This window comes from Glycine max, chromosome 12 (assembly GCF_000004515.6).
Source record: "Glycine max cultivar Williams 82 chromosome 12, Glycine_max_v4.0, whole genome shotgun sequence".
Classification (NCBI taxonomy): Eukaryota; Viridiplantae; Streptophyta; class Magnoliopsida; order Fabales; family Fabaceae; genus Glycine; species Glycine max.
The window spans coordinates 40,825,587-40,967,705 of record NC_038248.2 but is presented as its reverse complement, the minus strand read 5'-3'; the positions used below and the strand labels follow the sequence as shown (position 1 = coordinate 40,967,705).

General features: G+C 31.4%; 17 protein-coding genes and 1 pseudogene across 27 annotated transcripts; 3 read left to right on the top strand and 15 right to left on the bottom strand.

Moving 5' to 3' along the window:
• Positions 1–1,982: 1,982 nt before the first annotated feature.
• LOC100792346 (WD repeat-containing protein 13) lies at positions 1,983–8,939 on the top strand. Of its 2 annotated transcripts, XM_006592896.4 has the most exons (12): positions 1,994–2,371; positions 3,067–3,182; positions 3,973–4,045; positions 4,762–4,909; positions 5,010–5,147; positions 5,453–5,592; positions 6,527–6,574; positions 7,427–7,537; positions 7,627–7,808; positions 7,899–8,020; positions 8,365–8,441; positions 8,514–8,939. In XM_006592896.4, the coding sequence occupies exons 1-12, from the start codon at positions 2,132–2,134 to the stop codon at positions 8,637–8,639; spliced, it is 1,521 nt and encodes a 506-aa protein (XP_006592959.1). In that variant the 5' UTR covers positions 1,994–2,131; the 3' UTR covers positions 8,640–8,939. The 2 variants fall into 2 exon arrangements, with proteins under 2 accessions (XP_040863587.1, XP_006592959.1); XM_041007653.1 differs by having other exon boundaries at positions 1,983–2,371; positions 7,627–8,020.
• Positions 8,940–11,568: 2,629 nt separating this feature from the next.
• On the bottom strand, positions 11,569–20,970 carry LOC100791823 (RNA-binding protein 28). Its single transcript, XM_003539587.5, has 19 exons — positions 20,790–20,970; positions 19,977–20,169; positions 19,811–19,871; positions 19,110–19,146; positions 18,293–18,423; positions 18,056–18,151; positions 17,861–17,966; positions 17,494–17,627; positions 16,831–16,970; positions 15,995–16,045; positions 15,825–15,907; positions 15,667–15,721; positions 15,468–15,582; positions 13,927–14,425; positions 13,636–13,849; positions 13,471–13,541; positions 12,657–12,825; positions 12,427–12,556; positions 11,569–12,339 (listed from the first exon to the last, which is right to left on the bottom strand). Exons 2-19 carry the CDS (start codon positions 20,073–20,075, stop codon positions 11,654–11,656), a joined length of 2,877 nt encoding a protein of 958 aa, XP_003539635.1. The 5' UTR covers positions 20,076–20,169; positions 20,790–20,970; the 3' UTR covers positions 11,569–11,653.
• Positions 20,971–27,762: 6,792 nt separating this feature from the next.
• On the bottom strand, positions 27,763–34,932 carry LOC100780454 (protein CHROMATIN REMODELING 35). Of its 3 annotated transcripts, none has more exons than XM_003540474.5 (7): positions 34,780–34,932; positions 34,621–34,699; positions 33,018–33,535; positions 31,594–31,788; positions 30,709–30,861; positions 28,513–30,245; positions 27,763–28,077 (listed from the first exon to the last, which is right to left on the bottom strand). In XM_003540474.5, exons 2-7 carry the CDS (start codon positions 34,667–34,669, stop codon positions 28,074–28,076), a joined length of 2,652 nt encoding a protein of 883 aa, XP_003540522.1. In that variant the 5' UTR covers positions 34,670–34,699; positions 34,780–34,932; the 3' UTR covers positions 27,763–28,073. The 3 variants fall into 3 exon arrangements, with proteins under 3 accessions (XP_003540522.1, XP_006592956.1, XP_040863586.1); XM_006592893.4 differs by having other exon boundaries at positions 34,621–34,675; XM_041007652.1 differs by having other exon boundaries at positions 33,024–33,535; positions 34,621–34,675.
• Positions 34,933–37,856: 2,924 nt separating this feature from the next.
• LOC100779926 (SUMO-activating enzyme subunit 2) lies at positions 37,857–44,083 on the top strand. 2 transcript variants are annotated; one of them, XM_003540473.5, is made up of 11 exons: positions 37,857–38,176; positions 38,267–38,356; positions 39,594–39,677; positions 39,758–39,976; positions 40,655–40,756; positions 41,033–41,488; positions 41,623–41,852; positions 42,689–42,782; positions 42,874–43,053; positions 43,124–43,221; positions 43,428–44,083. In XM_003540473.5, the coding sequence occupies exons 1-11, from the start codon at positions 38,147–38,149 to the stop codon at positions 43,753–43,755; spliced, it is 1,911 nt and encodes a 636-aa protein (XP_003540521.1). In that variant the 5' UTR covers positions 37,857–38,146; the 3' UTR covers positions 43,756–44,083. The 2 variants fall into 2 exon arrangements, with proteins under 2 accessions (XP_003540521.1, XP_014620594.1); XM_014765108.3 differs by lacking the exons at positions 37,857–38,176; positions 38,267–38,356 and adding an exon at positions 38,916–39,345.
• Positions 44,084–46,665: 2,582 nt separating this feature from the next.
• LOC100790759 (probable receptor-like protein kinase At4g39110) lies at positions 46,666–50,646 on the bottom strand. The gene has a single exon (XM_003539586.5). The coding sequence runs from the start codon at positions 49,620–49,622 to the stop codon at positions 46,986–46,988; it is 2,637 nt and encodes an 878-aa protein (XP_003539634.1). The 5' UTR covers positions 49,623–50,646; the 3' UTR covers positions 46,666–46,985.
• A 939-nt stretch (positions 50,647–51,585) lies between these two features.
• Positions 51,586–53,106, bottom strand: LOC100779390 (late embryogenesis abundant protein). Its single transcript, XM_003540472.5, has 2 exons — positions 52,842–53,106; positions 51,586–51,940 (listed from the first exon to the last, which is right to left on the bottom strand). Exons 1-2 carry the CDS (start codon positions 53,031–53,033, stop codon positions 51,725–51,727), a joined length of 408 nt encoding a protein of 135 aa, XP_003540520.1. The 5' UTR covers positions 53,034–53,106; the 3' UTR covers positions 51,586–51,724.
• Positions 53,107–56,490: 3,384 nt separating this feature from the next.
• On the bottom strand, positions 56,491–61,885 carry LOC100790241 (uncharacterized). 5 transcript variants are annotated; one of them, XM_041007651.1, is made up of 6 exons: positions 61,681–61,885; positions 61,088–61,137; positions 60,098–60,512; positions 58,675–58,706; positions 57,605–58,556; positions 56,491–56,932 (listed from the first exon to the last, which is right to left on the bottom strand). In XM_041007651.1, exons 3-5 carry the CDS (start codon positions 60,417–60,419, stop codon positions 57,627–57,629), a joined length of 1,284 nt encoding a protein of 427 aa, XP_040863585.1. In that variant the 5' UTR covers positions 60,420–60,512; positions 61,088–61,137; positions 61,681–61,885; the 3' UTR covers positions 56,491–56,932; positions 57,605–57,626. The 5 variants fall into 5 exon arrangements, with proteins under 5 accessions (XP_040863585.1, XP_006592953.1, XP_006592954.1 ...); XM_006592890.4 differs by having other exon boundaries at positions 58,660–58,706; positions 61,681–61,884; XM_006592891.4 differs by lacking the exon at positions 61,088–61,137 and having other exon boundaries at positions 56,491–56,935; positions 58,660–58,706.
• A 2,640-nt stretch (positions 61,886–64,525) lies between these two features.
• LOC100778862 (protein CASPARIAN STRIP INTEGRITY FACTOR 1-like) lies at positions 64,526–66,502 on the bottom strand (annotated as a pseudogene).
• A 4,499-nt stretch (positions 66,503–71,001) lies between these two features.
• LOC100778323 (chaperone protein dnaJ 10) lies at positions 71,002–77,881 on the top strand. The gene is made up of 10 exons (XM_003540471.5): positions 71,002–71,172; positions 71,308–71,426; positions 71,994–72,053; positions 72,282–72,364; positions 73,825–73,990; positions 74,096–74,225; positions 75,791–75,949; positions 76,053–76,225; positions 77,360–77,440; positions 77,595–77,881. The coding sequence occupies exons 2-10, from the start codon at positions 71,340–71,342 to the stop codon at positions 77,673–77,675; spliced, it is 1,020 nt and encodes a 339-aa protein (XP_003540519.1). The 5' UTR covers positions 71,002–71,172; positions 71,308–71,339; the 3' UTR covers positions 77,676–77,881.
• Positions 77,882–80,678: 2,797 nt separating this feature from the next.
• LOC100789696 (aspartic proteinase CDR1) lies at positions 80,679–82,149 on the bottom strand. The gene has a single exon (XM_003539584.4). The coding sequence runs from the start codon at positions 82,119–82,121 to the stop codon at positions 80,787–80,789; it is 1,335 nt and encodes a 444-aa protein (XP_003539632.1). The 5' UTR covers positions 82,122–82,149; the 3' UTR covers positions 80,679–80,786.
• Positions 82,150–85,270: 3,121 nt separating this feature from the next.
• On the bottom strand, positions 85,271–89,216 carry LOC100777788 (protein SRG1). Its single transcript, XM_003540470.5, has 4 exons — positions 88,849–89,216; positions 88,089–88,336; positions 87,660–87,984; positions 85,271–85,898 (listed from the first exon to the last, which is right to left on the bottom strand). Exons 1-4 carry the CDS (start codon positions 89,110–89,112, stop codon positions 85,656–85,658), a joined length of 1,080 nt encoding a protein of 359 aa, XP_003540518.1. The 5' UTR covers positions 89,113–89,216; the 3' UTR covers positions 85,271–85,655.
• Positions 89,217–93,684: 4,468 nt separating this feature from the next.
• On the bottom strand, positions 93,685–97,478 carry LOC100777264 (protein SRG1-like). Of its 2 annotated transcripts, XM_041007071.1 has the most exons (5): positions 97,369–97,478; positions 96,953–97,301; positions 96,293–96,540; positions 95,623–95,947; positions 93,685–94,115 (listed from the first exon to the last, which is right to left on the bottom strand). In XM_041007071.1, the coding sequence occupies exons 2-5, from the start codon at positions 97,211–97,213 to the stop codon at positions 93,873–93,875; spliced, it is 1,077 nt and encodes a 358-aa protein (XP_040863005.1). In that variant the 5' UTR covers positions 97,214–97,301; positions 97,369–97,478; the 3' UTR covers positions 93,685–93,872.
• Positions 97,479–100,197: 2,719 nt separating this feature from the next.
• Positions 100,198–107,886, bottom strand: LOC100789177 (nuclear pore complex protein NUP98A). Its single transcript, XM_003539583.5, has 11 exons — positions 107,494–107,886; positions 107,006–107,287; positions 106,106–106,744; positions 105,767–105,991; positions 105,059–105,657; positions 103,962–104,049; positions 103,796–103,856; positions 102,505–102,646; positions 102,262–102,378; positions 101,982–102,156; positions 100,198–101,116 (listed from the first exon to the last, which is right to left on the bottom strand). Exons 1-11 carry the CDS (start codon positions 107,507–107,509, stop codon positions 100,437–100,439), a joined length of 3,024 nt encoding a protein of 1,007 aa, XP_003539631.1. The 5' UTR covers positions 107,510–107,886; the 3' UTR covers positions 100,198–100,436.
• Positions 107,887–109,364: 1,478 nt separating this feature from the next.
• Positions 109,365–110,291, bottom strand: LOC102661908 (uncharacterized). Its single transcript, XM_006593242.3, has 3 exons — positions 110,047–110,291; positions 109,777–109,846; positions 109,365–109,681 (listed from the first exon to the last, which is right to left on the bottom strand). The coding sequence occupies exons 1-3, from the start codon at positions 110,276–110,278 to the stop codon at positions 109,594–109,596; spliced, it is 390 nt and encodes a 129-aa protein (XP_006593305.2). The 5' UTR covers positions 110,279–110,291; the 3' UTR covers positions 109,365–109,593.
• Positions 110,292–112,319: 2,028 nt separating this feature from the next.
• On the bottom strand, positions 112,320–113,209 carry LOC100305754 (kunitz family trypsin and protease inhibitor protein). Its single transcript, NM_001249312.2, has one exon. It carries the CDS (start codon positions 113,132–113,134, stop codon positions 112,538–112,540), a length of 597 nt encoding a protein of 198 aa, NP_001236241.2. The 5' UTR covers positions 113,135–113,209; the 3' UTR covers positions 112,320–112,537.
• Positions 113,210–117,269: 4,060 nt separating this feature from the next.
• On the bottom strand, positions 117,270–118,220 carry LOC100776726 (kunitz type trypsin inhibitor 104). The gene has a single exon (XM_003540468.5). It carries the CDS (start codon positions 118,039–118,041, stop codon positions 117,451–117,453), a length of 591 nt encoding a protein of 196 aa, XP_003540516.1. The 5' UTR covers positions 118,042–118,220; the 3' UTR covers positions 117,270–117,450.
• A 3,617-nt stretch (positions 118,221–121,837) lies between these two features.
• On the bottom strand, positions 121,838–127,296 carry LOC100788639 (probable sodium/metabolite cotransporter BASS1, chloroplastic). Its single transcript, XM_003539582.4, has 7 exons — positions 126,718–127,296; positions 125,114–125,207; positions 124,996–125,029; positions 124,845–124,899; positions 123,257–123,340; positions 122,880–123,167; positions 121,838–122,308 (listed from the first exon to the last, which is right to left on the bottom strand). The coding sequence occupies exons 1-7, from the start codon at positions 127,228–127,230 to the stop codon at positions 122,162–122,164; spliced, it is 1,215 nt and encodes a 404-aa protein (XP_003539630.2). The 5' UTR covers positions 127,231–127,296; the 3' UTR covers positions 121,838–122,161.
• Positions 127,297–130,387: 3,091 nt separating this feature from the next.
• Positions 130,388–133,859, bottom strand: SWEET29 (sugar efflux transporter SWEET29). 2 transcript variants are annotated; one of them, XR_417300.4, is made up of 8 exons: positions 133,517–133,859; positions 133,376–133,412; positions 133,078–133,294; positions 132,811–132,969; positions 132,596–132,715; positions 132,317–132,454; positions 131,832–132,046; positions 130,554–131,042 (listed from the first exon to the last, which is right to left on the bottom strand). XR_417300.4 is itself a non-coding variant. In NM_001357951.1 (7 exons), the coding sequence occupies exons 1-6, from the start codon at positions 133,575–133,577 to the stop codon at positions 132,341–132,343; spliced, it is 708 nt and encodes a 235-aa protein (NP_001344880.1). In that variant the 5' UTR covers positions 133,578–133,815; the 3' UTR covers positions 130,388–131,042; positions 132,317–132,340. The 2 variants fall into 2 exon arrangements, 1 of the variants encoding a protein (NP_001344880.1); NM_001357951.1 differs by lacking the exon at positions 131,832–132,046 and having other exon boundaries at positions 130,388–131,042; positions 133,517–133,815.
• Positions 133,860–142,119: the final 8,260 nt, after the last annotated feature.

Genomic DNA, 142,119 nt, shown 5'->3' with positions numbered 1-142,119 from the left:
AAAATTTGGATAGATCAAGATTGAAAGCAAATTAAATTGGCAGCAAATTAAATTTGGATAGATCAAGATTGTGAATCTTCTACGATATGTATGATCAGTTCAGAGTCTATATGTAAATCAATTGTATATCAAGATTTTATAGCAAAATCAGTTGTTGTTTACACCAAGTAGTTATCAAGAGTCTTAATTAGTAGGAAATTTCTCGGTTAGTACGTGTATATCATGAGTCTATATGTAAACGTAAACTCTTTGGGCAAGTGATTCTAAAGACATATATATAGTCTGAATCAATTCAAAGATTAAAAGAATTAGAAGACCAGTTTCACAAAATTAGTTATCAAGAAAATGATTCACTGAGTGAGGCAGTGTATCTGTGTATCTGAGTTAAACACAATCTAATAGGGAGAGACCCACTTATCCTACACAAGCTTTCACTAACATCCTTCACTGAAACTCCCTTACACATATCAGTTTTACTTGACCACCTTGATTTCACAAAAACTCTTCTCAGACACAAACCTCAACTAGCCCTTGAGTTGACCGCTCCAAACACACTCTTCATCATCTAGCTTCAGCACAATGCCATGTAGAGATTGTTCATGTGTTGTTGCAAACATATGAAGATTTGTGCTTGATGAGTGATCAAGATAGGAGAATCCCTCTCCACTATGCAGCTATGAGAGGATGAACAGAAGTAGCAGCAAAGCTTATTAGAGCAAAGCCTGAGTCATTGATGGTGGATGTTGGTGTGATGGTTAAAACACATTTCAGGATTTTCAAATCTATTCTGAAATATTAATATATTTATAAATCTAAAAATATATTATGGAACACCTAATTCATATAACAATTTTTTTTTTCTGAAATAGGCATAGTGAAACACATATTTACATTTATATTACGAAATATTTTATAACAAACTTGTAAATCCTAAAATATGTTTTAGAATATATATACCAAATTAATGTTTTTGAATTTTTTTTTCCATACATTTTTGGATTAAACACCCTTTCCACAACAACAGTTCTGATTTTTCCCCTTTTTTTTATTCGACTTTAATAACTTATATATTTATTCAAACCTCAGCCTCTTCGTGGACCCAACTTCTACTTGCAGGACTTCAAATGTGCAAAGAGGATAGGGAGGGAATGATGAAAAAGTTGCAATGGGAAAGGAATGTGAGGTGTCAGGAGGTCCTGTAGGAGAGATAGGGAGAACATGAAACTTATAATATGAAAATGGTAGTTTAGGGTTATTCAAAAAATTAGGAATTGTAGGAAGTAGGCAGAGAAGTGAAGAAAATAAATGTCCAAAGTCACAAGCACCTTGGGCTAAATTGAACTCAATATTAATATCAATAGGTTTGGCTTAAAGTTAAAAAAATTATTTTAATTTTGTCGGAACAAAAAATAGATAATTTTTTTTCCAAAGAGCTAAAACCGAATATTAGATATTTTACATAAAAAAATATATTTTAACTTATTTAGAAACATCTTGAGGAAAAGTCAACCATACAAAAACACCAATGTTCATTGACTTCACAAATTTATACGGACAAAATCTTTCTTTCTCCTATTTTATTAAATAATAAATAAATAAAACTAGATTATGAATTCATTTAATTTACTTTCTTCGTGATCGACCAAAATTTCTTAAAATTACTCATTTTGATGGATCTAATATCTAATCAAGAGAGAATTATTAAATGATAAGTATGATCACCAAAATGAGGATAATTATTTAAGCTGAGTGTATTTTAAACTTAAATATAAAATATTATGTTAAGTTGAAATAATTTCACACCTATTTAGTGATTCTATTTTATGTTTTTACTCACATAAAAAAATATATCATTTCAAAAAATAAAATACGCACAGTACCTTATTTTTTTCTTCCTATTATTACTGTTTATTTTTACTAGTATAGAAAGATAGGTGGCATTTTCAGTATTTTTTCCCCCCAAATATTTAATTATTGTTTATGTTTATTTTTCCCGATTTTTCCATTTAATTTTAATTTCTCTCTCTGTATTTGTTTCATTCGAATCGAACCTTCACGCATTAACCGTTGCGAAGTTCGCTGGAGAATCGGGTATGGCCACCGCTCTACGATGAACACTTCATAGGACACCATGGCGGAGCAAACCAGCGCCGCCTTCAACGACGGCGAACCAGAACCGCGACAAAACGAACACCACCAAAACCACAACAACAACAAGAGCAACGACACCGACAACGAGAGGAGTACATCAGATCCAGAACTATTCTGCTGTTTGCTTCAGCCAGCCACCGCCGAGGGCGATCCCGAGTACATCGGCATTCGCCGCCTCCTCCTTTCTCGGAAGGCCGAGGCCGGCGTTCTCCGCCGCAGAGTACGCTCCGTGTAGAATTTCTAATTTAATCATCAGAATCTGAAATTTGAGATTGTTATAAGTGCTTCTAGCTTAGTTCTCTTTCTAATTATCGTGTCGATCTCGTTACTTTTTCGTGCATTTTTGTCCTCTTAGTTTCGTTTCTTTTCCAGATCAATCGTGATAGATTTGCATTGTTCCCGGTGATAAAAGTCTTTTTTATTTTCAATTTTTCTTCCAATGTTATGACCTTTGGCAGTGTATTGTTACATTTTGACTTTTGGAATATAGGCTTGTTGACTCTCGCGTTCTTAGTTCTTACAATGCTCATAGCTAAATACCGTTCTTAACTGTGCTCATAGTTTTGATTATTTAGCTCTTTTTCATCAATCGTTACAAAATTATTTAATTATGTTGAGTGCTGGATTTATTATTATTATTATTTGAACAGTGTTCAGATACAGTCCATAGTGTTGTTAATCAGAATTCGAGTTTTACTTGGGTAGTCTATGTTGACCTTTAATGCCAACCACATTTGATACACGGATTATCAAGGTGAAACTTCAATTCTGATTGGAGAACAGTACCAAGCACATAAGGAATTGTATCTAAGTTTTGTCCTTGTTATTACTATTATTTGTGATTTGTGATAGTGCTGTCTCCTTTGGCTGTGTTGTTGATACTTTTTGACTTATGGACCTGTGATTGTGTTGAAGGACTGGAGATGCAATGGCAAAACTTACGTGGCGTACCGGAATTACATAAGTAGGCCTAGGAACTGGGAAAGGGATAGTTTACGCACCCCAAGTCTCCAGAGTACTCCAGGAAACAGGTTGCTGAATTTTTTAATTGAAGTGATGAGCCCAAATATGCTTAAATTTGCATCACATGATTTCTTAAAGGTCCACCAAACAGGATAAAACAAAGAATCAAAGATGCCCATGATTGGATATGGGGCTTCAAAGTGATCTGGAGGCGTAGTTGGACAATAAATTAAACTTTGATCTGTAGGAAAGTTGGAAAATTTTGAACGACCAATGCTATCAATGGCGGAAGGCCAAAATTCTGCCATATAGACATGCCATTGTGGCCTATGGCGCTGCCATAGCAGGCCTCCCTTCACAAATTGCCTATGGTGGTTGGCAAAAAATCTGCCACACCATTCCGCCATAGTGGACATGGCGCTGCCATTTAACAACACTGAAGGACAGATGTTGATATTCATTCAAATTGCACTATTTTTCTTCACATATGTAGGAAAGTCATGACCATCTGTCTTAAACATATTTACATGATTATGATTTATCACTAGCTTGTGTAATTTTTTTTCACTATTCTTTTTTCTGTTATTTTTTTAGGTTAATTTAGGAAGATATCGCATTTTCCAACATTTGCAACAAAATGATCTTAATTTCTATACATTTTTTCCCTATCAATTGCCTTCATTTCTTATTTTAATGTGAATTTCATGTACTTCTTTGTATGTAATTCTTCAATTTCAGTTTCTGTTTGAAATTATAACCACATTTATGTCAATGCAGCTTTCTCATTTATGGTACTAGTTTAAATTTATGTTTCCATACAATTCTGACATCAGGATAATTTACTGGTTGATGCATCAGTGGCCGATGGTTTCCATCTCCAACTCCACACGGGACCCGTTGGTCTGAGGTGGACAGCTTGAGTTCTGGGCGGGTAAGTTGTGCATTGTAGGTTTTGTTGTAATATACTTGTTTTACACATACCTCTTGCAGTATTTGAATCGAAACAATTGGGATAGAGAAATGCCATATCAATTAAAATTATTAACAGATAGACATATTCTGTTAATGCAATTTATACTTTTTAATCTAAGGGAAAAATGTAGAAGAGCTAAACAAAGCATTCAGAAACTAAATTAGACACATTGGAAAAAATGCTAGATAATTTTGGGTTAAACTTAAAGCTGTTAGAATTGCCCATAAGTGATACAATATATTCTTCACTAATAATTGGCTCTGAACTAACCCCATATTTGCTGGGTAGATTTGGCTGTCACTTTCTTGATATTAGTAAGTTTTGCTCAATGCTTATTTTGCTATTGTATAATTGTACAAGTTGCTGTCAGTCAGAATAAATATACCTAACTTTCCTGGATAGGGGGAAATTTACATGTAACTCCCTTATTTGATTAGATGTTGCATAAGACTACACTGATGAAATAGAATGACCATATCTTTAACAAGATAGTTACAAGTATACTTAGCATGTTTATACAGTGAAGGGATGTGGGTTATGCCATGATAGTTTGGAGCTATACTTAATTGTTTTGAAATTGGAGGAGGTTTGTACAATTTAGATGCTTTGGATCATTTATCTTCTTTTCTTTTTTTGTGTCATTTGTCGAAATTGTGTGTTCATTTACATTGTAGGATCTGCAAAATGCAAATCCAGTATATAATCATAGAACAAGTTTTGGCTCAAGTGTAAGTGATTCTGATCGTCCTAGACATCGTGGGGTTGAGGCTGCCTATTCTTTTGTTGGAATGCATTGCATCTTTGATCAGTGCAAAGCCTCTGGTAGAGTCCAATCCAGATTTTTCTTTCCATTACCCTAGTACTAGTCTCTGTTTTTACTTGGTTTTCGTGGTGGAATAAACCTGAAATTTTTTATGTGTAGTTACGGTGTTGAAGTTTGGGCACATGAGTTCTGATCTACTTGCTTATGGGGCATCAGATGGAACCTTGACTGTGTGCAGTGTATCTGAGAATCCTTCAGTCATCAAACAATTAAACGGGCATTCCAAAGATGTAACAGGTTGGATAGATTGTCTTTGTTTCTTTGTTCTATATTTAATCCTGTATGACATGTATGGTCATTGGTTAAGTGCACTAAGGCAATATCATCTAATGTATTATTTTTTTGACGGGAGATTATGGATCAATAAATCTTGCTCTTCATATTTCCAATTGGAAATCAAATTAGCCAGATATAAAAAAAAATGGTCGGTCATTGACCAAATATTCTTTCTGAATTTGTTACTTATTCATGCTTATCAAGATTTCCTAAATTCTAATGCTCCCTAATTTATTAAATGACTTCGTATGCTGGTTTATTTTCAGATTTTGATTTTACATCAAACAATCAATACATTGCATCGTCTTCATTGGATAAAACCGTGAGAGTATGGGAGATAGCAAAAGGTATTTGCATACGGGTGATATATGGAGTCTCTTCACAATTGTGTATCCGTTTTCACCCTGTAAGTATAAATGGGGTGTGTGTGTGTGTGTTTTTATGTATAAGGGTTTGTGTTTTATGTATAAAGTATGCTAGCCGTCCCACCTCTTCAGAGGATAGCATTGCTTGCTTTCATAGTTGGACAAGATACCCTTGTCTTAGATTTGCAAACTTAAGATATTCTGGTAATGTTTTTGATAATTTCATCTTATAATTTTTAATTAGAATGAAAACTGACATTCTCTGCCCTTTATCTCTTGCTTTGTGTGCATTTCAATTTACTAGATTCTCACTCTTCTGTATATCTTTTTCCGAAAGTTCTAATTATCTAATAGTCATTCTTTATACTAAGAGAAGTGATAAAATTGACTTTCCTAGATTGAAGATAGCTAGATTTTTTAAGGGTAGAATCGAATCTCTCTCATAGTTTGCAGAAGGACAGAGACATTCATTGTGGTCTTGAACTTGGATTTACTTGTAATTTTTTTATTACCTCTCTCTCTCTTGTCTTTTTTTTTACTCTACATGCATTGGGTTTATTTTTGGTTGCTTGGTTTTGACGCTGCAACAAATACTAATATGCTTGAGTCAAACATAAGATAATGAGGGGAGAAGGGGGCTGCGAATTTAGTATGTAGAATTTTTTTGTATTTGCCACATCTAGTGAAAGTGAAATATTCTTCTCTAAGAGATAGGATGAGCATGAGTGGAGGGGAGTTTGTCTGTCAGGAAAGATTGAGGAAAATGACAACAATTTGCATCATATATCTTTCTTCATCTCATCTCATTCAGTGAAACTTAAATATTCTTTTGCAATTTGTTTGATTTTTCCAAAGGTATGGTTTCCTATATCATTATGCGTGTGGATTTCAATATTTTATTTGGGTAAATGAATTTATTCTTTTGCTTGCATCCTTCGTTGTTACTGAAGACTATTTTTTCTATATTTGGTGCAGGTAAATAACAACTTCCTTTCAGTAGGCAATGCAAACAAAGAAATCAATGTAAATATGTTAATTTTTTTCATTTATTTTTTATAAAGAAGGAAGTAACATGTTTGACAGCTTAGCTGAAGCCTCTCTATTAGAATGTGTTGATCTTAGTCATTTCCATTTTTGCTTGGTAAACCTGAAATGTCTTTAATGTGGCATCACTCAGACCTTAAATGTTACTAAAGCAGCATTGTGTTCAGTTTGTAAAGTATTGAGAACAGTTTATTTTTTGTGTAGTTTGGTGCCTATGGTTATGCTCAGAAGTTTCAGAGAGAATGGAGTAAAATGAATAGGGAATGGAAGAGACTTACCTTCCTGTGTTTGAATTTTAATGAGGGAAGAAATGGGAAGATTTTCTGGGCTATAAGTGGTGCACTTTAAAATTTAAGTTTAACATTTTATTTTAAGTTACTCAATTTATGAAGATAAAGTAGTAAATGGAAAGTTTTTAAAATAAGAGTAATCCCTCATTATCCCTCAGTTAGGAGGGAATAAGTAAGATTGTTTGGATGGGAATGGGGGGAATGGCTCTACACACATTCCCTTCCATAAAATTTCAAACTCCTAAATAAGGATAATTATTCCCTTCCCATAATTTCCTTTCCACTCCCCATAATCAAACAGACTCATGGATCATATGATTGGGCCAATTGATAGGAAGAATGTTTCTTTGTTCAGACACTGAAACATGTATTTCAATTAATGATTTGATAAATATTCCCACTATTAACTATTTGTAGCTTATTTACTATCTCTACTCCTTTTCCCTATAAAATCCTATGCTATTATGTTTTGCCATTTTTTACTTACATTACCTGTTATGGTAATTTATTATTTTTCTCAAAAATTATTTGATGTTTCCAGGTGTTCAATTTTAGCACTGGAAGGGTAATTAATAGATCAATATTTGACAGTGAAGTTACCTCTATGGACCATGATCATACAGGACATCTTTTATTTTGTGGAGATGCACAGGTGAGCTGCTCTATATATGCACTTGTATATCCTAATTGTTATTTGTTAGGTTTATCTCATTTTCTTTAGGTACTGGATTGTATGTGCAGGGATGTATATACTCAGTAAATATGAACTCCCACACAGGTGTACTATCTCGCTCTCATCGTTACCGAAGTAGCAGCAGACACAAATCCGCTGTCACAACAGTGCAATATCGGAGTTTCTCTCTACTGGCTCGGGGACCTGTGTTGTTGACTTGTACCCAGGATGGAAACCTGTCTTTCTTCAGGTTCAAAAATAATTTGCCATTAATCCCAAGTGCATTCAGTTGTCTTTTTGAACTCATTTTTCTTTTGAGAACTAATGTTGGTTATTATAGTGTGGCTTTGGAGATAAAAGGTTATTTAACTCTTAGATGCTCGCTCAAATTAGCTCCACGTATACACAAAATTCAAGCTTCTTTCTGTCCTCTTCTTTCCCTTGAAAAAGGAGAATTCATAGGTATGTTGGCATCGTTCTTGCATTCTTTTTTTCCCTCTCTCTTCCATCTCTTAAAGGACTTTTATTAAAGAATAATGCTTCTTTTATTAAATCAAATCAAACCCAAACTCCAACTGTGTCAAACTGGAAAATAATTCACATGCAGTCATAACTCAAAGATTATGTACTTCCTGTATTTGTCAATGAAATGTATTTATCACTAAATAATGCTTATGCTAAAACTTGAAAGCCCATGAAGGCACTGACATGCTTCAAAGTGCAAACCAAGTTTTCTGAAATATGTATGACTGAAGCTACATTACAGTTGCTGTCTCTCTAACTCTATCATCTTTTATCATGTGAAGTTGCTGGAAGTGAGGACTCAAATGTCTATTTCTATGATTTAACGAAGCCAAAGAATACATGTGTGAACAAGCTACAGGTTAGTCTTACTTCCATCGAAGGTATTAATGTTATGATGAAGCTCTAAATGAATGAATTTTTTCTAATGCAGGGTCATCGGTTTCCTGTAATGGGTATTGCCTGGAACCATGGAGAAAACTTGTTGGCTTCATCTGATTTTTATGGCATAGTAATTGTGTGGAAGAGAGAAAGATCACATCAAAAGCGAAATACGTAACAACAGAGGTTTAAAGCGTTTATAGTTGAGGACTTGTGAAGATAGCTTTCTTTGCTTTGTTTTCCTTTTTCTTTCACTTTTACCATTCTCCTTTTGTATTTTTTTTGTGCTATTATTTTTTTTTAATTTTTGCTGCAATGTACTTTGTACCAATGAAGTGAGAATCAATTAATCACCCACAGCCTCACAGTAAACGGAGGAAATTATATTCAAAAAGTGTTCTGTTTTGCGAGGAAGAAAATGTATTCTCAGACATGATAGGGATTTTGTATACGAATTATGAGGAATATATTTTGGTTTGACATTGTCCTCTATGTAATTTTGTACAATCAAAGAATAAGGAATTTTTGTCTGAATTAGCATTTATTGGTTGAATTTACGAAGTAATCGTGCTAATTGTTCACGAACTATTTTGTTTTAACATTGTCCACATACAATACGGCTTTTTTTCTTCTTCTGAATTAGCATTTATCAGTTGAATTTTCGAAGTAATAATGCTAATTGTCATGAACTAGGCTCCCATCTAGCAACGGAATTTCCAATTTGTTTCTTAGAAGTAGCACACGAAGTAATGGTTCGATCAATGTGAGTCCACGTAAACTTGCATGGTTCTACAGGGATCCCCAATTTATGTCCCCAATTGATGTTACCCATCTATAAAATTAGAAAAGATATTTCAACATCAGTAAAGAAAAAGTTTGATTATAATGGATTTCTCGGTCAATAAAGAAAGAATTTACTAGGTTCATAAACAAGTCAAGACACTTCTCGAAATTCTACCAAGGGCACAAATCCAAAAGGAAAGTATTGGAGAACCTATATTATCAGGTTATTTTTATTTTTGATAAGAAAGAAATGGAATGGAATTGAACTTGATTGAAACGGTATTCCATTCCATCGAACATCTCTCTTTTACCTTTTCCTTCTAATTTGGAGGACATGGTACTCAAACAACATACTAATCTTTTCTTCTTCCATCAAAAGAGTACTTAAACAATAAGACAATAACTTTACTCCATTTCTTTTTATTCTCCATCCCATATCCAAATAGTATGTCCAGTTTTAAAGAAACCAGGATAAATGTTCAAATTAACTGCACAAATATTTCCTAAGTTGTTGTTTCCTAACTAAACATCACCTTTGACGTCATTTTATCCACCTCCAACAATATAAACTGGTAACTCTGTCATTTGTTTACTTTCTTGCTTTGCTTATACAATGGAAAAACATGACTAACAGGATTACTGAAATACTAACAAGTTCAGAAAATTCAATATACCCATTTGTTTCTGTCTGCGTGTGCAGTTTTTTCTTTCGACAGTAATTTCAAAAAGCCTCAAGGAAGACAAAGGAATGGGATAACACAAGTCTTACAAATCAGAAGTACACTAAAATTAGATTAAGAAAATTAAAAAACCATTCAACCTATGACAAAATATACACTTCAATTTCCGTATCTGCACAGTTCAAATTGTGGAGCATGTGTGATATTCCAATGAACCACTCGAACCAATCAGCACCAATTACATAACATGTCTTTTGCCATATATATATATATATATATATATATATATATATATATATATATATATATATATATATATATATATATATATATATATACGTACACAGTTCATTGTGCTAATTCATAGACTTAGTAAAGCAGAAGTATCTGAAGGGGAACTTTCATATGTAAGAGCAGTACAGTATATAGTGTAACTGCAAAAATAATGCCCATGAAGTATAGCACTAAAGCTGGTATATATGGAATTTAGGTATAAGACATGGAGAAAAAGGAGAGGATTCCAAGCTTGTAGAAGTCAACTTTGATTTAGATTTATTTGAATATAGTATTAAGTTCAATTTAATCTGATTAAAAATGGGTTAAATTAGATTAAATGATTCAATTTTTATTTTTAAACAACTTTGAATAAATAAAATTATTTTATTCATTCTTCTATATTCTTTTTTGAAACTTTATTTTTTACCCGAAAATATAAAAATACATGTAAAAAAAGAAAATATGAAACATAAAAATTATAACACCCTTTCAATGAGTAGTTTGTAATTAAAAAAAATAGAAATTTATTTAATCAATATTTTATTTAAAAAGAAAAATTCAAAAGTAAAACCTTTAATCTTATGCATATTACACAAACCTAGGCCAACTTTAGTGATTTTTTTCTAATATATAAAAATTAGCACATTAAAAATATTAACTAATACAATGCTTCCTAATACCTAAACATTAGCACATTAAAAATAGAAACTAATACATTATAATGTTTCATAATACATATAAATTACTACACGTTAGAAATAATAACTAATAAGTTGTTAAACACTTATTAGTATTGAATTTAATGAAGATATTAGATTCAAAATATTTCTTTCAATTGATTTTGATTATTTACTTTTTTATTTGACTACAAAAAGAGCAAATAACATAAATACTATTATAAAATAGTTTTACATAATTTTCTAATCACAAATTATGTATTATAACTTTATTGACTTCTATAATACTTTGAAAGTCATTCTAATGATAATTTCTAGTTGATTAATGGTGTACAAGAGACAAATGAAATAAATGTAGTCATAATGTTCTAGTTGATTAATGGTGTACAAGAGACAAATGAAATAAATGTAGTCATAATGGCATTAATAAGTGAAAGAGATAAATCAAATAAAAAGGTTGAGTAATATATACATCACAAAATAATTTTTCTATGCAATGATTGGTTGGTTGAACCAATCAAACACTTAATCAACTAAATTTTCATGAATTTTGACCAATGTTAACTATTTCGAAATAATCTAGCCACAAAATGATTTAGATATTTTGCACACACATTCCTCAAACATAACAAAAAATGCCAGAAAAATGTTAAACACTTAAATTTTAAATTATTGTCGGAGAGAAAAAAAAGGAGCAATAAAGTCACATGGCTTAAATTATCGGAAGCAGTCAAAAAATAATATAAGTAACAAAATTCATATCAAGAAATAGTAAACTATGATTGGAACCATTTCCTAAGCTGTTTTGAATGTCTTTTCTCTCCATCATTCTCTAGGGAACCCTTGTGTGAGAACTTGGATTTATATTGTTCTACAAGCATGTCAAGCTTGTCTACTACGTCCTTCCCTACTGAACCTTTATTCTTCTTAAGCCGTTTCTTTAAAACCTTTTGGCCAGCTTCTTGCTCTTGGTTTTGCATCTTTCTTTTTCTAAACCCCACATCATCTTTATTCCCTGATTTTCTTCTATTAGAGTCAGTGGCAGTGTTTTGACCTTCAAGTGATGCACCACCATTGTTATGGCCATTTTCGTTATTCTTTGGCTTCATGGACAAGGCTGCTTCTCGATTTTCTTTCAGTGCCTTTTTACTCTTATTGTTGCCCTTTTGTCTTTTGGATTTGTGTCCTTGTGGGGATTTTCCATTTGCCACTGCAACACCCGATTCACCATTTGTATTCAGTACTGATTCCTTTGCTGGTTCGTCATGCTCTCGAGATTTTCGTTTTCTGTCCTTTACAGGCTTGCAACCTTCTACCGTGCCAGGGTTGTCATTATCCATGGCATTGTTGTCAACTTGAGGAGTCTGATGCTGAGATTGTAGCTTTGCCTTCCGAAGTTTAAGTGTTTGAACATTATCAAGAGCAAACTCCACAATCGGCCGATGTTCGGGACCAAAAGTTTCTGTATTCAATGAAAGACAATATTAGATTAAACAGAAATGAGGGTACAAAAAGTCTCACTCCCAGAGAGATAAGAAATGGTTTTCACCAGGATTATTGTTAAGAACTCTCAGAGCCACAAGGGCATGCTGATGCTCCGAAAATTCAACAAAGGCAACTCCCCGTGAATAGCGCTCCTGAGCAACATTTCCTTTCTTTTCATTTTTCAAAAACTTTATCTGCAGAGTATACAAATAATGTTGAAAATATAAAATGGCGTTCCTAAGCCTTTAGAGAAACAATAATTGACAACTTCAAGTCATGATCTACTTAACCAACCTGCCGAATTACAGGTTTTTGCTTGGTAGCTCTAGAGACAACTGCATCAATGCAAAATTTCTTGAGTTCTTTCTCATTCATTGACTTAGGTAAGTTGTAGATAATGAGTCTAGTTCTCGAAACATGAAAATTGGGAGATTGAAGCTTTGTCTTCTTTTTCCTTTCCAACCTATGAAATTTCCATAAATAATGTTAGAACACTAACACCAGCTGAAGAAATTACACTTGAGCAGGAAGATAATATTTATACCACCAGATTTATAAGATCAAATGCAACATACAATAGGGCAATCAGAATATTATGCTTTGAACAGTAATGATATTTGAAATTGGATTGTGGATCTATGGCTCATATTTTATTTGTTTGTGGATCTTTGCACAAAATTGTGCAAGAATTATCTTTGGTGTATTAGAAATTATATCTTCCTAGCTTTTCAAGAGAGGGCCTTTTCTTGTTATCTTGTGATTTTTCTCAACAAAATTATTAAGCATGAAAAGAAAACAAGGAGAATAATACAATACAATTGCTTTTTTCTCTCCTAAAGTTCAAATGACGTAAAGGTAGCACAGATAAAAAAAGGATTACCACAATATAGGGAGAATTAAAAAAAAAAACCATAATTGTCCACAACAACTTGACATGAACCATACATGACTTGTCCCTCAAATGCAGCATACAGTAGTCTATAACCATATAACAGTTGTGAATTAAAAAAACAATTACTCAAGTGCTGCCCATAGCAATTATAACCAATTAGATGTGAGTTAAAATTATAATAAATGCCACTAGCACTCCAAACCACAAAATACTCACTCTAGGCGTTTTAACATATCGCTGGCTGAAACCCCTTCAGCAGCTGTAGTTCCCTCAAGAATAAGTCCCTCCTATTACAATATAGCAGTACATGCAAATGTTAGCCCTATTAAATATCAAGCATCAACAGCCTGCTCCACATGAGTTACAAAGGAAAAAACAAACCTTTGCCAAGTAAAGATTGCGGTGGTCATGAACCTCATTTTTTGCTTTCTCCAGTTCCTTGTCATGTGCTGATTTCTTATCCAAAGCCTTCAAAACTTTTAATGGTCTACCCTTCAATAAAATACCCATCCCAGAAGCAGCCCTGGCAGTTGAAATTACAGTATTAGCTGCTTCTACAGTTTTAAATTTTAGAAAACCAGTCCCTCTGGGTCGCCTGCATAGAAAGTAAAAGGAGACTATGAATAATGCCCTGTGAAATACAGACACAGAAAATAACACTCAAGCACATACTTGGTAACTTGGTGGAGAACAGGAACAAAATATTCTATTTCCCCAAATCCAGAAAATCGTTGTTTCACTTCTTCATTATCACATTCAAAGGGAAGATTACTTATAAAAACTGTTCTCTGCAAATCATCTTCTGTTCCCTTAGGATTTAATAAGTTGTTTCTGCTGGAAATTTCAGGCTTAGAAACACCTGAAACCTTTTCAGACTCATTAGATGCTTTTTCATCTGCATCCTTAACAATTTCATCAGATCTTGATCCCTTGTTTTCTTTGATCAACATAGAATCATTGTTTACAGATGTTCCTTTACTCGAGGATGTAAGCAAGTTGTTAAGAACCTTTTTTGCAATGTCTGCTTCCTTATCAAAATTATCTTCAGGAGGGGTGCCTTCTTCCTCCATGGCACTAGAGTAGTCTGTATCACTATCTCCTTGACCAGATCTTTTATCAACAAGCTCAAAATCTTCATCGGTACTATCCTCATCACTCATGTTTTGTTGTCCTAAGGAAATCGTAAAGAATGTCTTATTTACATAGTTCAGATTTAAAATGAAGGTTTCTAGCATACTAAAATAAATAGAACAAAGATAAAGTGTGACACTTATGTAAAGCACCGACGGTGTATTTGAAGACTAGAACAATAATGAAAAAAATTCTCAACAAATAACATGAATAGCATAACTCAAAATGACCCAATACTTCAAATGTTATATATTTGTTGGCCATGAAAAGGGACATAGAAAGGGACATACACAATTTACCAGGGAAATTTCAAAGGCTAAAAAAGAAGCAATGAGCTTTGATTTCAACATAGAAATAGTTACCAAATCCCAACCTATTGGTCAATTTCGAAATTTCAGAAAATGCCACCATCCAATGTTCTCCAACAAATTCTATACCATAAGTTTGTAACAACTCAACAGCCTGGCTCCAATTATAGTCACTTAATAATTCAATAAAGAATTCTATAACATATACTCAGTTACTCTCCAAGTATAGTAAAGAGTGAGCTACATTACATAAAAAGGCACTAACTTTCTATTCCACAAATCTACCCAACAGCTGACTAGCATAATGGTAAATGAGGTTAAACACCAAATCTACCCAAACAGGTGAACAGTGGTGAGACTAATCCCAATTTTTATTTTAATGGTAGAGCACTTACAATCACCATGTTTTAGCATACTTTACTTGATTAAGATATAGATAAGTAACCTTGCAAAAAGTTTTAAAAATAATATTTATATCTCTTAAAAATAGTACTATGAAATAATTGGTAATAAAGGAGAGCACTAAAAGTAAGTATACATTTACGCATTTAAAAGCCAAAAGCACTTCATTCCTTTCAACTGATTATGCAATCCATCCTCAAGTATTAAGCAATGCATGGCAAGCAACAATATCAAAAATACTGAATTTTTAAATTAAGATGAATAAGATCTACAATGAAAATAGCAAACCTACATAACTTTGCTCAAGTCAAATATGGATATGAGTGGCTGATGGCAGTGCCATTTTCAAATTTCACTGAATACAAAAATTACCTTTCTCTGAGGCAAGAGCATTATTTGTATCACTGCTAAATATCTTTTTTGAAACAGCCCAATCAACAGCTATGAGTCGTTTTGCAAACTTTGATCCATTGAGCTTTTGAATGGCCTGAAACAGAAACAGGCAGCTTATATGCAGGTTATTTCAGAACACAAACAGTAGGTGAAGTAAGACCTTGGTAACAGTTCATACTTTTTCCGCATCTTGCTTGCAGGTGAACTTTACAAATGCAAAACCCTTAGACAGACTGCAAACAGGAGAAGAGGGGAAAAGAAAAACAGTGTAAGAAAGCATTATATATAATAGTATATTGAAACTCTTGAAGTCAAGGAAAAGAAAAATGAACTTACTCTGTGTTTGTCTTTTGTGGAATAAATACATCCCACACACATCCTGCAGATGAAAACATATCTCTTATTTCATTTTCTTTTGCCTGCATCCATGTTTAGTCAACTAGTCAGAAGAAGTTAAGTCCTCCAAACAATACTTATTTCATGTTTTTTAACTCTATGCATCAAACCTTGAAAGGAAGGTTTCTGACAATAAGCTTCCATTTCTGAGTCTTGGAGCCCTGACCCACATACAGCAAAAAATTGTTAAGAAACTAATATCTCATTCATGATCATACTCAGAAAACAGGGAAGTAAACTTCACCTACAAACAATTGAAAATCAATAGAAGAAAAGCACACAATAGAGCATAAACACAATGAAGTCTATCTTCCACCACCTAATAGATTATTAGATGATTCTGACAAAGTACAGTCTACAGTTACTAAATGCATTCCAACCAGGCTGAAAATTGTCTTCTAAGTCTATATATAGACTTCCAAATGGTGGGCAGGGTACATACATTTTACCCACAACTACTACTTCATAGAACAGATTTTCATGTATCAGAGTTAGACACTCAAAAATGGAGACAACAATTACGAAAATACTTTTCTACACAAACATGGAAAACAGACTAAAACTGAATCCAAATGAAAATCCTATCAAGCCTCAAGAAGCAGCACATATCACAAATTCTCGTTATGTAACTTCCTTTATATTAAGACAATGCATGCCATATTGTCATGATTGATGGCAGAAAGAACTTACAGCTACTAATGACTTTTTCATTAAAAAAAATAAAGAAAAAGGGTTTTTATCATATTCGGATTCTAGAAAGTGAATAACGCATTCAATAGATACAACATAATACAAATTTTATGACAAAAAGCAAGAAGTTAGAGTATATGAATACAAAATGGTAAAGCTTCTCACAGCTGACAGTTATTCATATACAAACGATTCTTTTCTGGAGCATGATGATATTATACTCTGACTCTGGTGAGTTCTATGACAAGCACTTTACCTCTCCACCCAGTTGGCGCACCCAAATGTTTCCCCCTCCTATCTCTTTTCTATGTAACGTTGCAACAGAAGCTCGGGCTGATTTTACACTTGTATAAAGCACAGCTGAAGCATCTAAAGTGCATCCATCTTGCAGGAGACCTGGAAAAATTCCATAATGACCCCTATCATCCCAAGCAGGATAAAGACTCTTTAAACAAGTAATACAATGGATTTAATCTTGTTGAAGAACATGGAAAGCCATATCTTTGACAATTTCAGCGGATGAACAAACTTCAAATGTCCTTATCAGTACTCAAGATGATTACATGGGATACAATACAACTAAATGTTTGTTTAAAAAAAAAAGGGTTTAGCATTAAAATTAAAACAATAATATTGATAACTGACCAAGAACATATACAAGTACAAGACAGGAGCAAATCTACATTATTATCAGCTTCACATGCTAACCACAAGATGACTTTACACCAAGTACACAACACTGGTAAAATCTGACCCAACAAGAAAGTTAAATACAGCCTATTAAAATTATTCCACAAAGAAAAACAAATAGATCCTTTTATACCTTTTTTAATATAACTAACATATCAAACCATTAAATAAACTTATCTATTTCATTAGCATTATATATCAAGGTCTGAAAAATCAAATCCACAGTTACCATGTTGCTCGAGATCTTTCCTTGAAAGAGGGTACTTAATTGAACACACAGTGCCAATCTCTCTAGCTTTGCCGTGAACTTCTTCAGCCATATCGGAATTTATGAGACCACCAAATATAACAGTTCTAGCAACCCTGTCAAAAAGGGAAAAAAAAATACAATAAGGAACAGCATTAGATACAAAACATGCATTCAAACATAAGAAACATCCATAAGTTGGAATCAGATAATCTCATTAGTCATTTCCACTTAAACACAGCCCTGTTAAAATCAGCTTCCAGGGATTTTCTTTTATTTCTCTGGTAACTAACTGGTTTAAAAAAGTTGGATTAAATACAATTGCAGAAAAGGAGAGAAGAGTAAAAACCTCTGTTTTTCTGAGCAACTACCCTCATCTGGTACATCATCACAGAGAGCTGATTTTTTCGTTTCTGTGGGCTTCCTCATGTTTTTTTGTTTACTGACTTGTACTTCTATACAAGAAAAAGAATACATGTAAAAAAATGAAATGAACATATAAATGAGAAGCCTATAAAAATAATTGTATAAACAAATTCTCAACCTTCTTCCTTCAAAACTGAAACGTTCTTCTCTGCTCCAGATAATGTGCTGTCTTCATCATCGTCTTTTGGCTTTGTGAGATCATCTGTCTTGCCCTCTATAACATTACAAAAGAAAGAGGGAGAACAGAGAAGAAAGGAAGAAGAATATTGACAAGGTTAGAACCATTTACACATCTTTTCAGACATGTATCATGAAAACATCACAGTACACTGAATCAGAATTATATAGTATCAACCTTTATTTGGTTTTGATTGCCGTTCTTCACAGGGAGGACGAGGCATTGCATGCTTCACTACAATTTTCCGGCCTTCAACAGATGTACCATTCTTCAGCTCAATAGCACGGTTAGCATCTTCCTCGACGGCACTGGAGATGACAACAATTAATACAAAACTAGAAAAAGCCAAGTCACAAATTCTAATTCTAATAAAGGTGAAACAGAAGAGTCATATATCTATCTTTACATAAAATCAGAGTCAACAAACAAATTCTAATCATGGATTAATTTACCAATCACCACAACAACACAGTTATACAGCAGAGTCACCATCAAAAGAAACAGGTATCATATTATTGAAGCACTAGGCAATTAGCATATCTAGAATAAATTTTATAAAAGTTTGCCCACTGATATCCTTTTGAGTGATTTTCGTAAATCACAGTGCTTCAAGTTTTATTAGCAACTTTGTGGCAAGATCACAGACGTTTACTGAGATAGAATAGCATATCACAATCCATATTTCGATTGAGGATATTTCAACATCCATACAACCAGAGTGCATTTTCCAAAAAGGAGAAACTTTCGCTTGGTTACTGGGTATTCATACTTAATAGTAGCTTCAATTGAATGAGTCCATAGTCAAAGCATAAGAAAGAAACCAGAACAAAAGAACTGGTGAGAACATAATAACATAAGCTAAGCTAGAGATTCAATAAGTAGACAAGAGGAAAGCAAGAGAAAAGTGACATGGTAAGCAAACTGGTAAGACAACCAATCAACCAAAGACAACAACGACAACAAATTGAACTTTTGGAAGAAGAAATAAACTCACAATTGGACGTAACCAAAACCACGATGTTGGGCTGACCCTGTGGATCATTAAACAAGGATAAAAGATGTTAAAAATATACATAGGAAAATAGGAAAATATATGCTTCACTTATGTCTTCAGTCTCTACATACATATATTTTATACATGGCATCTAATTAATATACATCAGTGATCAGTTGCTAGCTGAAATTGCATTTATTAGTTCCAGTTCCACAGCCAATGCTTATAGTAATATACAACACAAAGAACCCAAACAGTGAACCCAACATGAAGGCAAATTGAACCATGTTAGCACAGCAGTTCCAGTATCACAAGTTAGCATTCTGTTACATATATAACAACCATAATACTACTACTAAACTCAGATTATATAGCTTTGGGGTTGGGCATGAAACATGATGCAACAAAATTACCACATTCTCACTTATAAGTTATAACTAAGTCTGTCAATTCAAACAAAAACAGCCACCAACTTGTGTTCAAAAGGGTAGAGAGCAGAAACAGAACCATTTATCCTCCCAATAAAATAAACTGCAAAATGCATTAAATTTCATACATTTTATCCAAACAATCCAGAAGCTATGTACATATAAAATGAATTCATCATTCAAAAAGGAAAAAAAAAAAGACACTGTACACAAATAAAGTCATCACAAAAATAAAAACTGGGTGTAAATTTTGCCTTTTCCCTTTACCCTTACCTTTCTGAGTGACTATGAAACAACGCCTGACAGGTCCAACCTCACTGAACGTCTCCTCCAACTGATTTTATTTATTGCAAAAAGTTTTTAAAAAATATTAGAATAATAAAAACACTTTTAACCAACAAAACAATAAAAAGAGGAGAAAATAAAGAATAAAGAATACCTGAGAATTGGAAAAGGAATAGGGCAAGTTGGAGACAAAAAGTGTCGAGGAGCAATGCTCTTTGCCTCCATTTTCCTTCACTTTGTTCTTCTTTCCCATCTCTCTTCACACCTTCTTCTTTTCTCAACCAAAAATTCCACGGGGATATATGACTTCTTAAAATGAGTGGTATTGATTTTGTCAAAGCAACTTGCTGTAGGAGATTAATAAAATGCATTATAAATTTCAAGTGGAGAGCAAAGTTTACAGTGAATACTTTATTTAGACCAATATTATAACAGAAAATTTCCAATCAGCCAATTCCTTTACGTTCTGTTGCCATTATACAACTCAGAACCAAAATTGACATCTCTAACTCAAAAGTATGATACTCAGGACAATGAGTTATTTCAATCTTATACCGTGTAGTCTGTATGGAAAATTTAGACAAATCACAAACAATGTGAACTCAAAAAGGGAACTATCTAAAGTTCAAGGCACTACCAATATCTCCAATAAACCTAACCATGTGTTTGGATGGAGCATTTTAAAATTTTGGAGAATTTAAAATTCAGGGAGATTTAAATGCAACAATTAGAATTCTTGGATTTTTATAATTCACTGTTTGGATATGCCACAAAGTTATATTTCTCAATTGAAAGTCCAACAACTTGAGCATTAACACAAACACATAGAATGCAAGACAAGAAGAAAGTATAAACCACAGAACTAGTTAACTCTGCTACAGCCACACGCACAGCCCAAATCAAACCCTATGAAAAGACCCTAGTCAAACTTTAGGGGAGAGAAATCAAAGTTGTGAGAGAGACGAACCTGAGAGAGAGGTTGTGAGTGCGAGTAAGCGCAAGGGGTTGCGAGAGGTTGCGGTGCGGAGAAAGTGAGGTTGCAATAAAGGCCTCAACTTGGGTTTAGGGAGCCTTGAGTTAGGGTTTTAGCCTTTTAGGAACCAAACAAGAACAGGGGAGGCTCACTCACTGTCACTACCGAGGGTAGGGTATTTTCTGATTTTTAACTATTTTAATTTTGAAATTAAAAAGGGGTGCAAGGTGAAATTTTAAATAATTGTAATTATTAATTTCATCTTCAAATTATTTTAAAATATTCAATTTAATTTAATTTAATCCTCGATTTTTTTAAAAAAAATATACTAATTTGATCTTTTTTCTTTCAATTAAGATGACGTCATCCGGGTAGTGATTTTTGTTTACTAACAGTGTTGATTTGTTGTTATTATTTTTAAAAACAAATCTACCATATCTGAGCATTGGAGGAAGCTGAAGGAGAAGCAGGATTTAACAATTGGGGGGTGGGGAGGCAAGTATGAAAATTAAAAATTATTCCGTTGTTGGGTTTGATTGGAAGTGATATTGAGAATTTGAGTTAAGTTGGATCATATGCAAAACATGGCAGTGTTACCGGGTCCTTCATCAACAAAGGGTAGGCTTCAACAATGGGCAGATTTCAAATTGGAATCAACAAATTCATCATCCTATGTTTGTGAGATTATTCTGTATCTCTTTAATCAATATAGTCATGTGTCTACTCTAGGCATTGTAGTTTCAGTTCAAAAGGGAAGAAATTATGATCCTGCAGTTGGGAGGTACAAACTCAACACAAATGGAAATAATGGGCCTTCTAAGAAGGCTTGGAGGGACTTTTTATTAGCATGAGTGTGCATCTGGTTGGACTATAATCAAGGCTATAAAAGGGTTAATGCTAACTTGTTTTACTAATATCCCCCTTCAACAAGTTATATTCTTTCTCTCTAAGCTTAAGACAACTTGGGGATATATCTTATTTCATTTTCTTTAGTAAATGTAGTAGCAACCAATAGGTGTTTCCTTCTAAGAAGGCTTCGAGGGACTTTTTAATCATCAATGATGCTATTTCTACTTGTTATTCATAAATACACAGCACAACTAAGCATATATATGGATGCATTTCCGATGTGCACTAACTTCTTTGGGGCAATGGTGATACACTTGCATCCTCCTAGCCAACTTGATGCCATATTGATAAATCATTATAGTTATTCAATGAAATCGGTTAGAACAATTACAACAACAGTCTCGTATGTAATCTTTATGCTTAAGAATCCATGTGAACTAATACAAGGCATAAAAAAGTGTACATATTGCATTTAAAATGGGTAACAACTGTGAACTATGGTATGGCAAAATCAATTCCCAATGAGCTCCAAACAAAATTTGGTAATTACCCAATTTTGTAAGGAATCAAATAAAGAGGCCCGAAAGCAGCACTACTATTTTTGGACTGAAATATAAGCAACAAACATTTTGGATTAAAATATATAATTTTTAATTAATTTTTTCCCATTTATTGATTGTATCTCCAAAATACTCTTCATTTATTTTCAACAATTTTATCTTTTTTTTCCTATACAATTAATGTAAAAGGTACTTTAGAAAATGAAAAAACTTTTTGGTTAAATCATTTTTTGTCCTTTATTTTATTTTATTTTTTTCTTATTTTAATCTTCTAATTTTTAAAAATAATTCAATTTAGTCACTATCATTCATTCAGTCAAAATTGTTAAGGATGGAATCTATGTGCTTGAAGATAATGTGTCATTCCCTTAATTGGACACATGGATACAAATATGATGACATTAAATGAAAATAAACACAAAGACGAAATTGAATCATTTTTAAAAATTAGAGAATCAAATAGAAAAAAGTTAAAGGATTAAATATAACTAAAATAATAAATTAGGGATCAAAAACCTAATTTAACCTATTTTTTAATTGAAATTATCAAAATTAAATAATGTTAACTAATTTTTTTATGGGTGTGAATTAGTTTTCTCCCCTTATATTTCAGTCTAGTCCAAAGGGAGAATTTAAGGCATTTTTTTAATTGTTTAAAATTTATTGAAAATTAAAAAATAAGAAGAGATCATCATTAAATATGATGCGTAACTTACATAATTTTGTTATTTTTAATAAATTTCAACTAATAAGAAAGAGTATATTTAAAATAATGTGTCTGGATATGTGTTCCTAGCATTTCTCATCAAATAAATTGAAGAAAAAATATTATTCGCACGGAATCACATAGTGGTTGGATTTTGAAATTAATTAATGAAATTTGTAGTATATCCAACACGAGGCACTAGCACACCTGAGAGAATTTCAGTACGATCAACTTAGTGTAATGAGATACCTCAATGATTATCCCCTATTTAACTACTAGGATTTTTTTCACATACTAAACATAGTTCTTATAGTGGCGTTAGATAAAAAAAACTAGGAACCTCCCAGCAATTCAACAATTATGACCCTTCGCACCATGTTATAGAAATTCCATTAGCCAAGCTATTACATCAGTTATAGTAAATAAAACGATTACCCTAAAAAGTCCAAGCGAAGACAATGACAAAGATAAGATTTTCCCAAACTGCATATGTGGGCTCAAAGGCACGACAAATAGGTAAGTAAGCACATGAAATGTGAGAGAGATTCTTGTGCCTATTGATAACATTTGCATTGTGACTTCATTCTTCAAGGGGACTCCACTTACAAGCAAGAGAGTAACACTAAGTGATGCAACGAAAGAGATGGTGTTGAACCTTAAGAAACTTGTAGCTGCTTCTTGGAAGAACGCCTCATTAAGTATCAACATTGATATGTGTTATTACCACCTGGCAGGTTCATTACAACACCAAAGGTCACAGTTGAGATCATTGTGGATATCAAACTCAACATCCCTCTCATTTCTTCCAATCTATTACTCTTAAGTTGTAAGAACTTATTCACACGCTTCAAAAACTTGCTCCAATACTTTTCATTTGGATCAATTGTCATCGACGACGGGACAACAATGGCTAAGGTTGTTGTCGATGGTGGGTGATCTAGTTGGTTCCTTTCATTGTTCTTGAAGCCAACATCCATCAACATGATTTGTATTTGAAGACTTCTCGTGTCCTTTGGACCGTGCTCTAGCATGTCCAAAGCAGTATAACCCATCTTCTTAATATTTGCTTCTTCTCTTATTTTGGATATCGAAAGCAAGTACCTTACAGTCTAAAAGCACAACATACATTAAGTAAGATTTAACAATTTGTGATATAAAGTCAAGTCAAGTCAATATATTTCGTTATTGCTGAAGTAATTCTTAACTAATGTTTCTCATTTTTCATTATTAGCTACTTTAGTTCCACTTTTATTGGTCAATCTCGAATTCTTTGGTGTTAAGAATTGTTTTAGCAACAAGGAAATTAATTAACTTAATTAGAGTTTATTTAGGGGTGTTTATAGCAGTGGTGTTCGCAATATTTTTTGTTGTTACTTACACTTGCTTTTTCAAAGTTATCTACAACCACTTAGCATTATTAAAAGGAAAATAAATTTTGCACTTAATTAGTATAAATGGAGAAAGGGGAATAACATATATACCTCAATTTGCTTCAACATAAAAGCCAGATGGAGAATGGTATTCCCATGATAAGAGTCTCCAAAGTTAAGAAAATATTCATTGACATCTCCCACTTGCACTAACGTTTTAAGGGTCTCCAAGTGATTCTATTCAACCCAAAGGTGCAATATAGTCTTACCTGATCCATCAAGCATCATAAGTGATTCAGGCTTTGCTCCAATCAACTCTCTTGCTATCTCCATTCGTCCTCTCATAGCTGTATAATGGAGAGGGATTCTCCCATACTGATCATTCATCAAGCACGCGTGCTTGCAATGCAACAATACATGAACAACCTTTATATGGCCCTTTGCAAAAGCTAGATGAAGAGGGGTGCGTTTGGAGCGGTCCAACTCAAGGGATAGTTAAGGTTTGTGTCTTAGAAGAGTTTTGGTGAAATCAAGGTGGCCAAGTAAGGCTGATATGTGTAAGGGAGTTTCAGTGACGGTTGTTAATGAATGCTTGTGTAGGATAAGAGTCATATGAAACTTCATTGCACAAAGGTTGACTTAGAATCGTTTAGGATTAAACCTTGATGAAAAATTCGGAAATTGATTAAGAAAAGGATGAAAAATTAGCAAGATTTCAGGGTTGGGAAGTGGCTAATTTCTTGGGCCTTAATAAGGTGGGTCTTGGCATAAAATGGATGAATGGGATGGTAAAAAAAATGTAGGCTAAGTGGTGGCTGAACAGAAAAATAGAAATGGTTATAACTCAAGCTATAAGACTCCAAATGAGGTGATTCCAAAACGAGGTGAAAGGTCTCGTTTTAAATTTTAATTTAGGCTCAAGAATCACTTAATTTGAACGAGTAAAACGAGAGTTATGATCACGAGATAATTCTAGACAAAATTGAATTTTCTAGAATTGTGGTTTAAAGAAACAAGGTTGAAGATGAAAGAGGAAAAAATCACTCTTTTCGGCAAGGACAACACACAAAGGTTGTGAAAGTCCTTTGATATAGCCAGGGTGTTCTTGAATCACTCAAGAACTTAGGAGAATCACTCTCACTAAGATAAAAGAGATAAACTCTAATTTTCTGAATAAAACTCAACTTGTATTTATTGATAAAATGATTCAGCTTATATAGAAGCTTTACATCAGATTTTAGTAATGATCCATTAACCTAAAATTACAAGAACTTAATGTCATTAACCTAGGGAATTAAAAGAACTTAATGGCTGAGTGTAACTCAAATTGTGGCAACCAAAAATCACCCCCAACAGCCATCAAGTCAACCACCATGTGGTCTCCCAAAAGGCCGATGCCTAGGTTGCCAATTGGGTCCTTATTACAACTTGAACTAAACCAAACTAAAGTCCTTTTAGTTGATTAACCAAAAATATATTTTTGGTCAGCCAACTTTACAAGAATTTGGTCATTATTTAGACAAACTAAACACTCTAAAACTCTAAAATTAAGACAAAGTGGTGTCATTTAGTCTTCCTCCATTTGGGTCATGATACAACTCACAACCTTGGACTTTTCTCCTTGAAACTTGGGCTTGTATTCAAATAGTATGAACAACACTTGTTGAAGAACTTCATTGGCTTTCCTTGCTCTAGCCCTTGTCATTGGTCCTCCAAGTCCTTCAAGTGGATCCTTACCCTTACTCTTGGTCATGTCCTCATCAAAGAGGATCTCTCCCTGTTAGAGTGTCTAACTCAGATACATTACTCAAAGAAAACTCATAAAGAACGCTCAGTGAATCATTTTCTTGATCAACATAACTCATTTTGTGAAACTAATCTTCTAATTCTTTTAGAGTGTGTTTGAATAGAGAATTTTAACTGAAGAAAGTAATTTATCCGAAAATTTAAATTTTTGTAGTTTAGACTTCATTGTTTGGATGTTTTTTTGAAGAATTTAAAATTTTAGAATTTAAAAACAGAATTTTAAACAACTAAAAATATGAAATTTTAATTTTCTTTTAAAAGGTGAGAAATTGAAATTCACTTCTTACTGTCTTCTTCAAGAAATACCGTCTGAGCTCGTGGAACATAGACCGGATGTGAGTGTAGAGGAACACGTATAACTAACACACCAATCATATCTTCTTCTTTTTTTCATTCATTTCTTTTTACCCTCATAATTTTAATTTTTTTATCCAAACACAATTTTGAAAATAAAAGAATTACAATTGAAGTATTTGAAATTCTTAAAATTTTAAATTTCTTAGAATTTTAAATTCTCCTATCCAAACACACTCTTAATCTTTGATTTAATCGAGAGATCATATGTATTTAGAAACACTTCTCGAAAGAGTTTACTTATAGACTCATGACATATACTATCCAAGAAATTTCCTAATTCCTACAAAGACTCTTGAGTTGACTACTTGGTGTAAACTATAACTTATTTTACCAAGTCTTGAAATACATTTAGATTCATACGTACAATTGATGGGAAGTTTCTTAGCAAGACTCTGGATACTGAAGTATGGAGGAATCTAAGCCACATTATAGGATAGTGAAGTGTTAGATTCATTGTATACTAGTCATTTCTCTAAATTTACTAATGGTGCTGCAAGAACATACTAAGGATTTTGAGACTGCAGAACGTTCTAAGCTTGAATTTTACATTTTCTCACATTAAGGGGCATAACTCAGCTTGAATTTTTTTTAAAATTTTAAGTACCCACTTTTGTCACTCCAGAACAAGGAGGAGAAATCTTTTAGTTGTATATTATTCCTATGTTATTTATGTTCCTATGGCATTGGATGGGTTAAAACAATGAAACTTTGTTCACAGCGTTCCCAACACACAAGGTCATAACTCATATTGGATAGATAAACTACCATAACTAATTGAAAGCTAAGACAAACTAACTAACAACACTAGTTAATATGGGCCTAGTAGCGGCCATCATGATGATGGTGAAATTGACAGAAAGTACAAGGAATATGAAAGAGAGAAGCATGGCTATTGAGAGGATCCCATTTGTGACTTGACTCTTGAGAGGGACTCCACTTACAAGTAAGAGAGTCATAAATGTGGATCCAACATAGGCCATGGTTTTGAAGGTAGAGAAAAGTTGGTACTATTCTGGTTGAGAATTTGAAAACACTGGCACTGGCTTCCCCAGACATAAATTGAGGCATACTCATTTGTTTATGTCCGGGTGTACCTTTTTTTTTTTTTCAACAGTGATCTCAAAAAGCCTTTAAGGCTAACAATTGAATGGGCAAACAAAGTCTTACAAAACAGCAGTGCACGAAAATTAGATCAAGAAAATTAAAAAACCATTCAACCAATGACAAAATATATCACTGTGAAATGCCGTATCTACGCAGTTCAAATTGAGCAACATGTGTGATATTCCAAGGATCTCACTCGATCACTATATGTGATATTCCAATGAACCACTTGAACCAATCAGCATCAATAACATAGCGTGTCTTTTGCCATATATATGTACACAGTTCATTGTGCTAATTCATAGACTTTATAAAGCAGAAGTATCTAGATGGAACCTGTTATATCTCAGTATAGTAATATAGTGTAACAGCAAAAATAATGCCCATGAAGTATAGCACTAAAGCTGATATATATGAAATTTAGGTACAAGACATGGAGATAAAGGAGAGAGGATTCCAAGCTTGCAGAAGTCAACTCTGATTCTCTCGATCTGTAATATGGATAAGCAGACTCTGATTCTCTTGATCACCTGGAACACACACCAAAACTGCATAAATACCACTGAAAACAAACCAGAATCACAAATTTCACAAAGCAACAAGTAAAGAAAACCAGATTGAAATATAAAACAGATTTTAAACAGGTACCATGGAACAATCAGTAAAGTTAAGGTCTCCTCAAAGTTCTAAATACTGAAAACCAAACCAGTTTCTGACATAATCAACAAATGATCTTGTAAAAAGATAGGCATTTACAAAATTATTTTATCCAAAATATTTCTTGACTGTCTGTAGATCCTAATTAGTAATGAGGGAAAAACCTTCTGATTTGTTTCCTTCCCATAATGTTTATAAATTATAATAAAAATGTAACTTGTACAAAGATAGGCATCTATAGTTTTTTTTAATCTTAAATCTTAAAGATGGGCATATGATATGCAAAAAGGGAAAGGATGGTCACTAACCTTTTATACAAAGCTTTTACATCCTCCCCTAAAAGTGGACTTTCAAGAAATAGATCACCACACTCTTTCACCTCAACTGCCTCAACTTCAAAAGCTCGATCACCGCAGTACTCATTCCATTCAAACCACATTTTTGAAATTAATTCCTTCTTGAAACAAGTATTGTGATCTTCCTCTTCCGGAGAATCAGCAGATACCAAACGATACACAAACACCTTCTTCATCTGGCCAGGTCTGAATGCACGACCTATAGCTTGACGTGTAACTGATGGATTGAGATGAACGTCCAAAATAATTATTCGAGAAGCCCCAACCAATGATATACCCTCTCCACATGCCTTGATTGAGCCAAAGAAGACTCTGGCATCAGGAGAATTGTTAAATTTTTCCATGGACCATTCTCGTTGCTCAGAGCTTGATTCTCCTGAGATTACAAAAATTTCTCTTCCAAGACTCCAGCCTTTCCATTTCATAGTCAACCTTTCTAAATATTTCAAAGGTAACAGATACTGACTGAAAACTAGAAGCTTCTCCCCTGCTGATTCACACAGATTTAGCATGTTGTAATAGAATTTTGACTTCACACCATCTCTCATGTCTAGTTTCTCTATCAAATCATCCATTATATTATCAGATGTAGAATTTTCACCACAATTTTCTGCTAGTGGTTTAAGTTTGGGGTGAAGATAGACAGCACTGCCTACAGAATTTATCTTGAACTTTCTTCTAGATAGCTTTTTTAATTTCTGAATTTCAGGCTTCTGTCTAGGGCTAAGAGTGAGCACCACAGTAAAATCAACAAGACCAGGAAGCTCATCAAGAAAATCTCCTTTATAATAGTGAAGTACCTTGCTCGTCATCTCCCGCAAATCTTGTATAACAGCTATTTTCCTTTTAAAATCAGTGTCCTTCTGCAAAGTGTTTTCTACTAAATCATAGAAGCTTCTCACCCCAGGTATGTGAACTCTACTATGAATGCGCCTCACAATCGGCCTTGATGTTTCCATCTTCAAAAATTTTGGTCGAACGAGATTTAAAATGTTGAATACCTCCCTGACATGATTTTGATAAAGGGTTCCTGATAGTACAACTTTTCTAGCCGTTTGAACTTTGGCAAGTGACTGTACCATATCAGTATTTTCATTCCTAGGATTGTGTCCCTCATCTAAGATAAGAATCGTAGGAATCTTGAGTAAAATCTCCTGGCAAGATAAAGATGTGTTGTTGGTCCCGTTATCACAAACAATAGAGGAGAACTGTTTGTATCCTAAGAAAAGGATACTCTTCTGCTCCATCCATTGCTTCAACACTTCTAGTTGCTGACTTCTACTGTCTGCCTTCACTGTGTAAAGGTCATATAAAGGTATGTCCTCCACTTGCCATGTTTGAAACTCCTTTTTCCATGTTGACAATATTCCCTTAGGAAGCACCACTAAAGGTCTTGCATTAGGATACTTGCCTAGAAAACTTTGCATGAAACTGATTATCATGAATGTTTTCCCAGATCCAGGAGCATGGGCTAAGATGCACCCACCAGGATGGTCACCCGCAAGATTTCTAACAAGAAAATTGAATCCTTCAACTTGATGGGGTTTCATCTGTTTCATGTGTCTGGGATGCGCTGCGATATCAGTTACTACGAGGTCATCTTCAGCAACATTAATTCCAAATACATCTGCTTTTCCTTTGGAATTCCATGAATCAGATGCATAAGTTCTTGTGCTCCGTTTAACCTTCAATAAAATGAATATGATAATTAAAAAAAAATTGAATGCTTCCTGCCACAGCTATAAGTAATCTACCAATCTTTGATCTTAGTCCAGAATATATATCATGAGAATTATGAAGTGTGCATTGTTTTTATAAAGCAACTAAACCCACATGATGTAAATAATGGTCTACATGCTATTATATTATTTTGGTTAATAACGAGGTTCAGGAGTCCTTAAAGAAAAAAAAGACGAATCAAACAAAATAAACATCTCCCAGCAAGAGGTATGAGAAAAAGTAAATTATCACAAGAGTTTCATTAACAAAATAAGTATAGAAAAATTTAACTATTCACTTGTCATATCATTATGCCCTGGTCAAACATTCAACTTGTACATACTTAAAAAAACAATTTTAAAACATTCAATAAGTTTTTATAATCATGATTTATAAACAAAAGCATAAATACAGAAACTACAGTCTAACCTTGTACTGAAACTCAAATATGGTTTCAATTTTTCGGTCAATAACCCCACAAACGCGACAAACATAGCCAAGATCATCTTTTAAGACAAAAGAATGATCACAATTATCATCTTCCTCCTCTTCTTCTTCCGGCTCAGGATCCTCAGAAACATCCTAGTAGAGGTACAATTAAAATAAATCAATGCCAAAGGATCTCTAAAAAATGCTATCTGTGGGCAGATATTCAAAGTAAGAAATAATGTACATAAGGCTAAATTACCTAAGCAGAAAATAAAAGCATACGTGATATTTACATGTGATGGGTTCCTTACATGTTATATGCATACAGAAGGTATAGCATAGAAAGATTAAGCCAGAGAGCAATATACTGGATGCCAATAACAATAACTGTATGCTATAACACACAAGATTTCAGCACATAAAATTACATTCAATATGCATTTAGTGAACTACTGTACATCTAGAATATGCAATACACATAAACAGCTGATACTAAGCTGGGCTGATAGAAATGTGAAGACCATTTTCAGCATATATCAAACAAAAACAAAATTAATAACCTACTTGTACAAATTTCATTACAATTGTCTACATAAATCAACGAATAATCTAGTTAGCAAGTAACAACCCCACCTAAACAAGGAACTATGCCATAATTCTATCTATGGGTATTTTCACCACACTAGTCTGTTCTGCTATATTTTTTTCCCCTTATCTTCTTAGGAAAAATGAGATTTCTTAGCAACCCTCAAACTAACGTGTAGATATCAGGGAAGCATTACAAATTAAATTAAATGAAAAAATCATCCAAATGAATAGGAGATAAACTACTTGGCAGAGACAGTTATTATTATTGAAAAATAAAAACAAATTAAAGTACGATACTTTGGAACATTCTATTGCCATTGACATCTCCTTCCAAATATCTTGTAGACCATCATCCTCAGTATCAGCCTTATCTTCTTCCTCTCCCTGTGCACCAACATAAACACCTTTATTGCTCCTAGTGTTATTACCTTTATCAGCCATATTTATCTCAATTTTTAGATCGTTGCTTTCTCCCAGGTAAGTGTGATACCCCTAAGATGCATTGTTACACATAGAATAGTCAGTGAAACAGCTTGCATTAAAATGAAGAACAAGAACAAGTAGAAAGACAAGCATCTTCTCATGAAAACAAACTAACAACAAAAGCCTTATCTTGCTTGGTGAGGAGCATCTTGTAATGAAACGTTGCTACAAATTTAAATCCAAATACACAAAAGCTTACAACAGAAGCCACCCAAGTGTAGATGTAGTAATTCAAATTTTAAAAGATTACACAATATTCAAAACACACTCTTTATCTTTCAACATTAATGTGTGCATAGCAGGAGTAAAGACAAAAAATAGTTGAAATAGCAAGTCATTTAGATAAAATATAAATCCAGATATATCCATTATTTTCATATTTCATTTCAACCTTATCACTTGCCCAACTACCAAAAATACAGTAAAAGACCAAAAGTGCAGGAAATCTCATATTGCAACTGAACGTTCAAGTCTAGCAAGACATACAATGATTACAGAACTAAGACTACAGTGCAAAAAAGTCACATCTCTGTGAAACTTAGCAAGGTATTAAAATTAAGTGCTTATTTTTTTAAGAGGGCTATGCAAAGTTAAGAAAGTAAGGGATTGAGGGTTTTTCACAATATAATGAATATATACTTCATGCTTCAAAATTCTTCAATCAATACTAATATGTCTAAAGAAAACAAGCTAAGAGAATTTGATACGATGGTAATCATCTTGTTGTAATTATATATATACTTGAGAAACAAGGTAAAAAAAATATAAATGGTTCAATGAAAGAAATTCAGCAACAACTTAGAGAAATGCAACATAATATGCCAAAAAGTAAAACACAAACATATTGAATTGGTCATATATAGATGATGAATATATTAAATATTCAATTATCTTTCAAAACAATAAAAACCACATCTCTCAAATATATGTCAGACTAAGTAGTAGCTATAGCCTCTCCATCTCCAAACGAATCTGCTTTGTAAATATTCAAAAGGTAAGGCAACATATTTGACAGGAACAGAATTCAAGAAAACTAATTCAATGATAATTTTACAAGAATCTTCTCCCACAAAATGTAACAATGAAATGCTATAGTTCTGTCGAATCATCCCTAGATGGAGCATGTTACTGAATACTGATACATTCCAAATAAAAGCTCATGCACAATAGCATCCATCATTTCAGTATTCATAAAAAAAAAAAAAATTACAAAAACAAGGAAAACCAAAAAAACTTACAATCACCTTCAATGCAGGAGATGGTGCAACTTTTCTTGGCAACACAACTTCATGAAATGGAATGACAGATTTTTTATCTCTATCATCTTCCTCATCTGAATCAATAATCACAACAGTATTTGGTACTGCAGGAACATCCTTTTCAGTGTATTCCCCCTCCAAATCTATGACACTTTGATGTGTCAAACCAGTAACTTGTTGATTTTCCAACTTGGGAGTTTCTTCATCGTGATGCGTTACCACTTTCAATAATTGATTAACAAGTATGGGATATTTTGCAAAGTAAGGGCCCATTATTTGCATTTTTAGGGCTATAAGGGCCTCTATGTCCTTTGTAACACTTCCAAACTTTCCATTCTCTAAACGATCTAAAATATCAGTTATTGCAAATGGATTGCTGTAGTCAACAACATTTGGATTCTTAGGTGTCTTTGGTTCAATTTGGTCACATGCTGGGTATGGCAGGCTATCACTAGATAACCTCAGTCTTTTTGGTCCATCAGGGCCAGGGGAAAATCCTGGTTTCAGAAAATGAAACTATACTCAGTGAAACTACAGATATCCTTCAAGTGTTATATAATGAGTATTGGGAAAAACTACATTATCCACTAAGTACATCAGTTCAGAGGAAATATAGTAGAAGTAGTACAATAGCAAAAACAAATATTCTCAAGGCATATATACTTCAACTGGACTCAAGCATGATGCTCCACAGACTGATGCAATTTCAAATCCAGCCAGCAATTAATCAAATCAAACCAAGTAAATTCAAAAAATGAAATAAAATGTTTGGAGTCACCATTTTGTGTTTCTAGCAGAAAAGATATGTAGTCCATTAGGTAAATGTATGGCCCAAGCCAAATGATGTCCATGCAACCAATCATCATCTTGTACCCCAGAATTCTAAACCCCCCCTCCCCTCATCCTCTCTCATTCTATTTAAGCTCACAAGGGGGTTATGCCATTGCAAATTGTCAAGTATGTTCACTTCTTCACTTCTCTACCTCCACCAACACCCTCATTTCACAAAGACTGACTCAAATGACAGATTGTCTTTGCAACCACACATCACTACTTCCAAGTCAACAGATGAACAGCCGTGATTGATATTGATGTAAAAATCTCTTGCATCAGCAGGCAGTAACAAAAAGGGTTGCAGCACTTTACTAAATAACAAGGGTTACAAATACAGACCCTACAAAGTTACATTACATATTTACATCATCTACACAATAGCAGAGCACAAATGGTCTCATAGAACCTTATAATTTATAAACTACACATAAACTAAGACACACAATTTTTTTTAAAGAAATCAAACACTTTCTATTCAGATTAAATCCTAAAATCAAAAAAAGAAAAAAAAGACAGATTGACTAACGAATTAAACAGGTTAAAGGGCCACAAATTTCGCATACAACATGCAAATAATCCACAAAATTCGATTGATTAAAAGGTGCAAAAGATTAATACGAAAATGATACTGGAAATGGAAATAATGTACCTGGTAATCAACGTTTATGTCAAATTTGAAATATAAAAATTGCTTAAAAATTGAAATAAAAAAAAGAAGAAAAAATTGAGAAGGAAATAATGAACATACCGGTTGGTAGGGGGCGTTTAGAAGCAGATACATCATCAGCGGACTCCATCGATAACTATCAATGAATGAATTGAATAAACTGAAAATAAAAAATAAGTGCTTTTTTTTTCTTCTTTGAATAGAGATTTTAGAAAAGAAGAGAGAATGAGGGTTAGTTACCTATGCGAGTGAGGAAGCAATTGAAGAGATGAAATGGGTTTGAGAATTAAGAGCGAAAGCGTTCAGAAATTTGATGATTCTGTTCTTTGAGAGTGAGAGTGAGAGTGAAGGTCTTGGGTTTTCGCTTTGTAACGTTTCGCGAAAAACATTGAAGAAATGACGGAGTTTTAATTTGGTGTGAAAAATTGTAGTGCTTATGATGGAAGAAACTACCTCACGTGACAGATTTCAGCCGTTGGATTTAAAGTGTACAAAGTCTAGCCACTGGATATACGTGGGTCAAGTACATCAATTCTCTGAAACGGTGCCATCCATGATGAAATTATTTTTTCTTTAAAGAGGCACATTGAATTATTTTTTATTCATTTAAAGACACATTAAATAAACAAGTAAACACATTAAATGACGCAGACTGAATACAAAGTGCAAAGGTTAAAAAAATGCTAAATTATAATTTTAAATACATAAGAAATTCAACTTATAGTCTTTTATTTAAAGAAAACACAACAAAACTTTAACACACTTTGTATAGTTAATTTTATAAATATTATTTTAGATTTATAATCATTTAAAAGTTATTAATTTTTTTATGAATTATAAAAAATTTATAAATTAAAATCAAATATTTAATATTTTATTAAAAAATTATAAATAAAATCAAAATATTTAATTTTACATGCATTTGATTTTATTATAAAATTTTGTTTTAATTTAAATTAACAAAGATTTGTTCTTATTTTATTATATTTTTAAAAAATACATAAAATAATATATAGATTATTTTTTAAAATTATTTTATGTAATTTATACAAATTAAGTAAATATAAAATAATATTTAAATCATCTAAAAAAATTAAAATTCTTTACTTTTCATAATTAAAATAAAATTTCTATTATTTATGTATAAAAATAAATGTACATAATTCTAATTACATAAAATAATTTATATACATAATTTAATATTAATTTATGTAAATTTCTTGATTTATATAATTAGTATTAAAAAATTATTTACTAAATAATGTTTATAGTTAAAAAAATATTAACGTATAAGTTTTCAAAAAAGTTAAATATTAAAATTTTATTAATTTATATAATTAGAATAAAACGAATTTCTATATTAAAATAAAATCAACATAATTTATATAATTTGCATATTAATTGATGTAATTATATTGATTTATATTATTAGAATAAAAGTCATCCGTATAATAAAATAAATTAATATATTAATTTGTGAAACTATTTATAAATTGGTAAAATTCAAATAAAAATATGTGAAATATTTAAAATAAAAATATATAAATGATATAAAATAAAATTAAAATATTTATATATTAAATATTATTTTTAAGTTATAAGTTTTTATAATTTTTAAAATTAATAATTTTTTAACTAATGATACATATAAAATAATATTTATAAAATTAACTAAAACATGTTCATGTCTTGATTGTTTATTACATTATCTTTAAATATAAAAAAGTTATGATTTCAACTCCTATTATACTTGAAAAATAAGAAAATTAAATATTTTAATTTAGAAATAGAAAGAATAAAATAATTAATTTATTTTTTCAAAAACAAATTAATATGTCAAAAAAGTTTTTAAAAAATTAAGATGATCTACCATATTAGTCTTTGAAAATGTTAAGCGCATTCACATTAGTATTTTAAAGTAAAAAAAATCAATATAAATATTTATTTAATCAAATAAATCTCTAATATTAACTATTTATCATTACTTTAATCCTCGGAAGCATTTAATGTTACTAATAAAAGAATAAGCATTTAATAGTTTTTCTTCCGAGTATTTAATATTTTTCCTAAGTTACATGACTTTTTAATAACTGACCATTAACTACCCAAAAGACTATGAATAATGATTTATTATTTTACAAATTATTGTATTATCTTATAAAGAAAATATTAAATACATACGTAAATATATTTAATCTCTTAAAAATGTAAGATGTATTAGTATCTGGCTTATAAAATAAAGTATAATGATTATGAAGAGAAAGGTTTAGAATTATTGAAAAATTATATATTGTACACTAATAAATTTTATTGGTTAGTGTAGATTAATGTTAGTCCTTTTATTTTTTGGTAACCATCGGAGTATTTTTAGTTTCTGGTGAGATCTCAAAGTATTTTTATAAAGTTTTGATACTTTGACAGGTTATGAAACATTCTTTTAAAATTCTTGAAAGTATGGTAGTACCGGAAATGTTTGTGTTTTTCATTTGCTTTTAAAAAAAATATATATATAACACAACTAAAAAATAGTGATTCTTGAAATGTTTTTCTTTATGATGTTTCTCACAAAAATATTTACAAGAGAGGTGAGAATTTGACTTTTTAAAGTTAAAAAAAAGTTTTACATTGATAAAAACATCATAGTACTTTTATTAAATTAATTAATATGATAAATAATTAAAGATGGTAATAGAAATATCACAGTATTATTTTTTTAAAATGCAAATATGGAAATAAATAGTACAGGGGTACAGGTACGTTGAAGACGAGGATGTATTCTGATTGCTGAAAATATTTTTAAAATCTAATCAAACACATTTTCATGATTTTCTATTTTGTAAAAACTAAAACACGCACTGCACTTTAGGCTTTGTTCGGTTTTGACTATTGAAATAAAATGATGGAGACACACTTCTTAGTTCTTACAGCAAAAAACATGAGAGAATTAACTCTCAATCAGGTGGATACCACGCACTGCTGTATCAATGTGTCAATTGAAATTCCTCAAGTCCTTTTTACTCCTATAAACTTTTCATATTAGAAGGGTGTAAGAGTCATTTTAAAACTTAACTATTTTATTTCCACTCTATTTTTTTAACCTATTTTAAAAGTATCATTTTCAAAAAAGAAAAGAAGGTTTCTTGAGAATATATTTTAACTAATTTTTCACAAATATTTTTTGATAAGAGAGACAATAATCTTATTACTCTTAACTAATAACTATTTTATGTGATAAATAATTAAACTTTATAATTTGATTAATTCTTAAAATATTTCTTCCCTATTAGTCAAACCTTACCTGTTAGCATCCTTCTCCGGTAGCCGAGGCAATAGTAGTGTCGGCGTTTCCATGCAGAGTGTTTGTTTTTATGTATAGAATTTAGTTTTGCAAAAAATGACTTCATTTTGGGGTTTGTCGCTTTTAGATTCTGCGACTTCCCTCACGTCAATGGTTCGATTCCCGGCACCCACCACTTTCCCCTTTTTCATTCATTTTTAAACATAAAAACACCATCGTCTTCTTTTCTCCTCTTTCGTTTGATTTTTCAACGATTCTTCTTCTTCTTCTTCTTCTTCACCCTTTCTTTCTCTCACACTCTCACTTCCAATGGCTTATTCTTCTCCCTCCGTTATTAAGGTAACATAACCCACACAACACAACCTTTTTTTTTTTTTTCTCTTTGTCGTTTTTCGCTTCAGTGGTGTTGTCATTTTGGAAAATTTTCAGGATGCCAAGGTGCTTATGGTTGGCGCTGGCGGAATTGGCTGCGAGCTTCTCAAGACCCTCGCTCTCTCCGGTTTCCCTGACATTCACATCGTTAGTTCTCTTCTCTATTCGGGTCTTTCCAAGTTTTTTTTTTCTCTCAAGGGTTTTTGGGTTTTTTTTTTGGATTTGAGTTTTTGGGTTTTTTGTTAGGGTTTTGAGAGTCTTGATAAAGCTTCGAGCTGTGTGTGTTTGGTGACATAGGAGGTGTTTGTGAGAGTGAGGAGTGAGTGTCGTTTGTGCTGTGGTAACTGTTTTTGGGGTCTTGGAGTGGTGGAATATGGCGTTGAAATTTGATTTGTTCTTGTTTTGGCTTTAGCGAGGGTTGAATTGGTAGTTTGATTCGTTGCCCTTTTGGTTTTGGTTTGAAATTTCGATGTTTTTGTTATGGTGTTTTTTGTGGTGAGGTTTGAGCAGTTTTTATGCTTTGGTATGAACTGTATCTGGGGAAGAATGGAGTGTAGCCTGTAGGGGGAGCCATGTTGGTGCTTATAGTCTGTTGGCTTCAATTGCTTTTGTGCTAATCGAAGTCCGTGATGATGGAAGTAGGGTGTTTGTTAGTGGGGTGGGCGTAGGGGGCGTGGGGGGCTTGTGGATCTTGGGATTTATTTGGGGATCTTGAGTTTTAGTACTACAGTTATGGTTAATAAGATCTTTGAGAACTGAATTTTAATTAAACGGGGTTTGTGGTGTGGATGGTGATGATTGCTACTCATTGCTGAGGGTGATAGGTTATTGAAATGGCAGATCTGCTGGGGGATGTTGTACCCAGAACGTGTATCTTGCTAGTTTCTACTAAATGGAATTGTAAGAGTGCCGTGTCCTTGTGCCATACATGTTCTGAACAAGGATCTGTGTCGCATATTTATATTTGTATCTTGATCTAATATATCTAGTGGAGCACTTTTTAATAGCAGCCATTGCGGCTGCAATAGAGGTGCTGCGATATATCTAGCGGAGCACCATCCCCTATATGATATGGTGGATTATTGGCTTTCCACTATTTTCTGCGATCAGCAATTGATAACACTCCTAGGTTGAAGGTGATTTTGTGTAGACTGTGACTTATTATTTATCATGAATTTCTTTATAAGGCTTGTCCGCTTGTGTATTTAGATTGTGAGTTGGTAGTCATACTGCCAGCAATCAGTCAACCGACTACTATGAATTCTTCTTCCGTGTGTGCATGCTTGCTAGCCATTTTATAAACTATCTCTTGAACTATCTGTATGTTTTAAGCTATGGATATGCTTTAACACATTAATATGCTTCATTTATTTCCATTGTGCAGATTGACATGGACACCATAGAAGTCAGTAACCTGAACAGACAATTTTTATTTCGACAATTCCATGTTGGGCAATCAAAGGCTAAAGTAAGTTTTAACTGTTATGGTTATTGTTGTTACTGGTATAGGTTTCAGTTTTCCATCAATCTGATGAAGTCTTCAACCAGGTTGCTAGGGATGCTGTGTTAAAATTTAGGCCCCACATAAACATTACACCATACCATGCAAATGTCAAAGATCCTGAATTCAATGTGGACTTCTTTAAGCAATTTAATGTTGTTCTAAATGGACTTGACAATCTAGATGCACGCCGGCATGTGAATCGCTTGTGCTTGGCAGCTAATGTTCCTTTGGTTGAAAGTGGAACTACTGGGTTCCTTGGACAGGTAATTCAATTGCATTTATTGGCTTCTTAGTAAGTGATATGCATTTTAAATGGAAAGTTTTAGAGCAGTATTCAGTAGATTCTAAAATGGTACTTGTTCCTGTTTGATGGTTATTTTTATATAATTAAGTGTATCTTTTTTAATTTAATTATTGATTAACTGGTTGTCCATAGAAAGTTGGTTATTGTCAGTGACTAGCATCTAATTTTATGTCACATGCCTTGATAAGGAGTCTTCTGATTAGGAAAGTAACATGTTTCATGAATCATGTTTCCAAGCTTCTAAATTTAGTTATCAGCTAAATTTTTAAATTTTGTCCCCTGTCCAGTGATTATCCACTAAAATTAAGTGAATACTCCTTCATCCTAATTTTCAGTTCTGACCATGCACTCTGAAAATAAATTGATAAACTTCTTAAAAAATATAGATTTATGCTGGTGTGGATATTTGAGGTTGAGGTCTGAGATTTCATATTTGCTGTTTCTTTTGCTGTAACCCCTCCGTTTACGGATTTTTGTGGCAGAAAACATGCATGTGACATTTTTTATTACTAACTTTCAATATATTTTCTGGTTCCACATTATTTCAACTTAATATGTGATTTCATGATTAATTATTACTAAATATTAAGTTGTAGTTTTTCAATCATATTTGTGATTTAGTTTTAATTGAAAGCAGGTAACTGTGCATGTCAAGGGAAGAACAGAGTGCTATGAGTGTCAACCTAAACCAGCCCCCAAGACATATCCTGTCTGTACAATCACAAGTACCCCATCGAAGGTATTGTAGGTTCATGATTATTTGGATTTTCATTGAATGGGATATTGTATGATGCGTTGTTATATCTTGATGGATGCTACTAGGTAGATACCTTTTAACACAATATTGAAGGCTGTTATATTAGTTATATTTTAGGAAAATGGATAAAGTTGATAGACTCAAGCTATTTGCCTTTCACATTATCAAATGATCATCAATTTGATGTATGAGTTTTGATATTTGCTTCAGTCTTTTGTTTAATGAGTTCTAAACTTTCATCTCCTTATTTTATGGCAGTTTGTTCATTGTATTGTCTGGGCTAAGGACTTACTTTTTGCCAAGCTATTTGGGGACAAGAATCAAGACAATGATTTAAATGTTCGATCAAGTGATGCTGCCAGCTCGTCCAAAAATGTAGAGGATGTATTTGAACGTAGGAAAGATGAAGACATTGATCAATATGGAAGGAAAATTTTTGATCATGTTTTTGGGTATAACATTGAATTAGCTTTGTCTAATGAAGAGACATGGAAAAATCGTAATAGGCCAAAACCTATATACAGCAAGGATATCCTGTCCGATGAACCGGCTCAACAAAATGGAAATTTGGAGAAAAAATATGAATCTGATGAATTATCAGTTTCCGCCATGGCATCCTTGGGCATGAAGAACCCACAGGATATTTGGAGTCTCAAAGAAAATTCTAGAATATTTCTTGAAGCATTTAGACTTTTTTTTACAAAAAGGGAAAAGGTCTGTTACGATTCTTACTTTGATGTAGTGATCATATTGTAATATTATCTTCATATCTTCATCTGGATACTAAATTATGAATTTTCTTTTTTGTGTTATTTATTTATTTATTTTTTGAATGCATCTTTGAGCAGGAGATTGGCAATCTAAGCTTTGATAAAGATGATCAGTTGGCTGTAGAATTTGTTACTGCAGCTGCAAACATAAGGGCTGCTTCATTTGGCATCCCTCTCCAAAACCTTTTTGAAGCTAAAGGTATTGCTGGTAATATTGTGCATGCTGTTGCGACTACAAATGCTGTGATTGCTGGGTTGATTGTCATTGAAGCAATCAAAGTGCTGAAAAATGACATTAAAAATTATAGGTATGATGTGATTTCTCCTCCTGTGTATTCTTTATTTTGGATTGGTTTTAGTGACGAGGAAGTGGTTTCGTTAAGAAGCATTGTTAAATTTTAACCAAGATGCCTTGGGGGAAATGCTTCCTACTTTCCTCTGACAATTTTTGGCAGGGTAAAACATAATTCATAGTATAATCATGATCTGGTGCTAAATCAGAGCTTACACCCTGTTCACTTTTTTTTAAAAAAATGCTTGATAATTATCATTCGTGTCAAGTTAAAAGCAGTATAGTAAATTACAACCAAGTAAAATTATAATTGTAGGTTACTTGGGACTTTTTTATTTAAGCTTAAAAGAAAGTTGATTTGATAACATTTTTTTTAAGATTTTTTTTGCAGAGCAGAGCAATTATTTTTAGATTATGAGAAAAGTGCAACACCTTTGTTGCTTTTAAAAGGTTTTTGTGTTTTTTCAAAAAATACACAATTACTATAATTTTCCTACAACATAGCTTTTAAGCAAGCACTTTCTTAAAAAAAAAACTCAAACAAAGAAGCCCTTAGCAGTGCTTTCTTTGTCAGTTTTTTTGCTGGAGCAAAATGCATGGATCTTTAAGGGAAAATTTGTCCCTATATTGCAGAGCTCTTTTGTTTCTGACCAGTTTTTTTTTTTTTTTTTTATCTTACCTTTTATTTGTTGTATATTCTATTGGGAGGTTGTCTTATCCTTCCTGTTCTTTCCTTGGTGCTCATTTATTCTTTAAGGAATCTTTATTTGTGTACTACTCTGTAGTTTATAAGTCAGCGTTAAATTTACTTTTCTTTTAATGTTTTTCTATTCTTATCTGGACATCTCATAGAATGACATATTGTCTGGAGCATCCTGCAAGAAACATGCTGCTTATGCCAGTGGAGCCATTTGAACCTAACAAATCTTGTTATGTTTGTTCTGAGGTCTGCCAAATCTCCCCTTGTTGCATATATTACCTAAAGTCATTGTTACAAACATGCTCACACTCGATATGTTCATATATGTGCAAAACAGACACCTTTATCCCTTGAAATAAACACCAATCGTTCAAAGTTGAAAGACTTGGTCGAAAAAATTGTCAAGGCAAAGCTTGGGATGAACCTTCCTCTTATTATGTGTGCTTCAAACCTGCTTTATGAAGCTGGTGATGTTGAGGATGACATGATTGCTATTTATGAGGCCAACCTTGAAAAGGTATGTTTGTTGTCTTTGGTTTGAAAAGGGCATAGCATTTTATTTATAGCTTGTTTCCCGGCATTTTTAGGCTCTGGCTGAGCTTCCTTCCCCAGTAACTGGTGGCACAATGCTTACAGTAGAGGATATGCAGCAGGAATTCGTTTGCAATATTAACATCAAGCACAGGTTTTTCCTCAACTCGTATTTTTTGTATTCTGTGAAAAAATTCCTTGAATCAAATACTATTATGCTAGAAGAACTTAATAAGTTTATAGTGTTTCTTTTTTTTTCTTTATCTTCCCTCTCACATGTTGCATTAAGATAGTTTTTTGTTCCCATCCCCATGAATCCGATTTTTTTTTAAACTACTTTGTTTCTTCTCTGATTTTCAGAGAGGAGTTTGATGAAGAGAAAGAACCTGATGGGATGGTTCTCTCAGGATGGACTCAACCAGTGTCAGCAGCAGAAAACAAAGACAAATCTGTTGGAAATGGTGCAAGCACCTCTGATGCATTAATAACAGCTGTGGAATCTGAAAAGGATGATGAGATAACTATAGTTTCAGCCTTGAAGAAACGAAAACTTCCCGACGAATCTGATATTTCAAATAGTGCAGCTGAAGCAAAGAATCAGAAGCAATTGGAAGTAATTGACGATGAGGATGATCTTGTCATGCTTGATGGGGATTTAAACAGCGTTAAAAAGAGAAGATTGTCATAGTCTATTGATGAACTAAAATCAGGATGAATTCTTGCATCCTAATTTTGTATTGATAGGAGGGGGGGTTTGGCGATTCTTTTGGCCATAGTTGTTAGGAATGTTGTTAGTCTTTTGCTTGACATAGATACTGTTTTTCTTCCTTGTGCCTTTCTCAGTAACTGCAACATGTATTATTCTCGCTGATGCCTGACAGAGAGGATCACTGACCTCACAAATTAACTTGCTCACACTTTACTTAGTGAACAGAAGTTTTGCAAATTGGTATCCTATTCAATGATTGTCATGTAAAAACTATATTCTAGCTTTGGAATGTATTTATCTTTCATCAGGTGAATCTGTCATGAATTCTTAGAAGGACACCTTTTGATTGAGACATGGCAATATTAAGTGGCTTGATGAGTGCAATGTGTGAAAGATTCAATACAAATCTGTCTGATAGTAAGGAAATCAGAGGTAAAGGGTGAACTAAGGGAGCAAGGACATCATAGATGTGAAAGTGTCTTTGTATACCAATCAATGTGGCTCAAATGAATTGTAAGTCTGAAACAGCATGAAGTCATAACGCTTTACTAATTTTTTTGCCCCTTTCAAAGTAACCAAAATAATACTTGATATGCAAAGTGGGTGTCATTCTGCATGGATAGAGAAAGGTTGAGCAGTTACCTTGTCATACAATTTTCTTTATTGATCTTAATTCACCACAGTAAACCTGGATATTGGTGAGATTCGTGAGAAAGGTAGAAGAATAGGAAGGATTGATGCGCCACAGCCACAATAAAAAAGAGAAAAGAAGCATTTTTTTTTTAAATAATAAGCTATGATTTTAATTGAATGCTTTTATGTGGAAAGTTGGTCCCAAATGAACTCATGTTGGATATAGTGTGTGTGTGTGTGTGTGTGTGAGAGAGAGAGAGAGAGAGAGGTAGCAGCCGAGCAAAGAATGACATGATTTTGGATCCTATAATTATGGATTTTGAACCTCTGAAATCTTCACTTACCGTTAATGGTATAATAGAGTGGTCCTTAACATCCTTATTTACACTTCCTCTCATCAATCATTCAATATGCTACTATTTATAGGAGGGAAATTTTGTAAACCTGTGCCCATTTATCTCTCCAATCCTCATTTTAGTAATTTGATAACAACCTCTCCATCTCCTTTAACGTGTATACTTTTTGGGTTCTATTAGGTTCAAATTTGTGATGACTCTTATAAATGTTTCTTTTTTAAAATTTTATGGATCCATAAGACACTAAATATAGGTGGTCTGAGGGACCTAAAAAAATGTGGGTGTTGCTAGGTGCACCCAGCATTATTGCTGGTGCACCCAGCATTTTATTAAAATATCAAAATTGTCCGTACGTTTTTTTTGTATTTGTGATGGATGTGTGAGGGTGGTCCGTAAATCGTACAGATCAAGTTAATCCGTAAGGTTGATACGAACCAACTTGATTCGTAAGTCTTTTACGGAACAATACGGATCAACTTGATCCGTAGAAGTCTTACGAATCAACTTGATCTGTAAGGCTTTTATAGATCAACTTAAATGGCTTACGAATCAAGGGTATTTTCGTCATTTCACCTTAAGTGCTGGTGCACCAGCAATAATGCTAGGTGCACCTAGCAACACCCAAAAAATGTTTTGATAAAATTATAGCCCATTATGGTCGGCCTGGTAGTAAAGGAATATTAGGTAGATACATAAATATTTAGGTTCTATTCATGTCACTGTCATTATACACACACAAAATATCAATTATAAAATTTAAACTACAGCGACCTATTTGATTTTTCAAAAAAGTTCGTCAACCAATATAGTAATTTAAGCATAACTTTATGGATAATGATTTGGATGGTCCTCCACTAACGGGTTTTCTAACAAAGAAAATCGATGTACTTCGAGGTTTGATGAAATAATTGTTGGTTCTGCTCATTTAGTAGTGAGACTAGATAAAAAAAAAAGAAGTCATTTCTTCTTAGAGATTATGCTTCATATCATCATAATTTTGACAATGACAATAAATTTACATAACAAATAACAGTAGTTGTCATATGACCCTCCTCTTTTGAGTCAAAATATTTAGCGGATCAACTATCAGAGATTCAGAATTAGTTTAAAACAAAGGACTTGCATTTATCATTTGTAAAATAGTTTAACTACATAAAACACTGCAACACTGGTCATATAATTTGTTGCAAGCGAAGCCTGATTGAATTCAATATCAGAATAATCTTATGAGAACATATCTTGTTGAAGCTAAATGTGTTAAATATGCAGAGTTGGGGGAGTAGAAACATATTATCTCCATTTGGATCATTACAAGGTAGGAAAATATAGTTCTATTTTTATTGCCAGATTCAGTTATTATGTTGTCTTTGGGCTATTTATTTACTTGTTTATTTTTTTTTATAGAAAATGTTTTAGGGATGACACTGTTTTATCATCATTACTTGTTTATTAGGGATTTATTTATTCAAGAAGAGTTTCTGACTTTCACCACTGGTTTGATGTTTCTAAGGGATGCTTTCATAAAAAAAAAACCCTGCATTTTCACTTTTAAGATATGAAAATTATAAAAGGACGATTGGTTAATTTAACAATCTTGCCTTTCACATTAACAAAACAAGACTAAAAATGCTAGTTTTAGTTTTTAAATGCGTCAGTGAACATTGAGTTCAATCTGGTTCATATGCATCCCTGGTGAAATTTTTTTTTCAGTCTCTTGCAGGAGGCACTATGACATTAAAAATCTCAGGTAGCCAAATGAGAAAAAGAGAAGGGAATTTTTTTTGTAAGAGGACAAGAAAACACTTGCTAATATATTGGTCGATTACAAGTCAAATTCACTACCTGGCGGTAGTCAGTTTCTTTGAACTTGCTTCTACAATTACCCCCCCTAAAAATTACATAACAATATACAACAATTCATTAATATAATACCATATGTGATTAATGGTACTGTTGAATGCATGTATACTTACAAACCAACAACTTAATCACATTACATATTTTGACACCTTTTCTTTTTGCTATCATGCAAAATAGTACCCCAACACAATACAGAAAGACAAGAGTATCTAGAAGAGAAACAGCATACAGTATCACACCATTACACAGGAAATTTTTGGTCCAAGCCTTCAGAAAGCTACTATAACATCTTCCTAGACATGATCAAATTTGTAGCTGTCCAGGTGATGGTTGCTCCATTCATGAAACCAAATTAGGCCTTCACCTGCCATTGAGATTGCTAAACTGAGCAAACATTGCAGTTCCAGAATGGTCATCAATAGAATGCACATCCGATGAAGTATTATTATTCACTTCCGGACGAGCAGGCGCAGCCGGGCGGTCATCAGAAGAAATGGGAGGTGTTGGTGGGGCAGGTGAAGTAGGAACAGCTGCAGTAGGGACTGCTGATGATGACTTAGTCTCATCCTCAGCCTTTCCTTGTGTGAAGGCCTCTTGAAGCTGCAAAGCATACTCCAAGTTCCACAAAACATCTCCCATTGAAGGCCTATCCACACCATGATCTGCCAAACACTTCTCAGCAGCCTCAGCAAACTTCTTCATGGATTCAGGATTGATGCAACCAACTAGGAGAGGGTCAATGATCTTGTCAAGAAGGCCCTTCCTCTTCCATTGCATCGCCCAATCAGCCAAGTTTACTTGTTCGCGGGGCAACTGAGGGTTGATGGCTGGTCTTGCACAGAGTGCCTCAAGCAGAACCACCCCAAATGAGTACACATCAGACTTTTCAGTCAGTTGCTGCCTCCTGAAGTACTCAGGGTCAAGATAACCAAAGCTACCCTTCACAGCAGTGCTAACATGACCCTGCCCCATTGGTGCATCCTTTGAAAGACCAAAATCAGAAACCTTGGCTGTGAAATTCTCATCAAGCAAGATGTTGGTGGTCTTGACATCGCGGTGAATGATGCCTTGAGCTGTGCCGGTGTGAAGGTAGTGAAGACCGCGAGCTGATCCAATACAGATATCTAGTCTTTGCTTCCATGAGAGAGCAGGTAAGTTCTTTCCATAAAGATGGTCTCTGAAGTGGCCATTAGGCATGTACTCATAAACCAGGATCATCTCATCATTCTCATCACAGTATCCAATCAAGGACACCAAGTGCCTGTGCCTGAGCTTAGACAGCATTTGGATTTCAGTTTGGAACTCTGTGATGCCTTGTTCTGATTGAGGGTTTCCTCTCTTGACTGCCACTTGAGTCCCCTCATCAATCACACCCAAATACACATTGCCAAATCCACCAACACCAATGATGTTCTTGGAGTCAAAGTTCTTGGTTGCTTCCTGAAGTTCCGCGAAGGAGAAGTACCGGCCTAATCCCATCGACGAGGAGAAGAAGTTGCTCTTTCCCATTGAGTTCTTGCTCATGAAGCTTGTGTCACCAGCGTGCAGAGGAAGCAACCATGAGGAGAAGCTGTTCCTCTTTTGCCAGTCCTGAGGCCTCTTGTGCCACTTGATCACCATAGCACCAAGACCCACAAAGGCTCCAAACATCATGGCAAATCCAACGGCTGCCACCGTGCCGCGGTTAGAACCATTAACACTTCTTCCATCAACACCAAATTCTCCATCCAAACTGTTCACAGAGCTGCTCATCTTCAAGACCTCTATGCCATTCACAATGGCATTGGCATTTCCACCATCAGCATTTGCTGGACCAACCTGAACTGTTAGCCCCTCAGACATCAATGTTGCATTCACCACAATGTCTTTGTAATATGGGGTTGACAAGGCACCAGTGATGGCTGATAAATCCAAGTTATTGATTGCCACTTTCCCATTAACATAAACATTAAAGTAGAGTTCATTGAGCCCTTTGCTAACAATGTCACAGAAGTGAAGCCTAACAAGGTAGCTAAAAGAGGTGTCCACATCAAATTTCCATGACACATTGAAATTTGGCTGATTCACACCAGCATCACCCATCTCAGTGGCAGAGGCATACACAGTTTGTGGTGCAATCATGGGAGAAATTGAAGGATTGTCTTGTGGGAACTTAACCGCGGAGGTGGCCACCGAAGCACTCTTGGCCAAGTTCTTGTTTGTGAGGTAAGGCTCATCAGTTTCCCAAGTCCTTCCAAGGGTGTCATTTGATGAGGTGATGAGAGGCCCTCCATTGTTGACCCTGTAAACAGGCTGGAAGCCGTAAGTTGTGAGGCCACTGAACTCGCCAACGGGGAAAAGGCCGGCCCCGGTGTCGAAGATCAGGTTATCAGGAGCTGAGACAACCTCAATGGCATTGATGAATGCAGCTGAGTTCTTAAGGGGAATGAAGGACATGGTGAATTGAGGCTCGGTTGCATTGATGAGGTACTCCTTGAAGATTGGCTTGTCAGTATTGTTGACATTGAAGCTGTGGAGTAGCACATAGGTATCTGTGTAGACAGAAAAACTTGCCTTCTGGAGATCAAAGATGTTGTTCTTGATGGGGTAGAAATAAAGCCGAATCCAATGGAAACCCGGTTGAACCAAATGGAAGGAGTACTTAGCTTCCTGAATGAAGATCCTTGCATTTGAGTATATAGGTGAAGGGAAATTCACATCATTTGCTGAGACTTTGTACTCATCATTGGCTTGCAAGAAGGATCTGGCTTGAGGGTCTGATTTGAATTGTCTTCCATCAGGGAGAGTCACTGTGTTTTCAGCACCACAATCAATGAGGAAATTGTCTTTTGGTTGGAAAGATGCTAAGGGAAGGCCTAGTGAAGGAGAAAACAAGGCCAAGAGAATGACCAGGAGGGTAGCCATCATCAAAGAAGAAGAGGAAGAAGATGATGACTTGAAGGATGATAGAAAAGGTGATGTCAATAAGGTGTTTTTGTTTTTTTCTATCTTCCCCATACCTCCTGGGGGTGAGGATGAGGAGGAGTTTTCAATTTAATTTAGAATGAAAGAGTAGTAACAAAGAAAAGCCTGAAATGGGGTGTCCTTGGATCCCTATAAGGGATTTCTCTCTCTCTAACAGCTTCAATCTTTGAAGGGATGACACTTTGAGTTACCTATAATCAGCCACAGAATGTGGAGGGAGCATTGAGGCTTTGGACAATTCTCGTACGTTGCATGTTGTTTTGTCTTTATTTAGCGTTTGCCAAAGCAGAACAAAACAAACGGTTGGTTTGAACTAGTCAACGATTGTTGCACTAAATTTTGGAGCATGTTCTGATTCTCAATGTCATAGGTATTCACAAAGATAACTAAACTTCTCTATTGTCATTTGGTACATCATCATCAACAATTACAATAACAGTAATAGAAAAGCCTGTTTTTAGTATCCGGGGTTAGTTAAATTAAGGAAAATGTTTGTTGCATATCCAATATGCATGTTATTCAACACCCAGAGAAGAAAAAAATATAAGCAGATTTATAATGTGATAAAAAAAGAGAAATAAAAAAATAAAAGATTTTTATAAGATGTATAAAATTATAAGTGATTAATGTACCACTAACTACTCTTAAATTAAATCAAACACCATCATTATATATATCAAATTTCACATTTGTTCATAGCTTATTTAATAGTAAACATTTTTTTAGCTGGAAACAAAATATTTTCATAGCAAAAAATCATGAGACTAATCTCCTGATGTAAAAATATGTTACCTCTCTCTCCATCTTTTTTGTGCCCTGGAGCATTAGTGTGTACTACTATAGAAAAAAAAAATTACATCAATAATTTTTTTCTTTTTAAATCAATTTTAGGAGAAATACCGCAGAGTCAATAAATATATACCAAAGTAGATTATTTCTATATCAGCTCCAGAATCAATATAAAACCTCTAACATTTTATAACTAATTTGACTAACTTGACAAAGAAAAATTTTCTTTTTACATTAATACATTCTCACTAAAGTATAACCAATGTACAGAATCATTTTCTAGATCAATTTTAATTACAACCAATATTAAAAATCTGTTTATTAAAATAATATCTACATTACATTTTTTAAAGATTTAAATATATTTTTTACATGTAAAATAAGTCATTTTGATTTACTATATGAACTACAAAGTTTTTAATTTTAGTATTTATATTTGATTTTAATATGTACGGGTTAATCATGATTTGTAAACTGTTTGACAGATTTGACAAACCATTTAACGCAAATCAAAGCAATGATAGGTTACTTTGAAACGTATAGCTAGAAAACCAATGATGAACTTGAATAAAAACTTCATAATATAGTATTCTGAATAAATGAAATTGAAACAGGAATTAATTTGATTCTAATCCGTTTAAAAAAAAAATGATGAGGAAGCAAAATTCATTGCCAAAATCCGTTACCGATTTCAATTAATTTTGATGAAATTTTTATGGCGAATAATATGGAGATTTTGACACAAAATTCATAACATTAATCGGCTTTTATGCCGGAAATTTTGTTGGAGATCTATAGTTAATTGGATTTAATGCTGAGAGTTTTTCTTGGAGAAGATCCTATATATATATATATATATATATATATATATATATATATAAAATGACGTAGTGATGTATGCATGTATTCTAACAACTATAAGATAATACTATTCCAACAATACTTCCTTTCTAGTAAGTTTTTTTTTCTCTTTATATATCTTTCTAAATAAATTAATATTTTCATTGATAATCTACAGTTTTTAGAGTTGTTCAATTACGAAAATAACTATGATAAATTTATATCATAACTATCTTAAGATTTATAATAACAGATATTTTTTTATTATATATCAGTATAAAATTCTTATTGATCATACAGCGAAATTAAACTCATATATCTTACATTTTTTTCTTTTTACTCTATTGAGAAAGGTGTTTCTTGAAAATTTTGTGAGAATAACGTTTCTCTTATTGATATATACATGCTCGAAACTCTCAAAAACCAACTATGCCATGACATACAAAAAAACATAACAAATAAACAAAGCTTCAATTCGTGAATATATATTAATATTCACTGCTGATTTATTGGAATTTTTCTTTAATCTTGTCTATGATACTCTTCTTCTCATGCTCAGTGGTTGGGTGGTGATTAGCATCACTAGTATCTGTTGTAGAAGTAGAAGCAGCAATTGTGGTGTGTTTATTCTCCTTCACTACTCCTTCTCCAGCTGGTAACTTTTCTTCTATGTTATCCTTCAGTCCCTTCCTGATCCTCTCTCCATGCCCTTCATCCTCAGACTATATATCAATTGAACCAAAACCGAGTAAGATATATACATCATTTAAGCTACATACTGTTAAATTCTATTTTGTGTATGTATAATGCAATTGTGGCGTTTAGACTAGAAAAGAACATAGTAAAGCAAATCGTGTGCATTTTTTAAGGCTCTTATATCTAAATAACTATAAGTTAGAGAAATAAATTTTTTTGTCGAAACATTTGAATTTAATAAATTAATTACTTTATAAGTTAATCAAATATGTTAACCAGATAATTCATTTCATATTAAAAATTGATGATAACACTATCTTTTAATTATATCTTCTTTAGCTATTTTTAAATGTTGTAATCATTTATTAGAAATATAAAATATAAATCATATTATACGATGTTAAAAAAACATTTAATATACATGACGCAGTATTAAATTTCTTAACTTGTGAAAAATTTTAAAACCTAAGACACCGAAACTGAATAAATATAAAACTAAACAAAAGTATTTTTTTATTGAATAGAAAAAAAATGTTGAGGTAAACTAAATTTGAAACTTTAGATTGGATTACATCATTTTTAAGTTTCTTTTAGAGAAATCATATTTAAGTTTTGAATCACACTAATTGCATGATAAATAATTGGGAAAATCAAAGACTTCACTTTTTAGAAAAATCAAACACAAACGCCCCTAGTGTTGATATATAGATGAAAGAAAATTAGTAGAAACATGTCCACCAATTGGGGTAATTAAGATTATTAAAGTTAATTAATAATTTTAAATTAAAAACTTAGATATAAGTGCATTAAATATTCAAAAAAAAAATACTTTACAACTTGTAATGATATGATGTCTCTAATATAAATAGTGACTAAAAGTGTTATAATTAATGAAAAGAATAATTAAGTAACAATGAGGATACATACCGAGCTTGAACTCTTGGAGTGAGGAAGCTCTTGTGGGGTGTCATTCTGAAGCATAGATTTGTGTGCATTGGTTGCCACAGCCGTGAGGTGCACCGGGTTGCCTTTCTCGTCCGTTAACCAAACCGGATTCCCATATGCATCTGTTAGTTCAACTGGGTTCCCATGCTCGTCACGAAGTTCAACTTGTGCCATCTTCAAACTTAGGTTAAGTTATATTATTGCATGACCTTATTATATATATATATATAGCATGTTGGACCAGTTTAATTTAATTCTCTTTCATTAAGAAATATACCTAATTAAGTCTTCCCTGGGCGGTGGCCGGAGACTTGCATGCAGCTATACACGTGCCTTAAGAATAATGCATAGAGAGACTTATTGACACTTGTAACTGTGTGAGAGAATTCAAGCCATGTGTCACCTCGTTCGGCCAATTATGAGGTGATTTATGACGTTTTTGCTGAATTAAGAACATATAATACTATATTTTAAAAGTTATTTTTCAAATTGGTCTGAATTATAAACACATGTCGGTATAAACATATTTCGTAACATATTATTCTGTTTGGATAAAATATTAATGTAATTTTTTGTCACTTATATAAATTTTTGGTTTCAATTTAATTTTTAATTTAAACATTTTTATTTTATTAAACAAAATATCTCTTTTAAATTAAATTTATTTTTTCATTAGTTAATTTAATTAATTTAATGATACGTGATAAAATTTTCAATATACTCATTCACCCAATATTTTAGGTGAACAGGTGAAAGAAAGAGAAATGGAGGAGTGTCATAAAATGCATTGAAAAATTGGTTCCATTAAAATCAACTTGTGTTGTCATTTTTAAAAATATTAACATTAAACTATTAATTTTCAATTTAAAAATAAAAATATCAAATGTTATCATGTTATTAAATGCAGATATAAATATATGACATATTTTACTATAATGGATAAATATATGAAACACACACAATCAGCTTCTACAAACATGAAGTTCAAGTTATCACATACGCAATCATGTGTGTCACACACAGGAATAAAGTTATAAAAAAATAAGTATATTGAAATAACATAAAATTTAATAATTAAAACATAATCAAATATCATCATGTATAAAACATAACATTTGAAAATTATATATAAAGCATAATTCTTAGAATTCACATAATAAAACATCTCATAATAATTATTAGTTCATCAATCATCACATCAAGATTCAATTATTATACATCATTGTCATCATCAGTCCATGAATCATTAATATCATGATTCAACCATCAAAATCAACTTCATCTTCAATCCATAAATCATTGACATCAAAGACAAACTCGATTCCATGAAGATTTTCTCCACATGAACAATTAACACAAGTGCATCCCTTAACATAGTCACTTTTCTGACCATTAACGAAGACTCGGATTCAATCTCGAGAATTTGTGGTTTAATAAAAAATATGAATGTGAATAGTGGCTTACCTCGGTAAAGTATGCATTAACCTTAATCTCTCTACAAGTTCGTCTACTCATATATTTTATAAGCCCCTTTGGTGTTTGTCACCACGAAAACATCCAACACTAGGTTGAGGGCCCATCAAACACCCACAACGTATGTGCCTACTCACAACCTACAACTACACTTAGATTCCTTGAGGCTTTGATATCTCAAGGATCCAAGTTTCACCATCAACAAAAATCTATCTCATATGTACTAAAAGAGTCACTAAACCTCATGAGAAGTAATTCTCAACACTCCAACACGTCATTCAAAGTTAAAACATACAGGTGATACTTGGAAATATAGTGAGATATCTCACTAGGTGAGACCTCAAGTCGCTTTAGAGAGGCGGAGTTAAAACCTTCCTAAAAAGATCACAACTAATCCTTCCAACACATATGGATGGTTATAAGGCAAGATTATGATCCATTATCATCATCTTATCAACATTAACATATTCACCTCATCAAACAATATTCATATCTTCATCAAGAAATCAGCCAACACAACTCAAGACATTCATCAATTAACATAATTATCTCATCATCAATTCACCAAAAAAATAATTATTTCATCATTAATATAATATTCTCAACAATAAGATCATAGACCAATCAAATCATTATAAATATGCATCACTCTACCATCATAACAACTTTTCACTTCATGTTTAAGATTATCAAAACATCTCAAAAGTTTTGGGTTACTAACTTCTTCATTTCCTATTATGCTTCTTTGACCTTAATGACATATAAACATGATAATTAAAGTTATATTGACTCAATGAAGTTGATTTTTGTCTCTTTGAAAGCTAAGAAGATTATCTACAACTTTTATGTTTACCCCAAAACCTAATTTGAAGCATATTATGCCTAAAATTACAATCTATATTAAACTTTTACTTATTATCGACAACTTAATATTTGTTCACAAATTTGATCATTTTTAGCATTATACACAATATTTTTTAGTGAGATCAAAGTTATTGCTAGCTAACATTCAGGGATATAACTTTCATGAAGATTAATTTTCTAAATTTGATCATCTAAATCACCTATAAGGTCACACAAATTATTAATATATTAATAAATACTCATACTTGTATGTAATTAAATATTTTTTTACTTACTGTGTACCCACAAAATATATCAATTAATGAGTATTTTAATATAAAAATATATCAATTAATATTTTTTTAATGATTGTATACTAATCTTAAACATCTATTTATTAGGAAAGGAGGGAAGTTGAAAAGAAAAATGAATTTTGTTGCCCTCCTTCCTCGATGTAAAATCATGTAACTATGGCTATTTAATGAATGACTCTTACCATGTGATAGCAAGTCAGACTTTAAAATTCTATACGTAAAAGATACGATGAATCATCTTCGTGTGAGTCAACATATGCATTTTATATGGCCCAATAATTATTAGTAAGGAGGATTTATTAATAAATGCTATCTCTAAGTGATGTCAAGTCATGATTCATGAGGGCATATTAACAGAAGTTAATGGAGATTATAAATTATTAGCTAATATTCTTAAGGTATGGGTTAAAATTTTAAAAAAAATATTAACTTTTTTTTTATAAAAGAACAAATTTTTTTTATAAAATATCCTTAAAATACTGATTAACATTCTGATAAACAAAACACTAATTGAAACGTACACGCAAGTCTTTATAATCACGAGTAACATGAGTGTACGTGTATTTTTTTACTTTTTAAGATTTTTTGTGATGTGATTCAACGTGCAGTCAACAAGCAACAAAAAGGGGATGCGTGCAACCATGTTTATAAAAGCTTATTATTTAATCTTGCTACCAACACGACCAGAAAGGCAAAAGCATTGATTTGACATAAGGTTCTTGTGAAACTATTTTTTTCACTAAAAAAACAACTATGAAAAATGATGGGTGTATAACAAATGTTGAGATAAAAATATAGAGAAATGATGAGATGAGATGTTATCGAGTCTTGATCAGATCGGGATGAGTTCTCACCAAAATTGACCATATCAAAATCTTGAGCTAGACATGGACATAAATTAATACATCCCAACCAGTCTAAACAGATGTAATAAGCATAAGTAATCTGATATACTAAAAAGAAGAATCAAGTAGAAAGAAATGATAGACATTAATAGAATGTTTTAAGTGATAGATGTTCATTTATCATTGCTTATCAACAAATTTGTGTCAATCAAACTATTGGTATTGCCTAACAATCTGTGAAGACCATAGCCCAACACCAGAAACTCCCTAGGGCTTATGGCACTTATACTACATTACATATCTGTAGAACAAGGGACAACAGAACATCTTTTGGATATATGAATGAATTATATCCAAATGCAATAAACTAAATCAATCTGTACAAAATAACAAAACCCTTGGTCTCTAAAGACTATCTTTGTCTTCCTATATTCATCTTCTGTATCTTTTCACTTCTCTTCTTTACAGAGTAATTCCAGCTTCTAAACCTTTAGAAATCATGAACCAGTGTATACAGATCATAAATCAAAGCTTGATGACATCTTGCCCTTTCCTCAGTCATTTTATCTGAGGTTGCAGAGAAGTTCAACAACGGAACCTGCTTTAAAGAAGGAAAAACAAACGAAAATTAAGTCCAAAATAACGGCTCAATTTTTCAAACATTTGAAATTTGGAGTTAAATTTTGTTGCATTGTACCAAGAAATCAAATCCAAACAAATCTGGATGTAAACCATTTCGAAAACCAAATCAGCAATATAACCAGCAAAGGGAACATGGTTTGGTAATACATATATGTGAAAAAAAATGTAATATAAATATACATATTTATACATATAAATAAAATCAGGAGAAAATATATAAATATTTTCATATAAATAAATAAAATCATAGAAAAGAATATTGAAAAATGTTTTTAACATAATTTAAATTGTTTTGTAACATATACAAAAAGTATGAAACTAAATATACAGTATTGACATCTTTCTCTAACCTATGCTAGTCCGACATAAAATAACTAAAATGAAAGAGGTAAAGTTTCTCATCCTATGCAAAATCGCACATCCAATATAAAGGGTGAAAAGATAAAACTTGTAGATATAAATTGGAGCCAAACCATTCTTGAATCACATACTCCTACTTTTCCCACGTAGGACAAATTAATAGAAGAAAGTCTGAGTTTTAAATATAAATCAATTAGAATTAGAAACCAATGAAGACGAATGCTATTGATAAACTGGATTACTGGAGAATGAAGAAAATGGACCTTACCAGTCAACTACCTCAAAGAAGCTTATTCCTTGTGAGATTTTGCCCAAAAGAAGCCCTTCTTCCGGGTTGGCTGATTATCCAGCATGGATTTGGTACTCCTTGAGCCAAATGAGAAGTGCCTCCTCAGAAAAGGTTTCCCATTAGATTTTCTCCCACTGGAACAAGAATTGATTCTAGGACCTTTACCATGATGCCCTTTTTCTCTAAAATGTTCGTATAAAACAGAATCATCAATATCACTTGATTTCTTATTTTTAGCTTTCAAATCCATTTCAGCTTTCAGAGCTTTTTCAGACAACTTAAGTGTATATTTCTCACCAAAAGTGCAAACTGGGCAAGATGGATCATACTTGTTGACTTCAGATGTCAAACTCTCCAAGCATTCAGCATGATAAACGTGTCCACAGATAAGGACAGAAACTACAGAAAGGTCATTACTTGCAATTATCTTTTGGGTTCCCCAAGAAGATTTCTCAGTTAAAAGTTTTGAGCAAACACCACATGTTTGCAAATCAACTGGAGAATTTGAAAACCGACTACTGGATCTAACCGGCCTTTCACAATTAAAACCAAACGACTCACTGTCAAATGACCATCTTTCTTTTAGGGAAGTGCTTGTCAGCTCAGAAAAGCCAGGCCTAGACCAATTATCCGAAGATCCACCCTGGGAATGTGTACCAGATTCATTGCTCCATGAAGGAAACACTGGCCTCTCTTCAGATACATAAAAGTTGCTAGGTGTCTTAAATCCCAATATTAGGCTATCAGAAACTTGCCGTGATAATTGCAGTCCTGGGGAATGGCAGGGCCACCTTGATGGTGTTGAGCTGGATGGAAGTGGGTGACTTTGGGATTGCAGAGGAGATACTGACAAAGAAGTAGAAGGCAATGAATGTGGAAGTTTTGCGGGATATGGACATGATAAAGTTGATGATTCAGCCAATTCCTTCACCTACAGAGTGATTCACAAGTAGGAAGTGTGTCAAAGAAACCAGATATAAACTACTAATAAAAACATAAAGTAACAACAGATTCCTTTATTATTACAACCTCACCTGTTCTATGCTCACCTTTATGGAGACATTCCTTGAAATAGTTTGATCTGAGATAAACATAACCAAACATGTCAGATCTATAAATCATCCAGTTGAGCAAATAATAATTTACCAATGGACTAATTAAAACAGGGTTACAACATATTTTTTAGGGCAGGAGCAACCCAAATAAAACCATCTTAACAGTACATAGTTATAGCCTAGCCTCATGTAGACACAAATGTCCACAAGCTTTTTATTTTTATTTCAAAAAAGGTTCCACTACAGAATATTTTCTTAATCCACGGCTGTGTAAGAGGGAATTTTTCATGATCGTGGCTTACAAAATTTTCTGTTCCATTATGTTAACCATGTACTGGACAGTGGACTGTGATGAACAAGATAGAAATTTATTAACCTATCCATTTGTGCACAATTTACACAAACACATGTATTAGATTATCAAACATCAACAATCAGTCAAAAAAATCATAATCTATTCGAACAAAGAGATAAGTCTATGCTTTTCATCCTCGGTCATATCAAGTGTGCAACACATCCTTTTGGCAACAAGAAAGACCATCCCACATGAAATTAAGTCTGTCTAAGAAAATCTGATAACTTAATCACGATGCATGAAACTAAATTGCTCTCATTCAGTTCATAAAAAAAATATATTGCTCTCATTCATATTTCATTTTATGCTATTCTGCTAACTGTCACCTACAACACCTGTCTCTGAAAAAGGAAAAAGGACGATCTAACTTATATAGTACAGACTCTCAAAAACTGGTATCCTAATCACACAAGCTGAATTTAAATTGTTCTCAAGCATGTTTCAGTATATGCTTCTTCTACTAACTGAGAAACTGTCACGCGCCAACAACCCAAATTAAAAGTTCTCCATTTCTAAATAAATTGAATGATGCTTTTCAACTCACCATCTTCATTTTCCAATCATTTTTGCTTTGTTTTGTGCATAGTAACAGTCGTATAACCAACATTGATTTATGCTGTGAAGTTTCCTACTACTAACTGTTCATTTTTTTTATTTTATTTTATTGTCCTATCATGTCAAAAATGGTTAATCTAAATCCTCTACATTTGTTTGTGTGATGGTATGATATAAAAAGCTAAATCTGTTCTGTTTATGGAATTAACATTTTAACCATATTTAGTGTTAATTCTCAATATTTTCTTGTGTCAGACAGTTTATGAGAAAGAAACATAAGTGAGAATACATCACCATGTTTTCAACTTTAATGTACAGCAATGACTATTTTTTATCTTCCACATAGACTTGGGATTTGTGTGATTACGCTACCTTCTATTTAATAGGGTTCCCATTTACCTCATCAAATAATAAATGGTGAGAGAATGAAATGACTAATAAAAACTCCAACTCAAGTGGGTGCATGAATTATGATTAAAACCAGAGAGTTGATTTGATGAAAATTACCAGAAGATGAATTTATCACATTTCTAGCAGTTCCTTCAGAGATTGGAGATTTTTGCAATCTATTCCTTTGAATTTGATAATTCTGCAACGGGTCTCCATCCTCTGATACATATGAGGATTCATTTTTATTCTCCAATCCATTATTCCCACTAATATCGTTAGAAAACCAAGTTACAGCAGTATCTTCACCAGCTACACGCCCTCGATGATCCCACCGGAAGTTCCATGTCGGAGAATGTCGAATATTCCGATGCAAGATTTCACTGGGAGATGCACTTTGTATGGTTTTATCTTTGGCAGCAACACAACAAACAGCACCCATTCTGATGTAGACAACAATATTCAGCTTCTTACATCAACAAAACCACACCAATAGCACCCTCATCAACCAGGACTGGAGAACACAGCTCTATCCCTATAACAACAGAAGAAAAAACTGTATCACCAATTGCAATGATCCATAAGGTGACAGTCGAACAAATAATCGGAAAAAAAAGGAAATCACAATCATCACTCAACCAGTGTTCTTGCTTTGAGTAAAACATAATTCCAAATTGAAATACTGGACAGAAAGTCAAGATAAAATAAAAAAGAGCACAGTAACAAAAGATATGGACAAAAAAGTCGAGGAAAATAATTGCAGAGATATTAGTAAATAGTTCATCTAATGATCCAAAATCTTCATAACTTCCTTTTTCTGAAATATGTTATTCTTCTGTAATCTGTATATAATGGCAAAAACTCCAGCGAAAAATCTGGTGAAAACTCCGGCAAAAGGAAAAAACCCTGTATTTTGTCATCAAAATCTGTAAAAAAGAAACTCATACCAAAAGTTTCATCCAAATCTTAAGCCAAACCGACTCTAACTTATAAAATAACTATAAAAGCAATCAAAATCAAACATAGCATTAGTAGTGGAATTAACACCATACAAAAGAGTTCATTCAGCACAGACATAACATAACAGCGTCTATGTAACACCACACTCACCTTACTTAATGGTGTCACCAACCTCAAATCACCAGAAAAAGAAAACTCCCCTAAGAACACAAAACAGCATGAACCAAACATAAACAATTAAAAAACAATAAAATAAAATAGAGTTCCGTATACGATCCAATCAAACACCCCAAATATAGAAAAAACAACAGCTCAACACTCACTCCCACACACTCAAAAAGTCAGAACGATCCGAAATCAATGCAGAAAACCTGGAATTCACAGTCAAAACTCAAAAAACACCAAATTCCCATAACGGTTACAACAATTATCGCATTAATTATATTAAATAATAAAAATAATACAATATTTAAATTATATATATAAATTAATAATTCACAGTCAAAACTAAAAAAAACACAAAATTCCATAACACTCACAACAAATATTGCATTAATTAAACAAAATAATACCGTAAATATAAAAACAAGAATTCACATTCAAAACTCAAAAAACACCAAATTGCAATAACACTAACAACAAATAATGTATTAATTAGAAGAAATAATAAAAAATTGATGCCATATATATAATGAATGTTTCGAAGAGAAAGAGAGAGGGAGAGAATATGAGAGAGCGATTACATTAACGGGAGCAAGATGCAGATAGGAGCATCTCTTTGAAATGGAATTTCTAGAGAGAGAAGGAGAGGAAGGAAGGACTATAGGGACTAAGGAGTGAAGAGAAAGGAAGAGAAGAAGAGGAATGGGAGCGGCGGCGTTAGAGGGGCTGCGTCACTGACTTTGCCTTTTCTTAGGGTTGCCGTTGCATGTAACGGCGTTAGGTGATTACGCCGTTTACTTTCTCAGAGTTTTATTTCATTATTATTATGCCACGGTAGATTGAACTACTTTTCGGTATTATTTTATTTTTTATTTTCAAAATAATGGTTCTATTTTTTTAAAATATGTACTTTTATTTATTTTTAAAATATTATTTGTTAAATTGGAAAAATATAAAAAATTAACTAAAGATTAGATAAATATAAAAAATAAAAAGGCTAGTTCAAAGAGGTTTGATGTACCATTTTTTTTATCAATTCTCACTTGTTCTTGACTAGTTCAACCAGTTACCATTGATTCTAAATTGCTTCAATTTTGTTGCAGTTAGCAGGTCAGTCCTCAAATCGATTCTCGGTTAAACTAATTAGACCAATTTTAAAAATAATGGTTCTATTTTTTATTATTTAAGTGATTTTTAAAATATTTTATGCAAATAATGTTTATTTATACGGTAATTACGTTTTTCAGGTGTTTATATTATGTTAAGGTGACGGTCTTTGTTGCAATAATTATGTTTTGATGAGGTAAATGTATTATCATTGAGATGTAAATGAATTATTGATGAGAAGATGATGTGTGATGTGATTTTGGTGTTCGAAACTATTCCCTCTCTATATATATATTAAAAGGAGTTAGTTGTGTTATTTTGGAAAGATTTTTTTTATAGAAAACGTTTGCTTTGGAAAGGTGAGTGTTCCACCTCAGGACTTCAATCCACTAAACTGACCTGAGAGGTGTCTGAGTTGATTGGATATCTTTTTAAGTATTCATCCCAATATTTTTAACTTTAAATGGCATGTCAAAGTGATGAAATTGCTTTCCAAATGGCTTTTTTGACCTTTTTAGTATATATAGGTTGAATTCTTGTTGATGAAACTTGGATATTTGAACCAGACCATAAGTGAAATGACGGATACATAAGTTTTGTATCTCAAACCTTAAAAAATTCAAGTTTAATTGTTGTTTGGGAATAAGTATGCAAGATGAGTATAACGATCTACTCTTTCTACATCACACTTTTCAACGAAATGACTAAATTTATATTAATCTAATTAAAGCTTTTAATAATTTGTTTATGAAAATACGTGTAATTATTTTTTTTTTTAGACCTTTTCCTTCTTTTGACATCTTCCACCACCTTATTAGCTACAAGTACACTATGTAAAAGTTGTCTCCCATCAAGAAAAATACTTTGACAATTATCAATCACCTTTTCTAATACCTTTCCCATTCTATTAGCTAATAATTTTACCAAAATTTTGTACATACAACCTTATCAATGAAATAGGTCTAAATTGGCCTAAACTTTGAGGATTATCACATTTGACAATGAGAGCTATAAAAGAAGAATTGATACCTCTAGGAAGCACACCATTTCCAGGAAAATTCCTTCAAGAGCCACAAAATGTCTTCCTTCAACATCCCCAAAACTCCTTCATGAATAAGAAATGAAAGTTTTGGGACACTTAGAACTTTCACAATCCCAAATGGCCATCTTGACTTCTTCCTCCTCAAAATCTTCTAGAAGCATAAAGTCGTTTTGATTGGATCCATCAAATTTTGGCCTATCATATTCTTCTTCCATGAATCTATTTCCAAAGTATCTCTTAGCCTTCTTTTTCACCCTACCTGATCCTCCACCCATTCCCCTTCTACATGCAATCCCTTTAACACATTTTTTCTTCTCCTCCAATTTATGATCGAATGTATATAAGTACTTTGAATTGCAATTTCCTTCTTTTACCCATCTTACTCTAATCTTTTCAATTAGCAATGACTCATTAAATTTTGCCTCTCCAAAAATCTTCTTACAAATGTTGTCTTCTTTTTGAAGCTTTCCTCATCCAAATTTCCTTGCTCATCCAACAAGTCTAGTTCATTCAAATCACGAACTATTATCCATGTTCCTCAAATTTGATAAATGTTGTTGTTAAAACTTTTAGTGACATAGGCTATACACAACATTTCACCAAATGTCACAAAAACATATTAATAACATTTATTTATATTTGACGATTTTTTTTTCAAAAGTTACGAAAAGTTTTTGACAATATTTTTACTAAGTATTAGATAAAAAATATATTGTTAAAAGTCACAGTAGTACATAAATGCTATAAGATTAACTTAATGGTTAAAAAAAGAATATATGAGAAAGAGGTTGTACATTTCCATAAATCACAGGAGGTATCAATATAAATTGTTTATATGTTAAACAAATATCAACCAATGACTTTGAATTAAAAGCGAAAATTTTCCACGATTAAAAATGTTATTAATACACTTTCATTTAGGATTTCTAAACTAATTTCTAATAATAAGTTATTTTTTTTAACTAATGCTTCTGTTTTCTTATATTTACTGTTTAGGAAACAAAGTTATAAACAAAGAAAAAGAAAAACAACAGTACTTCATTAGTTTAAGTAGAACTAAGTTTAAATTTCTTGAGTCAAAGTTTACGTTTGTTTGTCTTGAATGAAAAAATATAATTAAGAATAAAGACTCTATTAAAAAATGATTGACAAAATATTTAACAAAAATTAATTATTATCAAAATTGATATATATTTTGCACCACCCTAATGGCGGCCCAAAATAAAATATAATATATACGTTATCTCATTAATTACTTCATTCATAGCTGTACTCTGTTGATCAGGATCATATATATCTATGTAAGACAATACCAAGTATATATGTATATGGACTTATACAACAAAACTTGAACTAGTAATATGTAAAACACACGTACATCTTCTAATATCTATATAATTATGCTACTAAGGGTTCCAAACGTGGCCCGGCCCATATTTCTTTTTCTATATTTAACATACTATATTACAAGATTAAGATAACCAGCCGATTATTTATGATACTTTATGCCAATACCAACTTCCCAGCTTCACATAGTGATCGTTACGTTAATTGGGTATGAGCTTGAAAGGAGGCTTTGAAAGAGATGGGGAAGGATCATATCGTCCATAATCTTTTGTGTTAGCCCTAAGAAGCCTCTCGTGGATGGTTCTTACTTCCTCCTTATTCAGTGGCTTCCTTGGTGTTCCCTAGCAAATTGACAAAGCATGAATATAGCAGCTGCGTGTAAACACCGTACCAAATATGTGGAGATGCTAAAGAAATGAAAAATGAAAAAAAAAAAACATCTTTCCATTTTGATGATGTGAATGTGAGAAAAAATAATTAATTTAATTATTTGAGTTTAACTTTTATACATTATATTATGATTTTTAAGATAATTATTGTATAAATAAATAAATTTATATGATTTATAGTCAGATGTTATGGTAAAAAAAAAATCCCATTATTAGTGGTGTATATACTGTTTATTCTATCTAGCTATATGCATGATCATATAATGAAGATTAATTACAGTTTTTTTCATGTTCTTGATCATCTAATACGCTCCACGCACACACACACAAACATACACACATAAGAAAAATAACAAAGAACATTAAATAAATAAGAAGAAAAAGAAGAGGGAAATTATCAAAGGACATGCTGTTTCATTAGATCTTTCAAATAGGGAGGTAATAGATAGGTAGTTCATGAGTTCTGCACCATTTTGTTTGGTACAACTACAAGGTTTCAAGAGAGAGAGAGAGGAGGGGGTGTACAGTGTAGTTAGATACAAAAAACAACATGATTTTTTACTAAGTTAAATTAATATATGCTTTTGAAGAGGGGTGCATGAGGATCAGAAGGGGTAACTTTGTTCTTGAAAACTGGTTCATATATGTGAACAAAACTAATCGAGGAAATGCTTAAAGGAAAGTATGAAACTAAATAAATATATCACGATTACTTGGTCATGCATGCATACCTCTTCGATTGCATTCACATCTTTTGCCAAGTTCTTGAAAGAGTTGGATCGTACTCTACCTGCATATTCTTGAACACAGACCAAGGTAAACTTTTTTGTTAATGTCATCTAACAATTTAAAAGCTTATAGTTTTCATATTATATGTGTGTGTGAATGCAGTATACATAATATAATAATAATGAAAAATTAAATTTCAAAGAATAAAGTTGTGTCCAGTTAATCACATGCCATGCACTTAGTCTTAGAGACTTGAAGTAAAAGAAGATACAGAATCACAACCCCAAACCTCTGAATCTCTGATAGATACACATTAAGTTAATTTAATTTCCACATATCAAAGTTAACATGAGCCAAACAATATCATTGTTATTGATGATATTAAACTTAGTATAATACGAAACACTGGGAAACTATTTATATATCGATTTGTGTTCATATTTGCACCCAAATTATTTTATTTTTAGCCATGCTATCTCTGACAACACGTGATGAGTGACCAAAGGCTGGACCTAGAAGACCTAAAAAGACCCACCTGCAAAAGAAGTTGATAAAAGTGATCCAGATATGAGGAGAAAGAGGAGGGTGAACTTCCTTGAGAAGCCTGAGAGTACCCATAATGATTTGTGCAACAACTTGATATTTCTACGTTTAAGTGCACAAAAACTATGGTGGTGTTTCCTAACTATATTGCAAGGAACAATAAATTTCCCCACAGAGGAAGCCTTTCGAAGAAAAAACTGAAGTTGACAGTTTTATTTTCTTAGAAACAGCGTTTGCACCCCTTTAGTAAATAAATATTCAAACAGAAAAGAAAAGGTGTATGCAGACCACTTTGCTTTTGTTGTGGGCACTAAGTCTAAGAAGTTAGTGGAGTGACATATATTAATTAGAATAATAGTTGAAATTAGACTTTAGTGGAAATTATTATAGACTCCTATACAAACAATCAAATTTTCTAGCGTACCAAACTTTTACTTGTCACTATACTTTGACCCCCTCCTTTGAACTTAAAATAGTTTAAAAGAAACATGGAAATACAATTTCAATATTATTAAAAAAAGATTTTTTTTAATTGTACCCATAAGCTTTACAACAAATCAAATTTTCTAGCGTACCAAACTTTTATTTCAGACTATATTTTTGCCCTATTTGCTTTGAGTTTTACACTAACGATATAAAAGAAATTTATATTATTATTTATTCACAAATTATTACATATAATAAGTCTATTAATTTTTATAATAATTATTTTAAAAGTTATATCTACCATGACACTACTACATATGTAATCTTAATTTTCTTTTGTGAAATACTTAATAGAATGTTGTTAAAAGCCTTTGGTAATATTAAAAAAATGTTATCAAATTATGAACAAACGTTATTAATATGTTTTTGTGATATTTTATTAAATGTTGTATATAACCAATGTTGTTATATTAAAACTTAAAAATATCACAATTTTTTTTTTTAACAACATGGACTATACGCTCATAAAATATTACAAAAGTATATTAGTAATATTTGTTAATAATTTGATGATATTTTTCAAATATTGTTAAAGATTTTTAATAACATTTTTTTTATCAAATGTTAGATAAAAAATGTTGTTATAAATCACATGTATAGTAGTATGATTTTGTATTTATTGACGGTATAGAAATTTTTATATTAAGAATCATAAAAATTAATTAAGCTCTTTTTCTAGACTTAAAAGTACTTCATAAAAGACAATTAAAAATCCATATATGATTGAAAAAGAATACTATTTTTACAAGCCAACACAATTTTCTTTATGAAATTATATATAAGGATTACTCCAGCTCATAAAAAATACTCCCTCTCATCTTAAATATAAGAAAAATGTCATTTTTTTCCTTAGTTTCAAACAAAAAAATCTTAATTAAATTTGCCTCATTTAATGTTATTATTTTTAAAATATGTTTTATTTAATTGAAATTTTAGTTCTAATGATTCTATTTTATTTCTAATACTAAGTTTCAATGAAGAGTATATAACTTGAAAAAATAATTAGTTTTTGGTTGAAATTAATATAATTTAACGCCATCAACTAACTTTCTTAGTTAGTGTTAATTATTTTTTTCTCTGGATATTTGAAACCGAAGAAAGTAATAATAACTAAAGAATGTGTTTGCTGAATCATTATATGAGTTTATAAGTTAGTTTAACAAAAAAATAAACTTGTTTAGCATGAAAGCTAGTTTTTAACTATAATTTTCGTAAGTTACATCAATTAACTTACAACTCACAAGTTCTTAACTTTTTTTTTTCTGTTTGTATCCTCACTGGCTAGTTAATAACTTGAAATCCTTTTTTTTTTACCATTTTTTTATTTTCAAAATTGTTTTATTTTAGATTCCTATACTTGGAGAAAATTAAACAAAATCATCAAATCTTCATCATTTTTTTATGATATATAAAATTTAAAAATTGTCCTAATTTTTAAGATGATGTTATTAAAAATAAATTCAATAAAAGTGATATATGTGTGTGTGTGATGTTTTAGCTAATATCACCAAATATTATTCAATACTTTCAATTGAACCAATCACTTCGAAGGTTTTAGCTTTCCAATTCTTCATTTATATCTTAATTATAAGTTACAGCTAACTTATAGCTTAATATTATGAGTTAACTTATATCTTATATGCTTTAGGTAACTTATAAGTTAGGTTTAATTTGCTAAGCACACCCAAACTATTTATTTACACACAACTATTTGGGAACAATCAATACACAGGAACTTCAGATTTTAACAGAAAATCACATGACCCAAAAACACTTAATTTAGCTAATAACTTCTACATACTAAATCTCATTAGTCCTGTCTTAAAATTAACTTATGACGCCTGTCTGAAAAAGAATATTACTAGTAGTCAATAAGCCGATTGATGATTGACATGATCGATATTAATCATAATGTATTTGGCATTATGAATTTGATCTCATCCAGTAGGCAATGTTTTATATAAGCTCAAATTTTAAAAGGGGATGAAATGGAAAGTTAGAAAGCATGCGCGCGTAGGGACTAGAAGGACATCAATCCAAAGTTTGTGAACACAAAAAGTGATATTAGGTTAGCATTAAATAGTATTCTAAATTGTAGCGCTTCCAATTATCCTTAACCACAACGACAATGCACCAAATAACAATGAAAGGGCATTGGTGGAGAATAAAGATGAGCAATGTAGTATTTTAAATACTCTTGTCTTTTCTACCTCTTTTCTTAAAGTGGTTTTAGCACGTTAATGAGCTCCCCTAATTAAGTCAAGCATTATCTTCTAAGAAGATTCTTCTCCACCTCTCTTATAGATTAATAATTGGTCAACTCAGAAGGACTAACTGGAAGAACACATTACCTAAATTTGGACAAGTACTGTGTGATGGAAACCCTAGATGGGATGGAATATGAATTAGTTATAACAACTTAACTAGGATGTAATTAAATCTTTATTTATCTGAGATTTTAATACAGAAAAATGATATTTTTATTCTGTCTATTGAATTAAAAAGATTATTAATTATGTAGGAAGTTTCTATTATATTGCATAGGTATTTTTAAACATTTAAGTGAAAAATAATAAATAAAAAAAATTAAAGAGAAATTAATGTTTTCATTAATGAGTATTCTATTTTATTAAGTAATAATAAATTAAATAGAAAATAGTTCTTTAAGAGAAAAGAGAAAAGAGAAAATACTTTTAAAATTTAGGAATACGAACTTATGAAAATAAATTATTTAAGTCAAGAAATCGGTACTCATCATTATAAACCATCCATTTATCCATTTATAATAGTACAAGCGCTGTCTTATAAATCGAATCCTCTTCTTTTTTTTATCTGTAGATCAAATACTCTTCAAGTGCATATTCCACATCATCTACTTAAGAGAAAATCAAATTTCGACATTGATCTTGTACAAAAGAGTTTAGATATTGTTAGGAGTGCACTTTGGTATCACTATATGCGGCACTCAGAACCTTCAAATCTTTTCTAGTTTTGATTTTCCCTTTTATTGCTGTCAATCATTTTATCCAATGGATCAGTAACCTGGTGGAGTGCTTCATTACCATTCATCCAGCATGATTCAACTTGTTTTAGTTCTTTGCTTCAAATGGGATTTTTTTTTTTGTATATATCTTAGTGTGGTGTTGTTAATCATTTTTAACAGTGATCGTTTTATTGCCCCAAAAGTAAACGGTAGTCGGAGAAATTCAATGGTGACACGTAAAAAGTATTTCGCACTTTGGATCAATAGAATATGTATAACGATTGATTGGTTAGCATTTTTAAATTAGGAATATGATCTCTTTAATTTAGGTAAATATCTCAAAGTAATTAGTTACCCAAAAGCGTTATTTTTTTTTTACATGATTTGAGTATATTTGAGAACTGTATTACATGGCAGGGAAAATCAATGTTTTTTAGTGCCTTGAAAGTGTTTGAAATGTGTCTTGAATCATAGGAAAAAGTGGGATTACCATCCCCCAACCTTAGGTATCAATTTCATGACAATATGAGAGAAAAAGTATGATTTTTAACATGTTTTTGAGTGATTTAAATGTGTCTTGAACTTTTTATGTTTTAAATTTTTTATAATGTGATTTAAATGATTGGAATTGATTGTCTATGTGTTGGATAATTTTTGGTGATGATATAAACATTTTATTAATTAATATTTATATTATAATTTTAAAACTATTTTATTAAATATATAGATAAAATATATTTTTTGAGAGTAGAATTATAAAATAATTGAATTCTTTTATTATTTCACATTTGAAAATTACAAAAAGTATTTAAAATTAAGATAAGTTAAATCTTTTTTAAAAAATCCAATGGTATTGATCTTGACAAGAAAGTCGGTGGATAAGAATGTACTTGTAAAAATATGTAGGTAATGGTGGTAGTGGTCACAAAACCATGACTGTTATGTAGAATGGTGAAGAGGGAGACATGGAGGAGTAAACAGTGTTAATAATGAAAGGTGGAGAGAGAAAAAATTGAAGAGGAAAAAAAATCCAAATAGGTGTAAAATGTCATTGTATTTGTATGGATAAAGTAAATCCAACAGTTAATAAAATTGGTTCATCACAATCACAAATCACAAATCACTTGAGAAGCTGGTCCACCTTAGTCTTGATATTTTTTAATACATTAAATTTAGTGAAGGTTGAGATTGAAACGCAAGGGATCTTAATTTCGTTCCATCACCGTCACCGTGTCATTTACTATTAGAATTTACAACGCACATGACCACATCACATCACATGTAAGATAAAAAACAGAAAACAGAAAACATTATCATCAACTACATGGTCTCTTGAAAACGACCCGTTTCCTCCCTCGCACGGATCCACCCGAAATCTGAGATTCCTTCGAATTGTTAACTCTCTTTCAGTTTCAAGTTGGAAACTTTTTCGATTTTCGCTTTCTGGGTAGGTTCCATAATCTGTGTCAGCAAACTCTTTCACGATTTTTTTCACTCTCTTAAGTGCTTTCTATTCCATGCATCTAACTAGTTTTTTTCTTTTGTGCTCCCTTTGGGATTTGCTCAATTTGCTTAATTATAGAGGTGTGAATTGTTGTTTGAAAGTCACAAGCAATGGTGAAGGACACTGCGTATTATGACATATTAGGTGTCAATTATGATGCATCTGCTGCAGAGATCAAGAAAGCTTATTATGTCAAGGTAATAAATAATGAAATCAATGCCCTTCACTTTTCTGATTTCTGCAACCAGAAACTCAGATTTGAGGATGTTATTGTGTTATCGGATCTGGTGGAATATTGAATTTGATTATACACCGTATGTTTTGGAAACAATTAGGTAGTTTCATAATTCAGCTTCTTTGTTATTTGAATTTGTATCCATTCTGTGATTGGTGCTACACAATTCAGATAACTCAGCTGCTTTGGTTATTTTAATACTTTATATTTTGATTTTTTTTTTCAAATCTGGAGTAATAAGCCCGAAAGAGTGAACTCCTGAAGTTGTTTAGTGATTTTATTCTGCCTCCAAATATGCTCACCAGACAACATAATTGGTGACGCTAAAAATTATATAGGGTGACTTGTAGGAGAGAGTAAAAGGAATAATGGCTCTCTTCTGCTTATTTTTAGATTGGATATTTAGAAGACTACATTAATGCTGGTATTTTACTTTCTTTATTTTTCCTGACTGAATCTTAAACTTGACAGTTCCTCCTTTGTGTCACCTAAATGACTATTAACCTCTCTCTCTCTGTTCTCTTTGCAGGCTAGAATTGTTCACCCCGATAAAAATCCTGAGGATCCTAAGGCCGCAGAAAACTTTCAGGTAAGCACTAAGATGCCGAGTTTTGTTGGCTTCATAAGACTAAGCAATAATAAAATATTACTAGATTTCATTAACAAAGTTATTTACATCCTTCTTAGTTCTTACTGTTAGATGTTTGACAGTATAAAAAATAGGAGAATTTATACATTTGGATCCCTCCCTCCATTCAGTTTGCTTTATTTTTCTCAAAATGTTTTTCTAAATCTGGTATCCTGGTATCTTTACCAGAAACTTGGTGAGGCTTACCAGGTTTTAAGTGATCCTGGGAAGCGTGCGGCATATGATGAGCATGGAAAGGAGGGAGTACCACAGTAAGTTTATGCGATCTTACATGACTGAAAGTAATTAGCTAATAATTGCTTGCAAGAAATTCATGCTCCATCAAATGGTGAAGTGCTGTCTTTGCTATTCAAAGATAACTCATGTAGGTCGTTATCAGAAAGCAATTTCAGATCTAATTGTTTAATCTCTTTCATTGACTTTTCCTTTTCTTGTCACTATATTTAGTTATTACAGATTGAGACTGGAACTAAAAATATGTATTATTCAGTGAATATACTCTGTATGTTTCTGAATCTGATCAAATATTAGTGTGATTCTAGTCCAGAAAATGGGTTAAGAGCTACTGTAAACTGAAGTAAAAGAAATAACAAGAGGAAAAGGAGAGAGACACTATAGGCACTTAGAGGGGCTTGCTTCCTCACTACCCAAAAGGAAGGCCAAAACTACACTCAATCTTTTGTTGCCCCCCTTTATCTCCACTCCTCTCTTATACTCAACTTATCGGAATTTCACTCTCCAAAATTCACAGACTTACCTTTTTCGTCTATCTGATATCTCATTCCCCGCATGATCGAGCATAGGAAGCTTCCTTGCATGGTCTTTGTTATATTCCTAGTAGTACTTGCCAACCTCATTGGTTGTTTCTTTTTGTTGCAAGTTAGAAAGCAGGTCTAATGAAACTATCTTAATGAAACTACTTGATGATATTTAGTATGTATTTGGATTAGCTTATTTTGACAAAATATCTTACAATCAAAATTTTACTGAGTAAACTTTTGACGAAAAAAACTATTCCTCTCAAAATTAATCAAACCAAGCAAGAATTAGAGCTGCAGAGCTGTTGCTATTAAAAATCTATAATTTGACCTAAGTGTGCCAGTCCTGTGAGTATTTTCCACTATGTTGAGGTATGAAAATTACAGTGGAGACCTAACACACATAGAATCTTACTAGCTGCTGCTAAAAAATCATTTTATTTGATGGATGAGAGAATGAACTTCTCTGTTATGTATCAGTGTTGTCAAATAGCAGCCATGGTGCCTGCCATGGCGGAATGGCATGGCTGATTTTTTGTCAACTGCCATAGGCAATTTGTGAAGGGAAGCCCGCCATGAGGCACAATGGTGTGTTTATATGGTGGAATTAGAAAGACAGAATATATACAAGAGGACAGTATCTCCATCCCATGATTTCAAGACTGGTACCATAATATCCAGATTGATTCTATATATTATCTTAATAAGGAAAGACGAACAATCCTAGCTAATTTACAAGAAACCTAAAAAGTAAAATTAAATCCCTAAAATTAATATATAACATAATAACTCCCAAAATTAGTATCAATCAATCAACCCAATTAAGGTTTGTTTATTTAAGAGAAATCAGCTTATTATATTTAGATGTTTCAAGATGAATCTAATGTAACAGAATGTTTTCATGGATTAAGAAAACCTGCAGAATACACTGATTTTTTTTTTTTTTTATTCAGAGATTCCATGATGGACCCTACAACTGTATTTGGAATGATTTTTGGAAGTGAATTTTTTGAAGAATATATTGGACAACTTGCACTGGCTTCTTTAGCATCTATAGAAATTGAGGAAGACTCACAGGATCCTGAAGTTTTGAGGCAGAGAATTCAAGAAAAGATGAAAGTATTCAGTTTCTTCTAGTTCTTTATGACAGTTTTCCCAAATCCTTTGTATGGCTCCCCCTGGTATGTTGGTAGCTGAAGCTGTTTCCTTGTTATTTAACCGTAGGCTTGGCAGAAGGAAAGGGAGCAAAAGCTTTCAACATTTCTGAAAGATCGCCTGCAACCATTTGTTGATGGTCGAGAAGATGAATTTACAGCATGGGCAAAATCAGAAGCACGTAGTCTTTCTAAAGCTGGTAAATTCCCTCTGTTTATCATGTAATTTTAATAATGTATTATCTAGTGATAGTGACTCTAGAACTTAGAAGTTTCAATAACTGAAACTTTTCTTTATCAAGAATGTCAATTTATTGTCTATGTATGCCAGCATGCATTCTAGAGCTGACCATCAATTGAGAACTTTTTTTAGTACTATTTGAGGTTTTAATATAGAAAGGGCTTGCAATAAATTAACCTGGTTTATTGAAGTAATATATAGTTGTGGTTTTGTATAACAGAAATTTGCTTTAGAGGTTCAAATTATGTTTCTTCAGTTATGAAATATAAATGGTATTATTCAAAGAAACTAAAACACATATGTTCATTCTTTTGTAGTTTAGAATCTTGCAGAATGCTTTATTATGTTTTTACATTATTTCCCACCGAAGGAAAATGTCTGAATACTGTCTAATTTGTAAGCATATCATGCTACCAAATCTGAGTCTGTGATAGTCCTGGCTTTCTGTAGTTGGATTATTAGGATTCTTACTATGTTAAATGTTATGTTGAGCTTGTACTAGTTGTTCAACATTTATGCTTGAATGATGATTTTATTCCATGCTTATACTGTCGAATGAGTGATCCTATGCTTGTTAGTAAGAAAAGACATATTAATCTAGGCCTCATTCTATAGAATCTTAAATGGAGCGTGAAATCCCATTGAGGCTAGATTCTTATGTACTCTTAGAGTACTAAACTCAATTGATAGGGTCTTGGGTATTATGGGGTGTTCAAGTCCCAATTCAAATTGTATGAGATGCTTGCTTAGGGAAGTACTTAAATGGTTTTGTTCTCCCCCTTGATAGAAATTGGTTCAGATTAAGCGTTGAAGGAATAAGTTTCGTTCAGAACCCTAATTCTCAGTCCTGGCCCCAATGTGGTTTCTGAATCAAGAACAAGGCAAAGACAATGAAATGAACACTCCTGGACTTTCGGGAGGTTCAAGTCTCTCCCCGTTTTGAAATTCTTATAAAATTTAGATTGAATCTTGAGCATTATTACTCTTAGAATTTCTCATTCCAATGATGTGGGGTTATGATTCCATATACTCCATGGAATGGGATTTAAATTTTTTTCTCAACGTACCATTGTTATTTTCATGAAATGACAAGTACCCTTATTGAAATTGTAGACAACTGAATTTTTATCTCTTAAATAAATTGTTTCGCCTCATACAACTATACTACCTTGAGTAAAATGAGTAAGAGATAGAATTGGAATTTAGGTTGTAACTAACAACTGCGCCACAAAACATTTTTCACATGACAATTTTCAACATGAGAGGATCCATTTCTCTATATTATAGAGTCTCCACCATGTACTTCAAACACTTGAATTTCATATCTTTATCACTTCATCTTCATCTTATCAGTTTTAATCTCTAACAACAATCTTTAGGGCAAATGATGAAAATATCAGCATGCTGCAAATTAAAAGGATGACAGGGCTATTGTAAAATTCATGTAGGAACACTATGTTTGTTCACTCCTAGTTCTTTTCTTTCCCTTGAATTTTCTTAACTCATTTCTGACATTATTTTCAGCTTTTGGAGAAGCCATGCTACATACAATTGGTTACATCTACACACGAAAAGCTGCAAGAGAACTTGGGAAGGATATACGGTATATGAACGTTCCCTTTTTGGCAGAGTGGGTGCGAGGCAAAGGACACTGTATAAAATCACAAGTAACAGCAGCCTCAGGTTGTAGAATATTTATTGTTATATTTGTGTTGTCTACCAGTTGAAAGGATATGGACATTTCCCAAATTTTGGATTTTCTAATGGAATTTATCTATTTCTGTAGGAGCTGTCTCCCTAATTCAAATACAAGAAGAACTCAAGAAGCTAAATCAAGGAGAAAACAAAGAAGAAAGCATAGTCAAAGCTATTGAAGATAAGAAGGATGCCATGATTAATTCTCTATGGCAAATCAATGTGATTGATATTGAATCAACTCTGTCACATGTTTGCCAAACTGTAAGTTGCAGTATTTACTTTCTATCGTTTAAAAATAACAGTCTTCGCTGATAACTCAGAAATAAAAGTATTTCCCCCTACTTACCTGCTGTGCATGACATTTGTTAATATGCAGTTTTTTGCCTACTTGGAAGAAACTTCAATTTCTAGCTTTTTACCTCATCTTTTTAACCCTCAATTCTAGAAACAACTTAGATCATAGTGCTAGTATCTTTTAGGCTTCATTATACTTTTTTGCCCCTCTATTATGGCCTATGTGCAATTTTCTTCCCCCTAATTTTTTTTTGCTTGAATTTTATCCCCTAATCTTTAATTGTGACAGTCAATTCTTTTAAGTTAATTCCACTAACTATCCCTAAGATTTCAGGAAATTACACAAACACCCCTGCTTTTGTAACGTGTACATTAACCTCCCTTATAGGGGACCATGGTATAATGTTTTTCAAACAATTAAAGAGGTTAGTGCAGAAGTAGAAAAAGCAAGGGATATTTATGTAATTTTACCAAATTTCAGGGGTCTTATTTTTTTAAATTGCTAGAATCATCCCCTATTGTTTCTTTTTTTTCCTATCTTGAATTCACATTTTTTTCTCAAAGCATCCGTAAACTAAACCCCTTAAACTATTTTTAACCCACATTCAATCAAATTCCACCAATCAAAACATTATATTTCATCTAAAAATTTTATAAAAAAAATCTCATTTTTTTGCTCTTTGAAATCGTAACCTCACATCCTGTAAATTCTTCTGCATTTCATCAAATTATCGACTTCTAAACCTTATATAGATTATTTTCTATTTCAAAGTCATCTCAAACATGTAATTATTTGAGTATAAAATAAGGATTTGAGAGTTTTATGTAAAGGAAAAGTGATGGAAGCACTTAATTGGAAAAATTAGAAAACTGAGTAATTTAATTTGAGTAAAAAATTATTGAGCGACAAAACTGGCACATTAGTCTAAATAAAGGGCCAAAAATATAATTATCTTTTACCTCGGAAAGCTATAGGTGGACCATGATCTCTCCACATGTTGAACTGAATGCAATAAAACGGTGAAAAGTATAACATTTATACTGAAATATCAATTAATCACATTACAAGTTTTAAGAAAATGTCTTTGTTATTTTTCTCAGGTTCTTAAAGATCCTAGTGCCTCCAAAGATGTTCTGAAGTCTCGGGCCAAAGCATTGAAAAAGTTAGGAACTATCTTTCAAGTAAGTGATTTCTTATGTTAGTGCATCAAACACTATGTTTCAAATAAATTTTTTATTTCTGATGTTAGTGCATCATACTGATATTTATGATTGCACCAATAAACTGAGACATTTTGTTAACATGTAATAAAGAATATTTCATTTTGCTTCCCAGGGTGCTAAGATTGCTTATAACAGAGAAAACAGCCTACGCAGAGAAAGTGGCAAAACACCAGATGCTGCTTCCTCATCATAGTCATCTGTTCAGTTTGTCTGATATGGTTATGTATTGAGTAGTATTCTTATGACCTTCTGGCTCTCAGTGGATTCTGAACATTGTTTCTTACAGTGCTGTTAGTAGGCATTGTATGTAATTTCACTTGGACTAACCTGCCATAATTACACGCGTTTGTACTTAATTATTATCATCTAGTGATAATTGATCTCATTTTACTCTTTTTACCATATCTACACATATGAGATCTAGTTCCACCGAAGTGAACAACTTATTTTAGAGTGCAAAATAAGCCAGGAAGCCCCGATACACTAAAATGGTCAACATACGTTGAAGGGATATTGCTCCAATACGGCTTGAGCCATTTTCTGATTTTTTAAAAGTTTTATAAATTTTAATATTTTATAGCTAGAAAAGGTTAAAAGTTTAGTCTCTTCAGTCTTTCATGCAAATTGCTTCCCTGGCCACCCAAAAATCCTTCACATGACTGACTTCTCCTAGCACGACGATGGACAACTTCTCTTTTCTCCCCTTTTCTGGAGAGGTCATCATTGTCTACGCATTTTCCGATGAGGTATCTCTTCTCTCAACCTTTGCTGGTGCTGTCTGGCGAGGTCGCATTCTTTGGGTGTTTTCCATTCAAGTGAGGTGTCCTTTTTGATGTGGTTTCTATTTTTGCCCTTTTTTGGTGTTTCTATTGTGTATTTTTGGCTTTTCGCGTCTTTGCATTTCTATGTTCATGGTTCTGCATGTTCTGTTTTCTTTTATAATGCTGTGTTATGTTATTATTATTATTGTGTAGTTGTGTTGCTTGAAAAGAGGTCTACACCTGTTTCACAATTTCTTTTTAAGATTAGTGATAACTGATAAGCATTAGATAAAATTTGAGTGATAGAAATCTGCATATTTGCATTCATGTATAATTTTTTTTAATATTTTTTAATAGTGTATCAAGATGTATTGTATCCTTAATTTTTTTTTTAAAAATTATCATATTTTTGTATCCGTGTTGTATCTCGTATCTAGGATTCATAGAAAATAAGTAATCTTGATTGTTGATATTATGTGTACATATATATAAATTATAAATGAGTTGAAATACTAATTATTAATTTTCTATCATTGAGATAATTTATCTTATCCTTATTTACTTTGAAAGAGTCAAATTCACACCTGTGAAACTCATTATTTGTTGTGCAATAATTTGTACCATGTCAATTTTTTTTTAGTAATGACATAAAATTTATAATATAGTAATTTTATAAAAATAATTAATTTCTTTGAGTTGCCAAATGTCATTTCATTTTTTGTTCTGAACATCCATTACCAAACTTAAAAGAGTATATAGTAAGAACTTTCCATGAAGATGAACTTCTCATTTGGACTTATGATTTGGATGGTAAGAAATCTCTACACCATATTAGAAATGTCGTACATCCAAAATCAATTTGCTATGTATTATGGGAAACTTTAGTTAAATTTGACTTAAAACATACATATGGATTAAGCTCATCTTTCTTTTTGAACTAAATCTCACGTTTTGGAAAATCCTACTAGAAATGTTCAATTTTTCCACAGAAGTGGCAATATATTATTGCTCTTTGATGTTTTCTTCTAGATTTGCAATGCCTAATTGATCTTTAATGACCATTTTCCCTTATCATGTTTTTTCATAAATTTCTTTCAAACTCTTTGGTTTCCTTAGTGGCTTAGTGAATGACTTCTTTGATTCTTAAATCTCGTTTCCTCTTGAAACATACTATGTAACTCGTGCATTCCATTTGTCTTTAATGATATTATAACTCATTTGAAAAGTATCATACTAATGAGTTAAGAATAAATTACACAAGGAAGTTTTTATTCATAGTCATTTCCAAGGTCTTAAACCTTATTACAATATTTGTCATCTCAATGACATGCTCATGCATAGTACATGAGTCATCAAATTTCATCGTGGTTAGCGTACTCATTAATATCCCAACAAGAGACCTATCAATTATTTGAGAGTACTCTTCCACTAATCTCATAAATTCTTTAGTATTTTTGGTCTTGGGGATAGTTGAGTTAATGTTATTTGCGACAATCATTCTCATGAACATTAGATTGAGTCTGTTAGATTTTTTTCAAATTTTATAATGAGTTTTTCCTTTGGTGTTACCAACATAATTAATAATAGTAAACTTCTCTTCCAATATAACAAAATCAAGATCCAAATCATCAAGGTGAAATTGGACTTGCTGATTCTAATAAGAGAAGTTAAGCCCAAATTGATATGCGAAACATGAAAATTCATTAAGTTAGGAATTGATACTACATAATAAAATTTTATTTTTGAGACATAAAACACATGTTATACATACATACAATACATTCAAACAATAATAAATGTATATCGATGTTCTTTTTTAAATGATATACCAACACATGCACAAGAGTCAACATAATAATGCTGATAAAATCACTACTACAAAAATGAGATTTTACAATATTAAATTAAAGGTTTTACAAAGCATTCATTGAGAAGTATTGTTCAGCAAGCTCCTGCACTCTTTGTTGAGGATGTTGTAGAAAATTTCCAGCCATCCACAGCTGAGTTAAACGTTCCTTATCAAACTCGCAATGGGAATAATACACGAAGAGACAAATATAATCCTATTAAATATAATAGTTTAATAGGTTTTCAAATGTCAGGAATTAAATTAAATAAATTCAGTAACATAAGAAAACGAAATGCAAATTAAGTGGCACATAGAAACAAAATGCATGTCTCGAGCCTAATTATTTGAAAAATCATCCAATGCCTATAATGATAGAGTTTTTTTTTTTATAAATTTAACGAGCAATTAATATTCAAAATTTGAATCAAATTTACTAATTCAAATTAATCTTTTATTATTTTCTATTATATTTAATTATTAGCAATTAATAAGTCATCAATTATGTTTGTATATAATAGAATATAATAAATAACAATTCACCTATATATAGTTTATTAGCAAATAATCAAAGAAACGCAATATAATTGTAAGAGAAAAAACCAATCCTTTTATTGAGAGAATAATATAATGAAAATGATAATGTGGGAAACGTTGTCTCATATTATTCAACCCAAGAAAAACAAACAACAACGGATCACTCCTGGGTACAATCTGTGGGCTTAAAGGAGACTGTTTGCTTTACAAGATCATAGCCAACCAAGAGGTTTTGTTGTGCCAAGTTCCCAAAGATGGGACCAATTTTACTTGAACGGAAAGCAAAACATACTACTCCCTCATCCACCTCAATAAAGGTGCTGATAGGATTCAACTCAACATCTGCTCCTTTAAAATGTGCTGTGATCACTGGTACATTTAGTTCATCAGATGATGTAGTTCGGTAGCATAGCCTCAAAAATTTACTTGGATCCTCAACACGCTCTAATTCAATTGCATCTGCTACTGCTGATTCCAAATTTAAGTAATCATCTTCTGGCAAAATAGTGAGTGTTGTACCTGAGTCAATTATGATGTTTCCCTCTCCGCCACTAGATTCAAAGGAAGAGCTTCCAAACTCTATTCTATTATCTCCAACACTGAATGCTTCCAAGGTTAGGAAGTAAAACCCTAGTCCATTTTTTGGGACTATAGGGGTTGAGACAGTGCCACGCCCCGAAACCACAGCTTCATCTCCAAAATTGAGTTTGCTAGACGAGTTAGATTGTGAAAACAACGGTGCCAAACAATAGGAAAATTTTCCACCTATTGAAGAACTCAATTGAGATATAAGAGATACGGGTCCTCCTCCAAGGCCAACTATGCCGGAACCTTCCCGTTGAAAGGTTCCTTTATTGTTGTGTCCGCATCCTATAACGGTTTTAGGAAATTGGACAGAAGAACCATCGGTGGACCCTAAAGTTAGGGTTTCCACGCTAAGATCGCCTTGTGAGTGTGAATTATCACCATATGTAATAGTGTATTCACACTCATCATTGTTGGAAGAGCAAGATGCAGCACTTTGCACTGATTGACAGATATTAGAAGAGCAAGGTAGGGTTTTGTAGGTTTTGGATTGTGAAGGATCGAATATTGGAGTGGTTTGGTTGTAACAGTCTTCACAGGGTTGGCATTGCAGCCAGATAATGTCACTACCCGTGTCAACAATACCCAAGATTTGGAATGGTGGGGTTCCAACTGAATAGCTCATTAGGTATTCACCTTGACTTGCTATTACAGTGGACTCTGCTGTGTTTGTGGAGGCAACTAAATTAGGTTTGTTGAAATGATTGGCACGGTTGATGGAACGACGCAATGCATTAGCAACTCGTTGGAATTGAGTTTCTGTGGGACGATAATATGGTGATCTTGACGAGTCACGGTGGATTATTTCCACACTAAAGCCACCACCGTCAAGGGCATTCAAGAAAGAGATGTTAATGTAAAGACACAGTAAAACAATAGCAAGAGATGAAGAATGTGGCATCTTTGCCATCACTAAGATTGGCAACAAAGGTGTATAAATTAACAACCTCTCAGATTATTTAGAATTGTAATTGCTAGTGCATTCTTAGTGGCTTTTTATAAGATTCTAGTGTTTGTGGAACTATATGGAGGCAAAGATTTTGCAATGATAGAAGTGAATGAGTGGCCTGAAATGTAGTAATTGGTCATTGTTTCATTACCAAATTTGATTATGATATTTCTCAATTAACGCTAATGTTTTGTCAAATTTGAATTCACCCGGTCAAATTTAATTCATTCATTATAAGTAATTTAATAACAAATGAACGCAATTAAGAATTATTGGCTGTTATAATTAATATGCAATTATATACATATATGATTGAATCAAACCTCCTTTCAAAAAAAAATGATTGAATCAAACCTAGAGTAAAAACTCCCACTGCATTTTGAAAATTTGACAATAATAGTATATCCAAATGAGAATAATCTCAAATAGGAAAGTTTCAATTGTCAATCTCTAGACCAATTTCACAAAGATTTTTATCTCACCTGACTATATAAAAATGCTTCCCTTTTATTTTATTTTTCTTAGGCGTCATTCTCACATTTGCATTTGAAAAGCCCAGACACTGTCAATAATGGAGAATTATGACAGCTGGCAATATATACTTGAAATAGATAAATTCGCACACAATAAGCTGATTAGAAATGTCAATAATAATTATTTGACCATTTGAACCAATTTGAAATCCACTTAAATGTTTTACATAGTAAGAATGATATTTGTACAAAAATACATTAAATAACTATATGGTAGATGAAACTAAACATTGAGTAATTTAAGGCTACATCCTTTATTTTTTATGTGGTAGAAGAAACTAAACATTATCTTTGATTTTGGGAAGCAGATGTAGTTTGAATTATGGCATCCCAATAAGCATCGTCCCATTGGTCTTTGTATTTGTCAGGGAATTCAATTAATTTCCTAAAGCAATATTGTAAGAGATTTTCCCTCCACTCTTCCACAGGAGGCAACCCATTTTGTGCAGCTAGCCAATGTTTATAATCAGTCTGTCAAACAAATTTAAAATGGAAACATTGATTAATTTCAACCACAAGAATATTTTATAGTTTTGCATATTAATGTACATATGAATCTAGCAAGGCTGAGCTTACTTTGTCTAGCAAGGTTGAAGAAGTCTTGAGTCTTCAACTTTACTTTGTCTAGCAAGGCTGAGCTTACTCCATGGTTTATTAGCTACAAAAAGAAATTAAAATTGTAATAAGTTTATATTAAAATTTTAATGAACTTAATATTCAAATTGAGAATATATCAACTTGTTTTAAAATCATACAAAATTGGTCAGTTCGATTGGTCTAAGGTCTAGCAAGTGATCCTCTTGATTCTAAAAATTGATTATTCTTAGAATAGGTGAGAACTGGTAAACAATTAATAGAAAATATTTTGTATAGAAATCATTTTGAATTCTTTTCAAAATTCATATTTTTTATTTTTAATTTAATCTAAAATACTTTTAAGATAAATAAAAATACATATTTAAATATTACACATAAGAATATATTATTTTGTCAATTATTAACTTTTTATTTTATAATATATAAAATATAGTTTTTAAAGTAATTTACAATTTTAATTTTTAAATCTTACGTTTAATAATATTATATTATTTTATTACTCAAAATATTATATAATATTAAAATATTAATTTAATTACTACATTTTAATATGTTGAACCAATAAACTATGAATTAATACCTTCACTTCTTTTATTATTGTTCTGATTTTAAAAATATTGAAATTAACTGATTTCCTTATTTGTAACAAAATTTTAGAGTCCAGAAAGTGAACGAAAAAATATAGCTAAGGCTTTTATTGAGGTTTTTGGATGATACTCCAAAGTCCAAACCATCAGTGTCATGTCACTCTGGAAAACTTTTTCAGTTGGATTATCCTTGGCATTAATTGTTAGTATATATATTTCTTTGTTCAGTAAGACCAATAATAGCATATAACTAAATAAAAATAGTAAATAGCAATTTTATGAAAATGAAAAATCACATTGTCTGGCAACTAATGCAAACAGAGTCATGTGTTACAAAGAAATAGAAGGATAAAAAGAAGAAATTAAAGAGACCCACCTGGAAGAATCCCCATTCCTTGCAAGCAAGGTGAAGCTTAGCCAATTCTGAAGTCCCAGATTCTGCAGAAAGCAAGCTCTGCATGTCAATAACTGGAATATCTCAAGACTAATATTAGCTTCTTCAGAGAGGAGCACCATGTCTTCATGTTGATGCTGAATGTATCTTTGTGGAACAGTGGACAAATTTCTTGTAGCCAACTCTTGAACTGATGGTACCAAAAGTGAAGTCCCTGATGGGTTGAAGAACTTTTCCATGGTCTTAGTTTGCCTGAAACACACCTCGAGCCAATAACTGGTAGCAGTCCAAATTATGCAGTTTTATTAATTATGAGAAGTCTTCGATCCAAAGTTAATAACAAGCAAAATATCTATCCCACACTTGAACTACAAGTACTGTTGGAAGATAAATACGTATGTACTATTACAAAAGTATCTTTTAACGTCTGATTTTTCTGTACCAGTCGATTTAGAAATTAACGTGGTGACGCGCCTTTTAAAAAAATTAACTTTTTACGTCGGATTATAAAATTAATCGATGTAGCGATTATAGGCATCTGTTCAAATTTGAATTGATGTGGGAAGTACTTTGATCTATCATACAATAATAAATATTAAGTGAGTATTTCATATACAAAAGTCTCTGTCTATCATTTCTCTTCTTTTTCTCAAGGAGTTTTACTTTTACTATAGGAAGTTTAAGGTTTAAGGCAAATTTAAAAGAAAGTAAAAGAAGAAAACCGAGGAAAAAAATAGCATGGTTCGTTTTTTTTTTTTTTTGGGTACATACCATGGTTCATTGATGCTGAGAGTAAGATAACATCAGTCCAAAAAGTGAAAAAAATCTGAAATCCAAGAGTGAAGTCATCTAGCAAATGGGTTAGGTCCAGAGACCACCTTTTTTCATATATGGGGTCTACTTCAATAATTTGTTATTTTTGAAAGACAAATATCTTTTTCCATCGTGTAGTTTTATAATTGTTGTTTTTGGGGTTTATGAGAGAAAGAAAAAGTAATGTGCAGACAAGTATATATTATTTTATTGAAGCAACTCTAAATAAAGAACACCAAGCATACCTGATACATCTGTTATTTGTAGGCATAACAGCATAAGTTTAAATTTAAAAAGAAAATCATAACTTCTAATCTGAAATCTAAAACAGCAAAAAAACGAACTCCTAAAAATTAAGAAATAAGCACTCCACGGTTGTAGCTGTTATTGGCATATTTGCAACAATAATAAGTGGCTGAGATCCATTCATGACATTTTAATTATTACATAAAATAAATCTTGAAGATAAAAATATGTTAGAAAAATATAAGGCGATCGATCCATTCATGACAGTACCGTAAAACCAATGGCTAGTTTCTATCAACTTCAAATCTTCGATTGCAATGCTCTATTAAATTCTTATGGTATCTAAGTAACACTTTCCATCAAGTTTACGAGCAAATCGACCCCTGAAGTAGTCCTCCATTTTAATTCTTTTGAACCGTGCTGGTGTTTGTTCAGTGATTAAGCTAGCCACAGGACCTACCACCACATCTAGTTCAGGGCTGTGGAATGTTGCAATTGAAAGCCTTTCTATTTCAGAGTTCACTGTTGCTCTGTGCTCAATACTTTGGTATATCCCATTGGTTACAATCTGATTCCCACATAAAACATGAAAACGAACATGTCATGTGATGTTAAACAGCATAAAGAAAACAGAAAAATGCAAAATATCATCATCAATACCAAAACTATATGTTCAAAATTATTTTTTCCCTCAGACTTTGAATTTTCTTATAGTCATATATCATGATGTACTGTTCTATTCAATTGTGTAACCATGAGTAGGAGTGAGCAATATAGATTGACTGAATTTAATGGCTATAAAATTGAACAGCGATTCGGCAAACTGAACTAAAATGCGTATCGGTTGGGGCGAACTGAACTAAATCGAGTTGTCCAGAACTGTTCCAAATTGCTTCGAACTATTCAAATTGTTCTCAATAAACATTTAATTTTGAAGCATATTTTTCACATTTTTCATTCTCATATTTTAGAAGCGATTCAATTTTTAAAAACCGAAGTAAAAAACTAATCATTTCAATTCATTTTTTTATTGACAGCAATTCAATTTTTTAGCGCAATTTAGTTCAATTTGACACCAGTTCAATTCAATTATTTTTTAGCAGTCCTAAGCATGAGTTTAGCTCTAACATTTAATGTTTGTCCATCACTAATTCAATTGTAGCTATTTTATACAACATGCTGCTTTTAATCATGTAAGTGGAATTTCATGACTTGAATTTATTTATAAATTTAGTAGTTATGCATTGTTAATATAAAATACTTTTATACAATCAATTAAAAATTATTATTGTTATGATGTTTAAATAGGGGATACGTGAGTTTAGATTTACAAGTGATTTAATCCGACCCAATTATATATATTGAATTGAATTTTTTAAGTATTTAGGTTAAATATGATCCAATCTAATTAAAATTCAATCATAAATAGATTGGGTGACGAGTCTCATTTTTTTTATTAAATCCAACTCAAACTATATAATTAAATTTATTATTATATATAAATTAATAATTAAATAAAAAAACATTAATTTTTAGTTCATATAATTTATTAAAATATTAAAATTATTAGATAAAATCCGATTCAATCCATACCATTCATGATTTTTTTCTTTTTAAGATTGTTGTTTTTATCTTTATCTTGATTTTGTTTATATTACCTCAAACTAGTAGAATATTTTATTTCTATCTAAAACAAAGTTATCAATGAGAGATGATAAAATATGAAACAAGCCGGAAGGCCAGAATTCCACCATATGGACATGCTATTGCAGCCTACGGTGTCTCAATAGCGGGCCTCCCTTCACAAAATGCTTGTGGTGGTTGGCAAAAAAATCGTCATGCCATTTCGTCATGGTAGCCATATCGCAGCCATTTAATAACATTGATCTAAAATAAAATATTATAGGAGCATTCAAATAATTAATTCTATTTGTTAAATATTATTACAGATTTTTATCTTTTTTTAAGTGTATTTGATCATTATATACTTATAAAATTTTAAATAAAAATAAATTATTATTCTAATTTTGTTTTATAAAATATTTAAACCCATTAATCCAACCCGATTCAATCATCAGATTGGTTTGGTCGGATCTAAAAAAATACACAAATCTAATTCAACTTATCAAATTTTGATTGGATGGAAGATAATCAAATTCGACTCATAAATATCTTTACTCTTAAAATGTTAAAAGTCAATAAATAAATTTATTTATATAGTATGATAAGTTATTATAATAAATGTTGAGCGGAATTCAAAACTTTTTTTACATGGCGAGTAGATAGCCTCTTTTCTAATTAATTATAGGTAGATGAATGGTTATCTTACCTCAAGTATTTCTCCAATGTTGACAACGAAGGCATTAGGTAGGGGCTTAATAGGAACCCACACACCATCTTTCTTTATCTGGAGCCCTTCTACTTCGTTGACATGTAGGAGGATAGTGAGACCTACTCCATCTGAATGGTTTGTGAGGCCAATAACCTTCTCTGGTTGTGGACACGGAGGGTAATAGTTCATCCTCATCTTTTGTATCTCATCTTCAAATAATTCTCTTATTTCCATTTCTTCTATCTTCAAAGCTTTTCCCATCTGGCCAATAATAGCCATGGCTATATTTTTCATGTTGCATGAGTAAAGCTCTAGAGTGTCTCTGCGTGACAAAGAGCTATGAGTAAGCATGCATGCAAGTATGAATATAATGATATAAACACACCCACACGTGTGTGGCCACACACATATATATAGAAATAGAACCTGAAAGGAAGAGGGAGTTGTGGAAATAAGTGGGGAATTCTCGAGTGAGTTGGAAGGGTTGTCATATAGAACATATCGCCCCAATCAAGTTTCTGGTCTTCACTCACTACATATGCTTGTCCAAATCCCTCAATATGTTGTGGAGTCTGCCAAAACTTTTTCTTCTCTGACATTGGAAGGTTGAAGAAGTCCTGAATCTCCAACTTCAGTTTCTTCAGCAAGGAAGGGCTTACTCCATGGTTTATAAGCTACAAAATAGATATTAAAACTCAAATCAACTTATGATTTGAAGAATATATTGACCAGAATTATCTAATTTCAATTCCTTATTTATAGCTAACTTTTTCAGACCAGAAAGTGGAGAACAAATATAATCAACGTTTAGTAATCTGTTTTGGTGATGCTCTAAACAAAATGTCACTCTTGCATATTTCTTCGTTGATTTTTTTTATTCGTAGGAATAAAAAAAACACCTATACTAGGGAGTTTATATATAACAAGTCATGCACAAGCTAGACTTTCTTGGTATTTCTTTGTTTTGTTGATTTGGACCAATAATGGTGATATATTTCCATCATTCTATTTAATCTCAAATAAAAATTTTAAACACATATTTTACATTAAAAAAATAATTATAAAAAAGAAAAATCACATGATCAAACAATTAAATGTATAAATAAACGTTAGTGCATGTGTACAATTACAAACCCACGTTTAAAAAGTAATTGAAGGATAAAAGGAGAAAATTAAAGAGATCCACCTGGAAGAATCCCCATTCTTTGCAAGCAAGGTGAAGCTTGTCCAATTCTGAATTCTCAGCTTCTATAGAAAGCAAGTTGTGCATGTCAATTACTGGAATCTCAAGGCTACTCGTACTGTTAGTTTCTTCACAGATGAGCACCATGTCTTCATGTTGATGTTGAATGTATCTTTGTGGAACGCTAGAGAAATTCTGTTTAGCCAACTCTTGCACTGATGGCACCAGAAGAGAAGTGGCCAATGGTTTCGTGTTGATCTCTTCCATGGCCTTTGGCTAGCTAGAACACTGGGGGTCTAATGTCCTCTGATGTTCTTCTCAATGTAATAACGAATAAATAGAGTCTTCTTTCCACGCTCTCCAAGAAAAGTTTTTTTTCTTTTTAATGTACCCTGGCGGTATGTTATAATTATAAGACAATATTATCATAAGAGCTATTCACATGAAAGGTTGAAAACATTTCTAATATTTTATAATTATTATAAAAATAATTTTTTTTTATTAAATATAACCATCTACGGTTAAATAATATAATTAAAAGTCTTTTACAATGTCAACATATTTATTAATTTAGACACACATATATACATATATATGAATTGTTTGTCTTTTTATTTTTTTACAACAGTGACTGTGAATATATGAACTTAAAATTTTGTATATCTATCCAAACCTTTACCACTTGTCAATCCTAGTAGGTAAAAAAAATGTAGCAATGTTATTTTTTATTGAAATACTATTTTTTACATTAAAAATATTTTTAATAGTTATAAAATGAGTAATACTTATTTCTAGTCTCTTAAAATAAAATTGTTTCCTTGACTTGTTATTTATATGTGTCTTTTGTGTGATATTTATTTCTATAAACAAGTTACTAACATGAAATAAATTTTTTAATAGAATAAACATCACACAACATTTCTACAAAGAAAAGAAAATAGAAATTTTTTTTATTCATAAATGTCGAACTCAAATACCATGGGATTAAAACAACTCACACATGCCACGATAAAATAATTTTTTTATAAGAAAATAATTTTTAATAAAAAAATTGCTCTCATAATTATATATGATGGGGTCACTAAGTTTTTAACATAGTGATATTAGATCATGCCATGAAATTGCTTAAGTAGGATCTTAAAGTTAAGCACTTTGAAATTACCATAAGAACAAATGGGTTTATAAAAGTTACTTATATAATCAACTATTACCTTAAAAAAATATATAAGCAATTATTACTATGATTATTTAACTATTAAAAATTATTTTTTAAAATGAAATTGAGAGTTATTGCATGAGTACACAATTAAAATTGAACCCATTAAATATAAGTTTTTTTTACTCATGACATTAGTGTAAAATATTCACCAATTCAATATCACAAACCTACAACTTATTGGTTAACTAAATATAAGCTAAAAACATAAGTTGGATTTTGCTATTTGAGTAAAAATTAGCCATTAAAAATTAGTCTGTTTTGGTATCTTATAAGATAATAAGAGACTCAAAAGGTCCAACACAAATGGCGTACATAATTGGATTCTTTTAAGTATATTGTTTGAAGTTGAATTCTAGACCATGTATATGAAAAATAAAATATTGAAAGAAATAAAATTTGATTCAATAAACTCTACGTCTCCATGATTTTTAGTAACTTTTGAGTATGAATATATCCTTGATAAAAAAGATATTGGGAAAAGAAAGTTACGAGCTCAAATTAAAGTCTAGAGACACTGGTGGATTAGATGAAACAGTATTGTATTTCGTAATTAGGTTAGAACAATTAACTGCAAAATCCTTTTAGAAATGGGCTATATATTCTCGACAATATGCATCAACTGTTTTTTACATTTGGCTTATGGTGGCTAGTATAGAGGGCAACCAACATTTGAATAATACTAAGAAACAAAAATTCCGACTCACCCTACTCAGATGAAATAAAATTTTGCATCAAAGTCTTGATGTTCCTAATCCTACCGATCGGGGCAAACGTGAGGAATAGGGATAATGATAAAAGCTGACAGAGTGATTACTCATCTTACTATTTAAAACTTTATGTTTCAACTTTCAACATAAAATATCACAAAAGCTTTTTGAACAATAAAAATGGACAACAACTAATTAACAAGAATCATTCAAGGTGTTGAAATTGATAAAAGTTAGATGATTAAGGCTTACCTAACGAAAGTAGAACTCTTTGCTTACAGTATAAAAGCACAAAACTATACCGAAAAGTACATCATTGTCAATGGGGATGGCTATATCTAAGAGGTTTCTGCACCTCGTTACTTAAATGCTTAAGCCTAACGAAACCAAGTGTCCGCCTGACAACATTTTTGGACACTTGAAGATCATAAGTGTTACACATGAATTTTATTGATATTTATTAGACATTAGTCAATCATAAGTGTTTCACATAAGTTTTATTAAGATTTGATCAATTATATTTGAATATTATTAAGTCTTAATCAATTATTAGTGTTACAATTTTATTTTATTAGACATTATTAGGTCTTAATCAATTATTAGTATTACACTTAATAATCTTATTAGGTCATAATCAATCATCAATGTTACATTTTAATCTTAGTGGATCATTATTAATAATTAGTGTTACACCGGTGATTTATTTGACCTTAATCACTCATCAATTGCTAAACAACAAAAATGTTTTCTTTAACTAGTGACTGAAATAAATTCAATCGCTACTCAGTGACAGACCGAAGTAGAATAAATTGTTGGGCCAATTTATAAAATGGTCACCAATTAGTTGTCAATTTTTCAAAATTTTAAACCATGTTACGACTGAATATCAACCTTTAAATCTCTATTGTGTTCGGATACTATTTGACTAGTATATATTTATAACTATTCATAAATGTGTGTTCGGATACTATTTGACAAAATTATTTTTATAAAATTAATGTTAAGGTGAAATAATATATGTTTAGACTTTTTTACAAGATAACATGTATCTTTTGGCTAGAGATAGTTTTATTTGAGTTTGAATAATTATTATGAATAATAAATTTATTTTGATGTCATTGATGTGAACTTATATTTGAAATCATTGGTTAAACTGTATTTTTAGAGTCAAAATCAAAACTATTAGTTAAAGCGCGACAACTCATGTCTACTACTCTTTGTTAGTTTGCATGTGTTTTTATAAAGTAAAAATATTTTTAATTAAAAATGTCTTGAAACTTTTAAATGACTAGATAATTTATATAATAAAAAGCTAAAACCTTTGCGGATTTTTTTTTAATAATTTCTAAAGCAAGTTCTGATTAAACAGAACAATAAATATACAACAATTTTCAAAAAGATTATTCAAATGCAATCGTAATCGACAAACAAAATATGATGGATCGGTTAAAAGAGAAAAAAATGATCAGTTAGGCTAGGTTTTAATGATTATCAGTTTTGCAAAACTTTAATTTCTTTTACTTTGTAATAGTGCATTTAAATAAATAATTTAAGTGAATACTTGTTCAATAAGATTCCATTAAATGAAAATTTGTATTATACATTTAATCATAAATTATTAAAATAAACTTCCATAAGTTACAATAACTTAATAGAAAAAAGTTAAAAAAAAATTTAAGAAAATCCTAAATCAATTTTATAGATTCACTCAATCAGATTCTCTGTAAACTCTTTCACACACTCCACCATGACAAATCCAAAATCTTAATTCAGTGAAAATAAATTATAAAAAATAAAATTAATGAATTCAATTATATAAATAGATAAAATAAAATATAAAAATATAAATTTTATTTATAAATTTAATAAATTTTAAAAAATGAGGGTACAACTGCATCTCCTTGAAGCCAACGTAGGTCCGCCACTCCATCTTTCCTTATCTGAAGACCTTCAACTTCATTGGATTGTAGGAGAATAGCGAGTCCAATTCCATCTGAATGGGGAGTGAGGCCAATAACCTTCTCTGGTTCAGGGCATGGTGGATAATAATAGTTCATCCTCATCAGTTGTATCCCATCTTCAAATAACTCTCTTATTTCCCTTTTTAGATGCATCTAAAGTCTGGAATCCAGAAGCCAACAGAAATTAAGATGTGTATTATACATTTAAGAATTAATTTGAATGATAAAGAAATAAAAGAGACCTGGAAGAATCCCCATTCCTTGCAAGCATGGTGATTGGTGAAGCTTTTCCAATTCTGAAGTACCAGATTCTACCGAAAGCAACCTGTGCATGTCAATAACTGGAATCTCAAGAGTACTATGAGCTTCTTCAGGGATCATTAGCATCGCTTTAAGTTAACGTACGTTAGTAGTGAGGGTATGAGATCGACTCGACGTTGTGAATACTATAATAGTATAATGCATGTTTCTTGTAGTGATTATTGGAATCACAGAAAAAAATAATATATATATATATATATATGTGTGTATATTAAAACTAAAAGCAAAAATTTATTCAGACAAAAAAAATATATTCAAACTTAAATAAAAATATAGAAAGCTATGTAATATATAAAACGCACACAAAGCACAATTTTATTAAAATATATTGAAAAATAATAATAAATTTGATATTCCACCAAATAAATCATGATAAGTAGATTAAAATATAAATGAAAATGAGATTATTAAAAACTTAATTAGAATGCACTGATAATATAAATACTTTATAACTTTTTATGAAATTTTTTATAATAATTATTAATTTTATAATAATTATTTTTAAAATTACATTTAAGATGATTTCTAATTAATTATGATACGCATTCGCTCAGGTCATTACATAAACTATTGTAATTGGAAATAAATTCATCTAACCTACATATTTTGATCATATATAGTAGGATACGTATTAGACTATGGAGAATTTAAATAATTTATATAATCCAATTACAAGGATAATAGCAAATTATCAAGGGGTGCACTTGGGCAACACCCTGAGAATATAGAATAACTTAATTTTAAATAATTTATATAATCCAGTTACAAGGATTTATAATACAGCAGTACTGAATTTAATCACTTCAAAATTAAGTTATGCTATATTCTCAAGGTGTCTAGGTAAGACTTTCCATCAAGTTTACGAGCAAATAGGTTCTTCAAAAACTCCTTTAATTCGATTCTTTTGAACCGTGCTGGTGTTTTTTCAGTGATCAAGCTTATTGCAGGACCTATCACCCCATCATGTTTTGATGTGTGGAATGTTGCAATTGAAATCCTTTCTTTTGCAGAGTTCACCATTGCACGATGCTCAACACTTCGGTATATTCCATTACTTATAATCTGCCATGTAAAAGTAAAACAATGCAAACAAAACCAAAATCAACCAGGGGTCACGAGTTAACTTGGATCAAGTTTAATTTATCTACTGATTTTGTTCTTCGTATGATCATAGTTTAATTCATGTGACACCAGCAGCTAGAATCAATCTAAATTATATACAGGGAGATTTGTTAACTTACACCCTTATCTTATAGGTGAGGTATGTTACCAAGTTAAATTTCAAATATATTTTAAGATAATCCAAGGTACAACTTGTTAATGTATTTTTTCTAAAAATAAACAAATGTATACGTTAGAAAATATATATCTCTCTCACACGTATAATTAAAGGAATATTTTATGATATATATATATATATATATATATATATATATATATATATATATATATATATATATATATATATATTTCAAATAAATTATATGAATGGCTTATTGATTCACGCTAACAAAGTCCTCTTATAAATATTTAATTTTAAACAAAATTACAATTTAAAAATATTACTTAAAGCACTGGATTGTCTTAGGTAAGCCAGAATTTGGAGGCGAAAACTAATAAATTTCATCTAATTGGTGACATCTACTATATTGATTGAGCAACCACCATGACCATGTCAAACGGCTGGTTGCTTCTTAGTTCTGAGCAATAGTTATGTGTTCTTTTAACTAAATTAAAGCCACTTACTCAACATACTCAATTATATTAATGAATTTTCAGGAAATTTCTTAAACGACATTATAAATCTGAGATGAGAGATGTGAATGGAATATAAGTAAATATATGAGAAAATAGGTTATATATTTACAGTGTAAAAAATCATTTTATATTATTATTCAATCATAAGGGTGACAAAGCGGACTAATCCTATCTGTATTGGTCGTCACTAGTTCACCAAAAATGGACCGGGATGGATTGGTCCGCCTTTTAATGGTGAACTAAAGTTTTTGGTCTGTCTGTCTTAAAGGTGGGTTGGTGGATCGGCCCACCAAAAATAAAATAAAAATATTTTATTTCATAAAATTAACCCGGATGAATAAATTTATTTTTTTCTAAAAGGAACAAATTTAGTTTTAAAACATAAAGTATATCAATTGCTGGTTCTAAATTTAATTTTAATATAAATTTTCCTATAAGTATTATAGAAATTAAATTTATGAAATAATATAAAAACAATAACAAATATGTATTTTAATTTTTGAACAACTTAAAAAAATACAAAATAACAACTCAAATCCTAAACAGCTACTAGTATTTACATTCTCTTAAAAAAATTATAACGGATTAGCAGATTAGGTAAAACGGGTCACGATGAGTTGATAGGTTGAGTTTTCCATCCCATTCCAAATTCATAAGGGGCTAACAGGCTGATCCGTTTTACTATCCTATCATGTGTATATTAAATTTGTTAATTTTTATAATAATTATTTTAAAAGTGATGTTAACACTAATTTACTAATTTATGATTGATTTATAGTGGATAGTCATTTAACTCTAAATATATTATTACCTCGAGCATGTCCCCAATGTTTATAATGAAAGCATTAGGCAAGGGTTTGATAGGAACCCACATGCCATCTTTTGTTATCTGGAGCCCTTCTACTTCAGTGGCTTGTAAGAGGATAGTGAGACCAACTCCATCTGAATGGGGTGTGAGGCCAATTACCTTCTCTGGTTGAGGACATGGTGGGTAATAGTTCATCCTCATAGACTGCATACCATCTTCAAAAAACTCTCTCATTTCTGTTTCTTCCATCTTCAGAGCTTTTCCCATTTGTTCAACAACAACCATGGCTAGTTTTTTAAGTTCCTGTGAGTAAATTTCTAAGGCGTCCCTGCATTACAAAGAGCAGTGACTCTAGCTTGGCATGCAAGCTCTTTGAAATATGAGTATGATCATGTTTTGACAAATTTTTCTATAAGTACTTATTCAAAAGAAAATATGAAGAAAAAATAAAATCAGTTTCTCATGAACTAAAATTAGTTTATGTATAAGTTAAAAATCAACTTTTAAATGAACTAATATAAGATAATTTTTACAAATTATCTCATACATAAGTTAATTTTAACTTGTAACAGAAATTAATTTTAATTTTATTTCTTATTTTCTTATCCTATTAGTACTTACAAAGAAATTTATCTTAACAAAACATGTATTCGTAGAGAGAGGGGAAGAGAACCTGAAAGGAAGAGGGAGCTGTGGAAATAAGTGGGGTATTCTTAAATGTTTTGGAAGAGTAGTCATAAAGAAAAGGTCAGCCCAATCAAGTTTTTGGTCTTCACTCACAACAAATGCTTGTCCAAAACCCTCCATATGTTGTGGACTCTGCCAAAACTTTTTCTTCTCTGACATTGGAAGCTTGAAGAAATCCTGAATCTCCAACTTTACTTTCTCCACCAAGGATGAGCTAACACCATGGTTTATCAGCTACAAGGGAATTAACATTTAAGTAATAAATCAATTCATAATTCCAAAATTTGAATTTAGCATATACATATGGACAGAAGTTAAATGCAGTTCCTTAAGTATTTTTGATATTGTTCTCTTATCAGAATCAGAGTTTTATTTGGATAACCTATGCTATTATATAATACAAAGTACAAAGCTTTATTGTGAAAACTACTTATATTAAACTTCAATTCTGAGTAGAGAACAATACGAAAAGTACTCAAGAAATTATATTTAAATTTTCTCTAATACATATATAATTTTAGCTTTGAAGTGATTCGACTGATTTCTATCATGTATCTACAATTTCTAGAGTCCAGAATCAAACAGAAAGATGTGTTACAGACTTACAGCTATAAAGGAATTGAAGGATAAAGAGAAAAAAAGAGACCTGGAAGAATCCCCATTCTTTGCAAGCAAGGTGAAGTTTATCCAATTCTGAGCTCCCAGATTCTTCAGAAAGCAAGCTCTGCATGTCAATAACTGGAATCTCAAGGCTACTATTAGCTTCTTCAGAGAGGATCACAATGTCCTCTTCATGTTGAGGTTGAATGTATCTTTGTGGAACATTAGATATCTTTTCTTTAGCCAATTCTTGAACTGATGGTACCAAAAGAGAAGTCCCTGATAGGTTCTTGGTGATCTCTTCCATGGCTTTACTATGTCCAATGTTTTTTTTTCTCAAAATAAAAAAGTTTAACAACTCAGGTCTTGTTCTTGTTCTCCCCACACCTACCCCCCATAAATCCCGAAAATGATTAAATACAGACCCAAAGTTATCTCACTTTAGCACGATTGATACATATGTAATGGTTTGTTAGTGGTTTGTGAGGACTTTTGGGCAGACTGATTTGGAATATTTTGAGCACAATTATGTTAAGGAATTGGTGGGCATGATCTTGAGTCAAAGTGGGGTCTTAAATTTGACAATTGTATGCTGTAATTAAAAAATGAAACCAAATTGTCGGCTCAATAGTGAAAAGTCAAATTTGTTAGATCGGATTTCCACGATCACTTTGTAGATTTAGTTTTTGTCAATATGTAATTTTTTTTCCATTCACTCATTGATATTTAAATTGTTAAACATCAAGTGTTAGTAAGATGGCATGCGTATTTGAGCAGCATATGCGACAACAATGCAGTGATTTGTGAAAGTAGGCTACTAGTATAGTCTCTATATCTTCATCAACCACTTCCTTGCACCAACAAAAAGATTGGTTGGATTGATAACAAATATACTAATATTTCTATTTAATTTTCAATGTTGATATAAAAATTTTGTCAATAATTAATTTATTCTTGTAAACGTTCTTAAGACCTATCCTAATCGTAATCTTAATGAATACTTGGAACTCACTTTCATCAATAAAAAAATCAATGACTTCCTTGCACATTTTTTAATGCTGAGAGTTGGGTGAAATTCATGAGGTATTATATTTGGATGTATTCAAGGTTTAGGTGGTCAATAATTCTAGTGCCATCACTTTTAGATTCTTTATCATATTTATCGTGTTCGCCATCATACTTTTCTTATGGCTTACACGCCCTTGACCCATAAAATGAAACAGAAAGGGGGTGAAGGATAAATAAAGAAAATTCTCTTAGACCAAAGAAAATCCTTGCACCAACAAAAATGTCGCTGGATTCTCTTCTCCTGTCATTGAAGCTAATGTAATATACTCTCTTAGACCAAAGAGACTAATGTAATATGAAAATTCTTCCTGCAATCAAATGGAAAAAAATAAATAAAGAAAAGCAAATCTATCTATGGTATATAAAAAGAAAATAGATTGAGATTGTACATACCTCCTTTTTCTTAACTACTAATAGTGGCATAAACTTAACTTTTCGTACAATTTTCTTAAGAAAATTCAAGACAGATTATTTAAAAAGATTTACGACAAAAAGTAAGATATTGTTCCATCACTCACTTAAGAATCTTACGGATATAAAAGTTTCTGAGTTTTTTTAAAAAGAGAGAGAAAACAAATTATACTATCTTTCTTTAAAAAAAAAGTAATTATTATCCATTTTTTATTTTTATTTTTTAAAATTACACCTCTCTCTCTCTCTCTTAGGGGTGGTTTGGTACCAATGAAGAGGAGAGAAGAGGCTAGGATTGGAGACGATTTCCGATGATTTTGGGAAACATGCGTGGTTTGGTTGCGCATAAGAGGATGAAAATTTTCTAAAAATCTGGTGGGTTCCATAGTTAACATTATCCCCTCTAATTTGAGAAGATTGAGGAAGATTTGAGCATAAATTGGCATCTTGTTCCATTTTGTTGCTTGGACTTGCTATTACTGCTCTCTTTTTCACGTTTTCTAATATAATATTATTAAAATAAAAATAAATAATAATAAAATAATGTTTATAATAAAAATAAATAATAATATACTATTTAATATTAATTTTTCTTCTCTTATTTTTTTACTTATCAAATCACTTTAATTCAATTTCTTTTTTTATTATATTTCTCTTCCATTAAATCACCACCATTTTTACTCTATTTCTTATTTATATCTCTTCTTTTTCTCTTTTCATCTATTCTCTTATCTTCTTTCTTCACAACTAAACAACCACTAAAAGATTAATATGTATTACCTATATTTTAATATATTTTAATGTAAATGAGTTTATTAGTATAGATATACAATCAATCATCAAACATGTGGATTAATTAACACAAACTTATTCAAACTTAATAAATGATCATGATTTTGAGTCCTCAATATGAGTATATGGTTTTAAAAACAGAATTTTATCTCATCATACCTAACTTGAGCAAAAATGTTTCTCCACAAGGATACTTTTAGTTCATAAAAGTGAACTTTCAAATAAGATAGGATAACATTTTGAGGATATATTTAAATAATTAAAAATTCATTTTAAAACTTTTAAATAATTTATAACAAAATGCATAATTATGAAAAAAGCATTCTTAAAATACTTTTCTCTTTTTCACAACCGCTAAGATTACCAATAACTAATTTTGAAAGTCATATTAGCAATTTAATAATTAAAAAAAATATTTTAAATATTCATACAATGGCTTTAGAACTACCAATGAGATATAACTAAATTGGAGAAAAAGAATGCATAAGTATTATAAATTTATGTAAATTTATGATATTATCTTTGATTTTTAATGGATAAAAAATATATAATCACTTTTCAACTTCATTTATAATCTTTATTATATACATTTTAACATTTGAAGACCGATAATACAATCTTTATTATATACATTTTTAACAATTGATGACCGATAATACAGCTCAAAATCAGTCATTAGTAATCATGAAAAGAGATAAATTAAACTTAAAAAGCTTTTATGTTAACTTCAATACCCTATGTTGGGAAATAGTTTTATAAGATATTATTCCTGCTTTTTTTATAACAAGAGCTTTATAAATGCATTATATAATTTACTAAATACACAAAACATGTTATTTTATTTGTAGTTCATTCGAAATGTTAAATTCAATTCTGATATTACATTCTGGAAAGAAATTCCAAATACTTAAGCAAAGCAAACACAGTTTTACTGAACTCTAAATCAACTTATTGAAATAAAAAGTGTCATACAAAACATCATAATTCACAAAAATAAAAGTTGAAAATAACCATAACAGCTATGCGAATCAAAATTTACGTAAAAAATGATCCTAGGAAACCCATATTTGAACATCCCCAACCGTAAATATCCCCAAAGCAAGATAAGCACATCAACAACATTGGCCCAAGCTATATCCACACAATACAGTGACAATTTACAGGGAAAAAAACAAAATAAACTTTAAAGCAGAACATTGGTTCTGAAACTATCAAATCTACTGTGGTCATCCACCGTATCGAATCAAACGGACCAACCCTTAGTTGTCATCATTTATCCGACTGTTTTCATCTTCTACCAGCTTGTAGATGCTGAAATGGCTGACCCTGATCTTCCACTCTCCTTTAGTGGGATCATATGATACAAATTCAGCACCTTGGTCCTCAGTCTTTCTCTTGAGCATCTCCTTGTATTTCTCGATCTTTGGCCCTTCTGTATACTGATGTCCAGTTTTTTTGTCGAAACATTTTATGTTGAGTAGTGTAACCTCAGCAGGCTTATTCAGCCCTTGTCCCACAGGGGGTTTCTTTGAATCATCCATGTATACAATCACCTCCCGGTTGTTAAACTGAATGAGGGACTCGAGATCGAGCCCTCGTATGTCCGTCTCACCCAAGAATCTGATGCTGCCATAACCTTGCCTTCCAACCACGAAGTCCTTAACATGACTGCAGAATCCAGGTTCAGCTCTTTCTTTGGCTGCCAGTTCATGTATCCGAGGCAGTGTGTAGTAATCAGATCGCCGCAGTTTTGGCATTAGTGCCTCAACGTCAGCTCCATGTTCATATACAATGGCAGCCTCACCAGCTCTGTGACCTCTGAGTGTCTTGTACACGTCCGCCTTTTGTGGAGAATGATCTTCATTGCTCCCATTGGATGTTGGCTTTGTCGATATAGGCTGAGCTTGCTCCTTGACAAAACCATTTTCTACAGCACTCTCTGGAATTATTCACAGAAATTATGGCACGGGAATTAGTGGGAGTAGTGAGGGGGCATTTTAATGATCCATCATTTATAAATTAGTTTAATCACAATGATTGGATAATACTTGCATTACCATTAACAGCACAACAACCAAAGTCCAATCAATGCAAAATAACATTATAGACAAGATCAATAAACTAAATCTATCTTTTATGACTAAACTAAATACTCGAAATTCATAAGGAGCACGTACTCTCTTTATATTTATCCTGTGAAGTGTTTCTATCAGGTGTTAGAGAAGATCAATAAACTAAATCTATCTTTTATGACTAAGCTAAATACTCGAAATTCATAAGGAGCACGTATTCTCTTTATATTTATCCTGTGAAGTGTTTTATCAGGTGTTACAGATGCATCTTTAGAGATATTTCCTGAACATGGCATTTAAAAGGGAAAAAAAGGCATGTTTGTCAGCACATTTTATGGTAAAAGGTTTTTTTTAATTAAAAAATATATCTAAAAAATTAAGATAATTAGATAAGTTCATTAAAAAAAGAAAGGCTATGAGTAGCTTTTGAATATACATACACATGTGCATGCATATAAACATGCACATGTGCATGCATATAAACATGCACATGTGCATGCATATAAAGTAATTTATGAAAGTACTTCTAACTACAGTTGTAGGATTTAGACACTACTCATCCAGGAGGTTTTCAAAAACAATTTGAATACTCTATTCTATTCCATCATAGCAAACACTGGAACACATCTTTGGAAGACATACATTAACCAACATACTGAATGAATACTCTATTCCTACAACTCGAGTAGGAGTAGGACAGAACACTACATACAATCAATAAAAAGATTTTACCATTCTCATTCACTGGGATGGATCTATCCTTAAATGTTGATGCCTTCTCAGAAGCCTTTCCTGGCCACTGCTCCACGGGACAAATTATCAACGCCCTTGGATTTTCCCTAGGAATGAACAGAGCATCAGCCTTGGGTGTTGTTGGAGTATCCTCATCATCACTAAAGAATGCAACCTGCAAGAGAACACAGTAGTTAAGGCATACCAGATTTAGCTCCATGAAGGATCATGCCCAAACTAGCCAGAAACCTAGATTAAAAATAGAGCTAAAAATACTCGCCTTTGGACCATCATTCTTAGAATGATATTTCCTGACAGGAAGCCTTATTCGTCGTTGTGAGAGATGCCGAGATGTCAATAAAGACGATATTCTAACAGGAGCAGGTTTGTCTAGGGCCTGAAATGAGGAGTCATTTGCTTTATTGAAACTCAAACTACTCAAACATTGATGATAGTTTGTTGTTTGGATGGACAAAATAAAAATCAACAAAATCAAAAGTTAAAACCAAGAAAGAGCATTTACAGGCATGCTAGAGATTCCATATTGAATTGAAGGAGTAGTTCCAACTCGACCAATTGACATCTGAGGCAATGCAGGAAGTGTTCCAAATGGATTTGTATTCGGAACTGCTTGTACAGCCACAGAACTCAGGGGGGTAGAAGACCTGTCAAACAAAAAAAAATCCAAAATAATTAAAAAAACAAATACAATCTCCAATCTCATTTAAAAAAATACATATTAACACAAATACACAACTCGGCTCCAATAACAGTACATGTATGATACTCCTAGAATCATATCCCAAGAGTATCCTCCAAAATTTTTCTTTATTGACTGATGTTTGAGATACAGCTCCCATACTTTCAATAGGATTAAAATTGCATACAACTCTATCCTTTCCTTTGTATCCTTAGAGCTATAGTAAATGAGACATTTATTATAGAATAATATCCAAACTCATTTTAAAAAGGCTAAACTGACCATTTTACTCCTTTATTTATTTTTATCAAAATGATTCTGTATCTTTTAAAAAGTTCAATTTGGTCCTCTATCTTATTTAAAAGGTTTAAAATTATCCTTTATCCTTTAAAAAGTTAACTTTGGTGCCTCATCTTATTCAAAAGGTTCAAAATGGTCCTTCAACTATTTAGATATATTCAAAATGGTCCTTTATATGAGTATTAAAGGACAAAATTGAATATATTTAAATAGTTGAAGAACAATTTTGAACCTTTTAAATAAGATAAAGGATCAAAGTGAACTTTTAAAAGATAAAGGGCTAAAGTGAACAAAATAAATAAGATAAAAGACTAAAATGGTCATTTAGCCTTTAAAAACAAAAACATATTAAAACAAATACACAACTCAGCTCAAATAACAGATACACATCCAAGGAGTATCCTCCAATTTTTTCTTTTATTGTCTGATGTTTGGAATAAAGCTCCTATACTTTCAATAGGACTAAAATTACATACAACTCCATTTTTTCCTTTGTGAACTTAAAGCTATAGTAAATAGTAAACATTTATATAGAGCCAAGACTTCTATCAAACGAGTATCCGTTACTTCTCATGATTGCCTACTATGATTTATGTTAAGTATTTTTCTTAAATTCATGTCTTTGTATTTAGGTTATATATCATATCTTGAATATTTAAGAATTTCCTGTATCCATGTCACATAAATACCTGTATCATATTAATGATGTGGGGACTTCGTGTGTTAAAAGTCACAGTCCCTTGGTCACTCCCAAAAGGTAAATTGTAAAAACAATTTGAGCTAAATGCAAGACTTAAAAATAATTGTAACTTACACAAGTCCAAAATTATTCTGACCAAACATTCCTGGAGTGCCACCGAAGCTGCTTGCACCAACTATTTAAGACCATACAATAAAATAGTCATTCAAAATATTAATCCTTCAATCATTGCATGAAACAAAACAAATAGTATAAGCATTATATAATATATTGAACTGACCAGGTTGTGTCTGGCCAAAGTTGCCAAAGCCAAAAGCACCACTCGACTGAGCAGGTTGTGCAGATTGAAAAGGTGTTGAAATGGACAGCTGCAGTTATAAAAGTCAAACAAAAGTATTAGAAAGTCAAAATGCAGTACAAACTTGAGCGTTTATTATCTCACAGGGGAAATCCACTATACATGCATATATAAGACAAAGGAAACTTGAAAATGGACAAAAAGATGCTAAGTTTGAGCACAAATATCCAAAAGTAAATTAGTTATTTTAAAGGATCTTCAATTTTTCCCTGTAAGTTCTCATATCAATAACACAAATAAATTCAAAGGTGCAATGTGCTCCCCGTAATGAAATAAACAATGCTCTATGCCAGATCTACAGGTGTAAATCAATCGAGTTGAAATATCCTCGCAACTGAAGTTTGTTTGAGTATTGCAGTATATAAAAAATTCCAACAACCAACTCTCCCAAATGCTCTCTGGCTGCTAGGTAGAGACCTTGAATGGTTTTATATCTAACGCATGCCCTATAGCAAGAAAGTTTGAACCACACACCCAATTGTGCTGAAACTTAATTTTAATCAGAAGAATGGAGTAACTCGAGATTAAGCTCCTAAAATCTTGATCATAGAGACTTTAATACCTTATCAAGGTTTAATCCTCACAAAAGCACAAGCTGTTGGGTAGTGACACAAGTATGATTTTATATCTAAGATGAACGACATTGGAATTGCTAAGGTTGCAAATAACTTGTTTCATGTTTAAATAGTATAGTCATATTTCGTACAACCACTGGTTTAGAGATGGTTTTACCCTTTTACTGAAATTTTATTTTTTAATGGAGCACAATCGAGTTGACAGATCTATATTGCCAACCCTGCTTAATGAGATAAGTCTTTATTATTGTTGTTGTTGTACTACTCATCTATATTGCCAACCCTGCAAATATCTATATGCATTTTTATAGAATACTTACATAATGTTCGATAAGTTTGTAAAGTATAAAGCTCAAATATGGCTCCAATTTATCTTGGCTCAAACAAATAGTGATTTGAAAGTATAGTATGCAAAAAACATCAAATTCAAATGAAACTACGTACCGCTGTTTGACCAAAACCTGTAAGATTATTAGAAGTGAGTGGTGCACTTGATGAGAAAATACTTCCAACAAGCCCAGAAGAAGGTGAATTGAACAAACTTGGTTGACTGAAAGAAGGTGTAGTAGTCTGTCCAAAGGGGGATGTATTCTGTCCAAAAGCAGAAGCTGTCTGTCCACCTGTAGGGGCTGCAGAACTAAATAATGGGGATGACAGTGTGTTGCCAAAAATGCTATTGCCAAATGGTGAAGATGTAGCCTGAGTAGGAGCAGTATTAAACAGGGATGGAGATTGCCCAAAGCTGGGTGTTGAAGAAGAGTTGGCTCCAAATGGAGATGGGGTTGAGCCAAAAAGAGAAGGTGCTGCTGCTGATGTTGAAGAACCAAAAGCTGATGAACTGAATGCAGGAGTAGCCGAAGTTCCAAATCCAGAAGAAAAAGGTGAACTCTTTGGCGCAAAAGGGTTAGAATTAGGTGTTGTGCTAGAGAAAGGATTGGCTGATGATTGACCAAACACTGGTGAAGGAGAAAAGGCATTTGTCGGTGTCGTAGACGAACCAAAGCCTGTCAATCCGGTTGACAGCGCAGAGGGAAGTGGTCCACCTAAATTTGAATTATATAATAAAGTTAAGATCATCATACCACAATGAAAGCCAGAAGATGAAGAATTATCGAATTATTTATAATTTATAATAAATAAATAAATAAAAACCTTTATCTCCCAATTGATAGTCCTCCCATCTTAGTTCCTCGTGACTTTTGTCTTTGTAAATAGGCATGGCAGATATGGACTCCAATTTTGCAGTCTGTCCAGAGGTACCACTATCTGCTTCAGTTGTTGCTGTGTAACTAGCTACTCTACTTCCACCCCGTTGTTGACCTCCAAAACCTGACTGCCCACCAGTATTTCCAAAAGTTGATGTCGGAGTTTGGGATCCTGCAAGAGAAAATGTAAAGATGACGTTCAACTACATTTGCAAAAGATACTGAAGTTCCTTGTATCTTGAAAATAGAATATCAAAGTCAAAATTCTAATGGTTCTTGAACTCACCAAACGCTGAACTTTGACCTCCAAAGGGTGAGGCTGTACTCCCAAATGGGCTGCTGTTACCAAATGCAGAAGACGATTGACCAAAAGCTTGAGGAGTGGATCCAAAACTAAATGCTGGGGTACTAGAGGCCCCAAAAGCAGGAGTACTAGAGGCCCCAAATGGACTGCTTGAAGTGCCAAACGCAGATGTACTTGATGAACCAAACATAGGGTTACTTGAAGCCCCAAATGCCCCCCCACTACCAAATACAGGAGTACTTGACACCCCAAATGCACTCCCTGTGCTACCAAAAGTTGGACTTGAGGTTGAACCAAATGCAGGGGTGCTAGTTGCACCGAATGCAGGACTGCTTGTAGCACCAAAAGCAGGGGTGCTAGTTGCACCAAATGCAGGGGTGCTTGTTGCACCAAATGCAGGGGTGCTCGTTGCACCAAATGCAGGGGTGCTCGTAGCACCAAATGCCGGAGTGCTCGTCGCACCAAATGCTGGCTGAGATGATGCACCAAAAGGCGTTGAGGAACCAAATATGCTGCTTCCAAAAGCTGGTTGTGATGGCTGAGCGGCACCAAATGGACTTGTTTGAGTAGGAGTAGATCCAAAGCCTCCAAAGGCAGGCTTCTGACCAAAAACCGACGATCCTAGAAAGCAAGAGAATCAATTCTCAGATTTAATCATAAAACTGTCAGATAACATAATGAAAAGAGGAAGAAAGCATGTCAAACAATACTAATGGTCACCATAGATGTATAGAACTCAGGAATTCAATAAATCAGTTGTTAAGCTGTGTAATTTTCAGTGTTCAAAGAGAAAAGCAAAGACAATCTAATGAATAAACTAGAGAAACAACTAGCAGTAAATGAAATGAAAAATGGATTCCATTCCATTCCATGCACACATACCACCAAACGATGACGATGAACTACCAAAAGCAGGAGTTGAAGATGACCCAAAAGCGGGTTGTGAACTACCGAAAGCCGGTGAAGATGAAGCACCGAACGGAGAAGCCGGTTGAGCTGTTCCAAACACCCCAGTGGACGTACCTCCAAATATGGAACCACCGGTTTGCGAACCAAATGGAGCTGTACTACCAAACGGCTTAGGAGCAAAAGGATTGCTACTCGAATTGGTCTGTCCAAAAACCGATTGAGAGCCGAAAGGGCTCGACGATGACTGCCCAAAAGCTGTTGACAGAATAATTTCCATTTATCAATCCAAGAATCAAAATCCTCACCCTCATACACACTCAATAATAACAAAAACAACAAAGAATAATAACAATACTACTAAATGATAAAACAGTCATTCTCCAAATTCAACAAATGAACCCACAATAAAGCTAATCAATGCACGCACAGCATAATAGAACAGAAGAGGAGGCAAAACTTACGGTTTGAACCGAACATCCTTCCTGAGAAGCAAGGTAGTAAAAAATGGAGATCTGAATCGCAAATTCGAATGATTCTACGATTTTGCGAACTAGATCAGGAGCAGGATCTTCTTTTCGCGAGTCGCTCGCTCTGCGAAAGGGAAAAAAGATAAGAAAAAAGAGGTCAGGTTTGAAGCCTCTCTTTGGCGAAAGAAACCCTAATTTACACGAATCTCTCTCTCTCTCTCTCTGTTTTCTGTCTTTCCGGCGAGGCGACGCAAAATAAGGAGGAGAGGAGGTGACTGTTGATCGGAGAAGATGAAGTTAAGCTAAGCTAAGCTAAGAAGGGTTTTTCTTTTTCTTTTTTGGTGAAACGGAGTATTTTTGGATGAGAACGGTGTTGGGCCTGCACCTAAATGGGTCCAGTCTTATATATAACAAAAACTATAACAATTTTATATTTATATTTATTTATTTAAATATAAATATAAACGACGCGTAGCTTAAAAATTCAGCAGATAAATAAACAAGGTTTTTGTATTATTAGTAAGGTTTTATCTTATATGGCAACAAAGATTATAGGAGGGATATTTTTTTCCCCAGTTGAATCAGCTTTTGATATATTAATTAATGATTAATGTTCATTTTTAAAAAATTGAAGTTGCCTGGTTTTATTTAGGTTATTGGAGGGATTTTTTTTTCCAATTGAGGCAGCTTTTGATATATTAATTAATTACTAGTGTTCATTTTTAAAAAATAGAAGTTGCTTGGTTTTCGATTAATTTTTTGTAAGGTGACATAATGTCTGCATATAAATGTAAACGACGCGTAGCTTAAAAATTCAGCAGATAAACAAAACAAGGTATTATTTGATATAACAAGTTAACAACAAAGGCTATTGGAGGGACATTTTTGTTTTTTATTCTCCAGTCGCGTTAGCTTTTGATAAACTATTATTAATTAATGTTCATTTTTTAAGATAGCAATTGCTTGGTTTTTATTTTTATTTTTTAAAGTTACCCTGTATTTGTTAGAAATTCTTTTTTGGAGCACATTAAAAAGGTTTAATATGATATAATTTATTCATTTTAATATAATAAAATAAAGCACTTCTTTTTAAGAAATGGATAATTGTTTATCGTACTTTTTCTCCTCAAAATATATAATCTGATCATTATTTAATAATTTTTTAATTTTTAAATCATTACTTTAGTATAATTCTCTCTATGTTTTTTTTAAATGAGTGATAGTATATTTATAATCTCAGAGATTAAGGAATCTTTTGTGTCAAAGCAGGCCTATGCAGCAAAACTCTTCTTTTAATGGCGATTAAGGAATTTTAAAATTTGACTTCGTTTATTTTTTATAAGATTCAACAGGGAGAATGTCTCTACAAAACATATCTCAGAGAGTATTGAGTGAAGTATTAAATAACAACTCTAATGTTGTATCAGATCATGATTTCATCTTATTTCCGTTTGAAACATTAGATGCAAAACATGTTCTAATAGCGCATGAGACACAAGTTTTAACTTTTCTATTTGTTTACATCTTATAAAAATAATTAAGGATTTTAATTCTTCAAAATATAAATATTTTTTGACCTAACACATAGGTATAGGTTGTGATTGAATCATTATAAAAATCGTTATACACTTTTCTCAACCCTTCATCTTTTACCTCTTATTCTTGGTTCTTAATATGTTTCAATTAGTTACAATTGGATAATCAATTTCATGAATGGAATTCTTTCATCTTAGATTTGAAAATATTTTATTAGTGAATGAAATAGTCTGCAAATCCTACCAAAGTGTTGAAACTTACAAGTCATCAAATACTAAACACAAAATGAGTTTGAAAAAAAAAATGAATTTTTGAAATAATTCCAACCAAACATTTTTCACACATTATATATAAAAGATGAATTGTTTCGTCTTGAAGGCAAGAGAGTATGATTAAACTTGGAAATAAATAAGCAGAAAATCACTTGGTCTTCTAACTGCACAAACTAATCTCAGGGGCAATTGGAAAACTAATCAGTGATAAAACATATTCTCATTTTTCTAGTGACCCTTCTAAAGCAACTTTCAATAAAAGACACCATAGGATATGTTGAAGCACCTACCCAAAAGCTTCAACCAATTTGAATTCTTTTGGAATGTAAGCTCGAGCTTTCTCTGCCTTCACAAGATCGAGTTGATACCAGGCACTGATAAACCCAGAAACAGAACCAGTTAATTAGTTAAATCCCCATCCTCAGAGAGAAATAATAGTAACTATATATAGAAGATTTGTTACACTTGCCTGCCTCTAAATACCCATGGCGGCTTTCCATACCCAGATGAAGATTTTGCCTCTACAGCTTCCATAAAGTCTGAAAACAACACATTGAAAACCAAATTGAACATAGAGACTCAAATTTGTCAGAAACAGATTATCACTTGTGCTAATCGATTATCACAGTTTCAGTGAAAAGTAGTGATGATAATTATTACATTCACAGAATAATCAGTAACATAAAATTACAATGAGAGAAACTAATGAATGCATTAACATTAGGAGGCCAGAACTTACATGATTGAGTTTGATGGCTGTAGAAATGAATGAAAGAAGCAAAAGGGAAGTTGTGGCTATGGATTTTAGCCCCAAGGTGCAGTGAATGAATATGGAATTGGTGAAAATTTGGTGAGAGAAGAAGAAGAGTGGCAAGGTTTGGTTCAAAACTGAAGTATGCGGAAATGAATGAATGGATAAACCAAAACACTTCATCCTCAGTGTCCTTTTGTTTGGACATAAAACTAAACATGGACAACGTTTGGCGCCAACACAAGTGAAAAAAACACGCACCCTTGACCGTGACGTGTCTTGCATGCGGTAACAAAATGATTTTTCATTTTTTTCCTTTTTTTTTGTGTGTGTAGAATTAGGAAAGGTATTTTAATTAATACGTTGAGAAATTAATTTCTTTTGAAGTAATGATGGCTAAAGTAGATTTCATTTATTTTACAAAATTAGTAATCTTTGATTAAAATTTAAAATAAGGCATAATTTATTAATGGATTTTTTTATTAATTCATTTTCCATGGTAATGTAATAATATTTTCTTTATTTTTGAAAATATAAGAAATAAATTATATATATATATATATCATATAATTTATTTATTTTAATTTTAAGCCTTCATAATAAGTCTCTAAACATGTAGTTTGTATATTAATTTTTTTTACAAAGATTATGAGTGTCTTTTAATCAATCCAGAGATTAATTTTATTTATTATGTACGATTATTGTTGGTAAATATAAATTATATAGGATAAGAATCGAATATAAATTATTTCATTAAATAAACTATTTCATCAATTCCTTGGTTGCTTGTATATTAATTTGATTAGTTGTATTACAATATCACAATATGTATTTGTTTCCTTCTCGCAAGTGTCTAGCTTTGTAGCTTGTATATTGATTTGCTTGGATAATTGAGAGTACCGCATTAACTTGCCAAAATATACGTCTACCATTAATTTCTTTCTACCTCTTTTTTTTTTTTTGTCTTTTTTGTGCGACGAGTTCTGCCTTTGCTCTACCTACAAGGCAATGATATAAATCGATTACTGGATCCACACAAAGTAATGTATCTAGATTTTATTTAGTTGTAGCAACATTTTTGTGCCTCTTGTTTGCCACCAGAATCTAAGGAAGATCGTATTTGGGCCATTCATCTATGATGTAATCAATATATTATATGCATGCCATACCACTAAAGACTTAACAAAGAAGAACTAACCAATTTCAACTTTACCATCATCTCTCACACGAATTCTTTTTGCGACGACGCCAACACAGTACACAGTTAATTAAAACTGTAAAATATATTGAATAGTAATGATAGAAATAATAACATTTTGCTAAAAAAATTATTTTAATATTATCTTAAGTTTTTAATAAATTATATTTATAAATAATGTATGTTTACATATTTAATTAACTTATTTTAAATAAAACATTTTTTTAAAACTTTCTTGAAAACGGAGGTTGAATTGTATTTTCTATTCTTTGTTTAAAATGACAAAATCTTTTGAAAACTTTACAGACGGTGGATTTAAAAATTAAGAAATGATAAGATAGTCTAAGGCTAAAAAAGAGACTATTTTTATACACTTCAATTTCAAGTTTTTTTGTAAACAAGTCTTTCCAGACACCAAAACTCAAGGAATTGAAAAAGAAAAACAAAAGAAATAAACTATTTCGCAAATACTCTCCAAGGTGTATTAAATTATGGGCAAGAGAGAAAGTATTTTGCTACTATGCTTTTTGTTTCTCAAATAAAATAGAAACCTAATTTGTGAAACTTTCACATAATTAATTTTGCTATTATGCTTCTAACAGAAACTTTGTGAATTGTGAAACTTGTCCATATAAAAGAAATCAAGAAATGTGTTTGGTTGAATTTTAGAAAATATCTTTAGTGAAAATATTTTTCCAAACAAACCAGAAAATGGAAACAATAAAATTTGATTTTCAAATGAAAATAACAACCTCATTTTAGATAAGATGAAAACATGATGAATATAATTTTAAGTAAATCTAAAAATACAAGAAGACAAGAAGTCAATATATCATAAATTTTTAGTATTTTTATTTCTTGAAAACAAAAAACAAGAAATCAAATCAAATATATTTTCAAAATTTTAATCTTTTAAAAATAAAAAAAAATTTAAAAAATAAAAACATAAAATAAAAATACAGACCAACATATTCGCAAATATACTCATATACTCGTGACTAGAAACTTTTGCTTTCACACCTATGTTTTTGCAAATGATGAGTTTAGACACACGTGCGTGCAGTGAGTTTTGAAATCATAAAATTCTATATAATAAAGACAACATATATAACTTTATCCTATAAATTACACACAACAATTTCGAGCTTTATTCTATAAATTAAGAAAAAGAAAATAGACATGCTATCTTTCTTTGGTCCTACCAAGTAGCTCCAATCATTTCACAACTGTTACAATATTACAAGAACAGAAATTTCAAACACAAAATTGAAGCTACACATATTAGTATGCTTTCTCAAACACAACTGGGAGCACATTACCATCCAAGGCCAACAAAATCTTCCCATTCTCACGCAAACCACCAACAATGCCACAGTCAAACCTACAAAAGGGGCATACATCTGTAGGACACCAACCTATATAATATGAACCTTTGATTGGTGTCTCAGTAATTCTAAAGTAATCATCCCTGCCTGATGCAGCAATGAGCCTCCTTCCACTCTCACTATCCTTCTCAGCCAAATTCCAATTTGTGCCCTGCACACATATTGAGGCAGCTGAGAATGTCACCTTGAAGTCCCTATTCACCTTCACAACATCATCTTCTTCTGCAAAAGGGGTGAAGAAAAGGGGTAAGCCCTCTGCTGCATCAGAATTCTCTTGACCTACATATAGAGGGCATGGATTGTTTCTGCTTAACAAAGTGACGCGGCCTCCAACGTCGGTTATGGCAGGTTTGATGTAGTAATCTTTGCCAGGCTCAAGAGGGTTGCCTTGTGTGTCTAGGACTGGGGGGTTATCAGATTTTGCTAATGCTGATGTTGCAATTACAAGCCATACCATAAGGCTAAGGCTTGTACCAATTGATCTCATTGACATGATTGTGTATATAAATATAACTAACTAACTTCACTTGAAATAAAGAAACTTTTAACAATGTGTGTTGCTGTGTGTTTTGTGTTTTGGCAATGGGGAGGTATTTATAGGGTATCGTATGGAGTACGTGGCATGTCTTGGAGAGATAATAAAGTGTTGTTGGATTGATGAATAAAAAGTCTCAGATGACTTATCCAAAAGCATTGCTTGTACCGGAAAAATTCATTTGTAGATTGGAAGTCAGATGACGTGTTTGGAAGGCTATAAAATATAATAAATGATTTGTTTTTAAAAATTTCAAGCATTTCATGATTTCCAAGTTTAGGTATGGCAATGCTACCAATGCAGCGTGTCGAGGGTAGGGTTTACTCTTTTCGGTAGGACGGTGGAAAAAAACCCAAAAAATCAAATTGAATCAACAAATCTAAAGTTATTCACGCTTCAGAAGTTTGGTAGGAGGAGCAATGTGTCTTGGAAATCACACATTAACTAATTGACAAATACTAGCAACATGTTTTCTTATACTTTCCTCTTAACACACTCTGGGATTGTTTAAATTTATTAAAAATTATAAAATTATGAAAGATAATTATTAAATAAAATGTGAGGTCTATAATTTTTTTTTATAATTTTTAAGAAATTTTAATCAACCAAAAAGAACGTATTCAAAAGAATATCTTAGTGAGTATGTTAGTAATATTTCTAATTAAGATGATATCAAATTCAATGTCAAACCTAAGATTTTTTGTGTCTCCAGCAAACTAAGAAAATGAGACCCTTGTAATCATTTGAATATTTTTCTTCTTGCATCTTTGTTGCAAAATAATCAATAATTCTTTCATAATCAAGATTCTTTAATTTAAAAAGTTATTTTCAATAGAAATCAAAACATGACTATTTAATCTAGCTTATGACATAATAGATGGCAAATAGGATTTTAACAATTTTAATTTTGAAAAATTTCTTTTAGCAACAATAATAAGAATGATTAATATTATTCTATAGGTTACACATGCATTAGGAAAACAACTGAATGTCTTCAAAGAATTAAATATCATAAAACTTGATCTTGATTGAATTGTTAAAACTTATGTAATGACTTTTATAAATTCTTCAGATAAAATTTTACCATCAAGATCATATGAACTATAATGTTTTAGATGAGTTTCAAGATGTTTACAACATAATTTCAAGTCCTGATTAGAGAATGATTCAAGTCTTTTAATACTAAACAAAAATCCAAAAGTCTCCTCACATGTGTTATAATGCTCAAATTTTCTTTTAATTAAGCCAACTGCTTGATCTACAATATATAAAAAATAATAGATCCTAAAAGACTCTTCAACATACTCAATGTTTGATTGTGTGCATTCAAAGAGATCTTTATCAGTGTTTTTTTCCTACGAATTCCATGTTTTTGAACAAACACGCATTCAATATCCATTTCATTTGCAATTTTTTTGGCACTAGTAATAGTATGTGAAAAACCAGATTCTCTATATTTTTCCAAGTACTTAATCAAACCTTTTACTTGTTTTATAGCCACATCAATACGGCATGTCTCTTTTGTTTCCAAACTTTTGCTAATTTCATTTGCAACAGACAACTACAACTCAAACCAAATAATCATAGCTACTAAAAACCTCAATTTCTAATTTCATGAGTTGCCTCATTCCTAATTGTTTTATTTCTTATGATAAAAAATTATATAATTTTAATATTTATATAGACTAGTTTTTTTGTGCCCTTCTAAAAATGAGACCCTAATCAGTTGTCCATCATGACCGTACTCAAGGTCACCACTAATCAAAGCCTATCTCGACAAATATTGTTATATAGGTATGTAGTGTCACTCATTAGGGTTGTTATTAGACCATTTACAAATGTCTAGTTCTATAAATTTTATGCTAAAAATATATATATATAAAAGATATGACTTCTGTGAGAACAATTTGTTATGTTGGAAAGAATAATTAATAACAATCATTAGATTATATAAGAAATAATAGACAGTTGAGATTAAAATATTTATAAATACATATTAAAATATAATATAATCATCCAATCTCTAAAATATTCATTAAACAAATCATTTTTTTAAAATATTTCAACTATCATCAATCCATCATTATCATCATGACCACCATCACCTTTATTGCTATGACCGTCATCGTCGCCACCACCACTGACGGTGATGGTAGCGACGACAAGACGATCATAGTAGTAGAGGTGATGATAGTTATGACTGCGAATTAAAGGTGGTGGCAGTTGAAAACAATGGGATGATGATTGATGATTGTGGCGGTGGTGATGACAACAATGACAATGATAGTTAATTGCGACAATGGTGGTGGCAATTGATGAATTGGTGTCTTGGTGATGATAGGGACAATCATGGTGTGGATCATGTATTGTTTTGATGATGTCGAAAAAAAATCACTTGATTGTCATCATCAAAAAGGGAGAAAATGTGAATGTATGAATACATGAATTTTGATGATGTCAAAAAAGAATCAAACAAGACAAGACCGTTCCAAAGGATAAGCATTTGCTTCAAGATTAATTCAAGATTGCTTCAACAAGCAAAACATTGTTTCAAGATTCACTAAAGACCAAGCCTTACCTCTAAACAAAGGGTTTCAAAGTCATGCAAGGCTCTGATAATCGATTACCAGGAAGTGTAATCGATTACTAGAAGGGAAGAATGAAAAAGAGCTGTTGAAAAAGGTTTTGAATTTGAATTTTGAACATGTAATTGATTACCATATGTCTGTAATCGATTACCAACAACGAAACATTGGAAAGTCAAATTCAAAAGTCATGACCCTTCAAATTATAACTGTGTAATTGATTACATAAGCATTGTAATCGATTATCAGTAAAGAGTTTTTAGAAAATCTGCCAACAATCACATCTTTTAATTGAATTTGTGAATGACCATCAAAAGTCTATAAATAGGTGACTTGGGCACGAAATTCAAAGAGAGAGTTTTGCTTGTTCAAAATGTCTTATCCTCTCAAAAGAAAATGAGAGAGATATTCCAAGAGAACTTCATTGCCAAATGTTCTCTCAAAAGAAACTCTTGGACAAACACTTGCAAATTCATTAAGAGTTTCTCCATGGACTTCAATTGTAATATCCTTCTCTTCAAGAGAAAATTCTTCTTTCTTTCTTCTCATTCAAAGAGATTGATTAAGGAACTGAGAGTCCTTTAAGTTGTAAGGAATGCTGAACATAAGGGATGGGTTGTCCATGTGTGATTCAGACTTTGTAAACAAATTTTTACAAAGGAGTGAAAAATCTCAAGTAGATTGTTTGAGTACTGGACGTAGGTACGGAATTTGCCGAACCCGTATAAAACTGTATTTACATTCTCTTTTCCCTTATTTCATTTATTTTGCTACAATCAATTTTGTCTTACATGTTTAAAGAACATTATTAAATTGATTGTTGCTTTGTATGCATTCTAAGTTTATCCCTCTTAAGTTGTTGAGGTTGTTGGTCCAACACATGGTAGTGACTACAACATTAGTCACAATAGTGATGGTGATGAATTAATTAAAATATTATAGGAAGTGATAATTGGAATTTTTATAAATTTATTTGTTGATTAATCTTTTATATATATATATATATATATATATATATATATATATATATATATATATATATATTAGATTTTAATTTAAAATTTTAAATATTTTAATCTCAATTGTCTATTATTTTATAAAGTTGGAATTAGTCCAAACCTAAATTCTTAAATATAAATTCCTTAAATTTAACATACATAATCATTTATTATTAGCAAAGATAACATAGTAATAGCAAATTAGTTCTATTTAATATAATAAAATATTTATTATTTTATTTAAATTAAGAAATATTCGTGTAATTGATGCACACAAGCAAATTTGTTTTTAAAAATATTGTTTACGTGTTGATGTGTTGTAACTGCAGTAGTTAAATATTTCTAATCTCTGAGTGGGATCCTAAAGTATCTGGTAAACTTTAGAATTTTCACATTATTCATCTTTCGTAAGATGATCCTAGAAATCAACTTTCATTTTCACACCTATGTTTTGCAAATGATGAATTTACACACAAGTGCAGTGAGTTTTTAAATCATAGAAATTATACATGAATACAACAACTTAGTTTGTACCTTTATTCCATAAATTAATAAAATAAAAAAGAGACATGTATATCTTTCCTTGGTCTTATACATCGACATACGGTAGCTCCAATTATTAGCCAACATTACAGGAAAAGAAATTTCAAGCACACAACACAAACACAAATTAATTGAAGATACACATTTATTATGCTCTCTCAAACACAACTGGGAGCACATTACCATCCAAGGCCAAGAAAATCTTCTTATTCTCACGCAAGCCACCAACAATGCCACAGTCAAACTTACAGAAGGGGCACACATCAATAGGACACCAACCAATATTATAAACACCTTTAACTTGTGTCTCCGAAATCCTAAAGTAACTACCAACACCTCCTACAACAATGAGCCTCCTTCCACTCTCAGTGTCCCTTTCACCCAAAGTCCACCCTGTGCCCTGCAAGCATAACGTTGCAGCTGAGAATGCCACCTGAAAGTCCCTATTCACCTTCACAACATCATCTTCCTTTGCAAAAGGGGTGAAGAAAACGGCAAAGCTCTCTTCTACAAAAGTGTTCTCTTGACCTACAAATAAAGGGCATGTGCCGTTGTCTACTATAGTGGCACGGCCTCCAATGTCTGTTACCGCTGGTGTGATGTAGTAATCTCTGCCAGGCTCAAGAGGGTGGCCTTCTGTGTCAAGAACTGGGGGGTTATCAGATTGTGCTATTGCTGATGTTGCAATTACAAGCCATACCATAAGGCTAAGGCTTGTTTCAATCAATTTGGTTGACATGGTTATGCGTTTTTTTTTTTTACCTTACACAACCAATAGAGCTAGATTCTCTTGCTATAAGTAGGTAACTTCTTAAGCAACATAGAAAGGATTTCTGCCTTATGGAAATGTGTGTTTTTCTTTTTAGAAATGGCTAGGTATTTATTGGATATGGTATGGTGGCATGCCTAGGAGATAACAGTGTAGGGTATTAATGAATAAATTAAAGTCTAAGATGACTTATCCAAAAGCATTTCTTGTACCGGCAAAATTTCTCTCGAGGATGAAACGACTAGTGTGTTTGAAGTGTTTGAATGAGACATGATTTTATTAGAAAATTGGAAGTCAAATGTCGTGTTTGGGAGGTTAAAATATAAGGTGCATGTGTTTTCTCTCGAGCATTTCATTATTTTATCAAGTTTGGTAGGATTTGGGAGAAACTGATTAGGCAGGACAATGCAACGAGTTGAGGGTAGGTTTTACTCTCCTCATCGTTGCAATTAAACTGGGAAAAATATACATTCAAACTCGATTTAGTTAAAATGATTTTTTTTCCAATCAAATTAAGTTGGGTTGAAATCGGATGAGTATTCATAGATATGGATTTAATTGTTATGTCTAGATCATTGGTTGAGTTTTACATTTAAGTATATAGATTAACCATTTCACCCTTATGAAATATAGTCAATATAATAAAACAAAACAAATTCAACTACATATTTAATAAATTTCAAATATAAGATTTTATATTTTTTCGAGTAAATTAAAGTTTAGTAAATAAATTCTTATATTTAATGATTCTAAAGATATTCTAAAATTTAATGTGTATGTGTCAATTGGACTAACAACCGGTGTTAGTAAAGTTTTGTTTTATTTATAGGCAAAGGAATTTTTTTTAACCGGCCTAATTAAGATATATGATTCTCTTATAATACTCCGAGATACTTTTATAAATTTTAATCTTTTAGTCGATTATTAATATCAATCCAAAATTTAATTACATTTAAAACTTATCATTACTCTTCCAGAGTATATCATGCAAAAGAATTTTATACCAGCTATATCACGCAAGTGGTGTACAAGTAGAGAGAAAGATACAAAACTCCATATAATATATCCCCTCACCCAAATAAATTCAATATCCCTACGTATAACCGCTAAATCATTTGATATTATCGTCATGATTATGTGTATGGAATTTTACATTACTTAAATATTTATTGAGATACTGTTTTAAAATAATTACTGTGTTAAGTTATTTTATACATATAAAGAAAAAATAGTAAAGATAGAAAAAATAATAATTTTATAAAATTAACCTCCAATCATTATTAATTTATTTATAAATTTTATTATCAACCATTAATATTATAAGAAATATAAATAAAAAATAATTAATATTACATTAAAAAATTAAAATTAAAATTATTTATGATTTTTTTTTCTTCTTATACAACAATTATCATGGAACAAATGAAATATAATCATATGATAATTTTTTTTAATGCAATTAAATGATAACTATTCATTACATATTAAATAATATATCATATGTTGGAATAAAGTGAGTGATGATCGAGTTAATTATTTTTACTCATTTTATTGTAATATTAATTATTTTTTACACTTATATTTCTTATAATATTAATGATAGACAACAAAATTTATAAATAAATTAATACTGATATAAGATTAATTTTGTAAAATTATTATTCTTTTATTTATTTATTATTTTTCTTTCTATATAAAATAATATAATTAGGACGTACCACAATTAGTTTGGAATGATGGGAGTAATTTTTTAATTATGTAAAATTATGTTAACTTAATTTGCTTTATGAAAACTAAAATTTTAATAATTGAATTGATCAATTGGTTTTTTTATAAAATTTTATTGATAATATCATTTTAGTAAGTTTGATAAATGATATCTTTGATGTTATCCTATGTATATAATATATATAATACATTATCTTTTTGAAACATTTTGATAATGTCGTTTGAATTCTGTCTTTCTGGATGCATGCATTCCCCACAAAGCGTATACTTAATTGGGTATTCAAATCTAAAACCAGACGTGTGCTGATTGCTGACAGTGCATCAGAGCTTTGAATTAAATGTAAAGCCAAATTAGAAATTAGAGTAGGCAGAAATTGTCAATACATAGCCGTGCACACAAGGCCAATTTGGAATTTTGCGGACTAGCAGTCATAATGATGTACAAAATAAGAGCTACGTAGTACTTCATTTTGAGCCACATAATTAGATCATATTCTAAATTTGAAATTGAATTACTTAATTGATATTTCTTGTGTAATATATGTTTGTTTTTGTAATGCCTTGATTTTAATTCTTACAAATAACAAAAAACAATTTGCCCAAATTTCAGTTGATATGTAAGAGAGCATATGGGTCAACAAAAACAAATACGATTTTTTAATTACTAAAGTATTTGAATATATTATTTTAATCAAATGTCAACATGTGAGTATTTTTAATATTAAACTTGTAACAAGAAAATATTAAACGACTATATATGCCATCCTTTAATATATTTTTCTTACTTCTAATGCCCATTTTCATTTTAGTATCTAAACTTTACTTTTTTATTTTATTTTACTACCTAATTTTTTTTAATGTAAATTGTAACATATTACTATTAATGTCGGTTAAATGATGATAATGTAAAAATAAATAATTAATTAAGTGATAACATAAAATGTCATAACATCACTTATTGATTAATGACAATATTAAAATTAAACATAAAAATATTTTCGATAGTAAAATTAGAAAAAAAAATAATTTAGATAATAAAATCAAAATAGACTATATTTAAATAGAAAAAAACATATTTAAACATATATACCATTAAATTTGTATTGCAAAATTATAAAAAATATTCGCATGTTATTCTATGATTAGAGAATGATGAAGATACCAATAATTTGAGATGGAAAGACAATCAATAATCAAGATTTAACTTAACTCATAAACCCAATAGATAATCAAGATCTAAGTTATCAGTTTCTATTCCTCTCTTAAGATTATTTTCTGTCAATTTTGGTAGGAATTATTTTTGACTGACTTTAGTAAGTACTATTGCAAACCTTTTTTTCCCCTGGCCCACGTATGAGGTTAGGGTTAGGGCTCAAACCAAGCCACTGACCAAGGAGGACCCTTTCACTGCTTCTTGTCCGTCTTCCACTCGTTCGAGATTTGTTGACGTCGCGGAACCTATTGGTGTCGGTGTCGATCACGCAGCAAAGCCAACAACTGTTGATCTCGGTAGGGATGCTGAGAGAGAAAAGAGAGAATGGCGCGATAGAGAAAGGAAAGAAAACGAAAGCATGAGATTTGGCCTGAAGAAATCAAAGGATAGAAAACAATGACGCAACATCGGTTATGAGAGACAACCAATGTTAAATATGACTAATAACATCAGTTATCTAATAACTGATGTTAATTAACGAGTTTTATTTGTTTTTTACAAAAAATATCACTGTACACATTTATTAACATCGATTCTCTCATATAACTAATGTAAATTCGAAGCATGTATACATATAACAATTTTGTCATATTTATACTAAATGAACTAGCTAGTACAATGGTTTTATTGCTTATCTGCATTCGTGTAATCTCATGGGTACAACACCATGCTTCTATATGGCAACGTACCCATGTTAATACTCTATACTTACTTTAATATTTTTGTTAAATATTAAATGTTAAGTTAATAAATAAACAAAAAATTATTAAGACAAAAGTTTAGCAATTAAAATCATGAAAACCAAAATCATCACAAAAAATATAATTATGTCTGATGTAAATAATCGCAACCAGATGTAATATTATTGATAATAATATATAAATTATAAATTACAAAATATCACGATACATTTTCTGGTTGAATAATGATAGTGAATATCTCCGCTACTACAAACACTTGATAACACTGATAATTAATATCTCTATTTTTTTATCGCATCATATCATCCCTCATGGTTATACTTCTCTCTTTATTTCGATATATAAATGTCTAAGTGGCATATATATGGCTAATTTCTGCCCATCATTTTCCTTTCTGGTTAATTATTAGCAAAAGCTAATCCAGGTAGATTATAGATATTTTCACTCTTTAATTAAACACAGGCATAGAATCTCTCCATATTCCTGCAAGGATACTACCAATAATTGACTGAAACACAATTGAAACAGCACCAGGTACGGCAGTTAGGGGATCTCCAAAGTGCTTTGTAGCCAGAACAATCCCGAGAACTGAGTTCTACAAAATGACATGGAATCACTGGTAAATTTGATTTGGAATTGGACCAATTATCACAAATGAACTGTAGCAAGTTGCCTATGCTTAGTAATGCAATTATAAAATAAATTTATAGCGTTAAATATTCTTACATCTTTAAAAATTTGTTTACTTAATTAATATAATAAATGTTTTTAATATATTTTTTTCTATTTTTAATTGATGCCTATAGACATACCCTTAAAAACGACAAAATTCGTTTATAATATCTTAAGGTCTTTAATTTTATACTACTCTTTAAAATAATAGCTAATTACCTATTCAAAAAATTAATAGTTAATTACTTTGATAATTTGTAATGCTTACTTAAATAAAATTTCAATTTTGATAAAAAAAAATAATACCAAAAATACTTATAAAATACACTAAGTGACTATTTTTCTTAGAGTTGAGGAAAATTAATTTTCATAAAAATTGTTTTGAATCATTACGTACGTACTCTCTACAACCATGTACATTTTCATGCATTGATACATGTTGACACCAAAATTAATTTCATATGTTATTCAAAGGAACTAACAACTTAATTTACCTTCATGCCAACCTGAGTGGATATGGTTCGCGATGATGACACATCTAACCCAAGCAATCTTCCAAATATGTAACCAAAGAAAAACCCAGAAGCATGGAGAAGAAAGGTAGCTAAAATCACTTGTCCACCACACACAAGGATTGCTGAAGAACTCTGGGCAATAGAGTTTCCACACAAAATTGCCACAGTTGTTACTGCAATGGGTGGCATCAATGGAGAGACAAGTTTAACAAAAGGTTTGAAAAACTGGTTCAGAAATGCACCAGCCAACACAGGAAAAAGCACAACCTGTTGAGAGATAATGAAGTGAGGGAGTAACAATTAGAACAAATTAGTAACAGAGACAAACATGCATTAATTTAAGAAGGAAAGCTTACTTGCAGTGTTGAAATCAATAAGCCAGACGCGTCCACTGCTACATATTTACCAGCAAGTGTTGCTGTCAGAAAAGGAGTCATGATCTGAAATGTGAAGTTTTCAATGTGAGAAGAAAAAGTTTTCAAAAAAAAAATTTTAACACCATTCCTTCATAAAAAACAACGTAACCATATATGCATGCTTTTGAGCAAGAATTATATTTTAAAATCTAACTACTGATTGAATTAGTGAAGACCATTGTTCAAAGTTAAATGGTCTATTTCGTAAAAGAAAAAAGAAGATTAAGGGTCTATAATTCAATCGCAGTTGCAAGAGTAATAATTAAATAATATTATTTTAATTTTTAATTAAATAAAAATAGATAATTTTATAACTTCATTATATTAAAAATTAAATTTTACTTATAGAAGTTATAATAACGCATGATGTATAATATTCAAAATTAAACATGAAACTAAATTAAATATGTCTTAACATTTAACTTCAATAACACAACAATATACAATAGCAATTACATTTAAAAACTAAATAAATATAATTGATAAACTATATATCAATTATTATAATATTGAACTTAAATTATATTAATAATTATAGTAGAAGGTTTTTTAATTTACAAATAAAAAATTCCGGTGAACCTATTCAATTCAATTTTGCCCTATTTGTCCCGTTTTTAACTAGTTTAATCGGTTATATACTATTCCTTTGCAAAGTCAATTTTTAATCCGATTCTAACAACACCAATTATGAGTCTCCAATTATATTTAATTACTTTCCCGATGTCGTGTAGCCCTCTTAATTAAGGCAAGAAAATATTTTGGGTAAAAAAGAAAAAAGAAAAAAAGATTAGAATGTCTTACGATGAATGTTTATATCATCTTTGCGGATCATTGTGATAGATAGATAAATAGCTAATAATAGACGATTTCATGTGGTGCCTGAGAAGTCAATTCGTTGCATGTATGTATCGTACATAAAATAGATATTTCTGTTGATAATTAGTTCAGTTTAATTATTGTAATATCCTTATTTGTCCAAGAATGAAGAGTAAGAAAAAAATATTGACTTTATTTTTTATTTAAGATAAAAACTGTTATTCTTATTAATTCCTATATAAAATAATTTATTATTAATCTTTACAATTAATAGAAACAATATGTTTTTTAAGTCTTTTACCGAACACCAAAGACACACAGCACTTTTGTAGTTTTCAGAAATTAAAAACGAATAAAGTTTTTATAATTAAGAACCAATACTAAAAGATTTTCATATTTTTACTTTTAGAGACAAAAGTATACAATTAAACTAAGAATCATTAATACACTCTGTACTGTTTGTAATAAATCAAACAAGACATGTCTTATGCTAGTCTTCAAAACCAGAGAGGGATGGCCAAAAGGGCTGCGATGGAGATAATTAATTTGCCTGCCCAAGTTCAAACGTGGGCAGATGCATGGAACTGAAACCATTACTAATTGATTGTATCATTGTACTATTGCCTACCCACGTCGATCTTGTCATGAATTAATTAATTGCTCGTCAAAAATGGAAACCAAAGATTAAGACTCAAATTATAGCTATACCAACCGTGGCAGTTAGGGTACTTGCAGTTGTCATTATTACAGATAGCGCCACATTTCCACTAGCAAAACAAAAGGGTCATTAGATCACTTGGTCATCAATGATCAAACAAAGTAAAACATTAATTAATTGGAATTATATATAACTGAGAGTATACCGTGAAAGATATGTTATAATGTTACTAGCTGTGCCTGCAACCAAACAAAGATCGACCATTTTGAATATGATGGATAGAATTATAAGAAAACTAAGAACCACAAAATTAAAATTCATACCTCCTGGACTGCACCCAATTAATATTAAACCTGCTGCAAAATGTGGTGCAAGATTTAAGAGTGTGCTTATGAGAAATCCAGACAGTGGCATCACCTGAAATTTGTCAGCAATTTACACAACACAAACAAAACAAGGATACCTCATCAAGACAAACTGTCTGGAACTAAAAAGGCTAACTAAATACCTATTTGGTATACGAGTAAATACTTTTTGGTTTGATTATGTTTTTTTTCTTACAAATAACTAGATTTTTTATATAGCTTGTATTGTAGATATAATGATACTTTCTTTTCAATATTATTTTGATTAATTTTTTAGTAATATTATGATTTATTTATTTTTGACTGAAAAAGTTAATAATATTAAGATTTATAAACAATGTTCTTAGTTACAGTATAGAATATGTACTTTAATTTGAGGACGAATTTAGAGTCAATTTAGGCGATTCAACAAGCAATTCAATTTAGGCGGTTCATGAACCAATTCAATTTAATGCAAACGGAAATAATTGAAGCCAAAAATTCATAATTGAAAAAAATACATATTTTTATTAATTTTTTTAATTCATAGGAATCGGAAACAATATTAAAATTTTACAATAACTTACACATCATTCTCAATCAATTGAATTAAACTATTTTGATGTATTTTATTGAATTGAATCTAATTTTGGTTTCTATATTAAAAAAACCATTTAATTCAAATCAAAAAAATTATATTGTGTATTCAAGATATTTAAATAATTAGTTACATAGTTATCTGCCTGAGACTTTATATGAAGTATGAATTTATAATCTATTTAATGCTTTTGTTCTTTGAGAATTTTTTAAAATTATTTCCAACTTACAATTTGAATTTATATTTAAAATATTTTGTGAATTACTTTATCCCAACACACATATAAATAAAATGAACTAATTGTTACGTTAATTAAGTAATTTAAATAATATCAATTGATTTTACTAATCACATTTAAAATAATCTTAAGTATCATCCATTAAAACTTGAAATAAAAAATATAAAGATTTATTAAAGATGGAATCTCAATTAATTAATTGAAGGATATTTTTGAAAATATATAACATTAAATAGAGTAATAATAGTTAAAATTTGTTTATATTTAAATTTATAATTTTTTTTATTTTGTTCTTCCTTATAATTGAATCCGAAAGAAGTATATATAAAATGAGTATTGTTAAGGAATTTAAATAAAAAAAAATTATTGAAAATTATTTGATACAAAATGAGTATTTTGGAAATGCACTAATACTAATCTCTATAAAAATATTTTTTCTTTTATTTTGGATCTAAACGGGTGAGCATTCATCTTATAAAATATAATGTAATTTGATATTAGATATTTCTTTTTTCATTTTTTAATAAATTGAATTAGATTTTAAAATCAAAATAAGAAATAAAATAAAATGATTGCATCAAACGATTTCATATGATGTGGCTGTGCATGAATTTCATGCAGACCATGTAAAAAATCTTCATGTGTTGCTTCTTTGAAAATAAAATTTCCAAACAAGTCAAGGACTCAAAGGGACAATAAAATAAACGGTAGAAATTGAAAATTACCACCAGTGTTAAAAATACTAACCGAATACTGAAGTACAAAACCATAGAGAACTTGCTTAGGCATGGCAAGAGCCCCACGAAGATCATCAAGAGTTAAGGTCATACCCATTCCAAGCATGATGATGTTGAGGCCCCTAATTGTCACTTTTGGAGTGACCCAATTGAAGCAATTTGGTTTCATCAACCCCAATACGCACCCAATTGAGACCCACAATGGAAATGCCATTGAGAGAAACTCACCAGCCAGCACAAGCCACTCTCGGACACTCCTAACCTCGTTTCCACCATACATGTTGGAAGAAATGCCACACCGAACGTTGGAACTGAAGATTCTTGTTGGTGGTTTTGGTGTGCAAAGGTTTAGCAGTGGTTGAGGTTGGGAATTGCATGTGAGTGTGATCCTAGAATTTGATTTGGTTTGAGTCAAAACAGAGAAGGCACGTTTGAGTGGAATGGTTGTTTGGGCAAGGTTGGTGTGTGAATGCACTGGGGCAAGTCCATGTACATGATGACTGCATGCAATTGATAACTGCATTCTCTCTATCTTTCTCTCTCTCTCTCTCTCTCTCTATATATATATATATATTGTTCCACAATCCACAAAGAAAGAAACACTACATACTACAGACCAACTATGAATATATATATATAGGAAAATTAAAATGTTTTTCTTTTATAATTTAAAGAGATATAATGTTTGTTCTCTCTTTTGACTTTTCTTTTAAGTATTTTTAAGGCATGTGTATAAAAAATAAAAATAAAATGACATAAATACAATTTAATAGTAAAAAACAAAATGAGTAACTGAATTATCATTTATCATTCACCTATATATTATTAGCTGTCGTGTATTGACTGAATTGTCATGTGTTTTTCATGTGTATGTGCATCGTCAATTGTTATCTAAACACACAAAAATTAACTTAAACTAAAGTCTTTTAATGCTAAAACTAAAGTGATAGATAAATTATACTTTTAAAAATCTTTTTAATATTTTTAGTAACCTAAGTGACAATAAATTACAGAACCAAACTGATTGTTTGCCCAAAAAAATAATTTGGTGTTTTGATAGTGTGTCCCTCTTAGTACACAATGAAACGCAGTAGCCAGCAAGAAAGAGAAAATGACAAATCGAAAATTTTAGTTGCAAAGCGAGAGGGAGAAACAAGTAACTTGAGATAACATATATTAATAGTGAGAAAGATAAATTATTAGGTGATCTAGGATTAGTATATCAGTCGTGATCCTCACCAATAATCATGTCATATGTGGCCTGCTAACCTCTAGTTAGAAAACATATTTCTTAGGTCATGAGTTATATGATTGTTGGTTGGAATCGCAATTGATGTATTAATCTTCAATCATCTAATAATTTTTCGTGAGAAAGAGACAGAATGAGATAAAAAAAAAAAATCCAAGAATTGAAATGAAAAATTACATACATGGCACCACCATAAGCAGTCGAGACCAACACCACACCTCCAAAGAACTCTACTTAGAAAAATCACTCTCTCTCCATCGCACAGGACTAGTACAAGTGGCCTCCCTGCCTAAAAAATCTCTCATTTTGTACGTAAGTTGCATGTTGTATGCTACCAACCCATGGCAATCCCCTCCTCACCAAATTTCGTTTGACCTGTAGCCCTCATTCAACTACACTCATTTAGGAACATTGTGAGTATTTACGTCCTCTTACATTCATAGTCAAAAATCAGTTTTGTAGGTAAAAGGATGTGTTTTCTTGTATGAATTATTGTCCTACTCCTTTGTTTACGTGTTGTTATGTATCTATGCATGTAGTGTACCCTTTATATGGACGCTCACTACCTCGATCTGGATATATATACTATCAAAGACTGTAGTGGGTAGGCGCATTCAAACTCAACAACTAAAAGGTGAGGTGACTTTTGGAATTTCGAACTCATTAGAGCAAACCCAAGGTTTAGATTCCCTATTGTTTGTTTATCATAACTTATGAGTCTATACCACCATCAACACTAGTGTCTTTCTCTTTATCCTGATGGGTATGTGGCCACACATCATATATACAACTCAAAGAATAAGAGAGAGGTGATCCATATAAAACATTGAAATGATAAAAGATACAATGAAAGTAGGTGAGTGCTCTTTATAAAGAGCTTATCTCTTAAGAACTGGTTAGATACAAGTCAGAAGTGTTTTTGATAGTTTTTCTACTTGAAATATAAAGCTTTTTCAGCAGAAAAATTCTCAAAAAGACTTCTAATTAACCTTGTATCCAAACAGCTATTCTCTAACCATCTAATATTACTCTTAACACTCTTCTTCTACACCTCCCCTTAGGAGGTGAGTCATCATACCTTCGGTGGAACCTCTCTCTCATGACCTGAATGCAATAGTGTTTGTTGATTTCCTCTCATCCTTTGATTACAAGGGTGAAGGATTGGGAAGAATCTCTTTTTAGTGAGGATGGGTTGTAACTTTATTGCTCTAATGTTATGGGTCTAGTTTGAATGAATATATTTTATGTATGGATTATTTTGGTTATTGTTGGGACATTGGAACCGCGGATTCTTGGTGATTTTGATGGGCAAAGGCTTAGGAGTGGTTGAGGTTGAGAATTGCATCTGAGTGTGATCCTAGAAGTTGATTTGGTTAGAGTTAGAGTTAAAGTAAAATGGTTGAGTTTGAGGGTAATGGTTTTTGGAACAGAGTTGGTTGTCGGAATAAAGTTAGTGTGTGAGTGTGAATGCACTATGACAAGTTGACAACTCCTCCATATACGTACATACGAGGAGAGAACGCAATTGATGTTTTCATTTTCTCCAATCTCTGTTTTTTCTACAACCCACAGAGAAAGAAGACAACAGACAGCAATGCAAACTGGAAATGAAAATGTTTTTTATTTTTTTTATCGTTTAAGTTATTTAATTTTTTTTATCCTTTACTTTTTTTTAAACGTTTTTACTATGTGCATCAAGAAAAGGATAAAAAATAAAAAAGAGAAATAAATATAATTTAATAGTGTTAAATATGATGAAAATAGAATATTTAAGAACTGATAAGAATATGTAGCTTTTGATGGGTATTTTATAATTTAATATGTATTAAGTTTTTAAATAGTTCATTTACATTTATTGTTGTAACTGAGGCATTTTAAATATTTCATTCTTAAATGTTCTATTTTCATTTTTTTAATTATGTATTCATTATTGTACACGTGTTAGGAACAGTACATAAAAGCAATAATTTATCATAAAAAGTAACATTATTTTTTTGTTAAATTTATAATAAAATATTTATTTTTACTTATTTATATTACGTTAAACTTGGAGACATAATAATAATAATAATAACATCTCAGATTATAATCAGCCTTAGTCGGGTAATAATTAATTGATAAAAAAAACCCTCTATGTATTGTGTTAATTTAATTTTCTTTTATATATAAAAGTACAACTGAATTTCTTAATTTTTTTATAATTTTATTGTTACATAATTAAGATAAATATGATATAATAAAAAATAATGTTCATTAAATTTAGGGATGTGGAGTCACTTGTGAGACTTATTTAGTATTTTTTTTTAAAAAAAAGTTGTAGAGTTGAAAAGAAAAGTTGATTAAATTATAAAAAGTAATAACAAGTATGATGAAATGATAAGAGTCATTTAATGTGTAAAAAAAAAGGATTGGGTTGGAGATGACATGAAATAAGTAATCAAGAACCACCTTGGCACTCAAATAGTATAGCGAAATTCATTTTTTGCATATAAATTGACTCTTCCTATCTACGGCATTAAATAAAGCAGCTAATGACAAAGGGAGACAATGACTCAGTATCTATTTGGTGATCAACATAGAGAAATGAGGATCAAGAATTCAAGACGGAACATCCAAATAATATATGTCACTCAAATAATGTGTACATATTTGTCTCTCAACATCTAATAACTTGGAAATGACTTCACTGCAAGAGAAGCAATGTGCAATGTGCCTGCCTTTCTTGAAATAGTCCCATTTCGAAGCATGGTTCACCTCCTCAAGGCTTTCATTCATATACAGATCATAGTTAACCCTGCATATTGTGTACTGAATTCACCGTACTAAGAACTGCATGCCGGGTTCTCTTTAAAGAAAGTCTTGTAATAATAATGTAAAAATTGACCATCTGTACCTACAAGTACCGCATACCAGTACTCGTACCATATATCTGGTAACTATGATATAAACAATTTCAAGTTATTCACTATCACAACTTCTGGTCACTCTCAAGGATGCAACAGTAATTCCTCCTATAAATTGACAGATGTTGCCAACTCCAGTCTCAGCCAGCAACCAGCAGCAAAAGGTCGTTCCTGACTCTGATTCTGTTTTGTGCAGAAACAAGAAGATGTCACTGTAAGAACTACTACTCTCAGATTTACTCTAGTACTTATGTTAATGAAGTTTGCCTTTTGTTATTAGCATTAACAGATAGACATTGAGATGTTACATGCAATGTTGATTTACAAAATTGCAGGTTTGTCCTTGCTCTATGACAACATATTTCCAGTTCAATGGTAATAATTCTACACTGGATGAACCTTTCCTTCTCTTTTTCTATTACATTAAATGACATTTTATTACAAAATAGTAAATACAGCTTACAGATAGCGTCAAAACCAGAAAAAGTTAAGCAGCAAAGAGAAAAGTAAAGAACATACAAGTTTTTAGGCCAGCTCGAAAATATGGAAACACATACAACATGGATTTTGCTTCAAGTCAACTAGCATATCCATACAAATTAAAACTATTATTCTATGTGGGCTCCCTTCAGTCACATAATTTTAACTGGATAATTCTTGCTCACATGCAATTCAACTATAAATTATAGATTATCAACTTAGATAGTAGATACCAAGCTCAACAATACTCTTTACTTAACAAGTCACAATCAGGCTGCTGTAGAACAGATGGCCAGAAGGCAAACATCTTCAAGGGTTGCCTGTCAGATTTACGACCAACTACTGAATCCGTCCCCACATATGCACAATGGAAAAGGTTTTAACTATATGTGATTATTAACCTCTCCTTATACCTGAGGTAGGTTTTAATTAATGGTTTAAAATGGAAAGAAAACGACTGTTTTAGTTTTTCTCAATTGAGACTAAACTTACTATTATGCTTAAATGATCTATTGTTCAGAAAACCGATGTTGGTGGGCAAAATATTGAGTGCATTGGTACCAGAAGAGACTGAATATCTGCAATATGAAGTTAAAATAATTTTGATGGCACTAGGAGCATGGTTTCAGCTATTTGGGATCAAGGAAGAAATTAACATCACGCTCTGGTTGCAAGGATTTTATCCACTGAAAAGCGTCTTTTCTTACCTAGTAACAAGTAGACAAAAGGCAACCACATAAATGAAACTAAAAAGATCATCCATGGGAGGGAACCAATCATAAACTCTGATTTACTGAACACCAAAAGAAATATGCTGCATCATTGCTTTTCTTATTTGGAATCGAAACACTTTATTTATAAAATCCATAAATTGATTCAGTAAGAAAATTATCTCATACATTGAGCATGGATTCTCATAGAAGAATGCCTATGGAAAAGACCAGAAATCTTCAGAGATATTACATATTTGCTTTTACCTTCAGCCTTTTCAGCAGAACTCATCATGCATATGATACTATCAGAGGTTCTCTGGAGCTCTCTCTAGATTTACTCTCGAAGTAGAAGTATAATATCAACTGTATCATTCCCAAAATAGTTCCTATCCCATTTGGCACCTGCAAATCAAGCAAAGATGTAGGTACATGTTATAATGCAAATATAAGCCACCAAAATGAACATTTCAAACTAAAATGGGCATTTCAAACTAAAATGGGCATTTCAAGATAAATACATAAAGGAGTTGGAAGGAACCTTACATAAATAAAAGCATCATCGTTGAATAATCCATAAAGTAAGAAAGAGGTGCTCATTAGGAAGGTGGAAAGTGAGAGATAAAACGGCATGAATTCAACACTCTTTGTCTGAATGACCAATTTCTGAAAAAATATAGTGGGTAATGTAAGTAAATTCACCCCTAAAAGGTAATGCTCACAATCACATTATAGATGGATATGAAGGAAATAACACTCACAATTATAAACAATGGAGAGGCAAACATTGAAATGAGAGACGCGCAGCTCAAGAACCCCACAAAGAACCGACGCATTATAACGTCATCTATCTGCAAGCTCCCAACCAATACGATTGCAAACATGCCAAGAACTGCCAGCAATAATCCAACCATTCTCACCTATCCAATGGCAGTTTAAAATACATGTTAGGGACTAATCACTGAACTTTGGCCTTTATCATATAACAAAAATAACCTTCTAAATTCCATTAGTATCAGAAATTTAACCTTCTTTGCTTTCTCAGCATACATCAGGAAGATGATTGTGTACACAAACTGAAAGACTGCTCCAATTGAATTAACAGTTGTAACCAACAAATTATCAGCAGATATCAGAGGTGTGCCATACCACATGCAGATCAAGCAGTTCAGAAGGGAATAAATATATGGCAACCCTGAGAACATCTCTGTTGACCCATTTCTGATAATCCTCCTAAATGTGGGTCTAGAATTCAAAACAGAAAAAGAGTTACACAATGAACACAAATAAACAACAAAATCTTCAAAAATCCTTAATGAAACTTACATGGGAGACACAAACAACCCAAAAGCAAACACATTTCCTGAAAATAAGTAAATTAACACAGTGAAATGTGATTAATTAATCAACGAAGAAAAGTGGGTCATTTTCTTTTTTGGTTTACCAAAATTATCAAAGAGAAAATACCTGCAACTCCAGCTGCATCCTTGGCAACTTTACAAATGGAAAATGCAGCAAAGAGAGACATTTTCAAACAAGCGGCAATTCCAGACACAAACAAATTTAACTAAATGAAACCAAAGTACCAAACCCTCAACTATACACTTTGCAACAAATTTTGAGACATGCCCCTGTGGTCTGTGCTCTCTCCCACCAAGTTCCCCTTTTTTCTCTCCCTTTAAAATCAAAATATGATTTATGCTAACCTCATATATTATATATAATGTATGTATATGTTTATAAGGGGTTGTAGCAAAGGAGTTCACAAATAAAATAAAATGACTTTGGAGCCACGAAAAAGAAACCAATTTGCATTTGGAATTTGAGTACGTCCACACGTTAGAGTGGAAGTTGTTGAATTTTATGAGAGCGGCGTGTGTTTGGAACAGAGCTGAGCTGTTAGGATTAGGACGAAGGGCACCCTCGTCAATCTACTCACTTTCCAACTGAATTAACATATTTCTCTTGAAAATATGAATGTTTTTTTTTTTTATTTTTATAACTATATTTTATTTAATTTTAGTGTTTTTATGAATTTAAAACTTATAATCTATCTATCTACTATAGGAAAAGAAATCCCCTCCTGTGTCACGTATCATTTATTTAGCAATTTTTTCCCTCCCTTTTTCTTTCTTTTACTTCTTTTTACATTATTTTCTTTTTATGTGTTTTCCTTCTTTGTACTTATACTTCTTTTATGTGTTTTTTTTTTTTACATTTGTTAACAAAGAAGACAAAAAATATGTGTACAATTTCAAAACATTATAGGTGATGTCAATGTAATTTTTTATTTTAAAAAATACAAAAAATACTTTGTTATATAAAAAAAGTGGTAGAATGGACTCCCATGGAGAAATAGCCTAATATTATCATATGCTACAGTTTGTCATTAGAGACCTATCCAAAAGATTAATCTATAAAACCTAAATTACAAACAAATTTATTTAATTGGAGTAGTTATCAAATTGAGGAAGGTTGTCATTAAGTTTTAGATTTCATAGGAGACTTAGAGAGATCATGCACTCAACCAAGAGACAATTCAATCTCTAACATGAGATTTTATTCGAATTAAATATGATTACTATAAATTAGAAAAAAAATTCTTTAAGCATTTAATATAGGTATATCCAAAATTTAAATTTGAGAGGTCAAAATCTTTAATTAAACTAAAATAACTTTCAACAATTGATTCATATGCTTGATAACATGTAAAAGGAATAATGATAACATATAAAATATTTATTTTTCATTAAAAAAAACTGTTATTTCGGAGCAAGTTTCCAAAAATTGTTGATTCTAAAGGTATTCTTTGACATGGTAAAAGGTGACATTAATTTAAAGAAAATTCTAAATTACTCTAAGCGCGGACCAAAGTGTTGTGTTTACGCTTTTTCATAAAATTCATTTCAAGAGTTAACACGTAATTTCGGGATGGTTGCTTCCACCACTAAATTTCTCGAGAGGATAGACGTACAGCATAGCTTCATATTTTTTTTCATTTAATTTTAAAAGTTCAGTTAATCCAAAACTCTCAAACTTATCTTTTTTAGGCAAAAACTCTGAAACTTATCATTATCTTTTTATTATTTATTCTTTGGATGAATCTAAGATATCTTCTGCTGAATTTTTTTTTTTATTTTGAAAAATCCTGCTGAAAGTTAAAAATTAATATCTTGAAGTACTAAATAAAAAACTGGTCATAGTATTTTAAATTAAATACAAAAGACTTAAGCAAGGTCGTGTTTCTGTTTCACAGTAAAGCCCCTGTTCTTCTAATTAAATATTATTAGTTCTTTCTTTTCCAATTAAGAACATGCTTGTCGCAACATTGTGTGTTGTGACCGGATGGAACTTGAAAAAAAAAAAAAAAAGACAAAAAATGTTAATTTTATAATTGTCACCGACTTTATTCAATATGGCACACCACTAATTTTCAAAATTAAATAAGGGATTGGAGTTCAAGATGCCACGCAACTTTTGAGTTTATATCACGTTTCTCATTAGTTATGAGTATCGTGTATCCTTGAACATGAACCTGCATGATAAATATTTAATTAAACCTGCATGAAAATTTAGAATTCATTCCTCATTTAACTTCAAAGAAATAAGATAGCACAAAAAGAAAGTCCATGCTAATCCATAAAGAAAAGATATTTTCAGATATTAATGTTATAAAGTTGCCCTGCTTTAGTTTTACCTATTTTCTGTGTATTTGGTTTTGCCTGTGCATAATGAACCAAATAAAAAGGCAAATTTAAAATCACCCTATACTATCAAGCGCACTTGAACTACATAACCATTAAGTGTGCAGTTAGGTAATACTATAAAATACACAAGGATCAATCTTTAATGAAGCACAAACGTGTACATTAAACTTGGAAATCATGCTTGGCCAGATGTTTTTTGCAATAACAATCTCCCAAGTGGACATTGAATTTGGAATTCAATTACCTAAAGTTTAAACAAAAGAACTTACATGTGATAATATATGAGGGAAAATGCTTTTACCTTTAAAAATGATTCCAGTCTAACCATTATCATAGGCTAGTCAATGTTTCATTCTATGTTGCTGCAATAAATAGGATACATGTTCACCAGTTGTATCTCTCCTAGAATCTTCAAGCACAAGAATACCATGGGCATTAAAATACCTATCAAAACTATTGAAATAACATACACCAGGTAGTCCTCTGTACTTACAACAGAGACATTTTTACCCTCAATTCATGAAAACATTACATTTGTAAAATTGTATCCTATGGACTTTAAACAGCATCATTGTCACAATATGATAAATGTTACAGTATTAAGGTGACCAAATGAAAGGACAAGGAAAGAAAGAGTAAAGAAGCACAAAACAACAATAAATGTCATATCACTACTACTATCCTCAATACATCAAACTACCCTGAACGAAATGAATACTAATTCTAAGGAACTTGGGAACATGCTCTAATGCTTGACAGTGAGTAGTGACAAATGATATGGATCAATGTCATTTGCTCATTGGACAAGGAAATGATGCAGAGGATCCCCTCCTATTCCTAAAATGAGCCCCAGAGGCATCTTTTCCTACAAGAAACAGGACAAACCAATAATCACCAAAACCATACACATAATGTCACGATTAAGGAGCAATATATATAAGCACAAATAGTAATAAAACACCCTCTAAAAAAATAGTAATAAAACATAATCAAAAGTAGGCTTTAATAACCTCTCTAAATTAAATTAAAACTTCTGCTATTAATTGGAGTATGAGGCGAGCAACTCCCATAATTTCAATTTATTTAAAAAGGTTTATATCCAGTAATAAACGTTTCTTTTGCCAGCACAATGTTTAACAAAAGAGACTTTACTGTTAGTTTTTTCACGATTTGTGAGTATCCCATGTCTTCGGGAAAAGCATATGTGGTTTGTTATCTGAATATTTAGTTAGGATATTTTGTTATCATGTGGAAAAAAATGTTTTTGTGATCCAGGTTTAACTCTAATATCTAAAAGCTACTGTAACCATTATCTCACAATTATCTCCCATATCTGCACACTTGAGTTTGTTGATGATGGTCAGAGCTCCTCTATATAAGGCCTGTGCTGCTGACCTGATAGGTCACCGAATTCATTCCTCATTTTATATACTAACACCATCAAATACGAGTGAGTAAGAGTTTGAAACTACAATCAATTATGAAATTGTTGTGGAGTAAAACCGCAAGTTGCCGTGGAGTAAAACCGTCACCCCCATGAACCTTCATAACAACAATAGCAATGGCTGGAGGTTGATCATGTCTCTTTTAGTTTCCGCTGATCGTTTAGATCCTTTCATTATAAATTACATTTACTGCTTGAATTCTTTGAAAATAAGCCATTCAAAAAATTCGTTGCAAGATGATGACCAATTACATGTATTGCAGGCATAAACTGTTGATTGTTGAAGCATGGCCCAATAGGAAAGTGTGGACTGGGTAAAATCTATATCAAGCATGAGAGGTGTATGGTCCAAAATATTCAAACCAATTGGAATCAATTTCTCTGGCTTATATAGACTTTTCATATGTCGACTTCATAGTTCTCTGACATATAGAAAGGATAAAAATCCATTTATGTTCAGAAGAGAAATAACATGCTTACTCAACCTCTATTCAAGACCACTATACTAATGTCGAGGCTAAATCCTATTTGCATTGTATGCATGATGAAATAATGTAGTATGTGGCAAACAAGCCATGAACAATATCAATGTATTTTAGACAAATCATCTTCATCTATCTTGGTTCCAAGAGAAATTCGTCTTTGTTTTCACAGGCTAATAGTATGATTGAACAGTGTAAAAAAAAAGAGAGAGAGAATATTGAAATTGAACATGCAGGGAAATGTGAAATTTAACTGCATTTTACCCTTTGGACTATCGATAACTTCATTTTAAGGAATTATCAACTATTGTTCCATAAGTAGCCATGAACTATTTTGAAAATTTCTTAGTCAAAGAGATTCTGCTAACCAAATTTTGAATTCTTTGAAAAGAAGCTGTCAAAGTAGGTCATCGTTACACGGACAAAAAAATTCACTAATACAGGAGCGGCCAGAGATAGTGTGACCTTGCTGTGGGTACAAGAAGAGTATGTCACGCACACTTCAGAACCAAAATACTAAGCTTGTGTTTAGTTTAAAGGAATGAAAGATGTGTGAAAGTAAAAGAAGATGAAAAAAGGTAAAATATTTGAATTAAAGTAGGATGAATAAGTGCACATTGGGCCACCAAGTTTGTTAATGGTTTTCTCTTTACTAAATCAATAAAAACGAGTTTTGTCTTTGTATTTTAGGAGTTGTTATTCTCACCCTCACAATTGCAACATATACAAGGGAACCATGAGTTTGCTAGACTATTTTTTTCACCCAAACAATAAACAACAAAATTATGATTATGTTATGTTATCCAAAACAAAATCATGATTTCGTCATGTTATACATAATAAAAATATGATTCTTTTAGGTTCTTTTTTAAAATTTGATTCTTAAAAGATATTTGATAAAAAAAAATGAATGTTTGATGTTTAATACTGTAATTATTGATTGACATGTGAACTAGATCGATGTTATATGGATCGTTGATATTTTATGACGAATCTAGATTGTTGCTTTATCTACTTCACGAAACAACCATATCAATGACTATCCGACAAGCAAAAAGGCTATAGATAGGTCATCGGTGCTATGTTGTGGCTTTGGTTGACGCTAACAAGTCATGATCTCGTCATTAGATTTGATCAGCATAACATATAACTCAATAAGCTCAAGGGCAGTTAGACAAAAATTAAATATTGAATCTTTTCATTAATTAAAGTCTTGATTGAAGGTAATTGAATTGAAATTTTAACTTAGTTCGTATCTTCATGTTGAAAGTAGAACATTGTTGGTTTACTAGAAAAGAATCCACAACTAATATTTAATTATAAGTTTTCTACAAATAAAAATTATATTTATTGCTAGAATTAATGTAGAAAATATATTTAGACCCAAAAAAATTTTGTTACCATCAATAGATAAATCTACCTAATGTTAGTCAAAGGGAAAGCATCCATTTCAACAGATAAACCAAAACTTGGAAAAATTCATTATATGATTTACGCAACTCAAACTTAGTTCAAAGGAATTCTCCAAGTTATCTATCAATACTTTGTGAGATTTTAATATGTCTTCTTTATGCTCTAGTTTAAATGTCACTTTGAGTTGAATATTTTCTTTTCTATAATTTATATTTCTAAGTTTAATAGAATATTGGTTGAGTATAATAATTTGACAGACTCTAAAATATTTATTTTGTTGTAAAATGTAGTTGAATAGTAGTATAACTTATAATTGGAATCATGATGAATGAAATCATTATAATGTTTATGTTTGGATAAAGTATAAATAATGAAATGATGTGAGTTCTTCCTGTAAAAAAAATAAAAAAAATAAAGAGAGTTAGTTTTCTCTTCACTTTCTTCATAATCTCTTCACTTTATAAATATGTGTCTTGATACACATGATTGCAAACCTTAGAGACAATTGCTTAATTTCTATGAAAAAGAAGAAGAGGAAGAGATCCTAATCTTATTATTGACACACATACACACGTGTGTGTTAGTAATACAATTATTTATTAGGGCCTTAATATATACTTTACTAGCTAGTGCCCCTTAATTAATTTTTTAAATATATAATAGAATTATTGTTTATAAAACATAATTAAATCAATTGAATATTCCTTTTAGTTTCACTTCTACTCGGTTATAGTTCTAAAATATATTCAAATACAATTTATCAATAATTGAATTAAATATATTGTTTATAAGTAAAATTAAAGTTGCATACGACGTTAAAGTCTTAAACTAGCAAAAGTGTGCAATTGAACTAAAACCTGACATACTTAACGGATAATTAAGTTTCTTAAATATCTTAATTGAGACTCCATTTTTAATCTGTGACCAATACTTAACTCATTAAAACATTTTAATAATCTTTTTTTTCAAATGAAAATACTCTTCTAACTTGGCTGTGATGAAATAGGATGCAATTAAGAGAGAAATGAAAAAGAAATAATGTATTTTCCCTAGCTATTTGGATGGATTGGAAGAAGTGATGATAGGAATGAAATAATAATTTGTAGTTCTCACCAAAATGATTTTCCAGTCCAAGAGACTTGAAATGGAGGGAGAGAAATGGTGGTTTGTGGTGTTTTTTTTTTCATATTTATTTTAAGTAATTAAAAATCAAATATTTTTTATAACATAAAGAAATACATTAATAATAATAATTTTGTTAAAAAGTAGTGAGGTAAAAAGTTTTGATTTTTTAGAGTTAAATTTACTTTTTTAAAGCGAAAAAATATGTTTACATTTTTTTTTTCTTTCTATTTCTATTTACATTCAAACTACCAACAAATCAGTAAATCAATGCTATGGTAACTTAAAAATTCATATTCAAACAAAATATTTTCATCTATCTTATTTGTTTTGTTTCAATTTCATTTCTTATTTAAACAGACCACTCAGTTTGGAAATATTTTTATATATAAAAAAAAACTGTGCAAATTATAAATGTTGAACAAAATCGAACAAGTTGGGCGAATTTGAACCACAAATTGTACCTAATTTCGTACTGGGAAGTTGTCTTTCCATAGATGATGGACCCGTTTCCAAATTCAGTTAAGGAAGTAACTCTATTTTAGGGCAAAATAAATTTTGCATCAGTCTTAATTAATGCTACTACAGACCCACAGCTTGCACACTTTTGTTTGTTTTTGTTAAGAGCGTCTCCTTATTGAGTGTAGGATCTAATCTCTTCTAATTATCTAAATATCTCTCAACTAGGTTTCTTCCATTTCAATCCTAACTTATTTTTAAGAGGTGCATGAGAATTCTTATCACTCACGTTAACATGAATTACAGAATTAGTCACAGACTCATAGCCAGCTTACAACTCATTGTGTTTGTTTTTTAAAAAATCTAAGATATTTTCATACGCAAATAAAAGACTAATCCTTTAAAATATTAAAATTTATTTAAAGAACTAACATTTTCCAAAAAAAAAATATATGATGATTACATAACATAACCTCATCAACTTGATGTAAATTTATAAGATTCAATTTGGAGAAGGTAACTTCTGAAAAAAAAAAAAAAACTTTGGAGAAGGTAAAATACTAAACTAAACAGCACTCAGTAGTCCGTGTCGAATTATGGGATAAAGTATTGGTTAATAAGCATCAAATGAAAATTAAATATTTTTTATAATTTTGTTAACATCAAGACTTAAGATTAATGTTAAATAATTTTAAAAAGGCTAATTGAGCTTTTAATCCATCAACATTTTTAGATTTCAATTTTTAATCTCTTAATTTTTTTAACAATTTTTAGTATTTCATTAATTTTATATTATAATTTGTAGTCTTTATAAAAAAATTATTCATTTTTAGTTTTTCATTTATTTCATATCAAAGACAAATTTTGAGCATAAATATGGAATTAAAAATGGGTAAAAAAAAATTAAAAATTAAAAATGTTGACGAAAAATGAATGAAAAACTAAAAATATCAAATTTTTTAGGACTAAATATTAGAATTTGAAAAAAAGTTGAGAGAAAAAATTTAATTAATCCTAAAAAATATTAAATATTGGAATATACACTTTTAATAAAATATTTTTATTTTAGCTATTTAAAAATAGTCTTAAAGATTAACATTAACCAGAAAAACCTTTTTTACTTTTATTTATTTAAACATTCATCTAAAATGCTTCAAACTATTGATGCTAAAAAGTTAATAAATACTTTTAACATTGACAATGTGTCTTGAAAATATAATTATGAAATTAACATCAAAATTTTATATTCATAATTTATAATTATATCTCACATTCTCATGAATTAACTAATTGAATTAACATTGTCATTGCGAAATGCTAATTCAAAAATCAGACAAAAAGAATAAGGATAAAAAAAGTGTTTTTGTTTTCGATAAAAAGAAGTTGAAACATAAATAACATCTGATGGAGTATGCAAGCACGAAATCCAGTTATTGTACAATT

Excerpts from the sequence above, each read along its gene's own strand:
- LOC100792346 (XM_041007653.1), top strand. The coding sequence starts at position 2,132 with ATGGCGGAGCAAACCAGCGCCGCCTTCAACGACGGCGAACCAGAACCG. Across the intron at positions 4,910-5,009 it reads TGATCAGTGCAAAGCCTCTG|TTACGGTGTTGAAGTTTGGG; the intron begins GTAGAGTCCAAT and ends TTTTATGTGTAG. Across the intron at positions 5,593-6,526 it reads TGTGTATCCGTTTTCACCCT|GTAAATAACAACTTCCTTTC; the intron begins GTAAGTATAAAT and ends TATTTGGTGCAG.
- LOC100791823 (XM_003539587.5), bottom strand. The coding sequence starts at position 20,075 with ATGGGAAAGAAGAACAAAGTGAAGGAAAATGGAGGCAAAGAGCATTGC. Across the intron at positions 19,872-19,976 it reads ATTCCTTTTCCAATTCTCAG|TTGGAGGAGACGTTCAGTGA; the intron begins GTATTCTTTATT and ends AAATAAAATCAG. Across the intron at positions 18,152-18,292 it reads GCAATCAAAACCAAATAAAG|AGGGCAAGACAGATGATCTC; the intron begins GTTGATACTATA and ends GTAATGTTATAG.
- LOC100780454 (XM_003540474.5), bottom strand. The coding sequence starts at position 34,669 with ATGGAGTCCGCTGATGATGTATCTGCTTCTAAACGCCCCCTACCAACC. Across the intron at positions 33,536-34,620 it reads TAAACGCCCCCTACCAACCG|GATTTTCCCCTGGCCCTGAT; the intron begins GTATGTTCATTA and ends TTCTGAAACCAG. Across the intron at positions 30,862-31,593 it reads TGGCAATAGAATGTTCCAAA|GATGTTTCTGAGGATCCTGA; the intron begins GTATCGTACTTT and ends TACCTCTACTAG.
- LOC100779926 (XM_003540473.5), top strand. The coding sequence starts at position 38,147 with ATGGCTTATTCTTCTCCCTCCGTTATTAAG. Across the intron at positions 38,177-38,266 it reads CTTCTCCCTCCGTTATTAAG|GATGCCAAGGTGCTTATGGT; the intron begins GTAACATAACCC and ends GAAAATTTTCAG. Across the intron at positions 43,054-43,123 it reads ATGAGGCCAACCTTGAAAAG|GCTCTGGCTGAGCTTCCTTC; the intron begins GTATGTTTGTTG and ends CGGCATTTTTAG.
- LOC100790759 (XM_003539586.5), bottom strand. The coding sequence starts at position 49,622 with ATGGGGAAGATAGAAAAAAACAAAAACACCTTATTGACATCACCTTTT.
- LOC100779390 (XM_003540472.5), bottom strand. The coding sequence starts at position 53,033 with ATGGCACAAGTTGAACTTCGTGACGAGCATGGGAACCCAGTTGAACTA. Across the intron at positions 51,941-52,841 it reads ACTCCAAGAGTTCAAGCTCG|TCTGAGGATGAAGGGCATGG; the intron begins GTATGTATCCTC and ends ATTGATATATAG.
- LOC100790241 (XM_006592891.4), bottom strand. The coding sequence starts at position 60,419 with ATGGGTGCTGTTTGTTGTGTTGCTGCCAAAGATAAAACCATACAAAGT. Across the intron at positions 58,707-60,097 it reads TGTGATAAATTCATCTTCTG|ATCAAACTATTTCAAGGAAT; the intron begins GTAATTTTCATC and ends TGTTTATCTCAG. Across the intron at positions 58,557-58,659 it reads TAAAGGTGAGCATAGAACAG|GTGAAGGAATTGGCTGAATC; the intron begins GTGAGGTTGTAA and ends ATCACTCTGTAG.
- LOC100778323 (XM_003540471.5), top strand. The coding sequence starts at position 71,340 with ATGGTGAAGGACACTGCGTATTATGACATATTAGGTGTCAATTATGAT. Across the intron at positions 73,991-74,095 it reads GAATTCAAGAAAAGATGAAA|GCTTGGCAGAAGGAAAGGGA; the intron begins GTATTCAGTTTC and ends ATTTAACCGTAG. Across the intron at positions 76,226-77,359 it reads TGTCACATGTTTGCCAAACT|GTTCTTAAAGATCCTAGTGC; the intron begins GTAAGTTGCAGT and ends TATTTTTCTCAG.
- LOC100789696 (XM_003539584.4), bottom strand. The coding sequence starts at position 82,121 with ATGGCAAAGATGCCACATTCTTCATCTCTTGCTATTGTTTTACTGTGT.
- LOC100777788 (XM_003540470.5), bottom strand. The coding sequence starts at position 89,112 with ATGGAAGAGATCAACACGAAACCATTGGCCACTTCTCTTCTGGTGCCA. Across the intron at positions 88,337-88,848 it reads AAGAATGGGGATTCTTCCAG|CTTATAAACCATGGAGTAAG; the intron begins GTGGATCTCTTT and ends TCTATTTTGTAG. Across the intron at positions 85,899-87,659 it reads ACATTGGAGAAATACTTGAG|ATTGTAACCAATGGGATATA; the intron begins GTAAGATAACCA and ends TGTGGGAATCAG.
- LOC100777264 (XM_041007071.1), bottom strand. The coding sequence starts at position 97,213 with ATGGAAGAGATCACCAAGAACCTATCAGGGACTTCTCTTTTGGTACCA. Across the intron at positions 96,541-96,952 it reads AAGAATGGGGATTCTTCCAG|CTGATAAACCATGGTGTTAG; the intron begins GTCTCTTTTTTT and ends ATTCCCTTGTAG. Across the intron at positions 95,948-96,292 it reads CAGCTCCCTCTTCCTTTCAG|GGACGCCTTAGAAATTTACT; the intron begins GTTCTCTTCCCC and ends TTTGTAATGCAG.
- LOC100789177 (XM_003539583.5), bottom strand. Across the intron at positions 103,857-103,961 it reads CTTTGGCCAGACACAACCTG|TTGGTGCAAGCAGCTTCGGT; the intron begins GTCAGTTCAATA and ends GGTCTTAAATAG. Across the intron at positions 102,157-102,261 it reads CTAAGAATGATGGTCCAAAG|GTTGCATTCTTTAGTGATGA; the intron begins GCGAGTATTTTT and ends GTTCTCTTGCAG.
- LOC102661908 (XM_006593242.3), bottom strand. The coding sequence starts at position 110,278 with ATGTTTAGTTTTATGTCCAAACAAAAGGACACTGAGGATGAAGTGTTT. Across the intron at positions 109,847-110,046 it reads CAGCCATCAAACTCAATCAT|ACTTTATGGAAGCTGTAGAG; the intron begins GTAAGTTCTGGC and ends TGTTGTTTTCAG. Across the intron at positions 109,682-109,776 it reads CCATGGGTATTTAGAGGCAG|TGCCTGGTATCAACTCGATC; the intron begins GCAAGTGTAACA and ends TGGGTTTATCAG.
- LOC100305754 (NM_001249312.2), bottom strand. The coding sequence starts at position 113,134 with ATGTCAATGAGATCAATTGGTACAAGCCTTAGCCTTATGGTATGGCTT.
- LOC100776726 (XM_003540468.5), bottom strand. The coding sequence starts at position 118,041 with ATGTCAACCAAATTGATTGAAACAAGCCTTAGCCTTATGGTATGGCTT.
- LOC100788639 (XM_003539582.4), bottom strand. The coding sequence starts at position 127,230 with ATGCAGTTATCAATTGCATGCAGTCATCATGTACATGGACTTGCCCCA. Across the intron at positions 123,168-123,256 it reads TATTGATTTCAACACTGCAA|GTTGTGCTTTTTCCTGTGTT; the intron begins GTAAGCTTTCCT and ends ATCTCTCAACAG. Across the intron at positions 122,309-122,879 it reads CCACTCAGGTTGGCATGAAG|AACTCAGTTCTCGGGATTGT; the intron begins GTAAATTAAGTT and ends GTCATTTTGTAG.
- SWEET29 (NM_001357951.1), bottom strand. The coding sequence starts at position 133,577 with ATGTCTCTCTTTGCTGCATTTTCCATTTGTAAAGTTGCCAAGGATGCA. Across the intron at positions 133,413-133,516 it reads GGATGCAGCTGGAGTTGCAG|GAAATGTGTTTGCTTTTGGG; the intron begins GTATTTTCTCTT and ends ACTTATTTTCAG. Across the intron at positions 132,970-133,077 it reads ATGCTGAGAAAGCAAAGAAG|GTGAGAATGGTTGGATTATT; the intron begins GTTAAATTTCTG and ends GCCATTGGATAG.